This window comes from Blennius ocellaris, assembly GCF_963422515.1.
Source record: "Blennius ocellaris genome assembly, chromosome: 10".
Classification (NCBI taxonomy): domain Eukaryota; kingdom Metazoa; phylum Chordata; class Actinopteri; order Blenniiformes; family Blenniidae; genus Blennius; species Blennius ocellaris.
The window spans coordinates 13,571,508-13,677,672 of record NC_137659.1 but is presented as its reverse complement, the minus strand read 5'-3'; the positions used below and the strand labels follow the sequence as shown (position 1 = coordinate 13,677,672).

The window sequence follows — 106,165 nt, the reverse complement described above, 5'->3', positions numbered from 1 at the left end:
GCTGTCCAGTGGTCGGGCGGCCCCTGTCGCAGAGTGTCTTGCCCAGCTGCAGGAGCTACTTTAGGCTGAGGAGGGCCCGCAGCCCTCCACTCATTGAGCTAGCTAACAGTTCAAGGCAACTGGCTGCTGCACACTCCCCCTACGTCGGAACAAGTATGCGAGACATCTTCTTGAAAGCAGCACTGCGTAGCCCTCTCTCCCCGCGGGGTCACCGTCTTCTTACAGCGACGCTCAATTTGAAGACGACTGCGGCCGAGGAAGAAAGTATCCGAATTCTCTCGCTTAAAACAAGTGATTATCTAAACAGCACCCACAGTTACCTCCCTCAGTCACTCTTGACAAGATGGCTATGTTGTGTGGAACCGCGCTGCATCGTGGGTAGGCAGTGCGTGCAACGACGTTTACGTACGACGCCTTTGAGAATCGCTCTCAATGCTGCCTTCACGAACCGTCGGAGAAAACTCGGTTTCACTGAGCTTACTCGTACCCAGAAGGGGATAAGTGGATCTACAGGCAGTGGAGCATTCGGGAGGTTTTCTCCTAATGTTGCTTGATTCCGGAGAGTTTTATTCCTTTAGCGCAATTATCATACAGCTTGTAATCTATAGTTTCAACCCAAAGCTATAAATTAGAGCATCGCTCACGTAACGAGCGATACCTGAACTCACCTGTTTCAGTGCCCTGGGGCAAAAAGAAAAAATATAAAGACACCATATGACTTGTAGATATCTCATTTTTGATCAATAATCCCGTTTTTTCCCCCATAGTCATTTGTTATATTGTATTTTTTTTTAAAGATAAAAAGTTACAATTAGAAATGTTGCACCATGGGAAGGACAAAGAAGTCCCAATAATTGTGATTTTAAGCTCTCGTGCTCTCCTGCCTCTGCTTATTTACACATCAATATAGCCGTTCCAACTTTTGCACACTATACCATAGAAGAGACATTTACATAGAAAAATCTGCACGGATCCCTGTCATCTTGTACCGACGGGTCCTTGAAGGCACCCTGGCTCTCTTTAACTCGACTTCACCCTCTATAGGCATCCATACAAACTGCATTGTTACCTAAACTGATGCTATCGGAACATTTCTCTATTTTGTTTGAACATTAGTCTCATAAAAACAGACGACAGGATCCTGCAGTTCCTGTTTGGAATTCTTCCTGTGCAATATGCCCTTGCAAATGCATTTACTCTGTATAAAACAACTTATTTCAGTTCACAGCCAGGCAAACATTATATTCAGCACACTGTCTATTATGAGAACATAATTATCTATAACAAATGACACGTCTAAATTATCCCATTATTACATTTCAAAAAGGCAGAATTGCTGTATGAAAAAGTCTATATCCTTCACAAAGCCTTGACAGGTTTAAATTAAGTGTAATTTGAGTACCATGCCATTTTTGACAATGCCTCCTGCTGAAATTTCTAAAAACAGTGCTATTGTTTTGCAGCTGTTTTTCTCTTTGAATATTATTGCATTATGGAAGTAAAACAAATGCCTTTGCTTTGTGCTTCATTTGGCAATTCTGTAGAAAATTCGGAAATCCTCCATACGACAGTGTTTCTTTTTAGAATGATGTTTTTTGAAAAAGCCTGTCATTTCTCAAGGTATGACCTCTGTAGCAATCTGCATGCATGTTTCCACAAATCCTTTCTCACGTTACAGCTTGCATGCTGATGCTACAAAGGAATAAGGTTGCTCGATTCTGTGTAATGGAAGATTCTGTGTTACCATTTATTTGGCTGCTACCTTTCCTAAAACAGTGAATAAATGACAGAATAAAGTCGCTGTTATTGTGAAATAAAGTCAAAGTTTTCTTTGTGAATTTCACACTGCAATTTCATTGTGTGGGCCAGTCTAGTCCCTTTAATCCCCCCTGATATAGAGGATCACTGTGCTGTAACCACTGGGGAAATTGGTGAGTCTGTCCAAGTCACATGAAAAACAGCATGTAAATGTCTTCTTTTTTTCTTTTTGATTTAACAATGCATTAGTTGGTTTTCCAGTATTTCTCTGCAATTCACTGTGGCCAACATATTACCCACTGTTCAATAAATACGTGTGGAAAGAATTTCTGTTTTAGATTTGGCTTGCACCATGCTTTACTTGAGTTGAAGCAGCACAATGATTATAATTTAATTGTCGTCCCTTCACTTCATCCAACCTGAACGAAGAGGCAATAGTTACCCTGTTTCAGTGACAGTGAGTTTCCTGTTTGCTTTCACATTACTGAGCTGAAGGAAATCTTGTGGAAATTGAATGTGTGGCTGAATTGATCTGCTGACTGGGCAAAGCAACAACTATTTACATGGCAGTTGTTAAGACTCTTGAAAAAAACATCATTGTGGGGGAAAGAAAACATTTAAGATATTTATATTAGAGATACGCTCCTTGAATAGAAAGTTTCGAGATTTATTTTCCTCTTTTCTTTTGATGAATGCTATACTACTCTGTCCATGGTCAGCACATCTTTGTGAAATTCATTTTCATGGACAACTGAAGATGGCTCATTATGAATCTCAAATCTGAGATCTCCAACGAGAAGATTTATTTTCAAAGAGGACGCCAAGTTTTTTCTTATCAATCATATGGTTAAATGCATGTACCAGGTACACTGAGTGGGAGGACGTGTTGCTCTGTCAAAGTAAAATGACAACACAACAATCTAGTTATCACGAGGAGTGTAAATCAGACATGTGCCCATTGTGCTTAATCAAGCAAGGATAGGACTAAAACTCCTTTTAAACCACTTTACATCGGAAGAAATATAAGAAAAGGTCAACTCAAGGTCAAATCTATCAGTTTTGTTCACTTGTTTGATTAAAGGTTTAAAGCAACTTTCCAATCGAGCCAAAGCTGAACTACTTGTTCCCCTCATTTGGCAGTGATATACTCATGCAGCGCCTCTTTATCCGGCGCCTAAAGTACTGACATGCATGTTTTAAATGTCTCTCTGAACCAACAAACCTGATTCAAATGAATGACCCGTCAGGCCTCTGTGGAGCACAATGGCGACTCATTTATTTGAATTAGGTGTGCTGCAGCAGGAGACATGTAAAACGTGCACGTCATTGGTACTTAAGGAGCAGGACTGACCAGTTCAGGGTTCAATCAATGTGGATTGTTTAAAATAGTATTTTTAGACACGTTTGCCTTCCAATGCCCTTGTTAATATAATCGAGCGAACTGATACGAAATGCCTTTTTTGCTCTGTTTTCATATATGCCTGTTGTCTTATCCATAACATACTTCTTTTTGTTGTTGTGTCTCTTGTGGTATTTTATTTTTATGTTCTTTATGTTTATCTTGCATCTCCTTTTTGAGTATCTGATAATAAACCATTCCCACACTTGTTAAAGTCAACAGAATATGAAGATCATGAAGCAACATTATTTTCATTTGGTATTATTGTGTATTTAACACATTAGCTCCTTTTTCAGTACAACAGTGTCGTATCAAGACTTTACTACTAAAGCCATGTGCCCAAAATTACAAATTACAAATAATGACTTCAAGAAGATTGTTGTTAAAACCAAAATGAGAGTTGGATTCATTGACAAGTAGGTTCTAACATAGAATATCTTTACACATCTGATTAGTAAGGCTACTACTCAATCGGAATATATAATTTGCTTTATTTGTTTTTGTTGTATTAATAATGTTTCCCAATAAGCCGATGTGCAAAGTAAATAGTTTATTTTGAGGGCCTCCAGGCAGTACATTTGGTTTGTTTTGCCAGTGGGTAATTGTCTGTGTCATAGTGTGTTTGCCCTGATGAACTTGCAACCTGTCCAGTGGCTTCTGTTTACGTACAGCAGCTGCAAATCCACTGAAACCCTATAGCCTGTATAAAGACTGCATGTAAGATGGGATAAAGGAATACAAGATAAATACATGGAAGGACTTTGCATCTCAAATACACAGATTTAGGAGCCTGCTTCCAGCCTATAGTTGGTCTCACTCAGAAACACTAAAAAATGACTGTGAAGAGGAAGGCAGAGCACCTGGATAACATGCAAACACTAAACAGACAGCATAGTCTTCTTATGAAACATCATTGTTTACCACGACGTGACACCACTGCACAGCAACTTGGTTCTTCTTTGATAATGCATTTAAAATAAACAGTAGTTCCACAAACAAATTTGCAATATTCACATTCTTACTGTTGAGCAGCGGTGTTAAGCATTACACCACATTTAAACTCCATTCATCCACATGCATGTTTCTGGACTGTGGGAGGAAACTGGAGTACCTGGAGGAAATGCACACGCAAGGGGAACATGCAAACTCCACACAGAAAGGCCCAGCTGGTATTTGAACCCATGACCTTCTCATTGTGAAATGAGAGCACAAACCACAGAGTAAACGTCATTGTTTACGCTAATTTAGTTTCTTTGTATTACATAATCCTCTACTTCATATATGTATTTGCTTTTATTTCTAAAGGCCTCTGTTGTAAGTTACCTATAGTCCCCTTTTAAATGTCAATGGGTTTGTTGTACTTGTATTTTGCACACTTCAGTATTGTGCCTTTGTGATTTTGTTTGTCCAATCAAAACACTGTTTTTTTTTTTTAATAATAGTGTACTACTAAATAGCATCATTAAACTCAATATGATCACAGACATCACTCTTTAAAATTGAACTCCCGTGTTGAATTAATGTCTGTGCGCACTATGTGAGGCTGGACAACAGGGAGTGCAGCAGCCTTTTGTCATCCATTCCTACGTGTCCTTCCTCATTCCAGAAACAACGCACATGCCCAAATGAATTTATTGAGACAATAAATTCGTAAAAAAGGTTGCTAAATCTCGGCGCGGCCCAGAATTCCTGCAGACTTTGACTCTTGGCGGAGCTGATAAGTCCCTCTTTATTACGCCGCCCGCTGCCATACAAGCGGCGGGGCGCTCATTGTGCGGAGGGATCTGATACGGACTACACCCAGCCGCTGCCTCTCTGCCCTGGCTTTCTTTGCTGCCCCAGCCTTCGCGTTGGTTAACGTCGAAGTGTGGGTTGGATCTCAGAGTCTACGTTCTCCTCCGGGCCATTTTCCTCCGCTCGTGCCACTCTCCCGTTTGGCGACCTTACTCCCAGGGCTGTTCGAATTCCATCTGGAGCCAGATTCGTGAGAGAAAAAAAAATGTCTTGGCAAAGCTACGTGGACAACCTGATGTCCGATGGCAGCTGTCAGGATTGCGCCATTGTTGGGTATACGGACGCCAAATATGTTTGGGCTGCACATGCCGGCGGCTCATTCAACAATATCACGGTAAGAGGCCAAAATCGACCAGCGGGAGTGCGGCTTTTGGTATGCGTGTGTGTGACTGTGTTGTCACGGCAGTCGGAGGCGACGGGGAACCGTTACTTTTGAAAGGTGTAAATGACTGCCGAGCTAGCTCCGCGGCTAGCTTAGCTTATCGATGGCCTGCGCTAAGGAAACGCTGCGGGATTAGACCTCGTGTGGGGGGGGGGGGGGTAATATTCCGTTTCTCTGTATTTTTTTTGTGTGCACATGGGTGTTTTCGTTTGCCACCAACGGATACTGGGTTGAACACCCTCGGACTATGTCTGAGACATTGGGCGTGTTAATTAAGGGGAGAAAAAAAAGGGCGAGGAGACGGTGTCAGACCGGGGTGAGCGTGCATGCTTTTGTGTGCACGGCTGCTTTGATTAGCTAACGTTAAGCTGCTGCTGCTGCTTCACCGGCGACCTGCGGCTAAAAGGCTCGCGCTTCACCTGACGGCTGGTCAGATTGAGGCGAAATGCGGTTTCTCCGTCGACATCGGCAGGTTATATATATACATCAAGACTCAAAACACATGTATTTTTAGTGACGACGAGCCTTTTTCTTTTTTTCTTTTTCTTTTTTTTTTTTTTTCTTCTTCTTTCCATTGACTTGAGCGGCGTCGGGGCTAGTCCTGGAGAGGCGTCACGTCAGTTCCGCTCCTCACTGCAGACACTCGTGTCAAACCTTTTATTGTTGGCTTTGGGTGTGTTTGCTCACAAACTGCGCTGATAATCACAATCGATAGGTTATTCACGTTAACGGGCTTTATCTTGTTCCGTTTTAACGCGATCTTGTGTCACACACCTATATTCCGTTAAGTAACGGGGTCGCTTCTTGTGATTTTGATGGAGCTATAATGGATTCAGTAAAATTGGACGTTTGCCTCATAAGTGATTTTTTTTCGAATTATTTCCTTTTGATTATGTGATTTCGTATATGAGACAATTCCGACAGATTTTGGTTAAATGCACTGATCTCGCGAGCTCTTAGGCCTCGGAACTAAGATATGCGTTTAATGTTGGATATGGCGACAAAACACTTGATTCAGTTAAGATGTATCTGACAGGACAAAAAGAATCAAAGGGAATAGAGCTCATTCACCTGCACTGCTTAATCACAATCTTTAGTAATAGTGAGACAACAATAGATTTGGAAGGTGGGACCACGAATGTCCAGGATGTAGTGAACTTAAAAAAAAAAAAAAGTAAAACTCCTTTTTAAAATTTGTCATGAAGTTTTTTTTTTTTTTGCATATGGTTCAAATTTCTGAGTCAACTAATGTAGCAGTAGAGTTGCATTGATTCATTCCTACTGAATAGTTTCTTGCCTATGAAGACCTGAATGTCTTTGAGGATTCTTGATGTCGTCTAAACATGGAGTTTTAGCTTCCATATTTGGCATTGGACATGCCTTCATAGTGGAAAATTTGCCCTCCCTTGCTGTGATGCACTCGATGATGAATTTTACTGTGACCATGTAACTAAAAGCATGTTTGATACAACTGGAAGTTTTAATTTTAAGCTTCTATTTTTTCTGTTTCACCCACAGTGTCAGGAGATAGATGGCCTCGTCGGGAAGGACCGTGAGACCTTTTACACCTGTGGTCTCACTCTTGGTGCAAAGAAGTGCTCGGTGCTCAGAGACAGCCTCAACAGTGATGGAGACTGGACAATGGACATCAGGACGAAAAGCCAAGAAGGAGAGCCAACATACAATGTCTCTGTGGGAAAAGCTGCAAAAGGTAAATGTATTGAAACTGTGTAGATGATCTAAAACTCCACATGACTTTGATATAGGCGTCGCCGCTCAGCAAAGTGGAAATGGAGACAGATTTGATTAGAACCTGAAATTGAAAAAAAAGCGTTCGATTCACGCCTTCACAAATGCCTTCAGGGCTTCTAACGGCCTATAAGGTTGAGACTAATGACCACTTCCTGTTGTGTGGAGGTTAATTTCATAAATGTCAGAATCTGGTAAAAGTTGATTATTGCAATTCCTTTGTCCTTAGCTGTATTTATAGTCTTAACAATGACAGATGTTTACTGCTATTCCATGGTTTGTGTTCACCTTTGTAGATGTGGACACTTAAGTAGATGAGGATTGTGAAAAAGGTTGCAGATTAAACTGGCTGAGCACCTTTCCTATTTGCAAATATTTATGAATTTATTTACCCAACGTAATTTTCTTAAAACATCTGCACTTTGACCTGCATCCAGGCAGAGCTCACAGAGCTTTAGGAAATCTCTTCAGGCATCTAGTTCATACTAGATGGTTTTCATCCTGAACTTCACATAATTTTGGATTTGCCTTCTGTCTGGTTGGCTTTTGGGATCCTCGAAGTGTCTTGTGTTGCTTCAGCGTTTCTCACACTGTTTTTAATTTGCTGGACCGTAACATGTAAGAATAGTATAACTGGTGCAGTAGGCAGAGTATTCAGCATGACAGGAAGATGAGAAACCCTAATTGCAATTGAAGTGAAGCTCTCTGGTTTTCCTGCAACTTTTTCAACATTTCTTTTATGCGTTTAGACATTGAATTAAGCTGACTCGACAGAAACCTTAATTGCTAGATCGACTGGTTCATCAGAGTTGTGTTCATCTAATGTAGTACAAAGAGCAGCAGAAGTCGGGGGGGGAAAAGGAAGAAATCAACCTGCACTCGTGCAACTTGCCGTCTCTGAACTACACATTTCACCATGGGTGTTTTCCGTTAGTCTCTTTTACCATTCTCTTGACTTGCCTTTTTATCTTTTCTCTTTCAGTTTTGGTTCTTGTAATGGGCAAAGAAGGAGTCCATGGAGGTGGATTGAACAAGAAGGCGTTTGCAATGGCAAAATACTTGAGGGAGTCAGGGTTTTAATGTTTTTAAGCTCATTTAGATAAAATTGAGGGACAAAAAGAAGAGAAAAGAAGTATTGCTGTTAAGATTTCACCTGCAGTCAAATGTTTTGGAAACTTTTAATAGCAGTTAAGAGTGGTAAGATACTGTGTCACCTTTCTCCACCCCTTGTCCTGTAGGGGGGAAACTCTTAAATTTTGTTAATTTCTCTTTTTTTTCCCTTGTGTGCTCCAGTATTGGTTTTAGTCATGGGAACGGAGGGTGGTCCATGGTGGAGTTATCAACATGAAAGTCTATTCATTGGTTGAATACCTGAGGAAATCTAAATATTGAGCGATGTCTCCACCCATTCATCAACTTAGCAGCTCACTCCCCACTGTATTGTGTTCACACTACTTTTAACGGTTTGGTGACACGCAATGTTAAGTCCCTCCCCGTCAACTTTTATACACAGGACTTTTGTTTAACCCCCCCCCCCCTATTTTTTTGTATTAAATCCTCCCCCACTTCAACATTGTACTTATGTTTTGGCACTACAGTAATGGCATGTTCATTTAAATGTTAATTAACCAAAAGTGTGCAAAAAATGATCGCAAAGTGTAATAAAAATGTTAAACAAATTCGGACTCTCTTTGTATAACATTCACTTGGCGAGTGGCTGGTCATCAGAAAGTACACATCTAATGGTGGTCACAGTTTGCTTTTTTTTTTTATTATTATTTTAGCATTACTAAAAGATGCTGGATTTTTTGTTTTTGTTCTTGCCACTCCCCAAACCAGCATGTGGGCATTTAAAAGTTGCATGCATACCATCATTGGCACTCCGACCCCGTCCCTGTTCCCTGCTCTGTCCTATTGTGATATTCCAGCCAAAACCATCTTCACATCTGCCTCCATCTTCCAAGTCCTCGAGCCGCCAATTTAAAAAAAAAAAAAAGGGAAAAAAAACAAAGCTAAAGTCCTGTTGTGTGTACCAACTCATCACCCTGAAGCACAGCTCACCCCCCCCCCCCCCCCCCCCCCCTCCATCACATTTGCTTTCGCTGTCGTACCTGAATGTGGTCTTAAAGTTAACGATGTGGCATCGGGCCGTTGTGAGTGTAGTCTAAAGGTCAGCATTGCTGAGATTGTCGCTGTACTTCACCACATCCTGGACTCTCAGTGGACATTCCACCTCTGACAGCTGACAAATGTTAGTCATCGCCTGCTCTTTGTAAATTTTAGCTGTAAATCACGACACACAATGTGAGATTATTTCCCCTCTCCTCTCCCCGTTTGGACCAACTTGTCAATAGAAGAGGATCAGAAGGACTTCAGCTTTTTTTTTCCTGATGAATGATTGTTGGCATCACCTGTTGACTGTAAATCATTAAGACGACTTCAAATGACTGTAAAACGCGTAACCACTTCTTTAGACTTCAACATTACTTAAAGCCTTTCATCACTAATTTGTTGCTAACCTCTTATCCATTAACCAATGAAACGGCAATGTCATTTTAATACAGTGTGAATGCATTTTGACTGTCAACCGAGGCTGTTGAGCTTCAGCGCCTTGGACTTTATTTGCCTTGTGCTTTTAGTCATCAAAGGTGTATTCACAAATTGTCATAGTACGGTACTTAGAAGTATATTTAAAAGAAAAAAAACCTGTGTACACTAAACATATTGAAAATGGTGTTGGTTGGAATAAGAATATTTGTAAGTTGTCTTGTGGAGAAAAAAAAAAAATCTGAGAAATACTGTGTATTCTGTGCCATAAAATCAATATCTGGTCTGTTGCGACTACAAGTTGGATTTTTAGCTGCTGCTTGGGCAGAGGGTATCTTCATGGCACGTTCCTAAGGGATATTTTGGCCTCAGTAATTTCCAGACTTTGTGGGATATGTACAGAATGAAACAAAAGAGAAACGTTTGCAATATTGTCTTTTTTGAGTTGGAAAGTCCTTCTGCCACAAAACTTATTTCAAATGCCATGAATTGATGAGACGTTTGTTTACAGACGGATGAAATAAAAGTTATTCCAACCAGTGCTGATGTCCTTGTCTGTTGCCTTGTGGGTTAGAGTTTGTGTGCGAGCTGATAAAGGTTCTGATTGTGCTAATTGTACATTCTTTAGTGTAAAACAAACCTGTAATAGAATTTATTTTCAATCTATGGGGTTTCATGGGGCATTTTAATATTTATGGAGAACTATAATTGCCAAAAACCTGCCGGTTTTCCGACTTGATCCAGCCCATTAGCCTTGCAAGACAAGTTTGTCACAGATTGGTTGTGGTTTTACAGTGTTGTAATCTGTGATAAACGGGTTTACAAGCATTCACCCTCTGGACTGCTGCAACTACCAACACAACAAAAGAGCCTGGACTCAACACTGCCATCTATGTAAAGCAAGAAGCATGGCTAAAATTTCACACTGAGCCCTTTAAACATGTCGGAATAACGAGGAAGTTAAAAATAAAACTTTCTGTGTGAGAGGGAAAGATTTAACCTGAATTCCTTGTAATGAGACTTGTTTTTTTAATATAAATTGTTTACTTTTTTCATCACGAAAAGAATCACAAAAAGCAACTGGATCTATTCAAGCAGTAGACCCCTGCATCACCAAAGGTATAAACTAAATTTTACAGTCATGGGAACTATTATCATTCTTAAACCTTCTTTCCAAAATATTGATGATCACTTCTTATCCAGGTTAGTCTTATCTGCCCATGCTGGATCTGTAATAAACTAGTAATCAGCTGGGTTTTTTTTTTTTTAAAGCTGTTGACATAAGCGTTTTCACATCTTCAATCTGATCTTTTTGCAGCCAGATTAAGTAAAAGTTGCCACCGATAGTGATCGTCGTAGTGAGTGGCTCTTTTTTTTAACCTGCAAACGTACTGAGAGCACCGAAACTGCAAGTGGCTGTTTTCAAAAGATTCAGTAAAGTGGTCAGAGGAGCAGAATATCATCTGACGGTGCTCAAGTGCCAGCCGATTCTCCACCTTTTCAGCCACACAATATCTCAGTTGTCAATTTCCTCTCTGTCTTTTAAACCAAATGCATAAATCATGTCACACCCTCGCGCTCTGCAACAATATATGAGCAGGGAGAGTTTGCAAGTCTTAATTGAATAAGCCTGGGCACCATAAAACATCTCCACTTGCAAGGACTATGCTTTTCAGCTTGTGTGTTCAGGGCTCCAACCTTGACTGCAGGATTGCCAGCACCTGCAGAGAGCAGGTGTTTGATTCGCCGTAATTGGGAGCAAAGAGGGCTCCGTTTGAAACCTTTGTGCAGCAAAGTGTTGAGGCAACTTGCCCGCGTGCACTGCTTTTTCTATTTAAATCAATGGCGTGTCAAGAGAGCAGGAGCAGAGTGATTTTCCTCTGTTTGGAGCTTTTAGTGTTTGCAACTTTACCGTGTCACTCTGCAAGACTACCAGGACCCGGAGCACTGGATAACTCCCGCGAAGCACCGGGTACATCGCCTGAAGTACAAGATGAGTTAGAAAAACACATGAATATCAGTCAAAATCAGACGGAAAAAGTAGATCAGCACTATGGAAGACTCCTAATTGGGAAAAACTCACCACGGGGTGCTGTACTGAATGAAACCAAGGCTGCGGAGGACTTCATGGACGTTGAAACAGATTACCAAGCAGATATGGGTATGTAAGGTTCAAACTTAGTTATTGATGAAGCTCAAACATTGAGTGTTTTGTTCATGTGAAGCTTTATTTCTTTTTTTTTTTTTTAAAGCATGGGAGGAGCAAGCAATTAGACTTGATCTTGGGCCTGAACCACACATGACAGCAGTGGAGCGTCTTCTTAAAATGGAGCCGAAGGTGGAGTGTACCGTCAATTCCATGAAGCTTCAGGTTCAAGATGCTGCTTCCACTCCTGAAGGCCTCTTCTTTGTGGACAGGGGTATGTCTTCGTTTCTCAATGGAGCCACAGATTTACTTATGAGCATTCAGGCAAAGTTTTTTTGTGTGTTTTTGAACATCTATCTACCGCTGAATTGCTCCTCAGGAAGTCACCTGTCGCCTTTACCACTGTCCAAGTTGCCTCCAAGCTGTGGCTACAGCACCAGGTCAATACAGAGAGCGTTGGTGTTGGTTGCACCTTATGATGGTTGCTTTGTTGCGCTTGAGGTGGGTCACTCTGAAATTAATGCATGTTGAAAGCGTACTGGCATTGAAACGGTTTCCATTTTGTGACATCAGGATGACAGCTATGTTCTCCCATTGCGCTGGTGGGGGATACCAGTACGGATGTCCTGCCCTTTGATGAGGCAGGTGTCGTCAAATCCTCCGATGGTCACTTGCCACGCTGCTGGAATGGTGGTGAAAACGGAGTGGGCCATCTCGCCTACTCGAATTCAAGTAAACTGTAAGTTTTTGTCACTTTCTGTGTTTTATGTACTGCTTTAACAGCACTCAAAGCTTGACTGTGTGGTCACTCTTACCATTTGTTAGTTGTGTTTAGCTGTGTTGTACATGTATGCTTGTACTCCATGAGGGGATAGTTGCATTTCTCTTGTTACTGGATGTCAGCTATGAAATCGGACGCTAATGCATCCAATATTCCTTTTTAAAGATTTCAGCGCTGTGTAGTTCCAAGTTGTTACTGCAAACGAACGGGGGGGGGGGGGGGGGGAGGACTCAAAATACATTTCAAAGTTCACTTTTTCCAAGCAAATTTCAATAAGCAAACAAATATTTTATTAACCTTTCAGTTTTTGCAAAGAATGATGGTATGCTTTATTTATTTTGACCTGAACATCATAACAGTTTAACGATGCAAATGTTTGAATAATGAAATGATTCAATTACTCTGCTGGAACTGAAAGTTCAACTTACTTTTTAAGAATTGCACTTGGTGATACATTTTTACTGTTTAATTTGCAGTGAATGGTAACTGGGAACCAATATCGAAAGCTTCGCAGAGATGTCTGTTCAGTGTAGTTGAACATCCTGAGGGTGTGGTCATCTCTGTTAATTATGCACCTTGCCTGAAGGAGAAGGTACAGTATATGCATCTATTTTATTGTTAAAAACCCTACCGTCTTTTCTCTTTGAAGGAGAGAGTGACTGTGTGACGCTTTGACGTTTCTGTTCAGGATGGATTGTACACCCTGAATCTGGCTGGAGACAGAGAAATGAAGATCACCTGCCCAGCACTGCTACCACATCTACCTGAATACCCCCAAAATGACAGTACTTTACAACACCATCCTGTGGCATCCCATGCTCCGGATAAATCGCCAACTGCCGAAATGTTGTCTGCCCCTCGCGGCGGTTTATCTCAGAACTCAGAAACTGCAAACAAAAAACAAGGTATGGATAAGGATCGGTCTCAGTTGGCTCACTATCTTCTTCCCCCTAGTTTCTTGCGTGCTCGCCCTCCAAGTCCTGAGAGTCCACATGCAGCACAGTCGGTGAAACCAATATCTACACTGTCTCCTGTAGTCCGCTCTGAGGACCAAAGATGGCAGACTCGGGACCATTTTCCATTTCATTCTCAGCCATACATGCCTGAACCTCCTCCGTCACTGCCATCAATGATCAATCTACCAGCAGCTCAGCTGAATCAGGACGTGCAGCCAAGGCAATTCCTGCACCCTCCTCTTTTGCCACAGAAACGTGTGGAGCAACCAGGCAGCCATAAGCAGAGAATGTCTTATCAATATATTTCTTACTATCAACAACCTGGATTTGAAGCCCATCTTATGGAATCATCCACTCCCCATCCATCTTATGTTGATAAATTACCAGAAAAGCCAAAGCCACCTCACAGGCCAATTCTTGAGAAACCTGACGGGCGAGAAGCCACTGTAATACAACAACCTGAAGCCTCTCAGATCCAAGAACACCAGCACGGCCACTCCTACTTCCACCCACAACCTGGATTCCAGCCGGCTAACAAACAACCAGTTGTTTCTCCAGAAACTCAACTGAGCCATTTAAATCACAGATTCTACAAATATCCCATACCGGTGTACCGACACCCTGGAGATGAAATGGCTGAAAGACCTGTTGCTGTTCCTGAGCTTCAAGACCCTCGGCCACACAAAACATCCTACCCCCAGCCAGAGCTCGACATCCAACCATTTGGGCAGATCAAGGCCATCTACCAGCCCTTGGAGATTGACATCTCCCAGGACGAAGTGCACCACCCGCTGCATACCCATCCAAAACCTAAAATTCACTCATTTGAAAACCCTGCTGCTGGTTCTGGGCCACATCAGGCTGAAGTCCTTCAGGGCCAAGTGCATCAACCAATGAACTTGTCCCCACACATGGATGTTAATAGTCAGCCACTTGGGCATCCACAGCCAGCAACTGAAATTTTAGGCGAAGCTCATAACAATTGTGAAAAATTTAAAATCCCAGTTGGGAGAAAAAATGTTTCTGCAGGTGCCAATCTCCAAAGTGCACATCCTCCCAGTTACGAGGCTCCACAGATCCAGATGCATCATCCTTTTAACATTTTCTATGACCCACGGAAGCCCCAGTACCCCCAGCCAAGGATGTTGCCTCATGGTATCCCAATAAACCAACTGGTTCCAACAGAGCATCAAATGTCCACAGATGCTACCATTACGCCAACTAGTGATGATGACACAGTCCCACAAAAGCCCCAGCTCAGCTCTCCACTAATCCCACTTGTGAGCTGCCCCCCGATGTGCCTCCCTGAACTTCCCACATGCTGCCCAAAAATTGCTTTTCATCAACATCTCCATCACATCGTTCCTATTGGACTTGGCAATGACAATGCACCTTTATTTCACCTTGGCCATCCCTTACGCCCTTCAACACATTCTGGAGATGGTTTGGGTTATTTCGCGACTCCTCATAAGCCAACATCTGAATCCAAATCAATCCAGTTGACCACAACCTCTTCCCCTGCATTGGTTTCCCCCCAGTCTCTCCCTTCTGTCAATGAAGAGCAGACATATCTTCAACCACAAGATGGCAACCCTGTTGCAGCTCATAACCGTAATCCCAGCACAGCAGCAAATATCAATGAACCACTTTCTCCTCATTTTAAAGCAGATTCACCATACCCCAAATGGCTGTATATACCACACAATGATGATCTATATACCTTGGCAGAAGGCCAACCCCCTGCACTTTATAATGGCCCCTCTAGCACGGCACACCAAAACGGCCAATTATCAGCTGGAAATACAGATGTAATCTCAAGGCCTAATTTCATGCCTTTAAATGGCCAATATTTGGAGGAGCAACAAAATAAGCTTACAGCCACAGACCGCTCATCTAGCAAAAACCCCATGGAATCTAAAAGCTTTATGCACCATGAAAGAGGTCGAGCGCTTGATCGGATGCTGATTCCTCCCCGTATGCTTCAAGATGCTCCGATCCCTGCTCACAGCTTCGTATTGCCGAACAATTCCCAACTGAAGACGTTTGTGAGAGGCTCCAATAACTTGACCAAACATGAACGGCCTCCCAATGTCTTTTATGCACTTCCCCTGCATGGCCCACAGGGTGGCCATCTCATCGCTTTTAATGGTTCATCAAAAGCTTACAGTGATCTAATACGTGATGTGCATTCCATGGCTCGAGGTCTGACAAATCAGTCCAATGGTCAGCAGCATAATCCTGAGAATTTGAAACACCTGCTGTCCAAACAACCTAAATGGCTCGATGAAGAAATGCCCAGTCCCATTCCTGGTAATATTTACATGCAAAGGCTTGATGGTGATTCCACTTCACCATTGTCTACATCTGCTTTGGATGGTCCGCATGGTGCATTTCTGCCCCTTTATCCATCTATTGATGCAACAAATTTAAAAGGTGATTCCCCAGAATTATCATCAGACCACTGGAAATTGTTGACACCTTTAGGCTCCCCCCCAAATCTTCCACCTTATGTTCGTGGAAAGATGTTTCGACGGGGCTCAACAGCTGACCAACAGGGACATGGTGAGTCCGAAATGTTACCTGACATGGTGCTAATCCATGGTTTTGTACTAATATGCTTGTCTGTTGCAGTGCCGAATCCCCCCCTTCAGATGGAACATGCAGATGAGAAGCAAAGATGAATGGACTGACTTCTGAATAAACAATTAAATATTCTATCCAGCCTTTTCAGCGGTCTTTTAACTTTAAGTGACAAAAGTCAAGTTTCTTCAACATCGAACAACATTCATGCAGGTTTAAAAGTGAAAATATGAGCAGTGTGCTTTAAAAAGTCACCCATCTCTCATTGCATAGCCAGACAAACATCTTTGTTGTTCAGAACTGGTTTAATATCCGGTGCAAAGGTGCCTTGCCGTTTTGAAGTTATTTGCCTTGCTTTTTTGCCTCGCCATGAACTGGTGCTTTCTGAACATTGACCCCTTCGTGTAAAAACACTTACTAGAATTTAGCCATTCAGCAACAGTGGCAATGATAATCACTCTTGCTGAAATTTCTACTATTGTTCGCTTGCCTTAATTTGTTGAGGGATTTCCAAAGTTAATCTTTGATTAATGACTTCCTGCTAAACTGAATTTGAAAAACTGGAAACTTTCCTGACTTTTAGATTGCAAAAAAAGTACCAATCTCTGAAACATTTCAGAGAAGCCATATTTGAACATAAATTTCTTGAACAGGACAAAACGGCAAACTCAGAAGTCAGTGAGTTCATAGTAAAGTCATTGGCATGAGTCGATACAACTGGCAAACACACTGTGCACTTTTGCAATCAACTCTGAATATGCTGTGAGTAAATGTATTATGGCTCAAGTGGTTAGATATGAAGTTGTGTATGTGCTCTAAACTATCCTATCTATACATTTATAATTGCAAGTGTTTGGCCCTTGACTGCCATTTTAATACTTACAATATTTTAGAAAAAAGTAACAATGAACTGGTTTTTGACGATGGATTTATTCAACAGCACAGGAAACAAGTGATTACGCACTTCATAAAAATATCAAGGTTTACAATGCCATTCCCTTGCAATCCGTCAGATGTAAACAATTAGTGTACCAATATATCATTTCTACATATCTCCGTAGCAGATAAATTTATTGCAATGCCAGTATCATTAAAAGTGGCAGTATAGAGTCTTTTGTATCTGAACACTTAATCGAAAAACCGAACCCTTCCGGGGCACACTTGTATGAGCTGAACCGGATCTGCTTGAACTGCAGGGACGTCTGCCACTATAGATGCAGGTTCTGCAGGTACTTCTCTCTTAAACACAAGGAGAGGGATCTCAGCACTGCGTGAAGAATCAGAGGCTGAGTCAGAATCGGCAGCAGGCGCAGGATCAGCAGCAACTGCTGGGTCTGCAGCAGGTGTGGCGTCTGCAGCAGGTGCGGGGTCTGCAGCAGTGGGCGCGGCAGCTGTTGGGGCCACAGGTACGACTTCGGAAGACTCGGCTGATTCTGAAGATAAAAGTCCACTCAACTCAGGGTTATGGAGAGCCGTCAGCTTGTGGTGTCTCAGGCCGTGCTTGCGTGACAGGCTGCCTGTGTGTGCATGAACCGCTGGTGGTGAAAAAGGGTCTGCGGTACTGTTGGCATCTACAGCAGGAGTCTGAAAAACAAAACAAAACTCAAAAAAAATGTATGCAAAATATTGTAGTCATTACTGCACACCCCCCCCCCCCCCCAATGAGAATTTACTAGAAAGTTTGGAAATGCTGTCTTACCAGAGTGGCAAACATTTTGCAGTCCACAATGTGTTGGGTGTTTGACCCCTCGGCAGTACATAAGCCACGATCCTGTTGAAGTAAAACATTTAAAACAAAATTGCAACATGACCTTTGGTGAGTGACCACATTTAGAATTGTTCCATTCAAATTGAAAGATCTACGTATTCATACATTAAAAAAATAAATAAATCTGATTTTGTGTACTTACAGCCATTACGTCATTCAGGGGCGTGCAGGGATCATCAGTACAATTAGCCTCAACGACAACGTACTCTACTCTATATAACGGTCCACCAGGCAGAACCTGCAATGAAGCATTGAGGAGTATTGATCCACGAACAGGCGATGGGAAAGTCTCACATGTATCAGAATTACTATACATTACCTGTGATGACATTCTTCCAACCTCCAGAAGCATAAATGTTTGATTCCCTGTCATGTTGTTAAAGGTTACCATAGAGGATTGGACAAAGTCCAGTGCCTTTGTGTCATTTAGAGGAAGAAGCGCGGGACAACCCAGGCAAAGGTCTTCAGTAGACTCTTGAGAGGACACAAGCAAGGTTTTAATGATGGATGACATTTCTTATGCAAGTTTTGTATTTAATGTGTTTATTCTGAGCTGACGTTTTACCTTCTGTTTTACATTTGAAGGCTGTGACGGTCAGATTGCCTCCGACTCTCTTCAGCACCACATCACAATCTCCTTCGACTGCCTTCAAATAAGGACAAAGAATTAAGTCGTGATGTAAAATTCAATCATATCTTGGGGCTGGTTGGCTCTCTGTTAATGGCATGCAGGCTCACCGTCAAATGTTTGGGCCTGACTGTGCAGTTGGCCAGAGGCGTGGGGTCCAACACATGACAGTCTGTTTCCAGCAAGTCAACCTCCAAAACGTATGTCTCTTCTTCAGCCTAGAAACAAAAACGGGGCATCAGTCATCATTTGTTTTTGTTTTTTTTTAATCTGCCAAATCAAAGGTTTTTTTTATTGAATTTGGCTGTTTGTTTTTATCCAGAGTTAAAGAAACAGAGAAAGAGCTTGGTGCAACGTTACACATTGCAACATAAATAGAGGTATACAATCATATTGCCTATTGGTTGACAGTTTTTTCAATAAAGTGCACATGGATTGCTCCACCACAACTGTCTGCATGTGTTTGCCTGAGACTGAACTACATCCAGAGCTGGGTACATACCGCGGTATAGACTTTGATGTCTTCAATCCTGTTCAGCACATACTTGTAGCCATGAGCGTGTTGGGCATTGAGGTAATCCTGGGCCACCAGAGCCGCCTCTTCAGCCTCAGTGGAGTCGCAAAAAGGCCGGCGCACATTTACCTGAGGCACATTTACCGGAGGCACACTTACCAGTGCCCGTACTGCCACCAGTATCCCCAAAACCACGGCAGTCCTCAAGACATTCATTTCTGTACCCGATGCAAGAGATAGTAGAGTAGTGAAGTAGATAGTAAGAAGGAAAGGCAGAGCTGGTGCAGCCCTGGCTGTATATATATCCTGCACCCCACTCATGACAACAGAGCCAAGTTAAACACAGCAATCATCCCTCCTGACCTCTGCGTCACATGTGGGCCGCACTGTTTTTAGGACCACTGCCAAAACAAATGTAACCTGACAAAGTCTGGCATAGGTTTTTCACTGCAGTTTCCCTGTGTCTTCATTGTTAATGGGCTTACTTTAGAAGTATGCTGCAAAAAGCAAAATCATGTTAAGCACCTTTAATTTTTGTTTTATTTCCATTTATTTCACAATTTCAATGTTCTGATAAAGTGACTCAATCCAATGTTGTTGTTTTTTTAATTCACTTCACATCATTAAATAATATATTCAGGGCTTAAAGTGACAGTCATAAAGTAGAGTTGAATGTTGCACATTTATCAAAGGACCCACAAGCTCACTAAGCGTCACAGCTGATTGGAGTCCAAAACTGCTGCACAATCTTACCGTATACTTTACTCCCCTTAGAACTTATTATACTTTATTATAGTTTGTGATTTTTATCTTATTTTTATTTTAGTCCTATTTTATTTTATGTTACTTATTAATACTTCTACTGTAAATACGTTTGGCCCTTAGAGTTCTTGATAGTCATTGTATATAAGATACCTTTATTCTTTGCACATTTCTTGTCTTTCCTACTCATGAGTGTCCTTAAGAGCAGAATGTAACAAGTAAATTTCTCCTTTGTGAGATCAATAAAGGCTTATCTTATCTTATCTTATCTTATCTTATCTTATCTTATTGGTAACATGTCCTAATTTTCATTCTTCACTCTTTCATTATTCATTCGATGAGTAATTAATTGCTTTGGAGCTTCGTGACTCCAATCTTTGAAACAACTTGAACCAACTGAAATGTCATAAACAGCAATATCAGCTGTATTTTGATTTCAGTGCAATATATAATGCTACGGTTTGATGGTGGTTCCCAGTATGTGATTACTTAAATACATTATTTGGTCAAATAACTGTACTTCTTTCTTTGTCTGAAAATTGCTGAATAATTTTAATTTGGTGTTGTATAAATAAAATTTATTTTTTTATTACAGATCAGAAACTAAATCCAATTCTGCACTTTTACAGTTTTGTCCAAATCAAGCATAGTCGTTTTAACTGTTAGACTTCAGGCACTTGCACAATGACAACTCAGAGGAGAGGATGTTTGCTGTGTGGGTAGAAGGGGAGAGGGCACAGTTGAGTAAGGGACAGTGACATCCGTTGCCATCGCCAATATATTTGCTTTGTGTTGTACAAGCTGCACAATACTGAACCGTCACGTCAGGTCAAGATTGGTCTACTAACTGATGGATGACCAATAAAGTGGTGATGAAAGAACAGTCGTGTTATGTCCTCTTTTGGCATTTAATTTTATTATGGTGTCCTAATATTCCAAGAACCCTTCAAGGACTATATTTGGATTCATATTATTGGGTTATAAGACAACAAACATCTGGATACAGATATTGCTTGTGATTTTATTCATTTTATTTTCATTTGGTTGTGGTTGGTTCGACCCTAATTTGCCCCTTAATTGCTTGTAGGAGTGAATATGAGTGTTTGTGGTTGTCTGTCTCTCTGCAGTGTGATGGACCGGTGACCTGTCCACAATGCACCCTGCCCTCCATAATTAGCTGGCACTGGGATTGGTTCCAGCGCCCTGCGACCCTGCACAGGATTTGATGATAGGTGGTATCTAAGATAGTTGGATGGTTGAAATGCTTTCTGGTCATTCGTGTTTTTCTATCCTTTTTCTGTTTACATTTTTTGTAAAAAAAAAAAGTCTGTCATATTTCTTGCTTACAACTTTATTGCACAAGGAAGGAACAAACAAACAGTGCAAAGTGCTCACAATAAAGAATGCATTTATTTAATCTTAGCCTCTATCATGGGCAATTGTAAAGTTGTAAAACATGACATAGACATACATATTTTGAGAATAAACCGTATAATAGACATACAAAAGGGACAAGAGGAGCAAATGGTGTCTTTCTATTTTTTGGGGAATAGTTCTTTAAACCTTTTTTTTTTTTTTTTTTACAGTTATAATATTTTTGCGTTTATTTTATTTCATGTGTTCATGTATTCTTCAAATCAATAGAGAACTTCATAAAAGGTGGGCTTACCTTTACCTATCGTCATATTGCTTGTTTTCGTCTGTTTGCGTGACAATCCATGCGTCAATAAACGTGCATTCTGATTGGTCAGCGCTGCAGTGACGTGGTCGACACGCGCCTCGTTACGAGCAATGCTTAGCTCCATGAGTGGTTGCTGTTCTGCAGACTCAAAAATCGTGATTTTTTTAACAATAATAATTAAAACCCCCACAGTAATCCTGCAGGAAGCAGAGGCCAGGAACGTTTATCATATCACGTTTCGGCGTCTCAGTGAGGCGTCGGAGGCAGAGGCGGTAAGTGTCGGAGTGTTTGTGTCTCGCTGCTCAGGTTGTTGTTCCACGAATCGGAGCTAATGTGGCTAATGTAGCAATGCTCCCCGTTTAGAAGCACGTGTTTAAAAACAAACTAAGCCAAGCGAGTGAAGAAGCTGGAGGTGTTTACACTGTGACTGATCAATACAGCAAGATACAAATGCGTCTCCCATAGAAGTACATGTGCGTCAGTGTCTGTGCGTGAGACGTTTGTTGAGCTCACTCTTGTTGGTCGCACTTTTTCTTACCAGTGCAATGCACTATTTGAGCTGGAAATTGTGCTTCTGTAAAGTATTTTCAAGGACTACTGGTGGCAAAAATGCTCATATCAATCACTGAAATACGTTCAGCGTTAAAATATTAAAAGCACAAGGTCCCTCAACCTTGTTTATCAGAGTCAAAACACCATCCCATCCACCCATCCCGTACATCTGTCTATCCATGTCACTGTTGCATCCATCGCCCCACCTCATTCAGACTAGGATCCCCAACGCCGTGCAAGTGGTTGGACTTGGCCAGTTTCAGCTTCAGACATTATTTTATGTCAACAAATATGGTTACCTGACATTAATTGCTGCAGAGTAAAACAACTCCGGTCATCTCGACATTATTACTCTCTTCAGTGTAAAAAATATAAAGTGATCATGCTATCTTTACAGAGTTTGTATCCCAACATTTGGATTTGTTTGAATAGACAGACAATTCCGCACAAGATGTGTGCATAGTTCCCAAAGGTACTCCACACAACCTCTGTGTGAGATTTTTACCTTTACATGCAACACATGGTGGAATTTCTCTCTATGCAATCCAAGTTTCTTTAGAATAGAATGAAATGCTTTATTAATCCCAGAGAAAAACGCTTTAAACAGTGTTATTTACGAGTGTTCTCAGTTTTCCTCACTTGTTGATATTCAATATTTGTTTTCCTCTCTTGACTTACTATTTCAAAACCTAAATTTCACATAAAAAAAATGTTACAGCACCCAAACCCGAGTGTGGCTAACGTTGTGCTTGATCCTCACTTGTGATCTTTTGAGCCGGCATGAATTCATGCAATTGCTCTCAGAGTCTGCAGCAGCTTTCATGGTATCGTTAAAATCTCCTCAATCATAAACTGGACAGACGGACCCACGTGTGTATTATAACACAGATTCTGTGTGTCTGCAGATTTTCAGACTGCTGGGAGGAATAGCTGGGAAACCAGAGCCAAGACCTGAACTAATGAGAACCATGGAGTCCAAAAAAACATGCACCGTAGGTCCCTGATCAAGACGCTTGGGCCCCCCCCCCCAGCTCCTCAGGAGACACTTGCAAAATGGATTATTAATCTCAATGTGGTTTTCCTGACAAAATAAAGGCTGAAACGATGGAGATCCTGTCGGCATGGAGGTGATTCCTGAGGCTCCATCAGCATCCAGCAGGAGTAGTCATTGACACAGTGGGCAGCAGTTGACTCGACGTATCAATGGGAAGCTAAATCTCACACCGTGGATCATGACCTGGAGTGTCCACCTGCCAAAAAGAAGAAAAAATTAAAAGACATGGTTTTTTTACACGGTTAACCCTGCGCTGGTTTGACTCACTCCATGCTTTCTCGCAGATAAAAGGAGCCCAATTGTGAGTTTGTATTGTCTGATCTCTGCCAAATGCACCAAAGACAGAGCCTACGGAGTAAAGTGAAACACTTGAAGAGGACAAAAGAAATGTTGTCTTCCATTAAGGGGGTGTCTCATCTCTCAAGGCGAGCCAAGAGACGGTTTTATTGTAAAGTACAATTTTTTATGTGGAGGAAGCAGCGACAGAAGTCCCGTTTTGGGATATTCCATTTAGGCAAAAGAAACAACTACAGCCCCTGCCTCAGTTTGAAGATGCAAAAAACTCAAACTCCAATGAACCAAACTGTGAACGATGGAAATATTCAAGGCGAAACAGCGGCCTCTGCGTCGCCTGTTGGATGTAACACTGGAGGCTCTCGGGACCCTTTTACCAAGCAGACTTGCCTGCCAACGTTGACTGAGTCTGACTGTTTGGCCAAAGCATTCAACGGATCCTGCTGCTCGCAGGAGTGGGGTGCAGATACAAACACCGCACCAGCCGCCATCAGTCAGGCCACAGAAATTACACCGGATCTATCCCAGGGCACACGAACCTCGTTGCAAGTCGCAGAAATCACAGACCCTCTGAAACTCTGCAGTAACGTCGGGCCATCACAGAGCGTGGACAGTAATGCTGGGGATGAATCCGGCGCGTTATCAAATCCAGGGCCAGCGCAAAAGATCGACGCGGATCATCAGTCTGAACACCGAGCTGCTACTCAAACTCCCGGCCAGCCAGCAGGACAAGAGACCGGGACAGCTGGTGACGTCAGCCTTAAAACACTGGTTCAGGACATACACGGTAAAAACATTTCTGTCCTCGTGTTTTTCTTTCACTTAACGTTTCATTTATAGCAGCTCTTTGAAACGAGTGTTTCTTGTGTACGTGTAGAATTTCTCGGTGACTTCTACAGGACATACGGGAGCTTCATTCCCCTGCAGAAGAGCGACGTGTTGGGACACCTGAGGAGCAGGTTTCACACCGAGTTTGAGGACAGGTAGATGTTTGTAGTTGGAAGAGTTTCAGTGGTCCCGGCCATCATCTTATTCCTACACTAAACTGTGTTTCTGTGCAGGCAAACCCAGATTTTCTCCGAAGTGCTGAGATGCCGAGGTGTGATGGCACTGAAGCCAGCGCCCTCGTTCCGGGTCGTCTACAAGAAACACATCCTGACTCTGGACGATTTGTTGACACTGGCGGATCAAAACTGGCTCAACGACCAGGTCTTCATCTAATATCAGAAAGTCTGGACAGATTAGTGGGAAAGGTTTACACTGTGGATGTGACGTGTCTGTTTCGCTTATAGGTCATGAATATGTACGGGGAATTGATTATGGAGTCGTCCCATCATAAGGTAATCTAAATGATTTGAAGGTACTAAAGTGTTGATGGGGGGATTTTATGATGATGCTTGATGTAGAATACTTGTTTTTGTTTGCAAAGGCACAGCTATACCAGCTTTTGTGACAGATTAAGATTCATTTTTTTTAATTTTAATTTTGCCAACATTTTACCTTCCACTGAAGGGGTTATGTGAAGAAGAAGAAAACAAACAGCCTGTGCTGCAGTTTCTTGTACATAAAGTGCTCTATTGATAAAGTTTGGTTGATTGATGTGTATGATGGGGCGAAACCCTGTTTGTGCACAGCTGAAACAATCATAATGTCTTGATTGCACCGGTTTCCACAATATTCCTGTTTTTGAGGGTATTTTTTTTTAAAGTTCAACATTGTTTGAGGGTCGATGTTTCACTCTAATAATTCGTCTCTGCTCGTAGGTCCATTTCCTCAACAGCTTCTTCCACCGGCAGCTCATGACCAAAGGTTATGATGGCGTGAAGCGATGGACTAAGAAGGTTAGGCCTAAAGTATCTGTCGTATTTGGTTTTGGTTTGCTGTGTAGATGACGCCAACATGATGGTACGTTGTGATGAATTGAATAACCTGAATAACTTATGTGGGGGGGGGGCTGCTCTCCATTCTGCCAGGTGGATTTGTTCTCCAAGAGCCTGCTCCTGGTGCCGATCCACCTGGAGGTTCACTGGTGTTTGGTGACGGCCGACATCACAAAGAAGAAAATCTGCCTGTACGACTCACAAGGGAACGCCCTTCACAAAGTAGCAAGGGTAATAGACAGCTTTCGCATGACTCATTTTAGATTTTTTTATTTTATAATGTGTATATTGACTTGAGTCAGTTTACAAGAAAAAGCTTCATCCATGTTTGTTAAGTTGCGCTCCGGCTGCTTGGTTTGATGTATCGTCCTTATCACGTCGCTACTTTAAACAGTTATTTTTGTCTGTACTTTTTATTTTTTTTGGCTTTTCCCCACCACAGAACATTTTGAAATACTTGATAACGGAAGCAAAAGAGAAGAAGCAAGCGGCCTTCGAAAATGGTTGGACGGTATCATTTGATGAGGTACGCGGTGACGAGCCACACTGAAGCTATTCAACATCTGTACAACCACTGACGTCGAGTCTCGCTTCTCCATGTTGTTGTTTGCAGAAAGTTCCTCAACAGACGAACGAGAATGACTGTGGAGTTTTTGTATTGGAGGTAATTTAACTTTTTATCCTTTTAATGCGACATCTAAAAACGGCAAGCATTGAGAGGAACCTGAGAAAGTAAACGTTACCTCCCGCATCCATACGTACTGCATGGTGCCGTTATTCTTTTCGCATACTCACTCCGTAACCTCCTCTTCACAGTATTCTCGATGCCTTTCCCTGATGAAACCGCTCCAGTTTTCTCAAAAGGACATACCAAAGACACGAAAGCGGATCTACAGAGAGCTGTGTCAGCGTAAGCTCCTTGAACTGGACTGAAGGTTTGTGGCGTCGGACGGCCGGCTCTACCGTCGCTCTGTGACCGGCCTCATTAACAGCGTGGCAGCACTGTGTGAGTGCAGCAGCGTCTACGTGAGCCATCAGGGGAGCAGACGAGTGACCAGCATGATTCACTTCGTGAATCGTGATCCCTGTGTGGTTGCGTTATTTAAATGAGCGTTATTTAAATTGGGCATGTTATTTAAGAAAAGCATTCTCATGTAAGACTTTGACTCGTCGTGAAAACATTTGAAGTTTACCAGCAGAGCCTTACCGATTTTCTCATGGCCCGTGAGTTTGGGTGTTCTTAAAATATGTGTAAACTTTATCTGTAAACCTTTCTTGCACATATACTCCAAGGACGATTTTCATAGTTTTCCTTGTGGTTTTCCCTGTAAAAATTCAAAATAAAACTGGTTACTTTTGTTCACAAGAGAAATATGGATGTTTTAAATAAAACACTGACTTTTTTTTTTTTTTTTTTAAGCATTTCCTTTATTTCTTGGTCCACAGTGTACAAGATGAAATATTGGCATTTAATTCAAACAAAACTTTTATACCCCCACTTCCACTAAATCCATCCTCCTAGGAGCCTGTCGTGTGTGTAATGTAGCCCGAAAGGATACACTGAACTTCGACAATCCTTTCTATAGAGGTTTTTTGGCGCCTGTAGGTTCTCTTCAAGTGCATGGAGGTAGTGGGTGACGGTAGAAGTGTTCAGTTTACATACTGCACCTTTAAATATGGATCCACTGCATGCTGAACATTATTTACCGATTTATGTTGAGGCGCATATATTATCACATATATGTCACATCTTGGTCATAAAGAGGATGTTCACCTTCATTAGATTAAAATGTTTCTAAAATGTAAAAAACCAAAAATATATGTGTAAGAACGCAGTGCTCTTGAATAAATGTGGACACTTAAGGCACACAAAGGGGTCCCAATTCAGTATGAGACCCAGACCTAAACACTATTACACTTGATAACATATCCGTTCACAACAGACGATTCCTTATTGGTGGCTCCGTCAGTAATCGATGCAAAGTGCGGTTTCACATGATTTGCACCCACACTAGTTGCTCATGTTCACTGTTCTTTGTCGAATGTAGATCAGACAAACTACAACCTTTTATGTCCATTTAAGAAAATGATCTTCACACGGTAAATGCAATACGATGCAAATCGATCTCGATTCACCTGAAGTCACGAGAGACCAAAAACCACACCGACGTTAAATGTTCCTGCTGGTAATGTCTCAGCAGACATGTTTTTGCCCACAAATATATATATATATATATATAAAAAGAGAAACTCATACAGCTAATAGAGGATGCTCTATTATCCACATGACATCAAATTGCTGTCTTGTGCACTAAACTGTATATTGAAAGACATCCAGAATAATCTGTCATGCCACCTTCAGTGCAGTTTGGTTTTAGTCATTGACGTGGAATCCCCACTCTATCTCGGGCTCGTCATCGAGCCGTATCACAAGGTAGGACACCAGCTGGAAGAGGTTCTGCCACAGGCCCAGGAAGATGTACAGGTAGAAGTCGCTAACATCTATTTGGCAGTAGATGCCGGAGTAATTCATATCACACACACACTCAAAACTGTTCACATAATTGAGGCAGAATCCTCCGTTCATACACGGCTCCGAGGCACATTCGTCCACATCTTTCTCGCACCTGAAAAAGAAATAGAAAGAAACATTACAATAAAGGCCATAAATATGATTTATTTATGTAACAGTTATTTTCTCCTGCCACTTGAGGGCGGCAGAAAGAGGTGGAAGACAGATGTATTGATTACAGGTCAGTATTTAACTTCAAGCTCATGCATCAGCAGTGATTTCCTTTGAAGAAGAAACTATATCAAAATAATCAAATAGTATGTCTGTGTAAACTGATTAAGAAATCTAATGTAATCTTGCATCAATTTTGAAATAATTGGTTAATAATAAGCAAGTAATGTTTGCATTTCTGGGGCTGCACAGTGATGTCATGAGGAGCAATCTTGCCTCATTGAAATCAGCCCTGGTACAATTTGGGTTTTCTTGTGTGGAGTTTGTATTTCCTTCATGTGCATTTATCGATTTTATCCAGGTGTTGCTGTTCACTCCCACAGTCCAACAATAGTTGACTCTTAAATTCTGGAGCGGTGTGGAATGTCTGTCTGTGTTGTGATGGACTGTTTACTTTGTGCTCTTCCTTCATCCATTGTCGGTTATGATAAACTTCAGCACCCTGAAAAATGTACAAAAGAGTGCACGCCGCCTGTCGTACCATTGTCCAGTGAAACCAGGCAGGCAGTAGCAGCTGTGGGCTTCCTCTGAGCAGTTCCCTCCATTGAAACAGCTGTAGTTCCACCTTGTACCCGTGCATGCAGTTAGAGGCAGCTGTGGAAGTCTAAACAAATGAAAATTGCAGGGTGTGCTTAGTGTGAAAATCACTGATTCTGGGATTGTTTTTTTTAAAACTTCATTTAAAAATGTGCTTGCTTTTGGTCATTCCTATGAAACAACTTACGGACTGGTCTCTATGTACCACGGGATTTCAGGGATTTTCTCACTGTAAGACAAATCTTTGTCAATCACTGTAAATAGTACCATTTTGTAACGACCGCACTCTTTATTGAACTTACTTGCAGTATTGGCCCGTAAAATTATGGGGGCAAAGACATGTGTAGCTCTGGAAGCCTTTGAGACACGTGGCGCCGTGGCTGCAATTGCTGTTTTCGCACATGTCGACTTCCACCTCGCACTGTTCGCCCGTGAACCCCACCTCACACTCGCACTGAAATCCCCCAGGTACGTTGGAGCAGTTGCCGAACACGCACGGGCCGGAGATGCAGCTGTCTGCCGGGTCTTCGCACAGCGGCCCCGCCCACTCGGAGGGACATGTGCACTGATGCAGGTCGAACACGTCCTCACACACGCCCTCATTTAGGCAAGGGTTAGGCAAACACACGCTGGATCCCCAGCAGCCGTACTGTGGAGAAATGTCGCCGTTTATCCTCACAAACTGCTCCGCCTGGGGCCTGGGAAGATTCAGATCTGTGTCCAGAGGGAAAGGGAGAAGAAGACCTCCGACCTCAACCGGGCCGAGACAACCAGACAAGTTTGCCCCGCCGCCCACATTCAGTCCTCCAAGAAAGACGTCGGCTCCTTCTCGAAGAAAGTCCAGGTTCCTCCCGGCTGACTTGGATATGCTTATTTCCTCCTTGCCTCCATCCACATCCATGATCCACCTGGATGTTGGAGTCCTGCTCTCCATGCTCAGCTCCACCATGTGCCACTCGCCGTTACTGAGCGGGCCTCGGCTCTGAAGCGTCATCTTGGGCGAATCGTAAGCCTGGAGCTCCATGACCAAACGGGAGTCCAGGAGGGAGACGGTGAAATACTCCGAGTCCTTTTGGGCATGCAGTAATGTGGCAGCCATCAGCCTCGTGCGGAAGTTGATGGAGACGTTGGTGAAGTGTCGTTTTGTCGTCCCTATGCTTTGATAGTGCAGAGCGCCACTCTCAGGCCAAAATGTCACATTAGACAAACCTGGAATAGATCATTTGGGAATGGTTATCAACTTAATCATAAGCTTTTATCATTTACTGTGCCTTTTTACTGCATTTATTTCAGATCAACAACAACATGGTCAATGGTATCACTCCTGACACTAAACATTGAGCTTTATTGCTCTTATAAAAGACTGATGACAGTGCGTTGGCATTATTGTGATTTTTTTTTTTGGTAACCACTTTTCACCAATTAAAAAACATGTGCAGAATTATATTCTTAATCTCTCCAGTAAGACAAGGAAAAAACAGTAACTCTTTAATGTCGATAAATCGTGTCTCAGTTCTTCGAGTTATATTTATATCTAATTGTATCATGACGGTGGCTAGAAGATTTGAGGAAGTTTCTTTCACACGAGAGCCTTCCACAGTTGTGACTAGTTAAAGAGGTTCAGATTTAAACAGGTTAAATCCAGTAAAAACGCAGCCTAACCAGACTTCTTATGTTATTCTTTCGAGCTTTTCTCAATAATAATTCATTCCTCAAGCAACTTTTTCTCCATTTTTTTAATCAGGACTGTGTAGGTACAGACCAATTAATTGACATATGTAAACATGAACAGTGAGGGTGACTTAAAGAAAATAACACTCACACACGTTAATGCATGTCAGCACATAACACCACATTTTTAGATTTCATCCCCAAGCACTTCAGCTCAGTCAAAAAAACATGATTACTGCAGTAACCAAACTGTTTTGGTTAAAAACACATGCATCGTTCTAACAGGTGATGTTTGTTTGCCGGCGACTCAAGTGTACGTATGGCGAGAAAAGCTAAACGTGAGTGGCGCCGCAGGTCGTCTGGATCAATGGATTTCTTCCCTTTCACTTTCTGAACATGTGACCCCTCCAGGAAGAGGTGTTGTCACAAACTACCACTGGCATGTGGCAGCAGACTTAATCTGAATGGGGATTACCACGTCTTAGAGGAATCCTGTGTAGGATCCCTGCCTCAACTCTATTCCTTCCTCTAATCAGCCACACTGTAATTATTCAGCGCCTGCACGACTGACTGTCCCAAAGGGACTGGGCAAAGCAGACTGGCTCTCCACGGAAAGAGGTGGATTAACACGTGTGTCACTTTTTCAGTAAATTTTTTTATTTATTTTTTTATGTGATATGATCGAGAGGTGTATTATGTGCTATTTGTTCCATGGTTGTTCTGTTGTTGACAAGGATGGAGCAGCTCGCATTTCAGGATACTCACATTCAAAGCCCCGAGAGAGCAGCTGGCAAACGGTCGTCGCAGGGCACGGAGATAACTCGCACCATTTCACCTCCTCACAGCGCTGCCCGGCAGTGCTGGGAGGGCAGTTGCACGTGAAATCGTCCCACATGGAGTAACACACTCCTCCATTGAGACAGGGGTTAATCTGATGAAGATAAAACAGTATCAATAAATCTCCTTGTGCAATGTCCACTGTAATTATCATGTGCAGGTAAAAAAAAAAGAAAAAAAAAAAAAAACATTGCTTGGTGAACTTGCTTTAACTCACAGCACAGGCATTGTTGCTGTTGCATCCTTCTGCGACATTGATGAGTTGCTCGAGGCTGTAAGACTCGACTGAAGGTGCTATTGGGAAGAACTGCAGACGTTTGCTGTTGATCCTCAGGTCCTGTATGCATCCCTTAAAGTAGCCGCCAAATGAACCTGCAGCTCTTGAGTCTGGGAGTCCCCCGACATAAATCTGATCCCCCCAATGGCCTTGAACATGCCTGATGGGCATAGAGCCCTGGTTTTGAGTTGACTGGAACAAACTGGCTGCCGTTCCCTCCAGCTTCACGGTCACCAAGTGGAAATGGCCGTCACTTACTGCAACTTGGCCAGTGAGGGTCTCAAAGTTGTTAACCTGAACTCTGATGTTTCCTTCTTCTAGCCAGAGGCGCAGGTACTGGCTGGTGCTGTTGGCCAGGACGAGCAGCAGGCCGTTGGTTTGTCTGGTCCGAAGAAACATGGATATAATCAAAGTGTCACCTGGGTCATCGTCCACTGAGAATACAGCATAGCTCCCCAGGTCTCCATTTGCAAATCTTGCAGTAACATACTCTGTACCAGAGAAAAGAAGCGATAGAAAGTCATGAAAGTCAAATCAAATCTGATGGAGCTGTACTTTTTGAAGGTGTGGTCTGATATTTTGGGGGAATTGCACATGAGATCTTTGACACTGCTGATCATATTGCTGGTTCCTTCAAATCTCAATGAAACTATGTTATATCAGATAATAAAGTACTTAATTAACTTTCTAAAAAAAAAATCATCAACTTCTATGTTCTTGTCTTGCAGACAATCCCACTGTGAAATAGCTCAATATTTTTTACATGTCGGTTAAACAAATAAAACGTGATCAAATGTTCATTAATTCTAAATGAACCTTTTGGAGGAAGAAGCTTGGGAGGCTGCCAACCAGAGAAAAGGCCTTAGCTTGCAATAAAACCATTAAAGTCTCAGATTTGTCAAAGTGATGGCGTCTCTAATCAGTCACTTGGACACACGTTTGTTTAATCCTTGGCGCAGGTGTTGCTGAAAACCTTGTAATTGCATGACTGTTTGCCAGGTGCTATTTCTACTGACACCATAAGCTTCTTAAACTGGCGAACATCATCCTGCAGCGTGGCTCCCTTCAAAACAAACCTGCGCTGAACCTGAACTCCGTGCAACCTGCACCTGCTTCAAGAGCATGTCCTGAGGTCATTCTACCTGCAGATGTGCCATTTGTTCAGGTGAATGTGCAATATGGTATTTTTAGTGTCATTACAAACACAACACATACACAAATCATTTACATGAAGATGAACCCTGGGAAGAGGTCATTTTTGCACACCACACTCTTTTCATGCTTTTACTTGCATCTCATTAATATGATTATAGCAATAATGAGAAGAGGTTTAAGATAAGTCATTAAGCTTCTTGGACTTTCTTGATGTATACTCATTATTCCAATTCATATGATGCCTCTATAACATAAACAAAAATCCTATTTTCACTACATGCTGTGATTTAAATGTATTTGTGATTTGCTATTTGTTGCTGGTTGGTGTATCATATTCAAAGGGCACAGACAAAAATGTTAGTGATTGAGTTTTAAGAAGAAGCCCCTTATTTCGTCTGGATTTGATTTCAAATGCAAAGACGTGGTGATAGTGTGTCTGTCTCACCCTCCGCACAGTTGTCCCCCTCATACGGCCTGTGGCAGTCACACGTGAAGCTCCTCCAGCCTTGGCTCACGCAGCGCCCTCGGTTCTGACACGGACTGTCTTCACACTTCTCCCTGTCACTGCACCCCACAGTGATGTTTGCCTGGGCGACTGAGTCAAGCGGAACTAGAGCAGGCAACGCCAGATGCGAGTCCACAAATACATCCCTGAAGCAGCCCAGGAAAGCAGCTGGCGTCCCCGCCACCCCTTCCTCTCTGCCCAATGCCCAGTTTCCTCCAACTGCTCCAATGAAAAGGCTTTGACGCAGTCCTCCCGGCTCGGGCAGGCCGTCACCTTGCTGGAGGAACTGGACTTCAATGCTGGGGTCTCTTGTGCAATTTCCTTCAGTGCAAAGCAGCCTGATGAGACTGACCACGCCGCCCAGCGATGCTTCTACTGTGTGCCACTTTTTGTCGGACAAATACTCAGGGAGCTCTTGGACCAGCGTACTGGAGCCTTGACCTCTGAGGCTGAGGAGGCGAAGATGCCCGTCCATCAGCTCGATGCTGAGGAGGAGGTCGTCCACTCTGCGCTGCAACAGTGTGCCAATCGGTCTTGTCGTCCTGAAGCTGAATGTCACATTGAGTGGCGCTTCTGGGTCGAGCAGCCGTGTCTCTATGTACATGTGTCCCTGCGACTCCATTGAGAATACAGTAGGAATCTGGCATCGAGGGCCTGTGAAACCTGGAAGGCAGATGCATGTGAATGTGTGACGGTCGTTTACAAGTAGGGGCGAGCAGATCCCTCTATTCTCACACTGGATGTCATCACAGCCTGAAAGTGCAACGGTGCAGTTCTCCCCGCTGTAAAGGCGCCCGTCTTTGCTTTGAAGCGAGCAAAGGCATCGGAATCCTCCACTGTGGCTCTCACAGACGCCACCATTTTGGCATGGCTGCTGTTCACAGCCACTGAGATCCTCGCTGAGCAAAGAGCCTGGAAAGATGATTACAGTTATATATACTCAACAGAAAACCTCGCACAAGTAGCTACAGGCATTCAAACTTAATAAAGCACCTATGTATTTTACATGTCGACCATGTCAGCCATGTGTGTCTAAAAGGCGGCTCCTTCTTACACTCAAAGAGAATCAGTGCTAATTGCATCATATAAATGAATGTGGCACAACTAGAATTTGAATCTGGGACATATTTTTAGTAGGACAAATAATGAGCTGAAAGCAAATGTCAACCATCTAGGACTGCATCTTCCATACTGTGTCCAAACATTACCTGCATAAAGAAAACACAGCATCCACACGTGCACGCCAAATCTCAGCATTGTCCTTTCAAGTCCTCCAGGTTATTAGATGTGTGGCAATATCTTCATTTTAGGTCAAAGACGGACGGAGAATACTTGTGTGTGCAGCTCCATCTTCACCTCTTGCTCCTCAGTGCATGCATGTGATCAGTGAATTGCTTGGATCACTACATGGCCGATAGGAGGGATTAGACTAATGCACTTACAATGTCTTACACATTGAACGTGTTGGAAAAGGGAGGGGGCTCATCCAGCCGGCTAATTTGAGCAACTTCAAACATGTGGTATGCTCTTATATAAGTGACTGTGTCTGTAAGTGCCCTTGACTGAGTGCTGTTTGGCTGAAGGTGCTGGACCACAGCCCAATCTTTGAATAAAGTCAACGGAGGAGAGAATCTCTACTCTGGGAAGCATTTCTGTCACTAAATCCTCATTGACATAGTCAGAAGTCATTTATCTCTATGAGCCTTCAGTATTTTCACTTATACTAACAGTATTGTTATATATTCTAACATTCATAATTATAATTCTTTCAATATCATGCTATGATTGGTCTGGTTTTATAGTGACATACCATTCTTGTGTTATTGCTGTTTTTTTGTTTTTGTTTTTGTTTTAAACTCCCTTTGGGTCAATAAGTAAATTATATTGATTCTTATTGAAGTCTTTTATATTATAAGCATTAAGTTACAAAATTATAATTAGAGATAATGAACAGGTGATAAATTCAGTGAAATGCTAATAAAACTAGATTTTTGTCTATTACTTTGTCATAAAAACGTTTCATTGTTCAATAAATTATATTGGAAAGTTTCATTTCAAAAAATGGTTCGTAGATTTTAAAATATTTGTCAAAATTATATGACTTTTCCATCAATTTAACATTCGATAACTTTAGTTGAAATACATTTTTAATCAAATTACATTTGCTTGATTAAAACAAATAATTGACACAAATTGATGTTGACGTCACAAGATTGTGATTTTTCTCCATTAAAACATCAACAAAAAAGCTTTTTCCAGCAACTAAAACGATTATTTGAGTGTCATTCTTAAACTGCAGTCAATAAACGGATAAGGACATAAATAGCATTGTTTAAAAAAAAGTTCCAGAAAGTTACTTTTGATGACTTCCACTGTGATAATGTCCGTGTAAATAGGAATTTGTGTCAGCATTTCATCATCGTTCATGTAATTGAATCAAACAAAAACAATAAACGTATGAGGAGCATCAAAAGGTACATGAGTAGTACAGTTATTATTTAGAATGAACTTAAACTCAAGTAATAAACAAAACAAATTAGTAGGCCAACACTGCTCAAAGTACAAAAAAGATAGGCGGCAACAACAACAACGATAATTATAATGACAAATAACTGAATACATTTAATGAAGAAACTGTACAAAATAGTCCATGACAGACATACATGATAATAATTAAGAACTATAAATGTACATCAATAAAATATGCATAGTGCAGCAAAAATGGAAGCAGGAGATATGTGGAAACAAAAAAAAAAAAAAGGCAATTACAGAATGATACAAATGTAAATCAAGAGAGAGAGCAAAACACTGTTGAAATAGGGAAGTTTAATGAAAAACGGCTAATGGAGGAAAGTTACCAACTTCTAAACTACACTACCCAGAATTCTCTGGTGTCGCGTCATCTCACAAGATAAACGTCAAGCGGGACGTTTTTACAATTTATTTTTTGTTTATATTTTCGCGGCATGCGTACACAGTAAAGTGTGATAAAGTGTGATATTTTGTCTTGTCGTGTATCTAGTTTGTACTCGTGTTCTCGCCATTACAGAATCATGGTAGCGACCGACGCTGAAGCAGCCAATCAGCGCGCTGCTTGTTTCGATGTCGGACATTTCTTTTTGGGGCGTTACAGATATTCAGGAAATTATTATCCTTCCATTTATTTCCGACGTTTATTGTGTTGGCAGAGGTATGCGGTGCCTTCTTCGGTACTTCCCGTGATTATGAGGTAGGGTTTGTTTGTAAAAGTGTCAGCTTGGTGGAGTAACAACAAAGGTCGTTTGTCACAGTCTCCTCGGAGGGGGCCCGCCCGTCAGGCTCAGGACGCTGGTAGGGGTCCATCAGGTGGGGGACTGGATCCGCTAAGGTGTCGCGTATTCATGCAGGAATACAACAGGCTTTTACAGAAACGTATCAAAGGATTTCCTTTGTCTCGTCCGTGCAGAAAAAAATCGCTGGAGTGGTGGTTATTTTGCTCCGTACTTGCAGTTTTCTCAATGCTTTTATTGAAATGTTCGCCAATGTCAGTTTTGTATTATTGATAACAACAATGAAGTCATTCTCTTTTTCTGAAAGCCTCTTAATTCTCACTTCTGTCTAGACCAAGTCCTAATCCATTATTAACCATCTATTAATGTTTACTTTCAGCACTGGTCCCATCCCTCTGCTTCACTGGAGTTATTCAAGGTGGCTCCACGTCCAAAACAATGAGGAAAAAGTCCAGTGTTGTGCTGCGTCCCAAACGTGGCAGGCAGGCTGGCACCAGCCGGGATTGTGCTGCGGATCCACCCGCTGCCCTGTGCTCCACTGAACTGTCAAACTTTGCCACAGCACAAGCCTCAGAGATCATATGTCTCACCATGTCGCAGCACAACCAGAACCTCCTCAAGTTCCTGAACGAGGACCGCAGCCGGCAGAAGTTCTGCGATGTGTCAGTGTCCGTGGGTGGGAAGATCTACCGGGCCCATAAGGTGGTGTTGGCCCACGGGAGCAGCTACTTCCATGCTGAACTGTCCAAGAACCCTGCTGCAACAGCACACCTGACTCTGGACCATGTGGAGGATTCTGTTTTCCAGCATCTGCTTGGCTTTTTGTACACAGCCGAGTGTGTTGTTGCAGAGACGGACCTCCCGGCTCTAACTGAAGCAGCTCGATTCTTGGACATGATGGATGTATTAAAACTGCTATGTGAAGAAGGGGGTGCCCAGCCTGTTAGTGTGAAGCAGGTGCATGCTGAGAAAAGAGTGCCTCTGAAAGGGGAGACCACCTGCAGTGACTTGCCGGAGGCTGACGTAGACATCCAAAGCCCTTCGGGGTTCACGTGCACCCTGTGCAGTCTCCACTTCGGCAGTGACACCTCCCTGCAGGAGCACGTCACCGAGAGCCACGTCAACGTACAGCAACAACCTTCGACTCAAGAGGCGAAGAAAAGGGGTCAGAGGAGTGCATCCACACGGAGATCAGCCCGCAGGAGGAGAACACCCACAAAGTATAAGCGGGACGATGTGGAGTACTCCACTGACACTCCTGAGGATGGAAAGCAAAAGTCTGCATCACCGAGGCAACAAGGTGAAGTAACGGCAGCAGGAGAGGAGCCCGTGGAAGTGCAGACGTCCACACCGGACGCAAGCGAGGCCGTTAAAGAAGCTCGACAGGACGACGCGATGGACGAGGGGGACGAGGAGGAGGAGCGAGGAGACATGACTGCAACCGCTGCTGCTCACAAGGGAAGTGCTGAGGTTGGCGGTGTGAACAGGAGCAGGCCGGCTGATGGAGAGGCGAACGCTCCAGCAGCGGGGACGTCCAGACAGAGTCCGGCTTACCCTGAAGGGCTCGCTCCCATCATCATCAAGGACGGCACCCGGAGGATACTGCAGTGTCCCAAGTGTGACAAGATCTTCGACCGCACAGGTGAGAGGAAGAGCGGAGACGTAGATCTTAATATCAACGGTTGGGTGACGGTGTGGGTGTTTAGTTTAGGTGGGTCCTTTTCAACTCCACAAATTTGATCTGTCGCTCTCCTTTAAAGCTCATTTGTTTTCAGGACAAGTTGCAAACAGACGAACCATTATCGCTACCTGACTGTTCACTTTATTTAATTTCTAACTGTCAGCATCGGGGGAAACAATGTTGATGTGTTCCAACATATTCATAAAAGAAAATTGAATTTTGTGCCACATCAGTTTTGTTAGATTGTACCTTTGCATGACATAACATTAATAACATTTCATGATATGAGTGAAAATGAAATTTTTTTATTGTACTCTTATTCACTTTAGTATTTGTAAAGCAAGTTACATAAGATGACAAGAAGCAAATAAAGTAGATATCAGTAAAAGCATGTTATAAAAACATCCTTTAAATGCAGTCAGAACTGATCTTTGTTTGGGGAAAGATTACATCAAAGCCCAGGTGGAAATGAATAAACTGCTAATACTAATATTTCTGTAATTAAAGTAGTATTATACGTATCCGTGGTGACTTTTGTGTTGCTCAGGGAAATATGAGAGTCACACCCGGGTGCACACGGGCGAGAAGCCGTTCCAGTGCGACATCTGTCTGCAGCGTTACTCCACCAAGTCCAACCTGACCGTGCACAAGAAGAAGCACGCCAGCGACGCCCCCTTCCAGCTGAAGGAGCACCAGTGTCCATTTTGCAACAAACTCCATGCCAGCAAGAAAACCCTGGCCAAGCACGTCAGGAGGTACGAGACCCTGTAACAACCTCCCAGTTTGTCCCTGGAGTTCAGTGAATGAGCCGGAGGAGGCACTGAGGTCCTCATTTAAACGTCTCTGCTCAACAGGTTTCATCCAGATCACATCCAAGAGTTTCTTACCAAGAGGAAACGGAAGAGTGAAGGCTGGAAGTGCGCTGTAAGCGATTTGTGCTGGATTGACCCTAACCCTAACCCGCAAATGTTATAGTTCTTTGCAATACGGCTCCACCGATGTATCCAGACCACTCGCATTTATGATCATGGGAGGTTCCACAACAAATAAGTACTCGCAAATAGTTAGAGCACTTGTCGATGGTTTCTTTGTTCTCGCTGGTGCTTTTTACTTACATCTTTTTACTTCTTTTAGTGAGACGCCTAACGTTTGAACTCCAGAAAGTACCGTACGTGTTTTCCACTTTTCCACTTTTCTCCACCAGATTTGCTTGAAGACCTTCACTCGCAGGCCTCACCTACAGGAGCACATGATCCTGCACACCCAGGCCCGGCCTTTTAAATGCTCCTTCTGTGACGAGCACTTCAGGTCCCGCTTTGCAAGGCTCAAGCATCAGGAGAAGTACCACCTAGGTGAGCAGAAAGAGAGAGAGAAAAAACAAAACAAAAAAGATTTTCTCCTCCAATTAACAGTGCAATAGTAAACTATATTTTAAATATAGCATTATTAAAAAAAAATAATTCATAAATCATATTGAAAATTCAGCGTCTCCCTGCTCCACAGGTCCTTTTCCCTGTGAGATCTGCGGCCGTCAGTTCAATGACACCGGCAATAGAAAGAGACACATTGAGTGCACACATGGAGGCAAGAGAAAATGGACCTGCTTCGTTTGTGGGAAGTCAGTGAGGGAGAGGTGTGTGTTTTTTATTATTGTTCTGTTTTCTTACTTGCGTGTTGTTTGTCCAGTGTTCACGCTAAAGCATTGTAGGGATTCTTGAGTCACGCGGAGTACGTTTACGCCTTCTCCTCCCAGAACGACACTGAGAGAGCACCTGAGGATCCACAGTGGCGAGAAGCCCTACCTCTGCAGCATCTGTGGTCAGAGTTTCCGTCATGGAAGCTCCTACAGGTGAGTCCCGCCGAGACGACCGGTTTGAAACGCTCAAGTCGTCCGTCTCACTGCTGCTTTTCCCGGACAGGCTTCACCTGCGAGTGCACCACGATGACAAGCGCTACGAGTGCGGCGAGTGCGGGAAAACCTTCATACGCCACGACCACCTGACCAAACATCAGAAGATACACTCCGGTGAGCCACGGGCGAAAAGCACTGTGGGGATTCTCACTTTTCGAACACGTCCAATAGGCGATTACCTGAAATGATGTTTGTCACAGGTGAGAAGGCACACCAGTGTGAAGAATGTGGCAAATGCTTCAGACGCCACGATCACCTGACAGTCCACTACAAAACTGTTCATCTTGGAGAGAAAGTCTGGCAGAAGTACGTAAAAACGACCCACAAGTTTACTGCGTTTTTTCAAATTTTTCCTTTCAGTGTTATATTTGTCTTGTCTCTGTTAACCAGGACTGTTTATTTCATTCAGGTATAAAACTGCCATACACCAGTGTGAGGTTTGCAAGAAAGAATTTAAAGGAAAGTCCAGCCTAGAAATGCATTTTAGGACTCACTCAGGTAAGAAAAGAAACAATCCAGTTGAATCTAGTTTTACCTTGTTAATACTTTGAATTCAAAATGTCGGTCATGTAAGTAAGTGAGTACGTGAAACGAGAGGAAAAGAAAGGACCCTGAATGTCGTCTTCCCACAGGTGAGAAGCCCCACAGATGTCCCGAGTGCCATCAGACGTTTCGCATTAAGAAGACCTTAACCAAGCACATGGTGATTCACTCAGACGCTCGTCCCTTCAACTGTCCCCACTGCAGCGCCACGTTCAAAAGGAAAGACAAGCTCAAGTATCACGTCGACCACGTGCACAGCGCCCGGTTTGTCGCGCAGCCCCTCGCGGCGCTCGGCGAGGGCAAAATGGACGCCATTGCCTTTGAGGAGGCCTCCGAGACGTACCAAAGTGAACCCAAATCAGCGTTGCAGAGCAGCACGTGTTCTCCGACGAACGTCGGCGTGCCTGTGTCTTTGGTAGCTGAGCGCATGGCCGAAGGACCGGGGGCCGACCTGAACGCTCACAGGACCTCGTCCCTGTCCTCCCAGACGCATGGCGTGGTCAGCCTGCAGGACCAAGGGCCCCAGCAGAACCCGGGTTACCAGGCCGCGACAGACCTGGCCTTCCTAGACAAGTACGCCCTCGCCCCCCAGCCCGCCAACATCGCCCATCCTTTGAGGTCCGACCCGATGCTGGACCCTCCAGAGCAGTCCTACCTGGGCACCCTGCTGAGTCTGGATTCAGCTTCCTCCGTGCAGAACATCCCCAACTCAGATCACCCTCACTCATGTTAATCAGCCCCAAAACACTTTCAAGGTACTGAAACTCAACTGGAAGATTTGCAGCTACAGCTTTAACCACAATCAATGTCCCGCTGTAAAAAAAATAGAAGAAGATCAGAAGTAGTTACACAACTTGGCCATGTGGTGGTGTTAGTGGTTAACTCTGTCTCCCAGTATGAAGGACTCCTCACCTGGTGATGGTGTACCTCCTCTTCCCCGGAATCTGCAGTGGATCCGGGAAGTATTCCCATTGCTCCATTTTTTTTTTTAAATAAACATGTTGTTACGTTACAGCCTTGTTCTAAAATGGATTAAATACATTTTTTTTCCTCATACATCCTCACTAAATATCCCATAATAACAATGTGAAAACATTTATTGGGGGGGGGGGGGGGGTTTCTACATTTGTTGCCTGGTTCACTCCAAACATGACGCCTGGAATTCACACCAGAGAGTTCAGTATTTCCCTCCATGTGTCTCTGTGATGATTGACCTTGTGGTGAACAGGTGACCTGTCCCGGTTGTGTCCCACCCTCAACCACGACGAAAAGCTCCAGACTTCGGCGGTCGCTGCATGTTCATGTTGATGACCTTCAAGTTGTGTGTCTGTATTTATCTGTAATCTGCTGGGATTCGCTCCAGTTCTCAGTTGGATGGATTTATATTGAAAATGAAAGGATGGATGAGTTTTTGAGATGCAATTTTAGGACTTTATTCAGGTCTCTTATTGGCTTCTTTTTAAGTTTTGAGTACAGAAACATTTCCCTCAAAATGAGTATACATACTGTATCTACAGATCAGAATAAAATGTAAGTACAGAGTGTATCCATGTAGTTATGACTTGAAACGTTGGTCTCCTTTTTATAAGGCAGTCCAAAGGCAGCAGTCTCTTCACTCAGCAGTAACTCTGAATACAAGAGAGGCAAAAAACAAAAATGAGATGAATACTGGTCCAATCAAGACTCTTCCAAGTGATGCATGTATTTGAAAGTTGTTTTGAAAGGAGTTCTTACCCAATAGAGGTCGTGTTCAGTGCAACCTGGAAAAATCACAGAGAAGCACAACAATGAATATAAAGTCTCATGATTTAAATGGACATACTTTCATTGGTTGGAAATCAACATTTCTGCATTACTTTAAATGTACAGTATGTCAAATTTCTAGTTAAAAACATCCATTCCACCCTAAAAATAATCATTTTGGCAAAGAAAGCTAAATTACTAACAAGCTTATTGGAGCCTGACCAGTTTTGTTAAAACTACTTTGTGCCACAAGATGGTGCAGTGAGTCAGTTTTTTCTTGTGAGTAAAAAGAGCTGCAACATTAAACTACTTAATTTGGTGAAAATGTGCATTTAGATCATAACGTGTAAAGCAAATTAAGCCAGTGCACTCGACCACGTCGCGTTTCAGCTGCAACACAAACGAATGCTTTTAAAATCTACATCGTACTCACAGTTTGTTGCCCGCGTTTTTCCATCAGTGCACAGGACGTCGGAATACTTAGCCCTCTCCCAGTATGACGTCACACACTCCAGTCTAATCTTCTTGCCATCTTCTATATATTTTGTCCCAACGTTCACCAAATTAACGTTTTGCTCGGTGTTCACGGAGCAGAAGGCAGCTGCACATAAAGAACAAGACAAAAAAAAAAAGAAAATAGTCACATCTTCCTCTGAAAGTCTGTCACTGTGAACGTCCTTCATGGTGACCTCGTCATACCTTTGCAGGTTGCTTGTTGTGACCATGAGCCGTTACTGTAGCACTTCACCGTATCTGGACCCACTGGCTTGTAAAAAGCCGCACAGTCGTATTTAAAATACGAGGCCTCGGTTTCCACAACGACACCATTTTCAACAATAGGAACCGTTCCACATCTGTCAACTGATATGGAGAAGAAACAAAACCATAATTCAAAATTCAAAAACATTAATCAACTTTACATTTCAGCCTAAATGATAATTTCACTATCGCCACAGCCCAGTCTGACCCGCAAATTCAATTAGATTTATAAATAAACTGTCTGAGCCACTCAAATTGTGTCTGATATAAAAGTACAAGAAAATCTACTTATTTACTTGTTGTGAAATGACGTTCAGTCTCTCGATCGTTGGTACCAGAGTCAGTACTTGATCCTGTGAGATACAAAGAGTTAATGAAATAAAAAAACCCTAACGGACAGGGAGAAACACACACACACACACACACACACACACACACACACACACACACACACACACACACACACACACACACACACACACACACACACACACACACACACACACACACACACACACACACACACACACACACACACACACATATACATTTAATGTATTCAGAATATTTCTATGTTTTTAAAAGTAAGCAATGACCAAAATTGGGAAACATCTGGAATAAAAAGTAGATGTTCTGGAAGTGACACCTTCGTTCTCATGACAAATTTCATTCATCAGTGCACATCATGAATATTCATCCACTCACTGCTGCACGTTGGGCCTTTCGTCCAGTTTCCAGCTTCACAACTGATGGTTTTTTGAGTGTTCCCGTCCTCGGTTTTGTATCCGTCTTCACACTGGTACTGCAGTTGTGAATTTGCAGCAAACACAGCCTGGTACTCTTCCTTGATGATGACTGCATGAGGGACTTTCGGGGGCGCGTCGCAGGCGTCTGCACTTTCTGTGAGTGAGAAGAGACATTCCTTATTGTGGACAGAGGAACCATGCCGAGAGGTTCACTGGACAAAACAGACGTGGCGGTCTCACCCTCACAGACCGGCACCGAGGTCCAGCTTCCATCCACACATCTGACCGAGGTGTCGGGCCTTTTGTGTTCGAATCCTTTGTTGCAGGTTATCACGAGTTCAGTTCCCTGCGCGTACCAGCCGCCAGAGTTTTTAACATATCCTGCATTGGGGATGGTCGGTGGGAGGCAGGCGCTCTTCTCTGACGAGGAAGACAAACAGTGTTGCATATCATATCAATGCTACTTTATAATCATATACGTAGCATTTTTTTTATGAGCATGTTTGTTTTTTAACACTTTCAATTTATTGCAGTTTACTGCAGCGTGTGTAGTTTTAGGGTCTATTTGATGTTCCTGGTGAGCTGTTGTGACGACTGTTAGGTGCAATGAATTAACCTTCTTGTCTTGTCTTGTTTTATCCCACAAAACATTTTTATATTCTTTTAATTGCAAAGCAGTATCATGCTTCTGTGTTTTCAAAGTGACGTCCAGTTGGACCCAAAAATACAGATAGCACGGATGTCTGTTTACGGATACATTCTCATCCATCCATCCATCCATCCATCCATCCATCCATCCATGGTTTGGAAGAAAATACAGTACCTTTAATTCCTTCCTTTCCATTTAAAACTTATTTTCAAAATAGTTTCACTTTTCAGGTGAAACAGAAGGTTTATGCTCTTTTTTTAAATATAAATTGATACAATTTAAATGTGTATCCTCTATAAAATGTTCTTTTTTTTTCCTCTATCATCTACTCTGATCCTCCAAACTACAGTTTTGACGTTCTAATATAGGGAGTTAAAAAAAAAAAAAAGAAAGAAACAAGAAAATCAAGTAAAAATACTGCTTACGTGCAAAAATGTAGTATAAATATGCTGGTTGCCTGTAAAATAACATTCTGATGTTAATGTATCTCTGTTTATTACTAATATTCATCCAATTTCTGGTGTTATCTGAGATTTTAGATGATCTGCAGAATGTCCTGCAGAATTCCTCTGCAACATTTTAGAATCAGAACAAGGAAACCCTGCTGGAAGCACTTACCTATGCATTCAGGTTCATGGGACCATTTTCCATTTTGACATGTGACTGTTGCCCACCAGCCCTCCACTGCCGGTTTGTGTCCATGATCACAGGCATACGTTAGGTCCGTGTCATGAAGAAAAGTAGGCTGATGAGGGTCGACGTAACCATGATTCAAGCTGGGAGGGCGACAAAACCGCGCTGATGCCTTAGCTGAAACAATAGAAGAAAAAAAACAAACAAACGAGCAAAACAGTTCACACATTTGATTGATATGTAACAGGTTTAAACTTTTCTCTGTCCGTGGTTCTCACCATGCAGGACTCCAACAGGCCAGACCAGCAGAACAAAGCTCAGGCTCCTCCAGCACATTGTGTCAGAAATGAAATCGCCACAAACGCAGAGCGAAAAATCCTCTTCAGAATCCCCCCCCCCCCAAAAAAAAACGCTCACAAGTTAAGAAATAGTAAACATTACCCATATTGGATGTGTTCATTGGTCACGAACCAACACATGATGTGCAAACAAACATCACCTGCTCCAAGTGCAAGTCACAAGTCTTTTATTTTATTTTATTTTTTTGTGTGTGAAATCTGATGAACATGATTCACTACATGTTATCAAACATAAAAGTGTGTTTTTTTTTTTAAATCTCACAAATGTTTGTGTGCTTTTTAAAGATTGTTCTCTATTTTCCCGGAAAGTGCTTTCAACAAAGTTTGTCTTCTGTCCGGATTTCATTGATTTGTCAGAGAGCTGAGATCAGAGGTCAACGTTATGAAACACCAAACATCAGTCATAGCAGCGGGAAATAAAACCCAACTCGGTCTCAAAAAGCACAAAACCAAACGAGGTGCTGGCTCATGTTTGTTATTGAGCCATTCTGGAGTTTTTATGTTATCGTCATGCAGTGTTTGATTTGAGCTACAGCTGGAGCAACAAGCCAGGCGAATGCATGAAATAACTGTGACTGACTCAGTATATATATACAACATCTGTTTTAGAAAAGTCATTCAAATCGCCAGCGTGTCACTGTAACTGTAAAATGGGATTCTGTTTAACACACACACAAAATCATCACTGATTTTTCAAAGCACACAAAAGATAAGTAATAAATAATAACGGCATGGACTAAAATCGTGTCAACAGTAGAAGAAAAAAAAAGAATAACCAATGAGCTGTGACTTTAAGGACCTCTACATATCACCACTGGTCTCATATCTTTGTGGTGAAGTGCAGATGGAATAAATTACTGTTTCGTCGCGCTTTTTTGTTACTAAGATCATTGTTATTGCTTGATGTAGCTGACGGGAGGTATAAAATGACGATTTAATCTGAAGGAGTGACTTGTGATCCTCGGTGCATCGCTGCCTTGAGAGCCGGAGAGGAAGTTAACATATTCCAGTGAGATGAAGGAAAGTCGTGTTATCTGAACGAATAAATATGAGTGAATGATTTCAATGACGTTCGATGACGTTTGAAAGGGTTTTTATACAATCATACATTTACAACATGTGACTAAAAGCACCACTTCTCCATCCAGAGGTTTTCTCTGTCTTGGAGGAGATGAAAGACAAGTCACCAGCTTTATATTTCTTACTTTGACCTTGAATTGAGAAATATGTGGACGTTTCATTGTCACTGTCAATCAGCAGATATTGTTGAAGTGTTTCCTTGCTGGGAGTCAAAAACATGGAAATCTAGTACATATTAACGTCGAGTCTCAACGTTGTTCACTTTACTGCCCGTTGGGCCTTTTGTCCCGCTCCCAGAAGAGCAACTAACACATTTTATTTTGGCGTCACCTTCTTCTCATCAACACCAAACACCTCCTTGTGTTAATTAATGACGGCGGCACGCTGGATCTGGGGGAGGTGCACCACGTGCCTCCATGCTTTCTGTTGGGAGGGAAAGAAAAGGTGAAGCAGAAGAGACGGAGGGTTTAGATGAGCCTGACGGTGCGGCTGATTCCAGGCTCGAACAGACGGGAAAAGGAAATGTCCTGAGTTTAGGCAGTAAAAATCCCTTTTTGAATAATAGATGTCAAATGAAATATTGTATTATTCACAATATTGTCATTTTTTTTTGCAAACAAACCTCTCATGTTGGTTGTTTGCAAAGATCTGATCCTGGTGTTTTGTCATCAGAAACAATGAGGAGGTCAGTGCATAGTGTCGACTGAAGTTTTGTATTTTGTATTTTGTATTTTGTATTTTGTATTTTTTTTATATAAAGAGTTTGGAGGGATTTATTTGTTTTGAGTTTTGAAAGCGATTTCCTGGACTTTCGGGGGTCACAGTTGGGAAACACTAAACACAGACAGGCCAAAGGTCAGACATTGATAACAGCAGTCAGATTCAGCAATCAAATAGAATTGTAGGTGAAAAGCAGATTAAGAAAAAAAAAAGACTTTATTTGCGTGACTGATCTTCTTTTCTGTCTTTGATTGCCACCTGCTGGGTACTTCTGTGCTCTGCATCAGATCGCTGAATACGTTAAAACCCTCTCAGTTTAAGGCAAATCAATAGTAGATACATTTCTCGGTGTGGAAAGTCAGTTCCCCAACCCCCCCCCCCCCCCCCCCCCCCCCCAAAATATAAAATAATATTCATAGTGAAAATATATTACAACCACTGGATTGCAGGAGGAAACCAGAGTACACAGAAGAACATGCAGACATGACAGAGATAATCATGTGTGAATCAAAATCAAAAATGTTTAGTTCACCCCAATAATACACAATGACCTCAAGAATATCAATACAGAATACAAATGCTCCTAATGTCTGATCGTCTTGATTAAATCAGGTGTAACGTTCTATGTTTTATCAGAACGTCTACACAGAAGCATCCCTCGGGTGACCTTGAGCACTGACTGGCAGTAAGAGATGCAAAGAGACTAGACACATCTGTTAATGTCTTTGATGAGTTATCATTTATGTGAATCCATCACGAGCGTGACGCCATCACAACCCACAGGCAGAACAGATAAACTGCACGGGAAGAGAGCGCCAACCTTCAAACCGCGGTGGAAACATGGCCGCCCAATAAGCCACACACATACAAAATTGCAGTTACACGATCAAAGCCTCTAAAGGCGATGGGAGCAGTCTTTGTGTTGGAATTATTCCTCCTTCCACCGTGAGCGTTGACGTCCTGCAGGTTGACCTCATCAATAAAACCGCCACACCGCCTTCAAATGGCCGTCCATCTCTGTCCAGGCTGACGCAGGGCGTGAGCTTGTAAGAAGAGGATAGAGACCTGGATGTAATCTGTCCTCCCTGCAAGCTGGGCTCTCAGTCTCCAAAGGTTCATTGATTTCTTCCTCCTCTATCTGCTCTACAGATCAGCCCCTGCCCTCCTGATTGATGACAAGCCTTGCTCACCAGCTCCTCCTCTGATGCTCCACCTCCACACCTCCTGGATGTTCTTCTCACACTTTGAACAATCACATGTGAAGAAGATGCGGCATGACAAACGACGCAGGGGAAATGGGCTAATCTCACATTTGGCGTACATGGAAATGACATGATATACGAAGGTTGGCTCTATTTAAAGTTCGAGGTTAATTAATGCGTTTCACTCAGGCTGGCAGCCACAACTATGCAAGTGATTTTGCTTCCTCACCCAGAGCCTTAGAAGTAATCACCCTCTGTTTCCTGAGCTGTGCTGATAAGATACTCGTTACTCTTCATTTGGGGATCCCACCCTGCAGACCTCATGTGCCAAATACAGCTGGAAAACAATTACTGGGGTTTTAAAGCTTAGACAGCCAAGTCCAAGGCTTTCTGCTGAAACGTCAACATTCGCTGTCAAGTAGTGGGAATAGACACATAATGAGCTGTATTTCCCACCACAAGCAGAGTTCGTCTTCAACTCACTGCAAAGAGTCGAGACGGAGCTCCAGGAGTCTTTATTTTGAACTTTAAATGCTTTTCTTCTCCACTAATCTTTACTGAGCAGAATAGGAAAGTGTGGCTGGAGGTCTCCGTGAGAGGAGATGAATATTTATTCTGATAAGTGGCCATTACCCTACTCCACGCTCCCTTCCTCCTCACACTGGAGGGCAATTGGATGTGAAGAGTGGGATCTTTCAGAAGTGTGTTTTGGCCTCTGGTCATGTGATACAGCTGTGAAGGTCTGGGACCACCGGCTCATGTGGCAGATGGAGGGAGAGCCGTTGACGTTCTCCCCGAGGGACGGTCACAGTGGATCCACGAGCCTCTGTGGGGAGGCGCAGACAGGAGCACACTGAAATAAAGTGCCTTCCTGCCCCGGGAACACGATTAATGAGCACAAGGGCTTCCTGGTGAAGCATCAACAGGCTGCGTACGGTCATGTGCCACAAAGTATGTCAGAAAGTTTGAAGATGCACGAGTCAAACTGCAGTTTCTCCACTGTGAAGGGTGGAAACTTCCTCCTGGCTCAAGTGAAATCCAAATAAATAACACATCCCTCTTTGTATTTAGTCACGATTAGAGTTATGATCCTGTCAGGGACAATATGGTGCAACTACTGGGGTGACTGTCTTTTCATTCATTCTTTCTGTGCTGTAAACATCTGAAGGTCTGGAACATGAACCGAATGTACGGATGGACCCGAACAACCTTAAAGACAGAACAAATGTCTCCACGAGTTCTTTTGTTCTTCTTTTTGGTCAATCTGTGTCTCTGTATCGTTTCTCTGTGTTCACTTCGTGCTTCACTCTGGTTCTACTTTGACAAACACAAACCTCCCACCTCCACTCTTCTCCTGCCAGAAACCACATACAAGGAGGCCGTGACCTTACGGTTATTCTTTCATTCGTCCATCTCACCTTTTTTTGTCGTTTCGTCTTCTGATTGGGTCAAAGGTCGAGCCAGACCATTGATCCCAACCCAAAGCAGACTGAACCGGTTATGGCTGCTGGTGGAAATGGTCGACACAAAGCAGCAATGATCCGTCACCAACATGATCAACATTCAGCCACTTTTTTTTTCTTTTGTCGTTGTTGTAGATTTCCTACCAACTCGGACGTATTTGGCTCTGAAGGAATCTGCTCCTGCTGTGAAGAGGCAGCGTGACACTACACTCTCACCACTCAAGTGCTGCAATTTATAACGCACTTATAACGCAGTCAGATGACCAAAAAGCAGGACACTTAGTGGATTGGAATTTTTTAATAGACATGGGTCACATGTCTGACGAGCCTCTTTAAGTCGTTTTTCATCCCGGCGTCCATGAGGGAAAGAAACACTACAGCGTTTGTTTCTCAGAGGCTTTATTGTCTATTTTTAATGTGATGACTTAAAGCAATACTTTCCATCGTTTCTCTCGTCTAGCACAACACCAACAAAGAAGAAAAAGAAAAGAAAAAAAAAAAACCTGAATGGGGCCATTGCATGACCCGGAGGTGTGCCGATAAAAGTGAACTAAGCTTCAACCGCTTACCTGAGCCAAAGCAGGTCGGGTTATATTAACAAATCACTTCTCTGCTGGTTCGTTCAAAGAGTTGCGGCTGTCACAGATTTGATCGTCTATGTACATTCAAACCACAGACACCCAAAATAGAAGAGCGAACAGGAAGTCAGTGGTCGCTCTGTTTTTGTTTACTTTTACTTGCTTCCCCCCCCCACATTACCCCTCAGAACAACGCAAACTACCTCTCAACCCAACCATAATCTCCTATTTGAATCGATTCACTGCCTGTTTCTTTCTTTTTTTTTTTTTTTTTTTATATAAAACATAATTTGGTATTTCTGTTTACCTACATGAAAACATTAGAAAACAATTACAACAAACACGGAAAAAAAAAAAAAAAAAAAAAATCCCCCAAATCGTTTCTCCGATATTCCAGAGAAATAAATCCAGGCGGTTCGTCAGGAGCCCCTCACGGTGGAGTGACGGAGGAGCTCCTCCGCTGCGGTGTGCCGTCCCTCCCTCCGCCAAACGATTGGCCCGTCACGTCGGCGGGTGGTTTGGCGGCTCAGGGTTTTTGCTTGTGGACGCTGCGATCTGGGCTCAGAACCTGAGGTGTGATTTGTGTTTCACCATATATCTGGAAAGCAAGAAGGGAGGAGTCGGAACCCGGTGAGCCGCGCCCAAAAATGTCGATGGATTTCCGCGACAAAGAGCGGAACGTGGTCGTGTGCGGCCGGCACGGACGGACGGAGAGGTACCTGTCGAGGGTTTCCCAGAAGCGCAGGAAGATGGGCCGGTCCAGATGGCGTCTGTGGCGACTCAGCTCCAGGACGGTCACGTCCCACTTCTGCACGTTGGGGTCCGTCTTTGCCTCGTCATATTTCAAGTGAAAGGCTCGGACTGGAGGGGGGGGAGAACGCGCTGGGATTTAATTTCCGTCGGGGGACGTCGGACCGAAGAGGGATTCTGTCGTTTCCGATATTTATCGGATCACTTCTGCACATTTTTATGATGATTCTATAAACATTGGTTCACGTTCGTAATAGGGATGTCCGATTACATCGGCCCGCCGATATTATCGGCCGATATTGACTTAAAAATGTAACATTTGGAAATATCGGTATCGGATTTTTACAACCGATATTGGAATTTCCGAGTCTGCATGAACGCAGCATGGGACGTTTACGGGCGCGCGCTTGATGACGTTTAACAACAACAAATACAACATGCTGGACTCGTGGCTAAGAAGGAGAAGCCCGGTGAATGAAATGTCCGTGGAGGACTGGAGGCTCAACCAGGCCCTCTTCCCTGCTGGGCAAGTACCTGACTGCACCCTGCACCAGTGTTGACAGTGAACGACTGTTCAGCACGGTTGCCCACATCATTGATGAGAAGAGAAATCACATACATTGCGACAATGCTGAGATGCTTGTATTCATACAGAAAAATCGACCTCTTACACATGAGGACATGGGAAAAAGAAATAGACCAGTTTTATGGACGAGTCAACTTCAGTCTTTGTTTTTGTTGCACTTTAAAGGAGGGCCGTTTTAATTTTGTGAGCATTTCTGTGCCTTTCTTGTTTATATTTATACTATTTTGTTACTCTTAAAAGAGATTGAGCCCAGTTTGAGTATATTATTTGACAAGTTATGGCCAGTTATTCATTCATTGACTGTTTACAACTAATGGACTGCAGATATGCCTCTTCCTTTTTTTTCTTCTTATATTGTCTGTGGTGTTGTTGAGTTTGTTGTTGAGGTTTCTCTCTAACACTAAATAAATATGGCACTTTTTTCCAGAATTTAAGTTGTTGTTCTCTTATTTTTCTCAGTGTGTACATTTGGAAAGCCATGTTTGATTCACATATGCATCCAGTGGGGCATCACAATAAAATTAGGCATAATGTGTTAATTCAACAGTAGGAGTTATTTTATGTTGTTGTTACCTAACAGTTTTGATGTAAAAAGCCAGCATATATCGGTATCGGTGATATCGGTATCGGAAATTAAGAGTTGGACAATATCGGAATATCGGATATCGGTAGAAAAGCCAATATCGAGCATCCCTAGTTCGTAATGATCTAAATCGCCTTTGTGTCAGAAAATACTTGATCATACTTGATCACATTCTGTCAGATTGTGATCTGACAGAATGTGATCAAGTGTAATGTGACACTACATTCCTTGTTCTGTTGGAGATTTCGAGCAAGAGGAAATGAATCGCCAAAATACTTCCTGCTCAACCACATGATGATTTAACACACCGAGCATTGTGCAGCACGTTTTCCTCTTCGCCGAATTCAAAACATGTGAGAACAGTCGCTATTTTGTCACCCCCAGACACCCATGAGCTTGACGCCCTGTGGCGGTTGACGACGCTTCCCGTTTCCACGCTTCCGTGACTCACTTTTAGCGAAAATGTCAACGGGAGATCCGTCGGGCAGCAGCCACGGCCAGCCTTTGAACTGCCAGGCGGGACCCTGCACGAACACGGCCACCACTCGGTCCCTGCAAGAAACCACGACAACGAGCGGCTGAGAAAACTTGACAGCACTTGACAGACCTCGACAAAAAGTAACAGAGGGTAGAATTACACTCTGACCTGTAAGATAAAGGCCTAACAACTGAAGTGACTGTGATCGCTTTAATGTGCAACAACGATATAGATGTTCACCCTGTCTGGCTTCATCTCGTTAAACTTTACACAGCTCAGTACTTTGTGTGTCGCCAAAGACACGGTCACACATTTACAGCCGGCAAAAATACTGTAAATTATTCCGTATTTAGATGGAATTCTTGTTTGGGACACAATGATTCACTAAAGTCTCATCTCAAACCACCTTGACAATCATGAATGCCAACAAGGAGAACAAAAACTGTTCTATGGTGCTCAAACTGGATTTGTACTGAAATATACTGCTGGCATCGAGTCGTGAGCGTTAAATGACTGGGATGTTGGGTGTCAGAGCTGGATCGCTGCGGTCGTTTCAAGCCGACTCACCCTATGACACCCGGTTTTTAAACTCTAAACTTTTCCCTGAACATTAAAACGATCCATAAAGAGATCGTTATGCCTTGAGAGTCGAGACGCACGGTATTAGATGTGCGCCGATATCGGATGACGTCAAAACTAAATTCTGCCGATATGATCTGGAAGCCGTTGCGAAACCTGTGTGAAACCCGCTGTGTGGGAACCAAAACGAGGACAGAGTCGCTGACTTCCCGTCCACGTCCACGGTTCGTGGCGGGTGGTGAACTCCGGCTCTGCTCACCAGTCCTGCGGAGCCAGTTTGAGCGGCTGGTCGATGATGCGGTACGGCACGGTGACGCTCAGCGTGGCGCCGCCCGGCTGGATCTGGTCTTTGCGCCTCTGAAGCAGAACCTCGTTGTCCCGAGGGATGCCCTGCTTCTTCTTCTCTTCTGATGTGACGAACCTGCAGCCGGGCACACGGAGTTCCTTCCTTGCTTAACCTTTGATAAACTTTCCGCGGTGCCTCGTATACCAAAAAAATAACATGCACGATGTAGGAGGACAAACCACGACACGAGTAGACTTGACTTAACGTTACGCTGCTGTTGCTCCACAGCCGAACACGAACACGCAGTCATTAACAGGCACTCTGGCTGTTACGGTGACGCCTGCTGCCTTGCAAGAAACCTCAAATGTCGAAATGCAAACGGCACACTTACGTGGTGGCTGCAGGCTTGAGCCGAAGAGAAAAGTCATTTAAAATGATTATTATTCTCAACAAACTGAGTTTGTTTTAGAACGCCACGGACTCAGTTTTGTTTAAAAACGATCCTGCGTCTCTCCTCGCAGGGCAGACGCCTCCTGACTTATTAGAACAATAACATGTCGAGACGCAAAGCAGGAAAGTGTAAAAGAGAGCAGATTAGAGGACAATGAACGTACTTGAGATCCTGCAGGAGGTCTTTAGCGTTGAGCATTGTGATGAGCGAGGTGGTGGCTGCAGGGATGATGACGATGGGCGTCCGGGATCCTGCGGCGAGGAAGCAGATTGTCAGGTGAGAAGCTCTCGTGACCGAATCGCCGGACGGGACGAGACCTCTATAATGAACATCGACACAGTGACCTGAAAGTGACGTACCTTTCTTCTGGTTTGGTGGCGGTCTGGCTTGTGAGACTGAAAGGAACAAATAAGAAAATCGAATAAATACAACGCAACAGCCGCTGCTTGGAAATAAACAATGATATTTATTGCATCTGGACAGGGTCCCCCAAACAGACGCTCATAAACGCTGCTGCAACAAGATCCAATTATATAATGAATAATAAATATTTGGCCTTGACACGCTGAAGATATTATGCTGCACTGGAACTCTTGCTCCTCTTCCAGCTTCAGTGACTAAAGCACAGGAAGGAGGGGGGGAATAATCTGTTTTGTAGCTTCGATGCAGGAGTTTGATTTAATCCCTGAGAGAACACAGTGCTGGAGGGCGAATCACTTTCTGTTTGTTGGGGAGGGGGAAAAAAATTACTCACAATGTATATTTTGGGGGGGGTTCATTTGTGTGAGCAGAGACACCGCCTGCCTTTGTTTTTATAAAGCATTGCAGTGAATCTAGTTACACAGTGAAAAATAATAACCTCTGAGCTGTTGCTCCACTACTACTAAATGATTTTTGCACATTTTAAGGCTGTGCCTACGAACGCCACTCCTAGCAGGCTCCTATTAGTACGCCAACTATCACACATGGTCTTTTTTTTTTATTTTTTATTAATCAATGCTCTCAGGAAAGCTTGTTTGCCAGCAGCTGTCGCTTTAGTAACACAATATTAAATTCTGTGTTTTGCAGCGATGGCGTCCTCTGAATATGAAGAGCCGTACAATATCTCATGACTCACGCGCTCCAGGAAAACAAACGGAGAAACATGTGATCTGAGGCGTGGCAAAACGGTGAACCCGCGCGCAGTCTGCAGGGGCGTTTCTGTGACGGTTCCTCACTGAACTCTGAGAGTGAAAGTTGATCGATAAGCTGAAGTGAAGACTGACCTGGACGTGGGACCGGCTGCATGGCCGGGGTCTGGGCTTTCCGAGCCGACGCTCCTTCCTGGAAAACACAGTAGCACATGAACGTCAAGCAGCAATTGATGCTGATCTTTTTTCTTTTCTTTTTTTTAATTAATATTGAGAAGATGCAGCTGTAAAATCCAAAGTTGTGTTTATTTCAATTATCTGAAGATAAGATACATATTCCACAAATTTTTTTTGTCTCCCTTTGAGTCCTTGTTTTTTTTTTTTTTTTTTATAATATGCCATCTTATAATCAGTTCTATCCGGATTGTTCTCATCTAAAATAAAAATCATTCAAGATCAGTCCAAAAAAACCCATAAATAAACAACAACAAAAAGGAGAGATTAAGAAGGTAGTTGAGGTCTGGGAAAAGGGAACAGTTCTATTTAGAGGCCGTGACCCGTTTTCCACGATAATACAACTCTCTCGGGAAAACATGGCTGCTCACTATTGATTCCTTGAGAAGAAAGTGTGTGTGTGTGTGTGTGTGTGTGTGTGTGTGTGTGTGTGTAGCGGAAGAGGAGGAGGAGGAGGAAGGCAGGGGGGGGTAACCACCACCCACGCCCCCGCATGGGGTCACAGGTCAAGCAGTAATCTATCATCCAGTGTCATTCTCACAGGCAGCCACTCATCTGAACCAGCAACGAAAGGAGCAAAAAGTATTGAACTTAACCCAAAAATGAATAAAGAAAAGCAAAATATGTACGATGGATCAATTTTCCTTCTTGTCGTTGAAAAAAACACTGAAAGTAGACTTTACCTCTGAGATACAAGGCTCATTAAAAAACAACAAAAAAAAGTTTTGCAAACCAAATCTTGTCTGTATGAATATAAAGAGTAAATGTTATATATATATATATATATATATATAAAAAAAAAAACCTATAATAAAACTAAATGGAATTAAACCGAGGAGGAACGCTCGACATGAAGGCACATGTGTGCCTGACACTTCTCCCCTCAAACAGTTTGTAACCAGGAAACATCTGTCAGATTTTATCAGTCTCCAGCCTCCAGTGTGCTGGAACCATTCCTGGCAACCGAACTTCTGCTTCGCTGGTTTTGATCCAGCTATTGTTCCTGTCGCGACGTTCAGACAGGAACAGAGGGCGACATTAAAAACTGCGATCTACAGAAAAGCATCTAAACTGTTAGATTTCCTTAAGATTCAGTGTCTCCTGGAGAGAGCGACGGCGCATCACGTCCATCTTGTAGCGCGCAAGATGTTTTCAAGGACGTGCATATTTGGCTTTGTGGATTTCTTTAAAATTAAACAAGCCGATGTCATTAGTGGGGGGAAAAAAACACAATGAAAACGATTATTCTGATATTCCTGACAGAGTTGAGGGGATGAGAAACACATTATTGGCTCATTTAAGCAGCTTCTATTGTGCTCAAGAGGCCTTTTCAATAAATTATTCAAAAGCATGTTTCATCAGTGAAAATAATGAACAGCGTGTTAATATTTCATGGCGCTGTCGACCAACAACAGCAATCATATTTCTTCTGGATTGCTGCTGATGCCGCGAGCTCTCAGTGTTCAGAGGACCCCTCCGCTCCGAAGCAGGAGATGATATCTGCACCATCCCGGCACTTCTGCCATGATGGAAAATGAAACAAACTATTCCCTGCCGATTACCGACTACAACTTGAAAGTCTTCTTCTCCTTCCAGCCTCAGCAGGGCAGAGTCTATCAGCAGCGCTGCAGAATCCCTGTCCGTGACAGATAATTCACCTATCAGCAGCTCGCATGCTAAGAATAACTCTGGTGGGGAAACATCTGCAGTAGTTTATCGCTCAACTGATTACAATAACGACACTTCGAAGTTTTACTTTAAACTGCCATATTTTTGTGTCCGTTAAATCCTCCTGTTTGGCCACGTTTCAAATCAAGATGCTTTTTAATGAACCAAGGAAATCAAATGAAAGCTTGCAGAAGGTGAACCTCACGTAGGAAACTATCTGTAATTGTTATAGAGCCAGGAACAGCCTCAGCACACGTTATATAATCAAATGAGTAAAATCCTAAATGTGCTGGTGTTACATAAATAAAAATATATTCTGATGATATTCGAGCACTGCATTTTGATCTGTACGATAACTAAGGGTTGCTCAGTGAGCAGATTCACTCAGAATCAAACTTCAGACTGCTGGTGAAGACAAGAAACAATATTTTCAACCATAAGCAAGTGGCAATCTCAGCCAAGACACAAGAAAAGAGCTTACAGTACTCATTCCATATCAAACTTGGGCAGCATTAAAAATCTCAGCCTTTACGTGAAGCAGATCAGAACGGGCGCCAAAAAGCAATAAGTGGACATTTCAGATGGCGAGACTCCAGAAACAAAGCCCTTGTAATGAGAGACTTCACCACGTGTGGATAGAGCCGATCATTGTCCGGCGCAGCGAGTGGGTTTGCCAGTGACCATTCCACCAGACGACTGACGTGGAAAACACGAGACTCCGAGGGTGAAGGGTTACATGTTTTTTTTTAAATACAAAAACAGCCATTAATACACAAGGCAATATCGTATTGTAATTTGTGAGTGTGGCATCAGTGTGAACGTTGGCTCCTTCAGCCACGGTCCCACTGCACAATGCGGGCAAGAAAAATATAAATAATATAAAATATACAATAATTCTTTTTTTTTTTTCATCTGTCAATCCTCAGTGTTTTTACATAAAATAGAGGTTAAAATCGATATATGCGGTGTTATCTTCATTTTTATGTCACGGGTGTTTCTGTTCAGTGGGAAACGGGTCCAAACGGCTCTTTGAGTGTCGAAGGTTGCCGACCCCTTGTGCTAAACACATTTAACCTTACTTTATTGCAGGGTGTGAACCTCATAACAGCCATATTCGTTTCTCCTCAATTTTGAGTTTTGCTCCAAAACCCCAGTGGCTTTAACTGGCACGCTTTTGGAGCGGCGACAGTTTTGCCGATTTGTTAACACAAATCAGAGCACGGTATTCCCAAATGCGGATACTGCCCAACAAACAAAACACCTTGTGTTTTGCTCCTTTTTGGTAACCTCACCAGGACAAACCACTGTGTCAGCTCACGTTCTGGAGTTAATTGCATGTAATAGAATATAATAGTAACTTGAGAGAGAAAAGGCTCAGGCCAGAGTCCAGCTGCAGGTATCATGACTGCGCTTAAAGCTCAGACAGACAGACAGGCTCTTCTTGCCTCAACCTTCACGGAAAAAAAAAAGAAGAAGAAGGATTGTTGCTGGAATAAAGAAAAAATTAACAATGCTGCAAAACAATATGTCTGAATGAGCATGACTGAGACAACGTTTCAATCATTATCTGCCCCAGGGGCCACATCAGACTCCCAACACGAGGGCTTTGAGTTGCAACATCAATCTTTGCTCAAGTAAGAACATAGAAGCCGTCTTTCGTCATGAAGAGGAAATTCAAGATTTGGGGAAGTGCCGACGCTAAGGCTTCTCGCCGTTCTTCTCCAACCTCGCAGCGTGCCAAATTGGGATCATGCTTTATTCCTCTTTCTGGGGAGTGGGTGTGAATACAAATAGGTCAGTAGCCCAGGCCCCCCTCCCCCTTAACCGAGCAGGCAGCAACAGCGGCAGAGACGGCGTGACGTGGTGGGAGAGCGTAAAGCCACCAAGCTCCGCGCTGCCTCTCCGAACCAACACACAACTCAGACTGCTGCCTTCCGCTCATCCTGCTCCTCCTCCTCCTCCGCCGCCCTCATAGCGCTCGTCCTCTCACAGACGGCGCAGCGGCGGAGGGGAGCGGAGCGTGACGGGCTGCCGAATGAGGAGGGCGAGACGACGAAAATGACCAGAAAGAGAGGATGGGGGGGTGGGGGGAGATGCACGTCGAGAGGGAGGAGAGGCGACGTACGAGCGGGAGGAAACGCGGATCGGCATGAAGATCAGAAGGAATGCTTCACGGGGACATTTCAGGCGTGATTCAGACATGTTGCTCTGATATACGCTGCATAACAACCAAGGACGGAGGAAGGACCCAGCTAATCGCTGACTGTCCACTAACGACTCTCCTCTCCCGTTGGCCAGACCAAACGGCGGCAGCTGCAGCAGCAGCAGCAGCAGCAGCAGCAGCAGCAGCAGCAGCAGCAGCAGCAGCAGCAGCAGCGTTGGACTCAAAACCTCTGGGGACGATGCACCAAGGCAGAGGGAGACACTGCAACGCTGGAGCTCCGACACATGTTCTGCCCGCGCAGCACTTCTGCACGCGCGCTGTCGCAAGCCCCGATCGCCCCCACCTCGGGATTATGGACCGACGACGATGAAAACCCATTTGTTCTCATGGAAGAGGGAGAGAAAATAAAAGCTGGAGGTGATTCGTAACACGTTTCAAGGGAAATGGCAGAGGATATGAGCTGCAGAGCCCGAAGAGGAATCCAGCGCGCGTGAAAGGATGGAGGCCAGAAAAGGACAGGTACCGCCATCGAAACGGGTACGTCTTTGATGTGACGACTTAAAATGTGCGGGGACGGGTTACACAGCAAATACCGGTCATGATGGTGTGCGTTCACAGGATGCGGTGGGTGTGCCCCTTTCAAAGGAAATACTAAGGCGATCAGCTCTTTCTGCTCTGACAAACCACTCTTTGTCTTGTCGGGTTACTTCAGGAGGAGAGTGTGTAATTCATTAAAAAAGAAAAAGAGAAAGAACACGATCCACTCAAAGGTGAAAACAAATCTGAAGGTGAGGAAGATGAAGAGTTTGTTGACACAAAAAAAAAAAATCATAAAAAACATCACATGGTTATTTGATCTAATGTTATTTTCCACGAGACAAATATAAGGTGATGTTTTCTCACTTGGGAGTTTGTAACATGATAAAGAGATGATTTATTTTGTCAGGCTGACATTTTGGCGTCAAACCTCTGAAAGGTGACACGAGTGTCACGTTAATAATATATAAATAAATCAAAGAAATATTAATACAAAGCCAAGGCATTTAATTTCAACACAAAAATGTGTGTTACATGAGAGTATGATAAGAATCACAAACGCTCACACACAGTAAGCTATAAACTAAAAAAAACAAAACTGTTGGTTTACAAACAGATTTAACAGTTTACACAGATTTGTAAGAAAATATTGTGATTTGGACCAAATTGACCATAAACGCCATGAGATTAGATTTTTGCTACACAAAGGTGCAAAACGACGGCACAGTGCGTCGTGGATTTAAGTAAACGTTCTGTTTATTACCGCTTGAGACATCTCCGGAAACTGCTACGGCGACGATATCATCAACATATTGCTTTGCATTGAGTGAGATACCATATCTGCTTTATTGTCTTTTTCTAGGCAACCGCTGGACCTTCCAGAAGAGCTTCATGCATATGAAAACGCCGCCGAGTCCAAGCTGCTGAAGCAACAAGCGTCGAGGTTGAATCACTGCTCGGCCGGCCGGATCATGCAGTGGAGGCGACGTCACTGCTGTACGCACACAGCTAAACTTATTTATATACTCTCATTGCTGGGCGTGTTGGTGTTTCTGGTGCACCAGGTGTGGCTACCTCGGTTCACTGGGATGCCATGGTGGAGAGGTCACCCTGTAGTGTACGGGGGCGCGGGGCTTCAGAACGCCAGAGACAAATGGAATGCGAGTGGCAGACAGCCGGCCTGGAGGTTCGTGATCATTCCCCAGCCGACGTTTAAGGCCGACGCCAACGCAAGCTCCCACGAGAAGCAGGAGGTCTCCTTGCAACTCGGAGACCTGAGTTTCGAACACGCTCTGGCGAATACGAGTCGGACTGACGGAGACGCCGGCGGCTCCTTAACCGACGGACCTTTTCCGTACGTCATTAACGAACCAGACAAATGCGCAGAGACCAAAGCCGCTCCGTTTCTGGTGCTGCTGATTGCGACGGAGGCTCGGCAGGTGGAGGAGAGGAACGCCATTCGGCAGACGTGGGGCAACGAGAGCGTCGCCCTGGATCACGGATTCATCCGGCTCTTTCTGCTGGGCAGAAACGAAGGCGAGCTCGGGCTTCTGCAGCAAAGGATGCTGCAGGCGGAGAGCCACAGGCATCGTGACATCATTCAACAAGACTTTCTGGACACGTACAAAAACCTAACCATTAAGACGTTGATGGGAATGAATTGGGTGGCGATGTACTGTCCCCAGGCCAGCTATGTCATGAAAACTGACAGCGACATGTTCGTCAACACAGAGTACCTCGTCTATAAGCTGCTCAGGCCCGAACTCAAGCCCAAGAAGAACTACTTCACAGGCAATAACATGAGAGGCTTTGCACCCAATCGAAATAAGAACAGCAAGTGGTACATGCCGCCGGAGCTTTACCCCAGCGAAATCTACCCCACCTTCTGCTCTGGGACTGGCTACGTCTTATCTGGAGATGTCGCCAGAAAGATATATCGAGTATCTCTTAGTATTCACTACCTGCACCTGGAGGATGTGTATGTGGGGATATGTCTGGCCAAACTCCGGATCGAGCCGACGCCTCCGCCCAACGAGTTTCTATTCAACCACTGGCGGGTGTCTTACTCCAGCTGCAAGTACAGCCACCTGATAACTTCACACGGCTTTCACCCCAACGAACTGCTGAAATACTGGCATCACCTCCAGAGCAACAAACGCAACGCCTGCATCAACACGTTCAAAGAGCGAGCGGGCAGGATCCATTCCAACAGGGGGGTCGGAGAGAAACCAGCTCAGTAACCGAAGACACCCAATTTTACTGTAAAATTGCGAATCACATCCAATATATCGGCTGTTTTCATCTTATCAAGCCAGAAATCCACATTTCATTCATAAAGCAACAATACAAAAGCTGCATCAATATTGTGCTCTGGCATATTTTATACAAGGTATAAAAGATGTTTTTATGTCAGAGCGATGCCACTGGACAGTTTATGTACACAACTCTATTTTGGGGGAAAAAGAGCGGCGTTTTATTGTGGTGCAAAAGGATTTCTTTTTGTAATAAATGATATTTAATCTGAAAACAGCATTTGTGTCTGATGAAAAAGCGATGACTCCTGTCCACAAAAGTAGAGATCCCCAAATGTGTGTCAGATCTTTCCATCTTTCTGGATACATACGTCACATAGACTTTCTAAACTAAAGAATGCGCTTCTTTTATCCTCGTATAAATATCCCGGAAAGTGTGAAGGCCAACTGCTGCTGTGGCTCTTCGCAATACATTAATCCCGTGGCAAATCAAGTGTCTGAAGTGTTGTAACACGAGGAGAAAAGCGAAGCCAAAGCTTGGCTCTTACCGTCACAGACTTCAGGGTCATGCCGTGGTATGTGCCCATGGTATCGATCTTGAAACCCTCCGTTTCTAATGAAAGGCAAAGTACAAAGAGTTACTGGTGGAATACAGGTACAAGTAAATACAATGACCATAGATTGTGTTTATTCACAGCCATCACTACTCTCAGCACAGGTTTCTACCGTGTTTGACATGTAAAGAATATGCATAATTCAACCCAAACCCACAAAAAGGGAAGATTACACAGTTCATTCATCTAATCTGTTTCTATGAGACTTGTCATTACAAAGATAGTGGACAAATTGATATTGATCTTCTACTTTAATTTTAAAGGATCAACAATCAGATTTATTAATTATTAACCAGTGTTGATGGTATCAGTAGTAGCTTCACCCACTGTAAAAACAAAACATTTTCTAAATTAAAAGACTTCTATAGTTAGTTTTTCCCCCAATGAAAACAAAACAAGAAGAGTCCATCAACATTTGAATCTATTATTTTTTAATACCATGCCACCATGAAACCCATAAAATCTGCAGGTATAGGGATTCACAGAGAACCTTATACACATAGATGGAATGAGATGGTGACAATGATCACAATGGACATGCAGAATTAATAAACCAGCACCAACATCTGAGTGATTAAAGTGATGCTGCTGTGTGGACTGTCTTTATGCGTTGCTGGAGGCTCCCACATGTGTTCTCATATTCTGGAGTCTAAATGTGGCAACTGCTGCGTTAATAAAACCCAAGCACACAGGCAAGCGATCTGGATTATTGATTTTTGGATGAAAACACTGATAGTGTCAGCCACACGCAAACTGATATTTAAAGGGTCAATGTTACAAATGAGAACTAAAACTCACCCTCTTTCCCCTTGAATCTCTCCTGATCGTATCTGTTGTAGGCGGCTGGGACGGGCTGCTTGTTCCTTAGGGACGGGTCCTGCAGACATGGAAAACAATTTAGAACTGCAGCACTGAAAAATGTCGAGTTGGACTGCATTAATGGTCACAACTCACTCGCTTCCATTATTTCCATATTTGGCGGTCTGACTGACAACGAAGTTCTGATGTTTACATTATAATTGAAAATTACGGAATTACAATATACATTATAAAAGCTTATAAAGGAAATGCCAACCAACAGCCACTTCTCTGAAACAATATGAAGACTTTACAACAAACAAAACAAATCATTTTACCACTTGAGTGGTGTTCTGTGCAGGTCTCTGTTCCGGCGCTCGGCCTTCTTCTCTGGCTTTCACTGACTGGAGGATGGCAAAGATGTTCTTGGAGAAGTTCTGCAACAACATAGAACAACTTCAATATACTTGGAAGAAGTTGATGCCCTCTGGGAACTCCTGATGAGAAAAATAGCTATAGAAGATAGATTCCAATTCGTCATTGTTTTTACAAGTCCTTCAGAAACAGTATGTCTACATGTGTGAATGACAGATTTAGTGGAGATACTGCAACCTAAAGCCATAATGAAAAAAATATAATTTAAAGTTCTTGAAAGAAATTCCAAATATGTAAATGGTTTCACAAGCTGGTCCTGTTTTATTAATGAAAATCCTCAACAGGTTTCTGCTTGAAGGTCTAACAAACCTGAAAGCCAAATCAGCTAATGGCTTTGAATTCACCACATCCATCAGCAGCTTAATAAACCCTCATAATGGACAAGAAAATAAACACATCTGCTGCCCCCTAGTGGTTATTAATTTCTTATTACATATCATTGAAGTCCCACCCTTGAAAAAAACACATAAACAACACTGTACTTGGGTTCATAAGGTGTGTTACAATAAAACAGTTGCTTCCAGACTTATAATATCTATGCATACTGCAAGACTGCTGGAGGTGGGACCCAGCAACATGCAGCCGCTGCACATCGTTTGCATTTGGAGTGTGAATTAGGCTTTATGGCATTTGATAAGTACTCATATATGTACTATGCAGGTAACTAAAGCTTAGTGCTCTTCCTTCCAAAAAAGTATTGATGCATCCCTCATTTACAATTGAATTCTACATTTAGACTTTTATGTAAATTTTCTCTTATGAAGTACATGGCATTAGATTGATGCTATCTTAGTATTAATGTTGGAAGTACACTTGTTGTCTGCTGTGTTCAAGTCATACAACCTTAGCCATAATCTAAACATCCAAAGTCATGATAGAAAGATTAGAAAACCAATTGTGGCAAACTTGGTTTGCTCCTAATTGCAATGTGCATAGCCTCTAAATTCAGCAGCCAAAATGACGTGTGTATTTGGAGGTCATATCCAGTACTTCGAGAAATGAGCTCAGTGTAAAGCAGAACAAAGACAATCATTGCAGAGCGAGATCAGAGAGATTGGAAAGCCCTGGTTTAAAGTGGACTCCGACCTTCCCGGTGCTCTGGAGAATGGTCGTCCTGGTCCTCCAGACCCGCTCTCGGCTGACAATGTCTCTGGTGACGTCCACTTCTGCGTCGACAAAGCTTCGCTGCTTCAGGGTTATGTCGTCATCCAGGTCAGTTTTGATAGTTGAACGTTTCTTGGCCATAATCTTGGCTTTGATGGCTGCAATTTTCTCCACCGACATGGCCTCAGACAGTGACCTGGAAGAAAGAGGAGAAATGGAACAATCATTTACAGTAGAATTTGACAGGTTTATGTGAAAGCTCCGGTATCCATTCTACCTGATCTGGTCGGTCTGCACAATGCCCTCTTTATGGCCCTCCAGACGGGCAGCCAGACGCTCCTTGTCCAGACGCACTCGTTCCTCATCCTTAAAAATAAAACATTTACACCATTACAAAGCCATGAAGAAAAACACAACAACCATCCATTCATTGAGTCATTTGTGATTGCATAAGGAAGTCAAATATACTTTGTATTTTCATAACTATATCTGGTATGAAAGAACTGATTAACATGTCGATCAATGAAGTTCAAAGGTCAAGGATCATTTAATCTCAATCTTGAGCCCTTTTTTGACCATCAAAACACTCTGTTGCAGTTTTGCGTCCAAAAATAAGTACATTAAGCAAAACCCAGAATCCAGCAATTGCTTTAGGAGCTTGGAGGTGCAGAGCAAAAGCTGGGTATGAAAACAAGAGTTTCAAGAAGGGGAAATGTTGAACCGTATCGACCTTTTCTAACTATTATCTTGGCGCAGCATTGAAGTCGGGTTTGATCGCCATGACATTTTTCTATTCGTTTTTATTCACTTTAGAGTGTAGCATCAGTCACATTGTGTGGTGTAATGAGGGGGTGGTAATAACATTTATTATACATAACTCATGCCGTTTGTGGTCATACATCTGTGACAATGACATCCTGCAAAACTGTTTCAGTTTACAACCTAAAGCCACAGACTTTAAACCCAAGTAACCAACTGTGAATACCATTTATGATGGCATAACAGAGTTATAACATGGTTGTTTTACCTCGATCCTCGGCTTTTTGGCTTCAGAAGATACTTCATCAGCTGCTCGTTTGACTAAAAGCAAAAAAAATAAATCAAACTCATGTTTAGCAGGGAAACATTTTCATGGACTTGAACCAACTTCTCTTACTTGAATATGTAAATCTTTATTCGACTGCACGGAGATATTAAAGAATCTGAGAAAATACAGTGTTCACAACACAAAGTCATGAACTCACCTTGCGTTGGCCTTTGTAGACCTATTTCTATAGGTGCACTTCTGTCGATACTTGTTGACATAGCTGTAAATAGACAAAAGCAGGTCATCGCATTCATGAAACGTGCCATCTGTTGTTATATGACGATGAAACCAATTCACACTTACCATTTTCGCCATTGAGATAGGAGAGCAAATCCTTTCGATCTGGTCTTCTGACAACGGGGATGTTCTCCGTCTGTAAACAACACAATTGAGTTACTGAGACACCCCCTCGGGGGCAGCACGGTGTGCACGAGAGGTAAACGGTGACGACCAGGTTTAGTAACTTACTGCGGCTCGTCGCACGTACGACGAATGCGGCAGATGCACATTGTTGAGCAGGAACAAGATCGAGTCTAGCGTATAGTACTGTTTGGGTTGCCCCTCTTTGCCAGTACTAGAGGTAAAAACACAGACAAACAGTGGTCTAAATTGAATCTGTACATTGTCAAGTAATTGGTTAGCAACAAGCAGACGATTTAGTAAAAGGTTTATGAATTTTAAAGGGCAAAAGGTTCACGAAGTCACATAAACACGGATCTATCAAGGGTATCCTACTTGCTGAAATACAACTCGTTTTAACTTAATTTTGCTACACCTGAGCAAAGTCTGTGCCTATAACAAGGTAGTTTTTGCCAGACCTTTAGTCGGGGAAATAAATGAGTGTTTCCCCTTGAACCTCCGACTACATGGAACACAACTCAAGAGCTAACACCGCTAATAAGCATCACATCAGAACTGCAAGTTCTGCCGTCTCTCAGATACACCAGAAAAAAAGTTTCTGAAAACAGTTTTCATTCACAAACGGTAGTGAATAGGCTCCATGCATTCCTGTCATATACGCAAGTATTAAATCGAAGCAGATAAATGGTGTTTGAAGTTTGAAGCGGAGCAACGAGTTAGGTTAGCATTTTAGCATCTCAAGGCTAAGCAGTCCTCCGCCGTCACAAGGCAGGCCCGCTGAGGCAAGTAAACACAGGCCGAGCGCTGACATACCCCCAGATTATGTAGTTGGTCTTGACATTTTTCGGCCAAGAGAATTCTCCAAAGATAACTTCATCTCCCTTCGCGACGATTTCTTTTTTCTGGATGTTATACTGACGAAGAACACTCAACACATCCGCCATCTTCACTCGTCTTCATGTAGTGCGTTAGGCCCTCTGGTATCAACATAAGCTGGCCTCGCAGAATGCCCGAGCTTAATGAAATTTCCTATTTGAACCCATGACACTTTGAAATGTTCAGTTATTTAGCATTTTTTTTTGATGACCTATTTCTTTGCGTGTTCAGTTTGTGTCATGGCTTCATGTCTTAATATTTCTAAGAATGTTTTATTCGTGCAATTATGCTCAATATTGGGAGGCACACAAATGTTTGGCCTTTAGGCCCATACCCATATCCATTCCCTAATACTTGTTTAGTTGACTTTGACACTAGACAGTTTGGTCTACTTACAAAGAAACTGACTTCATAGAATCTTTTTGGAGCAGCAAATTATTTATTAGGGCAGGGTTTACATTGCCACTACAGTAAAGTACATGTTACGCAAAATGGATACACCAGTATGATCAGAAAAAGGTTAACCATGGCGAAGAAAACACTTGTGAACTACCATACTTCATAACTATCTCTCATCTGCCTACAAATGTAGCGTCAACCGTGACTTTACACAAATATTTTAGCTTCCCTAACATTTTGATCTTTAGTCTGAAGAGGAGCCAGATGTTGTAACATGTGGACAAACGACCTTCACAGTTACATAGTCCCCCCCCCCCCCCCCAATAACAATAAAAATAATAGAATCAATGGTAACAGGTTTAGGATGTGCAGTCAGTCATTACAGAAATGACTTCAAAAACAGAGCATTTTAGTAATTTGCTTGCATTTCCCTTAAAATGGACAGCGAAACACTGTTTTCTTCAGTGTTCAAAGAAATATAAAGTAGTGTAATTTAAATCTGTCCTATTGTACATCTTAAAAAAAGTACATTCAGTTCAATGTATTGAAGGGAAGGTAGCAACTATCAGTTAATTTGTGCATAACGAACATTCAACAATACAGAAACACAACTGGAGCAGACTCAGTCATGGTAGAGTTTCTTAAATAGCTCTCGTTTGTCCTTTCTGTACACAATACAGCAAGATCCCAATATGTATGCATAGAATTTGAAATATAGCATGCCAATAATATGTCTTAAAATTGACAGTAAATGGACTTACTTGGCATTGTTATCTAAATATTACCCATAATGAAATTCATATCCCTCCAATAATGTAAAGTCACATTTAAGAGCACCAGGGGTATTCTTCATTTTAAAAAAAAAGAAAACAAAAACATCAGATAAGTCACTTTTTTGCTCAAATTGGCTGACATAAAACAATAACTAAAAGAATTGGTTCTAATCTAAAGGCATCTATTGATCTTATTGTCCACATACATGGCAACAGGGAGGGTAAAGAGCCCCAGACACCCCTGTCCCCCACTGAATCCTCCAGCCCTTCTGGTTGGACCCTGAGCTGCTCTCAGACCACCTGAGAGACATCTCTCCACTGGGTCCGGCTCTACTTTGAGTCTCTCAAATTATAGTGAGGTCCTCCAACCTACGAAGAAAACCCATTTTCGTGACTTTGATCGAAAACCACTAAAGGTAGGAATGAGAAAGCCCTAAGAATTATCTGTTCAAAACAAATAAATCAAAGAATTTGACAGCATATCAAGACACACTGCAAGGTATTCTGTTGCGTTTTGGTGCTTTTTCAGTTATTGTTTATATTTACAGGCTTTCTGGGTTGAAAATACCTCTCCACATTACATCAAACCCGCTAAAGCACACCATAGAAACATATTGAGAACTACAGGAACCCAGCATGGAATACATCTACAGTTGTAATAAGTCACCGTCACTGTGACTACTATTAGTACTACTTCTTGTCATCCGATCTGCCATCCTCTTCTCGCTTTAAATCATTGGCATTCTCTGTGGAATGGGTTACGACCTTTCCGAAAACCATCACATGCACTGGACAGCCTGGCATATACAGACTCTTGACACACTCATTTGTTATCACTTCATCTTCAAACTCCACATAAAACAAAACAAATGCACGTGCTTAACATTTCCAGAGATTCGTCCAGCCTGCTGGACACTTTGTCAATTGACGTGTAAGCAATACAATACAAAAACAGAATCTGGAGTTGTAAATATCAGCATATTTTGGATTAGTGCTGTTTAAGGGCACGCTACATGCTAAATGAGCCATGCAGGTCCACTTTGTGCCTTCTTCTTTTTTCTATCTAATCGACATGGTCAGAAATGGTCCCAACATTCTCCTCAGATTAGATCCTGAGCTAAACTACGAATGACGCTCAGCGCTCCGAGGTCGAAGCCACAGATGCTGATGAGACCGCTGTCTTCTGTGTCTGGGATCGCGTGTCCAATGGACGTCAGTCCACACATCACCAACTTGGAATTTGCTCCAGACACCTGTAGGGAATAAATACATATTGAAAACCATTTTGGTTCATATCAACTTGAACACAAGCAATGTCATGAAAATGTTCTACGTGAGCTGAAGAAAGTATCATTAATATTCTGATCAAGCCCAGTTAGTGTCTCGTTCTGATTTCGAGAAAATAAATCATGCTCAATCAACTAATCGAACCAATAAATATCCAACATATTAATATAAACAACAATGTATGAGAAAATAAGGTGAAAAACAATGCCGTTCTGTAAATCCTCAGTATGAATCAGCCTTTAATATGAATGTGTAAGGGAACTCCATTCCATTTGCCTGATTATGTTTGTACCAATCATCTTATGGATTCATTCGACACCGTGTTCCATAATTACATCTTAGAAAAACGATCTTTACTGATACGGATATTATCACATGAAATCTTTTGCGCTCAAGCAGACATGGATGAATAAATGTACTTGTCTGTGCTTCTTTAAAGTCTCCACCGGGCTGGCGGATATAGTCCACAACGGGTTGTTGGTCAGAATGATGAACACGTCCACCGACTTCCCACTCTCCGTGGCCCACGTGATGGGAAGGGTGCAGTCTGTGCTCCCACTCGGGATCTGGAATGCAAAAGGTCAGAGGCCAAGGTGAGCTTGTGTTCAAAAGAATGAACATGAACCCAACATGTGGGATGTGATGCTATTTTCAGAAACTGTGTTACGCATGGTTATAAGGTTTTGGAGGTGACCCACAACGGGATAACTACACATCTAATTAGGTGTACCGACATGCCGTACCTTAACCAGCTCAATTGTTGTTTCAGCGAGAGTCATATCAGCAGAAATAGCGCAGGGAACCGTAGCTCCCTCAGAATAGGCCAGTACATGTGTGTCTGACTCGGTCCTTGCAAAAATCTGTGGTAGAAACAAAGACGGGGCGAAAACTATCAAGTTAACATTATAAAATCAATCTTGTGCTTGCATACATACACTTTTATTCAACAAGTTTTGTCTTTGGCTATAATTGAGCTTTGTGAAGTTAAGTTGGCACATTTTCTACTTCCAAAGGTAGAAAATGTTGCAAAATCTGACATTCATGGATGTCAGACGTTCGAGTTACAAACTCCTGAAGGGCCGATGGGGCCGAGACGCTACGGAACGGATCCCCCAAGAATCCAGAGAATGTGTCAACATGCCAATTCCTTTAAAGGTGCGAGGTCCTTGGCTCCGCTCATACACGCAGCTGTTCCTTGGCAATTGGCCACATGCGCCGAGGAGTCATCTCGCCGTGATACAGCCTTACCATGGCGATGGCCGCAGCAGCGACGGCCGTGCTGACCGACGTTCCCGGAACGATGCTGCTCAACGACGTGCTCACGTCCACCGCCACCACGAAGCATTTACCCACAGGCTCCATATTCTGAGGACGAGGAGGAATGCGGCTTCACCGTCTTTTAACAGGGCGAGTGGGGCGTTTTTAAAACGAGTAGAAACACTTACCAGAAAACTTTTGTAAAAGGCAGAGTCCATTGCTTTGAGGATGTTGCTGTCTGGCTCCCATTTAGTTTTACCCTGGTATCCTTGGCCTCGTTTGTAATTTTCTGAAGCCAATAGTATGCTGAAAGGATGTATCTGTGCCTGGTGTTGTCAAAACGCATTAAATAACAAATGCTGCCTTGTGTTTATTTACAAAGAGAAAGCTAGACCTGTATCAAGAGCTCCTACCTTCTTTAGTGCCGCCTCGTTCTGGATTCTGTCACACACAGTTTGTGTTTCCGAGCTTCCCGGTTCCAGAACTTTGTTTGCCGTCATCTTTCCCACGATCCTCAGCACTGAATGGAGAGGCATTTCCTTCAACAACGCTCTCCACACCTCAAGGAAACAAATAACACTCATCCTTTTAAGTCGTGAAAAATGGGGATTAAAAAATAAAAAAACCCTTACAGTAGAAAGCCACTTATTTTACTCTGAACTTATACAAAGATGTGATCCCACCCATGTTTATTATTCAATTCTTCAAAAGCTGGGTCTGAAACAGCACATTTCTCCTGAGATCAACGGATACGAGGGAAAACCTCCAGTTTATGTAATTTCAACAGATGCCCACCTGTTTGGACTTCAGATGATCCGTGAGCAGCTGTTCCCTCTCCAGCTTGTGTTCCTCCATTAAGGTGATGACTTCTGTTTCATCACAACTGTGCTTGACCTTCTCTACTACTTCAAGGTATGAGAGCACTTTGACGACCTCCTCAGAGTTCTCTTTGTCGGCATAAGCAACCTGGACCTCCTTCCATCCTTTTGTTACATATTTACTGATCAAGGCAATTGCTACAAACACAAAGTCAGTAGAGTGAGGTTTTGTTTTTTTTGTTCCATTTATTTATCTGTAATTTTTCACATTGTTATATCATGATTGTGTAGTAATATGACTAGCACTGGTTGCTGCCCAAATACTTCAAGTACTAAAGGTTAAAAAACAAAACAAAACTACAGACATCCCGCCCCCGCTGCTTTAAAAAAAATCAGAGGAAACACTGAAATAGTTAAGCAGTTATCAGTAATGCAATTGTGAATCGAGGCAATGGTAAACATTTTTGTTAAATGTATATCCTGTTTTTAATTCATTTTCAATATATGTCTGGATAATCTCACCATCTTTAGCTGGTTTGGTGTGGGACAGTCTGAGCAGATCCTGGTGCGTCCAGCCCTCCCTCTGTTTACACCTGGTCACAGCTGCAGCCAGACTCAAAGCGTCTTGCTCGTTGTACCAGTCAGACACGGCTTTCCTCAGAGCGCGTCCCCACATCCCACATTTCATGCCCTCTTTCAACTCTTTCTTGTACTGGATGAAACAAAACAGATGGGCAGGGTCCCGGCAGACTTCCTTCAGTGCTTTGAATGCTGCCTGTCTGGTCTTCAGCTCGGAATGCTGCGAGCACAAAGCCAAGGCAAAAAAAGACGGGCCCAGTCTGACAGCTCGCCCGTCCTGAGCGAACCTCTTGATCTCTTCCACAACCTCAGTGCCCCGGCCTTCCTGAAGCATAGCGAGCAGAGCGCCAGCGTTCTCCGTGCTCGTTCGACTCTCCTCTCTGGCAGTGTACACGTCTCCTTCCGAGCCGTAGCACAGGAAGCGGCACAGCCTGGTTTTGTCGTTAACCTCCCATGGACAAGCACCACCTGTTGAGTTCTGCATGTGGTTGCTTGTAGTACTTCCTGATGGCTCCATTGCAACACTTAAAAGGAAAGAGATTAAAAGGAATATCAATTTCTGCTCTGAATGCCAAATGGATCAATACAAGACATCAATGTGTGCGTGTTTGTTTGCACACAAGTCTAATGTATACACTTCATATTGCTATATAGACACATTTTCATAGATTATAATGACAGGAAATAATGGCTATTGTGCAGCACACTTCAGTTGGAATAACAAATCTACACAAACTAAAGGACAGACTAAAAGAGCCCATCCAAAGATGAGGACCAGAGGAAGTGAAAAATAGTGACCAAACACATGCAGCATGTTAATCACGAGTGCATCCACAGGGTGCTGAAGAGAAAAACGTAGCTATGCTTTAAATTAAACTCTTCTGTCTGTATAATATAACCACACACACACACACAAATAAATAAATCACTGGGTTCATAAAAGACCATTTACTGTAATCCTCTATGCAAAATGCAAGAAAGCAGTATAAACATTTCTTCTTTATCTTTGTTTGAAACATTTTAGGTTTATATGTATTGCTTAGTTTATAGTGTTGACATGTTCATTTGTGTTGTGAACTGATCCCATCAGTGGGTAATTATAGTGTGAGGAGTGTGTGGGAGTTTTGTGCAGGATACACACTTCTCTGTGGGAGGACGAGTAAGAAAACTTCGCATTTGGGAAAATCAAACTGACAATGTAAACTGACACAATATAATCAATGGACAACACTCTTAAATGAAATGTGCCGGGATTGATGTCAGGATTACGCTGCACTCAGTGCAAAACTTCATGCACATCCATGATGTCAACAAACAATAACTGGCTGGAGCTTATTAAAACTCCAACGAGAGTCAGAGCACTGAGCCAGCGACCAACTCACTGCACTGATAGAAATAGCTTAAAGCCGATTACAAGACATGATGATACACACAAGACACGCCACACACTGAACTCATTAATAAACCTGGGAGACAACTTAAACACTAATATTTCACAGAGAGCCGAAACTGTTCAGTAGCTCGTCAACCTTTGCTAGGCTAGTCAAGTTAGTCAACCGATTAATATTATAATTATGTGGATGACAAGTGTTCGGCTGCGTTGCAAAACGCCGTTTTCTGGAGTTTCTCATCCACAAACAAACCGCATCCATGTGCGAGTCGTCCACTTTTGTTCTGAAGTCAAACTATAAAGTGTCGGATGTGAGCAATTTTCCAGCCGGACACCGGAGAGCTGGGCTCGGCGCTTTCATGCGATTCGTCCCGGGGATGGGCAAGCTAGCGAAAAAATAACGGTCGTCAAACTCCCGCTGAACTGTGTCGGATAAACCGAGGGCAGATAACCTTTTCAGAGTGGAAAAAAATATATACAACTTGATGATATAAACAGGCACTTACCACAATGTATATACACAGTGCTTAAGTTTTAGATGCCGCCGGGAGCGAGACGCAGAGAGGCCTCACCCCCTTCAACCTCACTCAGCTACTAGGGGCGGCGCCGCGGTGCATGCCGGGATACGGAGTACCAAAGGGTCTGTTACCGCAAGTAGGTGGAACAAACGATGACGGATCCATTACGGCGACGCCTTTGACAAAAAACTAAACTCAAACAAAACTTATTGTTGTCAGAACTGTTGATTAAACTTGATTCTGTCAACACCGAATGTATTCTCTCGGTTTTTAAAGTGTAAATGTATTCTTGAGATGGTTTTATTGTTTCCATATTATAATGAATTCCATTTAAAAAGAATTGAGATTAGGAAAAAAAAATGTATAGGCTTACTTAAAAAAATGAATACAATAGATTAATTGGAAGCCTGCTTCACACTTTGAAAACTATAAATAGGCCTGTGCATGATGACCATAAACACAGTCCTCTTGAAATGGTCATTGAATCAATGTATATCCCGATTAATGGAAAACAACAACTTTAGTAATTTGTGTTACCCTACTACTATTTCTTCTTACACATTTACAAAATAAAGCCACATCCAGCTACATCTGTTCGATCCATAACTTCTGTTTAACAGATACATGGGGATTCATTCAATCCAATACTATATGACCAGAAATGGCAAACTGTTACTGAAAGCAAACAAAAACAAAACTAATGTAATTTAAAAAAAAAAGATTATCTTTGCTACAACATACTTATCTCATATAAAGTAGCTGTTGTTTAACTTGTTGAAACCTTAAAAATAATTCTAATATTTATCTTGCTTTGAAAACAAATGCTCTGCTCAAAAAGTGTCATATCTGCTCTATGTGAGAGACAGGTGTGTTGTTGCTAGTTTTCTTCATTGGGAACATCCTTAATGTTCACACATGTCACCAAAGGGAAAAGAACATTTGTGCACAATAACAAACAAACAAACAATAAAGGCAACCGCTGTTTTTCAGTTTTGTCACATGACAATGTTTGGAGAATTTCCTAGTAAAAAAGCTCAGAGAGACAGAATACACAGGAATCAGACTGCGAGTGATTTGAAAAAGTTTAAGGCAATTGCATTACATTATTCTTCCAAGAAGAGAAAGTGTCACAGTACAACCTTTGCATGATGGAGTTTGTCAAACTCTGAAGTCAGACAGCACCTTCTTACAGGCTGAATTGTTTTGAGTCTGCATTGAAGGACACCAAAAGTTGCACAGGGGTTCCAAGACTACCTAATGAAATAGGTCATTCTTGGACACAGACTACAAAATTACATAATTCTCTATGAGACAAAACAATATTTCTCTGACAGACAACCAAAACTAACAATACCAGTTCTTAGAATAGAATAGAATAGAATAGAACTTTATTCCTCCCAAGGGGGAAACACAAACTTACAACAGCTCAAGGTAAAAAAAATGCAGAAATTATAAAATTAAAGATTTCAAATATGTAAACATATGTAAATATCTAAACAAGAGCAAAAAACAGCACAAAAAATAGAAGTAAAAATAAAAAAATAAAACAATCCAGTAAGAAAAGAAATCCTCTAAAAATAGAGTAAATTGACAGAATTCTTCTCTAACACTTCTGGATCCGTAGTGATTTTATTTACTGTATTTCAAGAAACCTGCTGCTCTTTTTTTGTTGCAAGTTTCCTCAGTTACCACTGGGTGGCAATAGCACATAAGGACATTTGCTGCACTTTCATTTCACAGCAAGACACACGTCGGTTTTTTTTGCTCAGTGTTTGAAAGACATGATCAATTCTAAATAATTCACAACAAAGCACAACTGGGTTTTACATTGCTTTATGATGATACGCTGCATTATCCTTTTCATAAATTAACCCTACGCTCACAAAATTTAGAAATTAAAACTTTTGTAGTCATCTATGTTTCCTGCATATATCTGTAAATAATAATTGTTTGGTTGTCACAGCCATAGAAATCCCAGTTTAGCTTTCATCGTGCACCAGATGGCATTCCCTGCAGTATGTAATCTCCATTTCACTGATACAGCTTTAAGTCTCGCAAGACATCATGTTGCTGTGATGTTCTGAGGAGAGGAGAGGTGTCTGAACAGTGCAGAAAAAAACAACGCTTCCCTGTTCTGTCTGTGGAACTTTTCTCAGCAACATGCATGATGTCAGTCTTTGTGCTAGAGACAGAGGTCATGCCAGAGGACGACTGGTTTTGAATTTTGCCGTATTGTGCCTCGAGCGCTTGCTTTCCTTGAGGCCTTACAGTGCTTCCCAAGACCTCTCTGCTTCGGGGTTGAAGCAAACAGACGTTTGTATTGCTCAGACTGAAGAAACCGTGGGAAAGCGCCATTCTCCATCAAACTGTAGATTTTCTTCTGTGCCACATCGAAACATGACTGACTCGGCTGCTGGAGACTCTGACTGATAATGTCCTTTGTGTAGAAATCTAAGTTAACCTGGAGGAAAGACATTGAAAAAAAGAACCATTACCAGAGATAAATGGTATCTAATAGTTCAATTTATTTTACACCAAATTTCCTTTATAAATGACGTCAGCATTTGTTACTATACTATGTGGCTGTACCTGTTTGGGAGAGTCATCCCTGATGAATTCCTCATAGATACTCGCAGCCCTCTGTGTACGTTCCTCTGGACTGTCGCAGGTTTTGAACTCTTCACAGGCCAGCCAAAAGTCCAGGCTTTCCTCGCAGAACTCCAACTTTAGAAATTCCCCAAATGCAGTTTGTCCACCTTATACATGAGGGAATATAACTTCATTAGAAAGAACACAGTAACCAACCATGATATTAGTTTTGTGCTGCTTGAAAGCAGATGAAAATTACTTTTCTTGGAAAGTAATGTCTCCAGAGATTCCCCCAACAGGCTTGCTTCATTTGTTTCCTGTCTGCACACAAAAGGAAACAGGTTCAGGGATTTGTTAACAATACGACCAATAAATAAATAAATAAAATAAATCAGGCTGTGCAACATGCAAATGCACCAAAATCTAATCAATAAAACACCTGATTGTTTTGGTCCAGGGTAACGGACTCAGTACGAGGCTATGGATTCTGGATTTCCATGCGATATCTCTGCAGGAAAGAATAACAGTTACAATATTTATGACATGTAGCTTCCCCAGGTGCATAAGGAGAAAAAAAACTTCAGAACTGGCCCCCAATGTAAAGGATGCACACTGTACTTACATTCTCTTTGTGTCCCGGAGATCCATAGGTGATGCTTTACAGAGACTATTCATTGTTGAATTTGAATTAGACGACTTGTGCGTGAATGATAATGCCTTTCAGTATGCATGCTGAACCTCAGAGGGTTTTTTTTCTGTAGATTTCCATCTTCTCCTCTCCACTGCTGACTGCTTCCACTCACTGATGAGAGTCGGGGTCAGAGTGGAGTCTGACTGTCATGTCGACACATTTCTCCCTGAATTACCGGTTTTTGCACTCGTATCTACCCACCGTACCACCCCTTCTGTCTGCTATTGTTATATAATTAGAAATCGCCATATGAATGCTCAAAGTACGTCAAACCTTGTGTTTCTCCTCCCCGTTTAAATTTAGAACAAAACTTTGCTGTGTGTCGTAACCCTCCATCACATTCTCCACACTTAAGTGCATTACATAGCTCTTCAGTCTCTACGTCACCTAGCTCACTATTCAAGTCTCTGCTATTCTTAGTTGGAGGTCAAGTAGTCATGAGTTTCTTTTAAAAGTTATGCTGCTCTCTCTTTCTGTCTTCGACAGTATTTTTTTTTTTAAACTTTCCATCCACTACTTTTCTAACTTCATACCGTTTATATGTCTTTTCACATTGCACTTGCTCTCACAATGTTGAGAGGAATGTCAAGTATTTTGCAGGAACTTAATATGTCACTGAGAAAGTGAAAGTAAAAAGACTAGTCAATTCCCAGAAGTCCATTATGTACTAATAGTTGTTTATGTCCATTTGAAAGAAATAGAAAAATTCCACCGAAAGGCCAGACTTTAAACACAATAGTGAACACATTTTTCAAAAGCAGAAATCAAATAAAGTTGTTACTGCTACTGAACTAAAAGCTCACCTGAGCAGTCCACTCTCCTAATTCTGCACAAGTGGCCAATTTAGGGGGGAAAAGGCCAAAGGCAGCATGCAAGAGGGAAACTGGCTGCTGAGGTGACTTTGCATAATGTAACTATAAAAATGACATGTTGATCTATTTGGTGCAGATGTGCCTCAGGCCATATTTACACGACAACGTTTCAAGTGAAAACGCACCTTTTCTGCATGTTAATTTCAGAAATGTTTTGCGTTAACACGTCAACGTTTTCAAAACAATGTCTGTTTACATATAAATTGCAGAAACACTGAAAATTATGTAGTTTTCATGTAGCATCACTGGTTGTTTCTATTTGTAGTGAAACAACATGCATGCGAGCTGAGAACAATACACTATAAGCATTGGCGATTACACAGACATAAGTATGGACGGACGACCAAGTTGGATAGTTATTACAGTGACTCTATTCTAAAACTTCCAAATCCCAGGAGAGCAATGGGCCGGGAGTCATGCCACGTCTCAGTTGTCGGAGTTTATTTGTATGATTGGAATTTACAGTCGGAAGATCTTTTTTTTTCTTCTGCTCTACTGTTACTGGGGAAACAGTGAGTGAATGAAAACAAAGTGACTTAAATACCACAGACAGCAAGCCAAACCGACACGGATGAGACACCGCAGCTCAAATGACTGAAACTGAAACAAGATGTCGTACATGATGGACAGTGTGATCTGCAGGACCAGACTGTGCTGGATTAACAGGATGTGGTTCTGACAGAGAAAACCTTTAGTCTCAAATACATCCCCGAGTGGGCTGGAACATTATTATCGATTTCGAAGAGATAAACAAGCCAAGACATATTTTGTTAACGTCATGACAGCCCCATTTGAGAAGACGTAAAAGACGCACTGATGATTTTATGATCGCAAAACCGTTACAACTTCAGCATATCAATGAAATAACAGTCCAGCTCAGTCACTGGCACAAGAGCTCAGACTATTATGTCTGCATGGCAATGCACGATTACACACCGAGTGAAAAAAGTCACAGTGTTTTCAAAAGTTATTTCAAGTTACCACCTCAGGTCCTGGTGATTTAGTCTTGTGACTTCCTCAAAACAAAATGAATCAAACTCGTGACACCCAGTCACAGGTTGTAAAACCTAACATGTGTTCGTTGGAAGCTTTTGTGTTTGAAATGACAAACTAAGACAGAGCTGGGAATTTTGAGGGACTCTTCAAAACCACAGAAAAAGGCTTTTGCTATATCCCCATATTGCCATTAGCCTTTAATTGAGATGGTAATAAGTGAAGCACTTAGCACAAGTAGATTTTAAGGTTTTGTTATTAATTTATAAATCTCTGCACAGTTGCCTATATCTCAGAATTGATTTTATTATATGAGCCTTCTTGAGCCCGCAGGACTTCAAGTCATGGCCTTTTAGTCATTCCTAAATATAGAACAAAAGTCCTCTGTGAGCAATCCATTCATTACTATTCTTGTCTGAACAGCCTGAAGAGCAGAGAGCAACACTAAATATTAATTTATTAAAAAAAGAGCTCAAAACCCACCACTGTAATGATAGTCATATTTTAATTGTCACTTCATTTATTTATTTATTTATTTATTTATTTATTTATTCATTGATTCATTTATTTACCTTGCTGTATCCTTGTCTTGCCTTTGCATTTTAGTTGTACTTTTTGACCTTATAAATGCCTCACTGTGGCTCTTTCCTCACTGCAGATGTGAGGAAGCTCTTTGCTGCCTTGACTTTATATCTAGTCCTTGTGTTGTGTTGAATGACGGGTGCTGGTCCTTTCATTTTCATTGAGTAAAGCATATTATGCAACAGCATTCTTGCATGAAAAGTTCTCTAGATTGATTGACTGATTGATTGATTGATTGAAAAACATTGATAACCAGTAACAGATTTTTCTTCTATATTCGTTCTTGTCTTACAATAAATTATGAAAAACCAACGTGTTCATTTATCTCATGCACCTGCACATTCCATGTGAAACTCAAGAAAGGGGCCAAATGAATAAAAGTGGATGTTTCTTTCTGATGATTCATTATCAGGGTCATTACTGTCACAAACAATTGCAGACCAGAAATCCAAAACCAAAATATTTACGTCTATCTTTGTGTGACTGTTACACCATTCCCTACATTAAAAAACTGCAGTTATACTTAATCAGATTACAGGATACTGGGAAATATGGCAGACCTTCATCTGCTCGCCATATAAATGAAGATCAGAGTGGGTCAGCATCTTCTTCGGTCATCACCATCGTCAATCTAAGCTTTATGTGTGACTCACAAAATCAACAGTTAAATGACAGTATGATGTTGCCGTTTATAAAACCTTGTTGTCAAATAAGAGATTACATAACCATTAATATAACACTTAGATATAAATATAGAAGCTACATTTGCATGAGAGGCTGTGAGGATTATAGTGAAAGATTCATTTTACATAATACAGCAGCAAATACCAAGAGCTGAAAAGATTTGATACGTTTTCATTTGCAATTCATATCAGGGTACTTTTGCTGCCCGGTAGTTGCATCTTAGAGTTAACCTCACCAACGAGCCTGTTCACAGACAGTCAATTAATCTGTCGGTTATCAATGGTACATACATATGAAACCACTGAACCATTTAAAGTCCCAACACTGGGGTGGCTTTGAAATAGTGGGACATCTCACCACAAATCACCTGTTTTTTGTCTTTAGGCATGCACATGGTACACAGAATATTATTTGCACCTCGAGTGAGGTGGGGTTTGGGGTTTTCCTACACTTTTGAAATCCTGCCACTTTGTAACTATTTCTGTGTATATCTACTGTATTCAGTGTAAATGACTGAAAATGTGAAAAAAAGCATTCCTGGTGAATAGTCATGTTAGTGCTATGGCTCCAACGATGTGTAGTCGGTCATTGTTACTTGGTTGGTCCAAACAGACTTTTCTCGGAGAACAATGACCAGCATTATCGGCAGGAATTTGAGTGAAAAATAGCTTTTCAACATTTTTACTGATGTCACAAGCACATAAAAATATGCATGCACAACTTAATGTTCAGTCACATGAAATCAGAAAAAAAGCATGATCCTCGTTATGAGCTCCGACTGTGCAGACAGTACAGTCATGGTATATATACTCTGTTATCCTTTTGTGAACCTTTGTACGATTGTGTAACTGAAGACTACACCAGTTAAATCTTGAGAGCTATTTCTATGTTTCTGTGATCTGTCCCAGAATATTTTTGACCTCATGCTAGACTGAGGCAGATTCTTTTATTTATTTATTTATTTTTAAATCTGGCAGAAAATTCTACATTTGACCAATTCACCTCATTCTGAAATAGACCTGAAACAAAGCCCTTCTGTGTTGAACTGTTCCAGCAAAGTCACAGTGACCTTCTGAACAGAAATCATGTGGTTACTTCTGCCTCATGACACACATTGCAGATGAACTCCGAAGTTACACGGCGGAAATTTACTTTCAGTTGCCGCTTAACATCTGCCTGGATGGTCGGTGTCCTTAAAGTTCTGCATCAGTAATTTAAAGCTGTGCGTCATTCACTGCATGATCTCTCTCGAGTCTCCTTCTGATAATATGGATCCTCATATGACTAACGTGACGCAGGAGCATTTTGCTGCTAATAAACAAATGGGTACAAATGAGGAAATGATGGGTGATGGTTGGGTCACTTGACAAACTCTGTTTAAAAAAAAAAGAAGAAGAAGAAAGGTTAGTGTAAAAACGAACACGATGTTCTGATGATCAAAATAAATTTTTTTGGTGACCTCAAATTTTTGGTTTGTGTGCACACACTGTAAGTGAGATGAAAAGAGGATGTGGTGGCAACCGTTGGGCTCTTCCCTAAATTATGTAACCTTTAACAAAACGGTAGGTGATGTGTTCTCACAGATAAGCTTCACCCTTTGGTTCAAACATAGCTTTCTTTTCATCCTTTTTTTTTTCTTGACAAGAAAAATAATGCCATTTTAGGTTGAAAACCTTCAAAAGAGAATTAGGAACAAATTATGAAGGTCTGTTCACTGTGCTTATGAATGCTGAATGAATTAAAAAGGGTGAGTGAATAGTAAAAAAAACATTCAAAGGAAAACCCATTCACACGCATGAAAGGCCAATGACACAGGAAAGACTGATGGAAACACAGATTCTGTGTAGGTGGAAGTACAATGCAACAACTTGTCTTACTTGCTGTCTGATAGGCTTTGTTTTACCATTGTACTCCTACATGCTGAAAACCTCAGCAACACAGAGCCCGTTTTGATCTCCCACATTTAACTTCAACACTCTCAAAGATACCCCATGTGCAAGACTGCATAGCATAAAGAACAAAAAACAAGACATCGAGAATATCTATTTTGTGGTATAACAATACATTTGTTCTTGTAGCCTGGAGTTTCAAAGAGAAGCAGATACAAGATGATGCAAAAGATAAAATGCATCTTACAGTCATGAGAGCGTTGCTGAACAGGTTTACTGGGTGTAGTTTCCTGTGCCAAAAGGGTGAAAATGCCACAAAGTCATACCAATCATAAAAGAATGCAACAGGAACACAAATAGGCATGACACGTCAAAACAGAGATATTATCTGAAATGATCAGTTTGCTATTTGTTGAGATGGATCCTCATCTGTCGGGGAGGCACATCTTTCTCAACATGATGATATGAAAACGAAGTATCTTTTATAATTCATAATGCTTTATCGCTGTAATGTATTGTTGCCTCGGCTGAGCTCAGCAGCTCTGTTCTATTTGTGCTATTCAGTATTGTTGTACAGGTTGCTTATGTGCCAGAACTCAAGGTCCTGCATGACTAACCTTTCCTGGTATGCTGCACTGCTGTACATATTTTTGAAGAGATAAAAACCACCAAGCATCAAATGCTGCAACTGTGACCAAGTATGTGTATGATTGAATGAGAATACATGAATGAACTGGTGGCTATGTTGCGTCTGAGAGCTGAAGTAGAGTCATGAGAGCCTCTCGTTATTTGTGGCTGTGGCTTTTTTTTCCATATTTGAATGTATGCGATGTCTTTTCATTAAAAAAACAAAACATTTTAATGTTTGCAGTCATAATCATTTCACAATTTACAACACAAAATGTATAGCTTATTACAGATAGTCATAGTCGCATTGCATTAGTTTAATGTAGCAGAAAGAATCCACACCTCCAATGCTGTTGCTTTAGTGACTTACACTTAACCTGATGTGCAAATACAGACACCTTATCCTGTTCAGGAGGTGCTTTTTGCACCACATACACAGATATTTTCCAGGATTTCCCTTGCATTAATTGCTGAAGCAGCATAAAGTCTGACTTTGCAGTTTATTTTACAGTGGTCGCTATTGGTTAAGACTCATTTTTGACCAGGCTGCAATGTTTTCCTTCACACACTTTCTGAGAAAACGCCCTTCAACTCTCCAACTTTCTACAGCCGATCACCGGCCAACCACTAAGCAAACTGCACAGGGAGGTTTTTGTTGTTCAGTTTGGTGTTCAACGGCCTCACTTCCAGAATAAATAAACCCCACACCTTCTCTCAGGTAGTCCAGCTTGGGGCACGGCGGCACGATCCGGCTGCTCCATATGCATTGTCTCTTGTCTTTCTTCTCTTTACATCTTCACGGACTCTGATGTGGAGTCCAAGAACGTCATGTATATGTCAGACTTCAGGAAACGCCGGTAGGAGTCCCTCTCCATTAAGCCGTAGACAATCTTCTGAGCATCATCGAAACACATCGGGGATGGCGCCTTGATATTCCACCTGATCAGCTCTCTGGTCTTCTGATCAATGTTGATCTGAAAGCAGAGGAAACATAATGAGGGACAATATAATCCAAAGCAGTAGCACCTCTCCCAGCTCCCTCCTTTGAAAAGAACTGTAGGTCCCCCTGCATTATTAAAGCCTCTGTGCTTACCTCTCTGGGAGACTCTGGCTGGATGTAGCGTTTGAAGATCTTTTTGGCCCTGGAGGACATCCTGAAGGAAGACCTGATCTTCTTATAGTCCTCACACACAACCCAAAACTCAAGGTTTTCGTCACTGAACTCTGACTTCAAGAAGGCCTGGAATATCTTCATCCCATCTGTTTATGTTGAAGAGATGAGCAGTAATCAGCCACCATCTATACACGTATCTTGACACTCCTGACTTTGTGAGTGTGAAGTGAGCCACTTACACTTAGATGATAAAAGTCTCTCGAGTGAATCGGACCACTGGGATATCTCTTCAAAACAGAGCCTGCAAAAGAAGGGTGTATGTTACTCACACATGAGACACATGAGAAGTGTCGACATCTTGTTTCCATTGAGGAGCGAAACTTCATTTACCCCTCAGTGGACTGAGATGATCGACACTGCAGTCGAGATTTCAGGTTTCCTGCCCTAGTAAAAGAAACACAAACCAACAGAGATTATTTTCCGGAATTAAAAAAAATAAAAAATACTCAAAGCAAAAAATAAAAGACAAAACGTTTACCTGTATTTTCCTGTCTTTTTGTCGTCACTATTCATGTTTAAGTGCCACAGCTCCCCCAGTGGACTTGTGACTAGGCTCGGCATGGCAGCCGTACCTTATATGAGACTTGAGCTGGAGATGCTGTGAAAAACGTACAGGATGTCAAACTGTGTACAAGTCGGATGAACATGCTCTGTGCCGGCTTTTATACACAAGACAGAAGTTTGAAATGAGGACTGCGAGTCGCGTCACAGCTCCATCCTGAGCTAACCGCAGACAAAGAGGAAGTTGGGGTTGACGCAACTGTGCAAGGAAACATGTCACAGACGCTTACAGTTGTCACTTCATACTGTCCTCAAACCTGTAGTGTTGTTTGTTTACTCAAACATCCAGAGATGCAAACAGGCAGTGGAAACTTGGGCAGCAGATAATCAAATGCTTTGCCCTTTATCCATTTATGAGGACTGATTCACACGTTTTACGTTTTGGAAATATTTCATTAAATAGCCACTAAAAGCTGTTCCAACATATTAAAACCTTATTTATTTATTTATTTATTAAGCTTTTTAGTTTTAGATGGCAAGAAAAGAAATTAGGTTATCTTGTTTTTGCAAAGGAACAACTGAATAAATTCTCATTTTCGTTATTCAACACAGTCTACAGTTTTGCTGCCTGGCCCCATATAACTTATAGGTTTTTTCTTTATAAGATATCACCCTAACAGCTTGAGACTTGTTAGTTGCTTTTTTAAAGTGTAAATCTTTCCTTTGAACGTTGATCTTTGCTCTTTTCTTTTTTTTTTTAAGCTCCCACTGGAGATATGTTTGCACATCATGATGCAATGAAATATAATTTTGTATTTTTTAGATATTCATATTTGTCGCTCACATTTGTTTCGCTGGTGAGTTTCTTTCCTTTTATCTGTGCTCTCACTAAAGTCTTATCATTGTCATACAATGACAACTGACATGTCTTTATTTGTTTTTCTGACTCTCGTCTCTTCTTTGATGTCTGGTAGAAACACAACTTCAAACCTTTGACCCCAGAGTGTCAAACTGCTCTGGCTATAATTTCACCTCTATGTCTGTGTGACACATTTCTCTGGACGTCAAAAAGCATAAATGTCCATAGGAACTTCATCAATGTTTTGTTTATCAGAAAACTGTAGTTCCTCTGGATTTTAAATCCCATTGGGTGGTTTCACTGATGTAAGCAATACGATACAGAGCATGACTTTCCAATGTTTTATGCAAACATTGTTGTAGGTCAAGTTCTGCTTTTTTCCCCTCGCTAACAATTAACTGTGTGCAACATTGTTGAGGTTGGTTTTATGGCTATGGGAACCACCCCAACTTATGGAGTCGTATGCTGTGTTATTTTTTAAATTAATTAATTAATTAATTAATAATTTTTATGAATGAGAGATTTTGTGATTTTCAGATGAGAATGTAAGCATCGTTGAGACAACTTTACACTGGGTGGCTCAAGTGGATCCTTGTTGACTGTGTGCGAGTACCTCCATCACCGTCCATCACAGGAGTACCTCAATCACTGTTCATCACAGGAGTACCTCAATCACCGTCCATCACAGGCCACAGAGACTGATGACCATTCATATTCACATGTACTTGTTTCAATTGAAACAGGACTATGTAATAAAAACCCCTGCACACATGAGGAGAAAGCATGGACACTGCATTGAAAGGCCCCTGACCGCTGTGGTGTGAGACCTTTAACTACCACACCACCACCACCACCACCACGGGGGACATGGTGTGACCTGCTCGCACATTTTCACAACTTCACAATATTGTGAAGTCGTGCTTAGCTTCTGCTATGCTCCTTATCCTCATGCAAAATGCAGAAGAGTCAAACCTCTTAACACTGTCCATTTTTAAAGTCCATAATCTAAGTAAGATTGAACAGATTACAAATGAGCTTCTTCCAAGAGGGGGCGTTTTTCCACACACAGTGCTTAAAAGGATGCTGTGAGATGACGCTATAACTACTCAGAAATCACAAACATTTAATTCCAGTAATTGTCACGAGTTTACCTGCCCACAGTTTTTGGATTCTTGTTTTCTTAAAATGCAAATACTGTTTTCCTTCACTGCACTAGAGCCTGAGGCCTTTTTAGTTGTGGCAAATGATTGGTCTGTGGCATCTTGAGACAATGATTTCTCTTTGTTTAAAAGCAACAGTTAAAACCCTAGTAGTTTGGATCAAGGCTGCTTATGTGAGGCTCTAATTAGTCACAAAGCTGAATTGCTTATGTCCACAGTAGTTAGCGAGAATTGGCTCCAGCGCCTCGCAACACTGAACGGGATAAAAGTGATACAGAAGATTGATGCAGGTATTATTTTTACCTGCCTTCAATCTTAGTTCCCCATGTTGATGAATTTTGGAAATAAGTCCTACAGATGATTTCATTAAAAACTACCAAAAACATATATATCATGGCGGCACTATAACATGAAGGGATTTCATTGATTGAAAAACAAAAAACTACAGAAAAATTAGGAAATGCAACAGGCATGTTTTTATTGTATGGGCTCAAAGACAAACACACATGAAAATAGAAAATCAATTTATTAATATAATATTAATTTGTGGTCTTCTGAATGAATGTAGGCTGTGAATTATCTTCATGAATCAGCAAAACAGTAAAAATGCAAGCATTTACGCAAACATGAGCTTCTCCTGAGGTAAGCGGTGCTTTGTTACATTAGATTACGTTACAATTTTGTGTGTCAGCCTGACAGGAAATACTTGGTTTGAGATAAGTTGATGACATGGCATGATGAGTTTAACTCCTATCTCATTTTCTTTATTGGTTGCAACATCAATTTGCGATTTTCCTCTGTGTAGACATGTCAGGCAGAAATGCACATCTTTACTAACTGTGTACTGATGCAATGTTCTGCAAACAACTTTGCTGGACTGGACATAGATACAGTACATCAACTGGTTGTCTAACAGTTTTATTTTCATCACATTGCCCTCTTAATTTAATTTTCCTTCCACAAAGAGTCATCTCAACTGCAGGAAGTCTGCACAACACAGAGAAGTGTCTGCCAAACATGTAAAATAACTCTTAAAATAAATCACCCATTCAGCACCACCAATGTTTGTCTAACACTGGGTGATCACATGGAGAAACCATACTGTGTTTACTTCCGCTTTCCAGACAAAAAAGACAAAAGACACATCAGACAAGGGATTATTTGAAGACCATTTTATAAAATATTTTCACATCTACTAAGTTTGAATTCATAAACTACCACATGTGTATGGATATCGTCAATAGGACTATTTATGAGAATTGAAACATGTTGTACTAGAGAAACCTTTTGCCTATGCATGAGCTTGTAAAATGGAATATGTTCCAAGAGACTTTTATAGGAGCACTCATAAATTCAAACACTACCTAAAACTCTACTGTTTACCTTTATTCTATCTCCAGTTTTTTTGTTGCTTTTTTTTTTTTTTTTTCATGAATGAATGCACTTTGCAGCATGAAACTCCATCTTAAATATCCACATCCGTCATCCCGTTTCACCAATAAGAGCAAACTTGACTTGGTTCACAAGTTAATTTGTGTGGTTTGTCCTCATGCTATGCACAAACGTCATCTTCGTGTAGCTGAGATGGTGTAGAAATTCAAGAGGAGAAAATTTTCCTTGTTGTTAGTTGTCACTCCTTCTTGTTGTTGCCAAAGTGACTCTGTTGCCATCTGGTGTTTGCATGACCAATGACCATTTTTCAGATCACAAACCTCTGTGACAGCAACAGACGATTTGCATTACATTCAAAAGAGCCAAACCCAGTTGTCATTCGACTGAATATATCTGTTGTTGTTCTGAGATTGTAAGTTGCAAACCAGATGAAAAAAGTTTTTTTTGGAGTTAAAAAAAAAAAGACCAAGCCAGAACTTTAAGAACATTTATTTGCATATGGGTGTTCAATTTCTCAGAAGCATTTATATGTGTATATTCAATTAAACAAAGGAAAGATAATACTTTACAATAAAACTTTTTTTTTTTTTAAGAATTATGCATTGAGAAAGAAAATAGGAATGATCCTGGACAAACTATAGGTGGACGATCTCTTGGAGGTTTCTGCAACTTAACTTCAATAATCATAAACTGTATAATATGAGCAATAGATTAATTTAAGCTGTAACTGTCTACTGAATCACACAGACTAAGAAGAACTACATCTGCTCGTCTCAGGATCAGGATTGTATGACATAAACCTGTTATCCACACAGAAATTAAAGAGTGCTATAGCGGATCAGAAGCTGAGTAGAAGATTTCATGAGCCTTTGTCTGAGAGGCTGTCAGTTTTAATACAGTCACCTTGAATCGTTTCTCCTCAGGAGTCCCTGATAGATGTCGGATTTTAGGAACCGTGGATAGCAATCCCTAGCCATCAGACTATAGATGAGCTTCTGTGCCGTATCAAACGAAGTCAGGTTCGGCTGGGAGATGTTCTTTGTAATGTTTTCTCTGGTAGTGCAATCTATGTTGATCTGGAATCAAACAGAATCACTCAGAGGCTCATAACAGAAGGTCTATTCATTAGCATTCACATAAATATTCTGCAGGGAAACGATTTGTGTGAACAAGTCCACCTTTGCAGTTTTACAACGATAAAATATACACCATTATAACCATCACTATATGACCCTTTAGATTCACAATTAAAATTCCTCACTAAAAATGCCTGCAGTTTTACGAGCAGCAGTGATTTACCTGTTTGGGTGCTTCTGTTTGGACGAACTCTGAGTAGATCCTGTTGGCAGAGGAGATCATCTCTGGGACCGTCTTGATTTGTTTGTACTCTTCACAGGCGAGCCAAAACAGTATGTTCTCCTCACTGTACTCGGACTTCAGGAACTCCCGGAAAGCCAGCTGTCCGGCTGCAAATCCCAGATGTCAGAAAGTATTCAGCAAACACACATGCCATTGAAGTTACAATAAAAAAGAAAAAAGAAAAAAAGAGACCTACCTTTACAAGCAAGGACTTTATCCACAGACTCACTCCAGGTCTCAATATCCCCAAGAGGATCCTTGGGAAAGCAACACAATCTACCCTTGAAAAGAGTATTGAGATCTATCACTAGCCCAGTTATCAGTGGCATCATCATCATCCATTGGCACATTGAATGATATCTTCGCATTTTAAAGCATGATCTGTGAACCTCCAATTTACTGCACAGAGCACCTGAGAGGAATCTTACATCAATTCAAGCCTAATTCAGATATAGACACAATGCAAAGTGAGACTTACAGTGAGTGAAAACCTCCTTGATATTTTCCCCATGGCTGCTGTAAGTTGTTGCCTGCTGAAAATGGTAAAGGGCCAATAATCAAATATGCAGTAACTCACTTTATCGCCATCTCCTCGTCCTCTACAAAGGGAGACAGAGATAAGATCCCGCCAGACTGAAGATGGGGTTGTGATTGTTTGAAAATGAGGGAGTCAAGTGACTGAACAAATCTAAATGACCCCCACCTAACATCAATGGAATATATGGAAATCTATATGCAAAGTTCTGTTGTAGGGAGAAACAGGGCGTCCTTTTCCATGTCTGTTGCACCTCAAGGAGGAGAGAGCTCAACTGACCTCATCTGTTGACAGAGCACTGACCATCTTCAGTGTGAATCTGACTCACAGCATAAATCACAAAACAGTCAATTGATGATTTAATCCAAATTATTCCAACTAACTAATTATCACCAATTTCCTTACAGCATTTTACACACCATGTTTGTGACTGTCACACAGACCACAGTAGTAATTGAAGCCTGTTGTGGTGAAGCAAAACATGCCCATGTTAAAAAAAAGAAAAAGAAAAAAAAAAAAAAGAAATTAACTTGAGCAATGAGCATTGGTCAGGAAGCATTGGGGAAAGATCCTGGCCATAGGCAAATACTCAAACAAATTTACTATTAAGGAAAAGACTTGTCAACTTTCTATTTGCATGGCGGCAGGGTTGCTCAAATAAAAAAAACAAAAAACTAAACAAAACAAGAACCGGCTTTGATTTATAAACTTCACCCATTCGAAATAATTGTAATGTTGCCACACTATTAGTTGATTGCTTACTTGTTTACTTATTTTGACAGATTTCACAGCAAACCATTCAGCAGGTGATTAAACATTTCAATAAATAGAAATACACATGCTATGCTCACAGGGTTAGTTACATAATCAGGAAATATATTTCACCCATTGTTTTGTGAATTCTTACTGTTCATAAGTAATAGGATTGTTGTACACTCAAAAAATAAGTTTGGTGCGTTAATGTAATTTAATCACGTCACATATGTCCGTCTATTGAGAGTCAATAGATTGAATCCCTATTAATTGGGTTATTAGAGCAAGTATTAGAATTAACCATTTAACAAAGAGGAAGTCAATATGCTCATGATAATCAAAGATATTTTTGATATGTAAATTAAACAACTGCCGAGTGTATGTAGCATTGGATGTGAGAATCTGTTGCTTTCATAGGCCAATACAAGCTAGTTTTTACCAATCTATCCTCCATTCAAATAATACATAAGATGATGAGTAGAGTTTACATACTAAGCCAAGGGAAAAAAGAACAGCAGATAGCAAATGGTAAATGGACTTCACTTATATAACGTTTTTTGAACAGCACGAGCAACCCTAAAGCACTTTCCATCACTAACAACATTCACCCATTCACACACACATTCATGCACCAATGGAGGCTGCAGCCGTGCAAGGTGCCGTCAATCCATTGGGAGCAATTTGGGGTTCAGTGTCTTGCTCAAAGATGCTTCGGCATGTGGAAAGCTGGAGATGGGAATCGATCCTTTCTGAACCGGCTTGTCAGGAAAGCTCAAAATCATTATTCCTCCACACAGGTGAATCTTTGAGTGTGAACTTATTTGTATTCTTCTTTGATTGTTTATATCCAATATGGCAAAAAATAAACAGATATAGCTGGGATAAGTTAAATCGATTGATTCATTTGTTGTGCTCAGTTATTTCTGTTGGCAATGTAGATACATCTTAAAGCCATGACATGAACTGTTGTGTTTCTCAAGGGTCTATCTTTGGTCCCACCCTTTTCAACCTTCACATGCTGCAAACTTTGAGGTATCATCAGAAGACGCAGCATCAACTCCCACAGCTATGCTGACAACACACTGCTGTACATTCAACACTGTCACTTGTGTGAGAGAATGTAAAAAAACTTAAGGGTCCTTTTTTCAGTAGGAAATCCCGTTTGGGCTGCACACCAAAATCATAATTAAGACTGCCAGTCATCTAACATTGCAAGATTGTGACAATTTCCCTTGAAATCCAGTACAGGAATACTTATAAACGCCTGTATAACTCCAAAGGGGTTTCAGAGAATTTGGCAGTACATCCAACCGGCCTCACAACCGCAGACCACATATAACCACACCAGCCCAGGACCACCCCATCCAGCATGTTCACCTCCGTGATGGTCTGAGACCAGCCTCCCAGACAGCTGCTGCAACAATCAGTTTGCATAACCAAAGAATTTCTGCACAAACTGTCAACCAGACAACCTGAGTGCAGTTCGTCGTCGTAAATGACTTGAGTGGACAAATGGTCACATTGGATGACGTCTGGCACGTAGGAGAGGTGTTCTCTTCACGGATGAATCCAGGTTTTCGCTGTCCGGGGCAGATTGCAGACAGCGTGTGGGTGAGCGGTTTGCTGATGTCAACGTTGTGGATGGAGTGGCCCATGGTGGCGGTGGGGTTATGATATGGGCAGACATATGTTACGGACAATGAACACAGGCGCATTTTATTGATGGCATTTCAAATGCACAGGGATACCGTGAGGAGCTCCTGAGGCCCATTGTTGTGCCGTTCATCCACAACCATCACCTCACGTTGCAGCACAATGATGCACGGCCCCATGTTGCAAAGATCTGTAGACAATTCCTGGAAGCTGAAAACATCTCAGTTCTTGCATGACCAGCATCCTCACCGGACATGTCACCCATTGAGCATGTTTGGCATGCTCTGGATTAGCATATTCGACAGCATGTTCCAGTTCCTGCCAATATCCAGCAACTTGGCACAGCCATTGCAGAGGAGTGGACCAACATTCCACAGGCCACAATCAACAACCCGATCTATGCAAAAGAGATGTGTTGTACTGCATGGGGCAAATGGTGGTCTTTTTAATGTTCATTAGGTTTTTTTTATTTATTAATTTAAATCTAATTTACTTTAATGTCTCATTTGAGTAATTACCATTGTGTTTAATCATTCAATCATTTGTTTTAATACTTGGATTTTGATTTCTTTTAGGGCCTCAGTGTTTAATTATTTCATCTTTGTTTTTAAGGTTTATTGTTTGATCTTTTACATGCCTTATTCTGGCTCTAGTGTTTCTTCACTTCGATGTGAGATAGCGCTCCTCACTCTTTGCTGCCTTGATTTTAAATTCAGGCCTTGTGTTTATACTTGGGGGGGGTGGGGGTTTGTGTTTGTGTGAAGCACTTTGTGCTGCATTATTTTCGGGTGAAAAGTTACAGACCCATGAAAAGAATACACATTTCTTTGATTAAAAAAAAAAAACTTTTGCATGGTAATGCTCTTTGGTTTGATTTGCCAATACACAATTATTTGTTTCAATGCATTTGTCTTCTCCTGAGTTGTTTGTAGCCACTGTCATTGGGCTGATTGAGCCCACTCCCTGGAGTTCTCTAATGTCCGATGCAGCCGTGCTTATGACACATTGCTTTTGCAGTCCTTTTGCTGTGGACACTTGCATCCCCGGATGTATCTTACATTAACTGTTCTATTATTTTGACTTTAATGAAATGTTGTCATTTTTGGCTAAGGTTCATAGATGTATCTAGTTATAAAAATCAAAACACTGGTTTAGACAAAAGTAAAGTTCAGGGATCATTAAATGTTGCTTGTAATCCTAGTAAAGACAGAATTAGCTTAATTCATGATGGAAGAAACTCTGAAGGCCACAGAAGACAAAGGACCGAGTGGTTTGATGCATTCGGACAGAAATGTTCCATCTGTGTAAATTTATAAACCCAGATATATGGTTTATATTCGTCCACCACTTGCTCAGAGTGAACATGCAAACTCCACACTGGCGGCTCCCCTGAAGCACAACCCAGACAGAGTGCTCACCACGCCACCACTCTGCAGCCCGGGTTTCAAAAAACACGTTTCTATTATGGACTGTATACGTTTTCGGGGATAGTACAAACCTGGTAATTGTTTTTTGTTTGTTTTTTCTCAGCTTGTGCTTTCGTAATGTGATTAGGTCTTCCTGATGATGACTCAGCAGCAGAAATCTCACCATGCCGCACACTTCATTTGTCAAATGTTTTTTCTGTCATTTGGTGTTCGCATCTTTTTTCAGCCACTGAACGGACTTAACTCTATTTGCTCCGGCATAAAATAATCTCAGCAGCAGAGAGACAGTTCTGACCTGCAAATGCACAACCTGCATTGATCATGAGTCCGATGAGTCATGTGATTATGAACCGTATCTTGAGGATTATCCTTTTCTCCCTTTGGCTTTGCTGGTTGTGTACAGGTCACACATTTATCACCATGGGCACGTTCACTCCATTTTCCTTTGTCCTGACCTTCTTGACCACCAGCTGAATGGTGATGAGCCCAAACAAACCAAGAATGTAAATCAAAACAGGTGATGGAAAACACCCAGGCAGCCCCTATTTGCATGTTTGTAGGCACGCCAGGTTGAGGAATTTGTTTTTCAAAAAAGGTACAGTCATAAAAGATATGAGGACTATACCGAGGAGAGCGGTCTCCACTGCAGCCTTTCCTGCATGATTTTCCTTTATTTTTTTCTCTCCTGTTGAAATGTAGCCTTTCATGGTTCTATAGCACAATTTATTTGTGCACACTTGAATGGTCATAGTTAACAACATCCAAGGAAATATTAACTCTGTAGAGCCACAAAGATCTCGTTTGGTAAAAGAGCTCTAGTTTGTTTTCATACACACTGCATGTCTTCTATGAAATTTGTGGCGCCTCTCTCAGTGATACAAAGAGGATTTGCAGTTTCTTCATCCTGCACAGGGTGGCACTCTAGTCCTCTTCAAGCTCTCTGTTTCTACCTTTATGTCTTCAATTCTCTGTAATTACTGACAGAACTGGATTTCTCTGTTGTTGGTCGTGCTTACTTTATTTGTTTGAACTCAAATAAGGTTTGGACTCTTGCGCTGAAGCATCTCAAGCCTCACACTGCAGGGTGATGATTGGCTGGGGTGAAGATGTAACAGAAAACCCATTTAAATTAGATTTCAAGCCCCCCTGAAAGTAATTCGGTGAACATGCATTTCGTTTACTTAGTGTCTCATCTCTTTCTCTTGACTGATATCATGAAAAGAGAGCACAGGGATGCAGAGAGAGAACATGTAACCCTCTATACTCTTTTTTCCTCCCTCAGCATTACATTTAATTTTCAATATTCACTGGCAATTAAAGTCGAAATCAAAATAAACAACCAGACAGCTATCGGCTGACTATATGCTTGACATTGGTGGAAAGTACAACGCAAAAATGAAACTCCTAAAAAAGTATAGATAACTTGTTTTATTTCCTCCACCTTGACTTGACAGGTTTAACAAAGCAGACATGGATGATTCCTCAAACAATTGATTTTTATAATATTTAACCTTTACTCAAGAAAAATGATGGTGGAATTTACTTCCACAAGCCTGCCACTGACTTACTGATAAACATGCATCTGTTCTAGGACTCAGGGGAAGTTGTCGTTCATTTGGCATTCAGCTGTATCCTTTCTCCCCCTGCATAAACAGATGCCGCTAAATATGCTTCTAACACTTCGGTGGAGGTTCAGTGTTTATAGGGGAAGATACAAACTCTCACCTTGAGACTTTCAAACTGAACCCACTCTTCTGTTTTCAGCTGCACCGAAATTTATTTAGGTCTGTCAATATCGTTGCAGGCCAACCGCATCAGGTGCAAATGGATTTATAAGAGGGGGAAATTTCACAACTCAATATCTGAGCCTGGGAGTCAGCACATCTCTCGCTAAATTTGGCTCATGCAGAGTCAGAATATAGAGCTTCGGAGATGGGACAAACCAGTTCTTCAGATGAAACCTGCGATGGGAAAGATCACAGCCTCGGGTTTACATGAGGTGGGGAAAGCTTAAAGAAAAAAAGAAAAGAAAAAAGTGGCATTTCTCCACCGACCAGGCTGCATGGAACAAAGCCTGAACTTCCAGAGACCCACTTTAGATGTGCAATAGACTTTGGCTTCGTGTAACAGTGAGGCTCTTCTGGCTTGATCACTGCAATGCTATCCTTTTGAAACGTAGGTCCCATTAGATTCTAAATGTTATTTGTTTGTAAATTCTGTAATATGAAATCACATTGTAACTCAAAGTACGGTATTTACCTTACCTGCAGCGAGCAAATGCAAAGCAGTGAAATGGATGTCTGACTCTCCTTCTTTCATTGATAGATGATCTGCTGAGATTACGTTTTTTTATTTTCTTCGAGATAATTGTATTTACCTGGCATTATATATACCTTCTTCACATCAGGGGAAACTACATTACATGTTTGCGCTTACACACTGCAACATATATAGATCACATCTCATTAGGTTAAATGGTTTCTGCATTTTGTGTAGGAAAATTAAGTGGGAATCTGTGTAAAAGAACTCAACTATTAGACATGGTATAATAAATCCTTTCATTTTATACTCCTCTTAGACTGGTACTCATCGCGCTTTACAAGCTTCATATCTCCAGGCAAAATGCTCTCTCGTTCTTTTGTTTCCTGTCAGAGGTTGCACAATACATCTTTAACTTCTGGATGATTTCAGAGGCTTTTAGCTCAGCCTGAGATACAAATTTAAATACCAATGGGAAAGAAACATGCAAACTGCCAGCAAAGTCTTAGCAGACAACTAATCTTGTGCTGTGATGTATTCGGTAGGCGAGCTGAGCCTCTATTTTCGCTAACAGTCCATTAGAACAAAGCCTCCTCCTCTTCGGTGACTTCGTGTGAGAGAAGCCTGCTGGAACTACAGCGTATGCATGCTGCTGCCGTCTGCACAGATGCATAATTAATTTGAAATGTGTGGTATTCCACACTGGTTTTTTGGGAGGGATGACAGTGACTGGCTCTAAGATGGACTTTATCCCTTCGAAAGCAACTAGAAAGCCTGACATCTGTGTTAATGAGGTAAACCGGAGGTGTGTATACAGCTTCTTGTGCAGGGATGTGTTTCTTCGTCATACATATTCAAGAGGTTGGGGGCGACAGTTTTGAATTAATCCATATTTGTCTTTGTAAGAAGTATAGCTTGTGCATACATATACAGTATTATGAATAATTCTGTGCTGGAGTGGTGGGATTTGATAAGGTCTATTAATTTTTCAGTGATTTGGAAAAGAGAGCTACATGCGATCACAATTTCTCCCACTGGTATAATATGCACAGATTATGGCTCCATTTGTCACATTTGAAAATGGTCATTCAGACTAATTAATGCCAGTAAAGGCCTCATTAAAACTGGTTTCATAGGAAAGTGTTTATTTGGGTTACTCCGTATAATATAGTATGTACATTTTACAACAGAAAGTCAATACACTTCTTCCTTGTCATACATAAATTATTAGATGGTAGCAAAATACAAGACATTGGTTATTAACATAACATAATATTAGTATTCAAATAAGATATATGCACTTTCTTGGTGTGAAAATGAGACACTTTGATTAATAGCAGAAGGATGAGGTGTATATCTTTTGTAAAACAACGTTCAGTGCTGTGCAGTCATTAAATCTGTAAGCTGTCACTGTAAATTAGTCTGGAGGGGGTTGTGCAGTACAATGGATACATTCCAGGATTTTTCTTAATGAAATAATGTCATATTTACCTTGTACACAACATCAAGTGTATTATTATGATTGTATAAGGTGAAACTGCCAGACAGGAATACAGAGCAATTGAAGTGTATCGTGTCTAAAGTCAGGAGAGTAGCCTCAGTGTGGCTGTGTGCACGGCTGGCTGGGTTCTGTCAGTAGTGTCGAGGCACTTCAGCTGAAATTCTGTCTCTAACCATCACCATGTCATTCAAGTTGAGAAAAAGATTTGACGAAATCTTAGTAAATCATCTATGAGAAGTTGAAGCCACAAGCTGTACAGCAGCTCAGAGAAAGTGCACGGATAGATCATCCCACCGTGCGGCAGAGTAACATGGTTTCATTCTGAGAATATTCAATTGTGATTGGCCAGAGGGTATCCAATACTTTTCAAATATCCTCATGTCTGTGACATGGTGGCCTCATAACCTTTCGGAATGTATTCTCAACCTAAAAGGCTAATTGAGTCAGTCGTTATCCAGCTGTCTTCCCTGAACACTGAAACTGTTCAGAATTTTGCTTTCTTACATTTTTCGCAAAAGAGCTGGATGACAACATTGATCTCACTCCCATGACTGCATGACATAAAGCTATTGCCTGGAGAAATTTAACTTAACTTACCTTATCTACACTTAGCCAGCTAATGTCCCACCTAAAAAACCCTCCTGCGACTCTACAATGCATCACTTCTTTTTTTTTTCTGACGAATTAAACTGTCAAAATATAACATTTTAATTAGTGAGCATTTGAAGTGAAATTATAGTTGTTTTAAAGTACTTATAGATCCGAGGCGTCTGTTTCCTCCTATTTCTCATCTTAATGCTTAAGCTCAACTTGCCAACTGCCGTAGCGCCTTACCATGCATACAAGACATGTTTTCATGTAACTCTTGGCACAAAAACAAGTAAGCGCATTTCCCAAAATGTTCCTTTAAATTATTATAGCTCTCAAGTTATCATGGTGCAGTGTGTGGTTATAAAATAAAAGCACCCTGCAGAAGCAAACCTGCGGATAATAAACTTCCGCACCACACATTATGTTTCAACAATTGTGCTGCAAATCACGGTTTATCTGCTGCATAAAAATGTTTCGACGAGCGAGCAGTGATCCTCCTGTAATTGTGCCCACTACCAGGCTGACGGCTCAGTCGTGGCCTCTCCCCTCTCATTGAACACACAGGAGCGTGACCTTCTGCGAAACATGGTGGCTCCAGGGCCTTTCCTCCTGGTGAGACGCAGATAAATGTCAGAGTGCAGGAACCTGGGGTAGGAGTCCTTTTTCATCAGGCTATAGACTTTCATCTGGGCTGCTTCAAAACAGCCCTTTGTGGGCTGTGTGATGGTCTTCTGGATTTCCATCTTGGTGTTATAGTCAATGTTGACCTGTGCGGAAAGAGACCACACCGAATCAGTCGCTAAAATTTGCATATGCATATATACAGTAAGACGAAGCAGAAAATATCACAAAATGTGGTAATGGCTGCATTTGTCTTCGGCTGAAAGAGTCTTGGATTTACATTTCCTCTGTGGTAGATTTTACAAAAAAAAAAAAAGTGTTGAAAACACAATAGAAAGGGGATTTGTTGAAGGTCCTAGTAGATTTGTCTTTGACTGAGAAAACATCAGACAATGACAAGAGAATTAGGGAAACCCCCAAATCCGCATTGAGAGAAATGTAAAGTAGAACAATTTGAAATGTTTCAACAAAAAGAATCTTTGTTGTTTAAATTATTTGCACACAGCTCTAAATTTAAGGTAATTTCAGACTGCTTTTCTCTTTATGGACACAGACTGTCATTGTTGGCCATTATGTGATGTGAACGTCATTGGCGGTTGAAAACACGAGTTTCTTAGGTGTAACCACAGAATATGGTGTTCGTTTACTCGCTGCTTTTCATAAATGTGTTTTAATTCTGACATTATTCATGCAGAATAAAAATGATCTAGAATGCTTATATTTGAATTAAAAAAAAGTTTCTTTTAAAAGACAAACAAGTATCCATGTGTATGAAACAATATTTTATTCCTACATCAGTAAGGAAGGTTGCATTCATTTACTGGTGCATCTCGGAGCATCTCAGTCTGCTACATATTTAAATATACATTCATCTTTAAAATGGAAGTGTGTGGGAGACTCTGACTCAAGTTTTCCAAAACCCACCACTTAACAGAAACTCTAATATGGTCAAAACTGCAGCAAGCACCGAAAGCATCAGATCAGATGGTAGTTGCAACACACTCAAGCAAGTGGAAACCTTTTCCACAACCACAAGTGTCTCACATAGAAATGCCCCAGCGTGCTTTACAATGGTGCATGTACAGAGATGCATGACCTCACTGAGCCGCTGATTGTTTACAAAGGTCAACATGCTGCAGGCTCATGACTATGTAGCGCTTTATAACCCGCCTACGGTTATTTTTTTTTTATTATTATTTTATTGCAATGACATAAATATTTCAAACCTCCAAAAGCTATCAGTGAAAAATATATAGAGAAAACACTTAACCAAAGGGTTTTTGCAGTTGCACAGTTTATGATCTATAAAGACACTGTGTCATACCTCTTTAGGGGCTTCCGATTCAATAAAAACTGCATAAATATATTTGGCTTTGGACAGCAGTTTTGTTTCTGAATCAATGCTCTTGTATTCTTCACAGGCCAGCCAGAACTCAATGTTTTCCTCACTGAACTCTGTCCTGAGGAACTGAGCGAAGGTTTGTACCCCATCTGATGTAGAGAAGCAGAAGCACAGACTGGGTGTTACTAATTGTCATGGCAGTAAAGTGGCGTAGAAAAGAAGAAGGAAAAAAAGGAGTTAACTCTGAACAAGTTATGCACAGTAAATGACACCCATGTGTGAAGTGCAGCTAAAAGTTGAGACACCTTAAAAGTTATTTAAGCTAAGCAATTTAATTATTTAGGAGTGCTGTGTAATTTTAACCATAATATACCCAACAATACTTATTTAAACAGACATCATTATTACAAGGCACTGACTATTATAACCATTCCCAGATGAGCACATTTGGTGGTTTAGTGCTTCAGTATGGCTGTAAAGTGCAACTTCTCGGACTAGGAGGAAGTTGCACAGTTTCTGTATTACTATTTGAACTAACAAACATTAAAAGATGTAGTGAAACTCGCACTGCTCTCCCCATTAACTATTTATTGCTCGCAGTGCTCTGTTACAGTCTGCAATTCAAATCGAGCAAATTGTTTGACGGCATAAGAGACTGCTTTTTTTGTCAGAAAGATGACACTAGGTTTTTTTTGTTTTTGAAAAGTTTTGGGCATTAATCTGACCTGAGTGCTTTAGCAGTTCTTCAAAAGAGTCACTCCATTGCAAAGCTGCCTCTGGTGAGATGCTGCAAAGAAACAAAAAAAAGAAGAAAAAAAACACATCAGCGATCCGGTCAGCTCTTCTCTAATGATGCAGCAAATGTAAAAAAAAAAAAAAAAAAGTGTCTTGGTCGCTCTCGGAGATGCCATGTTTCTGTGAGTGTGTAATGAGTCATTGAAGCCACAGGAAACAGAGGTTAAAAATGAACAACAGTTGTCCAAGATATTGCTTGTATGTGAAATTAATGATTTTTTCCCCTCACTTGCTTGATGTCGTATTTGTCTTTTTATGGGGACTGACGTTTTCATGGGAGCCCGACTTGGTGAGAAAAAGGCTTAGTCGACTCTTCCTCTCCTTGTCTTTTTGCCTGCAAACAGGGAAGGAAAATACATCAAGCTCCACAAACTGTCTGTATTTGCAATTCTGACACCATTCACCAAATCAGCAACTTATCACTGACTTCTCTCCGAAGAGACGTATTTCGAGGGTGGTTTACATGTCACACTATAAATTACACAACCTCTTTGTGAAATAGAAAAGCAACACAAGTCATGTAGGCTTACGTTTTATATACCTACATTAAATAAAGACAAACTAATCAACAACTGTAATGCTGACTTTATTTGGCTTTGAGTCACAGTGCATGGACACATCACACATTTACTGAGGAAATGAGGAAATACAACAAAAACTGGTGCTGAATCTTTTTCTGATGATTTAAGTATCACCACTTCAATTTATGGGAGAATCTGATGCATTCCTTAAAAAGAAACATGTAAGTACTCGTTCATAAATCAAGTCAGCAATTAACTGAGGCTCAGATACGAACCTGCTGCAGTCGTCCTTCATCTTTGGTGCCTGCAAGTCCTCTGGACCAAGCGTTTTGAAATATGCTTCCTCCTTTGGGGCCATGTAGTTGAATTGAGGAAATAGAAAAAGCAGCGTCTCCATGCTGTTGTGTCTGTGTCTGGCGTGCAAAGCAGCAGGCCACAAATAGTTTAACCCGTCGCACGACGAGCCACCACGTCTTTTACAAACCCCGCTCGCATTTGGTTTCCCATACCTGCTCTGCTTCCTGTAATGGTGTGCTTACGGTTAACAGCCCCATCAGTGATGGAGAAAACCCCTCTGGCTTCAACACCCTGACAATTGTTTACTTACAAATGTAAAGAAAGCATCTGGCTTTGCTTATTCATAGATGTTTCTTTTTTTTTTCCTTCTTTTTTTTCGCTTCCCGTTTGTTTTTGCTGGAGGTGATATTGTGTTTTTTTTGTTTTTTTTCTGGGAACACATTTTGGGCATTATTTGACACATTGTACCGCAGCAATTTTCAAGTAATAATTCAGGAAAAAAATAAAATAAAAAAAAGACAGAGAGATTTGTATTTTTATAGACTGTAGCATTTTGATTCCTCTGTGTTTATCTTTTCCCATTACCAGTGTGATCATCGAGTGTGATGTTGTATGAATAATGCGAACCTTGTTGGTAAATGTCTGCCTTAAGTGTGCGATCCCGAGCATTATAAGAAGGGTCACTTATTCCGTGCTTCCACTTGTACCACCAGCAAGGCCACACGCTTTAGAGATGGAAAGAATAAAATGTAATGAATAATAAAATGTGTCTGCACTGAGTCTGGGCTTCGCTCCTTCCAGAACATCAGAGCCATAATGGAGAAAGACAAACTGGTTGTGACACAGTGGAAGGCAACAGGGAATAGGTGCATTCTGGGCCAGATGGAGACAAATGTGATGTCTGTGTTAGAGCGAGGGAATGTGTGCTGTTGGTAAAGAAACCAGCAGAGACCTTGGTGCCGTCAAATACACAAATGAAGGTCTCATTAAATTTCATTTTCTCTTTAGTTGTTATGAAGTCTAGATTTGTCTTTAGACATTGTCATTTGGTGGAAAGTTCAGCTTTAATAAACTCTCCGACGCCTCAGAACCTGACCCGAAAATCATTAGTTCCTCTCAACAACTGTCCCAGTCGAGTTAATTGATGCCTACAAAGGTATTGGAGGTTATTAAAGAAATTAGAGTGCTTTGACAGGGCTTGCCATTTTTTTCTGTCTGAAATGTCATTAAGGAGTAGCAGCGCAGGTGAACTCTGGAGATCAAGGTGAGATCTGGAAAATTCACAGATAAATCCGTACGTGTGCTGTGCCGAGAGGCAAAGATGAGCTCAACTCATTTATTAGCAGCATGTGATTCCACCCAAAAAAATCCATCTTAGCTCAGACTTCAAAGCGCTTGTGATGCTGCTAGCAATAGCAACAACCAACAAGATGAAAATAGTGACAGATCCTGTGTTTTACCTGAGAACATGTGCTTTCTCTATTTTGATGTATATTTCATAGCAAGTTCCTCAGAAAAGAAAAGACACATTTTCATATTTAAAAAGGGGAAAGTTTCGCTTTTTATTTGTGAACTTTGCGACAAACATGATCAGAGATTACTAAACGTCAGTAAGAATAACATGAAAAGAAAAAGTGTATACATTCCTGTAATGCAGATTATTTCTTTGTATCATAGACTGTATAGACGATTTGTGTCATTTTGTCAAGATGGGGTCAATCCATGTACTCAGCGCTACTGCTCACCCCACAAATGTATGTTCCTCACACATGTGACATCATAGGTATGCACCTCAGCTCACTTTAATGTAGCACTTGTATGTTCTGATACTTGATGTTCTGCGGTCTCTATCAACTTCTAGTCACTTGTAAATATCTATGTATGTTGGTTTATTATGGGTATTTAATTTAACCCTACTCTCTATACGGCCACTGTGACCCCATTTAGATGAAACTGTAAAGAATGGATGGATAGCTGTATGGATGGATGGCTGTATGGATGTTAATCCTGTTTATATATCTTTTCTATACAGTATATGTGATCTATCTACAATCTCATGTAGAAATCATCAGGTTCCCCCAGCATCTTATTACCTTGTTGCAACACAGAGATAATCTACCAAACAGGCAGTTCCTTACTTTCTCATTTATGTTTCTTTTGGGGAAATTTGTCACATTTTCAAGTATGATGAAGCAAATATGAGACTTTGACATAATCACATCTTCCCAATAATGGTTGAATTGATTTTCTTTATTCTTACAAGTTGTGTTCACAAACCACCTATAAATCAAATAGCAAATAAATTGTCTTACTGTTAGACCCTTAATCCACGGAGCTCTTGTGTGCCTTTAAGAATTAAAAAGAAATATTTTAATTGGTCAGTAGATTTTGTGCATAACCCCAGAGTGCGATTTGATGGGAGGGATGAGGATCTATATCCCCACCACTGATCTACTTCATCATTTTTGCCTCGAGGAAAAATGAAATTCATCTTTCCCGGATGATGAATAAAGCTATTTCACCAACAGACCGGACTGAAAAACATCAAATACAATTTTTTTTTAATAACAAAGTAAAGCAGAGCTGTCGCCTCTCAAACATTGATAATAAAACTCAGCTGATTAACTCTAAACTCAAACCGCAGACATTTTGTCAGGAGGTGGCTGGAAACGCAAGCGCATGACTGCAACACGGATATGTGCTTCGCAGTATATTTCAGATACAGGCAGAGTTTAGTCACAGGCGATAAGTCCAAACTGGGAAAAAGCACAGGTATGAGATATCCAAAAGACAAGAGCAGCCAAGGTCAGGGAGCTAAACTGAACTGACAGACGAGACAAGGAAAACTATGAGGCAGAGCTGGAACAAACCCAGAGGAGCAAACGAACTGGCACAGACAAATATTTACACTCCGGGGAGAGGGCAGAGGAACGACTCAACACCTGACAACAATTAAGGGAGCAGCGTGCAGCACGGAGGAGGACATGAGGGTGGGCTCAGATAATCACCTGCAACAAGAGGAACGATAGAAACGAGTCGCAGCCCCGTGCAACATGGCACATAAATATCCACATACAGACACGCACCCCAAGATCACAGATTCCTCACACCAAGCAGATGATGTTTGGTTGGATTACAGATTTTCTGTATTTTCCAATCAAAGGATGTTGCTGTCATCTGATGTGAAAAATTTATGAGATTTCTTGTCATATCCTAATCAGAGGCTCCAGTATGTCCCAGCATTGCATTATTATGTGAAGCACTTTTTTGTTTAACAAAAACATACATTTGTACAGCTTTTTGCATCAATATTAATGAGTTCCACTCTCCTTTCCTATTGTTCCACCCACCCCCAACATTGTTGTAAAAATTAAAACCAAACTACATCCCTCTCTGCGATAAGCATAAATATCACTGCTCAACACGGAGATTACAATGAACCAATTTGATGAAATATGTGACCCATGTAAAAGGATAGAGAAGTCAGGCAGACAATTAATGATTACAGAGAGTTCCTGGTAAAGTTTGACCTATATGCTCTGTCACGGATCGATCTGGCACATGCTGCCTCAGTACTATGTATGTTACCAGCATCAATAACACAACACATGCATTTCACATTTTTTTCTTTATTTCACACGTTACTTTTTTGTATTAATTCATTTGTTGCTTTTCGTTCATATTCAATCGAAATAAGGTGCCCCAGAGTTTCATAGTGAAATAGTCTCGGTGGCAGGAAGACAGAGAAAGCCTTGGTCATTTAGCAAAATTAAAGATGAAATTGTATAAGTGGGTTTTGTTGAAATCATGGTCTGGTTTTGGTACAGAGAGAGACTGTGTAATAAAAAGCTTCCTTTCCCATGGTTAGGACAAAGGCCCAGTTCTCCAGTGCTTAAATGTGGAATTCACAATCAATGCATAACATTGGTGAGTTGAGTTTCATTTCTAAACCGGCTTGAAGCAAACAGACTTGCAGCCAGACATACAAATGCAAGTTGAAAATTCCTCACGTATCATATTAACTTACCTTGTGTTGGTAACTGTCTAAATTGAAGCCCATTTCTGTTCTTTTATCAAAATAAAAAATAAGTAAATAAAAGAAACAACAATAAACTTTAAAAGAAATAATATTCATGTTTTCAGTTTCAATTATACAAGTCTTTCACCAGAATCAGTCTGGCTGGTTAGTTTCCCACACAGTGTCGTCAGATTGTTAGC

General features: G+C 41.7%; 12 protein-coding genes across 13 annotated transcripts; 4 read left to right on the top strand and 8 right to left on the bottom strand.

The window, feature by feature from the left end:
* The first annotated feature begins 4,968 nt into the window (after positions 1-4,968).
* Positions 4,969-10,170, top strand: LOC308135663 (profilin-2-like). The gene is made up of 3 exons (XM_080503745.1): positions 4,969-5,285; positions 6,852-7,044; positions 8,065-10,170. Exons 1-3 carry the CDS (start codon positions 5,157-5,159, stop codon positions 8,160-8,162), a joined length of 420 nt encoding a protein of 139 aa, XP_080359871.1. The 5' UTR covers positions 4,969-5,156; the 3' UTR covers positions 8,163-10,170.
* A 7,050-nt stretch (positions 10,171-17,220) lies between these two features.
* Positions 17,221-19,218, bottom strand: LOC308135172 (alpha-2-HS-glycoprotein-like; the record flags this gene model as incomplete). The annotated part of the gene is made up of 8 exons (XM_080503047.1): positions 17,221-17,676; positions 17,792-17,863; positions 18,003-18,098; positions 18,180-18,334; positions 18,426-18,507; positions 18,599-18,706; positions 18,991-19,131; positions 19,174-19,218. 8 exons carry the CDS (start codon positions 19,216-19,218, stop codon positions 17,221-17,223), a joined length of 1,155 nt encoding a protein of 384 aa, XP_080359173.1.
* A 2,368-nt stretch (positions 19,219-21,586) lies between these two features.
* Positions 21,587-26,559, top strand: LOC308135658 (sentrin-specific protease 5-like). Of its 2 annotated transcripts, XM_080503739.1 has the most exons (11): positions 21,587-21,717; positions 22,903-22,989; positions 23,093-24,132; positions 24,223-24,328; positions 24,407-24,554; positions 24,638-24,685; positions 25,109-25,186; positions 25,319-25,456; positions 25,668-25,751; positions 25,839-25,889; positions 26,042-26,559. In XM_080503739.1, exons 3-11 carry the CDS (start codon positions 23,382-23,384, stop codon positions 26,156-26,158), a joined length of 1,521 nt encoding a protein of 506 aa, XP_080359865.1. In that variant the 5' UTR covers positions 21,587-21,717; positions 22,903-22,989; positions 23,093-23,381; the 3' UTR covers positions 26,159-26,559. The 2 variants fall into 2 exon arrangements, with proteins under 2 accessions (XP_080359865.1, XP_080359864.1); XM_080503738.1 differs by having other exon boundaries at positions 22,903-24,132.
* A 1,040-nt stretch (positions 26,560-27,599) lies between these two features.
* Positions 27,600-34,207, bottom strand: LOC308135651 (protein crumbs homolog 1-like; the record flags this gene model as incomplete). The annotated part of the gene is made up of 8 exons (XM_080503730.1): positions 27,600-27,852; positions 28,450-28,572; positions 28,693-28,734; positions 28,808-29,714; positions 30,942-31,107; positions 31,231-31,781; positions 32,891-33,862; positions 34,159-34,207. 8 exons carry the CDS (start codon positions 34,205-34,207, stop codon positions 27,600-27,602), a joined length of 3,063 nt encoding a protein of 1,020 aa, XP_080359856.1.
* Positions 34,208-36,088: 1,881 nt separating this feature from the next.
* On the top strand, positions 36,089-41,328 carry zbtb41 (zinc finger and BTB domain containing 41). Its single transcript, XM_080503731.1, has 11 exons — positions 36,089-36,179; positions 36,599-37,861; positions 38,448-38,655; positions 38,755-38,824; positions 39,105-39,252; positions 39,404-39,533; positions 39,654-39,749; positions 39,820-39,926; positions 40,013-40,118; positions 40,222-40,310; positions 40,445-41,328. The coding sequence occupies exons 2-11, from the start codon at positions 36,658-36,660 to the stop codon at positions 41,086-41,088; spliced, it is 2,802 nt and encodes a 933-aa protein (XP_080359857.1). The 5' UTR covers positions 36,089-36,179; positions 36,599-36,657; the 3' UTR covers positions 41,089-41,328.
* Positions 41,329-41,971: 643 nt separating this feature from the next.
* On the bottom strand, positions 41,972-45,221 carry LOC308135171 (complement factor H-related protein 1-like; the record flags this gene model as incomplete). The annotated part of the gene is made up of 8 exons (XM_080503046.1): positions 41,972-41,983; positions 42,090-42,115; positions 42,532-42,699; positions 42,798-42,959; positions 43,563-43,757; positions 43,844-44,023; positions 44,871-45,062; positions 45,164-45,221. 8 exons carry the CDS (start codon positions 45,219-45,221, stop codon positions 41,972-41,974), a joined length of 993 nt encoding a protein of 330 aa, XP_080359172.1.
* Positions 45,222-50,101: 4,880 nt separating this feature from the next.
* On the bottom strand, positions 50,102-67,327 carry cdc73 (cell division cycle 73, Paf1/RNA polymerase II complex component, homolog; the record flags this gene model as incomplete). Its single annotated transcript, XM_080503736.1, has 17 exons — positions 50,102-50,885; positions 51,007-51,148; positions 52,658-52,758; positions 53,523-53,684; positions 54,164-54,251; positions 54,360-54,395; positions 55,266-55,323; positions 62,534-62,598; positions 63,398-63,476; positions 63,736-63,834; positions 64,919-65,132; positions 65,214-65,302; positions 65,964-66,016; positions 66,181-66,243; positions 66,327-66,396; positions 66,492-66,597; positions 67,197-67,327. 17 exons carry the CDS (start codon positions 67,325-67,327, stop codon positions 50,849-50,851), a joined length of 1,593 nt encoding a protein of 530 aa, XP_080359862.1. The 3' UTR covers positions 50,102-50,848.
* On the top strand, positions 60,705-62,033 carry LOC308135660 (beta-1,3-galactosyltransferase 2-like; the record flags this gene model as incomplete). Its single annotated transcript, XM_080503742.1, has 1 exon — positions 60,705-62,033. One exon carries the CDS (start codon positions 60,705-60,707, stop codon positions 61,971-61,973), a length of 1,269 nt encoding a protein of 422 aa, XP_080359868.1. The 3' UTR covers positions 61,974-62,033.
* A 682-nt stretch (positions 67,328-68,009) lies between the features above and the next one.
* Positions 68,010-74,348, bottom strand: ro60 (Ro60, Y RNA binding protein). The gene is made up of 9 exons (XM_080503735.1): positions 74,269-74,348; positions 72,316-72,896; positions 71,771-71,991; positions 71,389-71,535; positions 71,164-71,301; positions 70,967-71,083; positions 70,462-70,578; positions 70,138-70,284; positions 68,010-69,684 (listed from the first exon to the last, which is right to left on the bottom strand). Exons 2-9 carry the CDS (start codon positions 72,887-72,889, stop codon positions 69,532-69,534), a joined length of 1,614 nt encoding a protein of 537 aa, XP_080359861.1. The 5' UTR covers positions 72,890-72,896; positions 74,269-74,348; the 3' UTR covers positions 68,010-69,531.
* Positions 74,349-83,420: 9,072 nt separating this feature from the next.
* Positions 83,421-84,991, bottom strand: rgs13a (regulator of G protein signaling 13a). The gene is made up of 5 exons (XM_080503744.1): positions 84,860-84,991; positions 84,712-84,765; positions 84,561-84,622; positions 84,301-84,467; positions 83,421-84,181 (listed from the first exon to the last, which is right to left on the bottom strand). The coding sequence occupies exons 1-5, from the start codon at positions 84,940-84,942 to the stop codon at positions 83,996-83,998; spliced, it is 552 nt and encodes a 183-aa protein (XP_080359870.1). The 5' UTR covers positions 84,943-84,991; the 3' UTR covers positions 83,421-83,995.
* A 4,201-nt stretch (positions 84,992-89,192) lies between these two features.
* rgs1 (regulator of G protein signaling 1) lies at positions 89,193-90,163 on the bottom strand (the record flags this gene model as incomplete). Its single annotated transcript, XM_080503746.1, has 4 exons — positions 89,193-89,369; positions 89,593-89,759; positions 89,849-89,933; positions 90,131-90,163. The coding sequence occupies 4 exons, from the start codon at positions 90,161-90,163 to the stop codon at positions 89,193-89,195; spliced, it is 462 nt and encodes a 153-aa protein (XP_080359872.1).
* Positions 90,164-97,536: 7,373 nt separating this feature from the next.
* On the bottom strand, positions 97,537-102,086 carry rgs18 (regulator of G protein signaling 18). Its single transcript, XM_080503747.1, has 5 exons — positions 101,926-102,086; positions 101,359-101,463; positions 101,060-101,121; positions 100,317-100,483; positions 97,537-99,138 (listed from the first exon to the last, which is right to left on the bottom strand). Exons 1-5 carry the CDS (start codon positions 102,045-102,047, stop codon positions 98,884-98,886), a joined length of 711 nt encoding a protein of 236 aa, XP_080359873.1. The 5' UTR covers positions 102,048-102,086; the 3' UTR covers positions 97,537-98,883.
* Positions 102,087-106,165: the final 4,079 nt, after the last annotated feature.

Excerpts from the sequence above, each read along its gene's own strand:
- zbtb41 (XM_080503731.1), top strand. The coding sequence starts at position 36,658 with ATGAGGAAAAAGTCCAGTGTTGTGCTGCGTCCCAAACGTGGCAGGCAG. Across the intron at positions 39,534-39,653 it reads GGGAAGTCAGTGAGGGAGAG|AACGACACTGAGAGAGCACC; the intron begins GTGTGTGTTTTT and ends TTCTCCTCCCAG. Across the intron at positions 40,311-40,444 it reads GCATTTTAGGACTCACTCAG|GTGAGAAGCCCCACAGATGT; the intron begins GTAAGAAAAGAA and ends GTCTTCCCACAG.
- LOC308135658 (XM_080503739.1), top strand. The coding sequence starts at position 23,382 with ATGCACCAAAGACAGAGCCTACGGAGTAAAGTGAAACACTTGAAGAGG. Across the intron at positions 24,555-24,637 it reads AAAACTGGCTCAACGACCAG|GTCATGAATATGTACGGGGA; the intron begins GTCTTCATCTAA and ends TTTCGCTTATAG. Across the intron at positions 25,752-25,838 it reads GGACGGTATCATTTGATGAG|AAAGTTCCTCAACAGACGAA; the intron begins GTACGCGGTGAC and ends TGTTGTTTGCAG.
- rgs13a (XM_080503744.1), bottom strand. The coding sequence starts at position 84,942 with ATGCCGAGCCTAGTCACAAGTCCACTGGGGGAGCTGTGGCACTTAAAC. Across the intron at positions 84,468-84,560 it reads GAGACTTTTATCATCTAAGT|ATGGGATGAAGATATTCCAG; the intron begins GTAAGTGGCTCA and ends CAACATAAACAG. Across the intron at positions 84,182-84,300 it reads AGCCAGAGTCTCCCAGAGAG|ATCAACATTGATCAGAAGAC; the intron begins GTAAGCACAGAG and ends CTCTGCTTTCAG.
- LOC308135663 (XM_080503745.1), top strand. The coding sequence starts at position 5,157 with ATGTCTTGGCAAAGCTACGTGGACAACCTGATGTCCGATGGCAGCTGT. Across the intron at positions 5,286-6,851 it reads GCTCATTCAACAATATCACG|TGTCAGGAGATAGATGGCCT; the intron begins GTAAGAGGCCAA and ends TTTCACCCACAG. Across the intron at positions 7,045-8,064 it reads TGTGGGAAAAGCTGCAAAAG|TTTTGGTTCTTGTAATGGGC; the intron begins GTAAATGTATTG and ends TTTCTCTTTCAG.
- ro60 (XM_080503735.1), bottom strand. The coding sequence starts at position 72,889 with ATGGAGCCATCAGGAAGTACTACAAGCAACCACATGCAGAACTCAACA. Across the intron at positions 71,302-71,388 it reads ACGAGGCGGCACTAAAGAAG|GCACAGATACATCCTTTCAG; the intron begins GTAGGAGCTCTT and ends TGACAACACCAG. Across the intron at positions 71,084-71,163 it reads CCTTTTACAAAAGTTTTCTG|AATATGGAGCCTGTGGGTAA; the intron begins GTAAGTGTTTCT and ends CCTCGTCCTCAG.
- rgs18 (XM_080503747.1), bottom strand. The coding sequence starts at position 102,047 with ATGGAGACGCTGCTTTTTCTATTTCCTCAATTCAACTACATGGCCCCA. Across the intron at positions 100,484-101,059 it reads AGAACTGCTAAAGCACTCAG|ATGGGGTACAAACCTTCGCT; the intron begins GTCAGATTAATG and ends TCTCTACATCAG. Across the intron at positions 99,139-100,316 it reads AATCGGAAGCCCCTAAAGAG|GTCAACATTGACTATAACAC; the intron begins GTATGACACAGT and ends CTTTCCGCACAG.